At 41.1% G+C, this 144,179-nt stretch overlaps 1 protein-coding gene across 7 annotated transcripts; it reads right to left on the reverse strand.

Annotated features, from left to right (window-relative positions):
- Positions 1 to 3,930: 3,930 nt before the first annotated feature.
- On the reverse strand, positions 3,931 to 98,749 carry TSC22D1 (TSC22 domain family member 1). 7 transcript variants are annotated; one of them, XR_015261672.1, is made up of 5 exons: positions 98,392 to 98,748; positions 94,892 to 97,749; positions 67,222 to 67,326; positions 60,370 to 60,561; positions 57,384 to 59,391 (listed from the first exon to the last, which is right to left on the reverse strand). XR_015261672.1 is itself a non-coding variant. In XM_086771816.1 (4 exons), exons 2-4 carry the CDS (start codon positions 97,714 to 97,716, stop codon positions 5,122 to 5,124), a joined length of 3,135 nt encoding a protein of 1,044 aa, XP_086627942.1. In that variant the 5' UTR covers positions 97,717 to 97,749; positions 98,392 to 98,734; the 3' UTR covers positions 3,931 to 5,121. The 7 variants fall into 7 exon arrangements, 3 of the variants coding, with proteins under 3 accessions (XP_086627942.1, XP_086627941.1, XP_086627945.1); XM_086771816.1 differs by lacking the exons at positions 57,384 to 59,391; positions 60,370 to 60,561; positions 67,222 to 67,326 and adding exons at positions 3,931 to 5,379; positions 6,595 to 6,646 and having other exon boundaries at positions 98,392 to 98,734; XR_015261671.1 differs by lacking the exon at positions 67,222 to 67,326 and having other exon boundaries at positions 60,370 to 60,629; positions 98,392 to 98,749.
- Between the last annotated feature and the right edge of the window lie 45,430 nt (positions 98,750 to 144,179).

Here is a 144,179-nt window from a genome sequence, read left to right on the forward strand (position 1 = left end):
GAGGGGGAACTGAGTTCTCAGTTGACTCAAACTAGAAGATCATAAATTGGAGCGTTACGACCTTTTTTCTTTGCCTGTAACCGCTTTCTTGTGACGACTTGAGCCACATCCAAGATGTATTACCACATACACACCACTGAAAAACCACCCCCACCCAACACAGCTGAAGAATCAAAGTTAAGCTTCAAGATGACCTAAGAACCTGGCTTAGCTCAGGAACAAGGGTTTTGAGAACTGTTTTCCCTTAACTCAGCTGGCTTTTACACTGTACCTAACATTCCCATTGTGCTACATTTTGGGGGCCTCTTGGCCATGCCCTACCCCACCCCAACTCTCTTGCCTCTCGGCCCAGCACAACTCGCCCAGGGGCACCTCAATGAACAACCACCACCTGGGACTTAAGTTTCAAGGAAAGTTATCAGAGTTTTGCTCATTTTCGCTTTTCAGCTGTTGCCCTTTTCCGATTTACAATGTAAGGAAGTCAGTTTATTCATGGTTTGGCTTTTAACCTCGTTGAGCTTGGGTTTGCTCATCTTGGAAACCGGACCCCGATTCAGAAGGGCAGTTGCCAGTGTCTGCTGGAAACTCCCTGCCATGGGATTTTCAAGCACGCCAATTTTTTCAAGCACATCCTAAACACAGTCGGAAGAGTCTGCTTACTCATCGCAGGAAAAGGATCGGGCCAGCGGCAGGTGTTTTTCAGAGTATCCACAAACAAGCAGGTCAAACACCAAAGCTCTGTTCCAGACTTCCCAGGAGCATCCTCCAGCAACCATTCACCGTTTAGTTTCGTAGATCTGAAGTTACACTGACCAGCAATGGTTGGAACAGGGATCATTTCCAGCTTAGGCAAAGCTTTGGATTTATAACTTGTTTCAGTTTCACCCCAGCAGAAAACTCTCCAGAAAAAAATAAAATGTGTAATCCCAGAGAGAGAGAGGAGAAAGGCAAGAAAAAAATGCAATGTCTGTAAGATGTGAACTGTTCCTACAGTACTCAAGACACTTAGCAAGAGGTTTTGCAAATGGCATATATTAAGCTAAACAAGTACGCCTTCCGTCAGTCAGCGAGCTCGAGTACTGCTACTTCACCCTACAAAGAATAAATAATAATTAAAATTCTTTATATTGAGAGGAACACATTCACTGTAGCTACAGAGATCAAGGGCAGTAATTCCCAAATAGCTTCGCTGGGTTCTTCCCTCCAGTCAAAAGACGGGAAGCTGCTTCCCGGGCACTGATTTATTCCGTAAGAATCAGGGAGAGGCATCTCTGAGGCGCTGCATTTACTCCACTGCTGCTGGGAAGTTTTGTCTGGGTGCTCTCTAGACAGTTTTCAGGCACGTAATGGAAGGATGTTTCTCTTCCCCAAGTATTTACAGAGCCCTCAGAATATGGACAATCTGGATTTGCCTTGGCATTACTTGCCAAAAATTATTGGCTTTAAAAAAAAAAAAAAGCAGCAACGAGTGTTAAAAAATAGCAACTTTGTCTCTGTGGTGATTTGCTTAGATCAGTTTATCATATTGCTGTTAAAAATAAAGCAAGTGTGCAGCTAAATGTCAACAAGAAGTTAAATGACAAACAGCTTGAATATAGCCTGAAGAGTTACTGAATTGGAGATACGCAGAGAATAAAAAGCCTGACATATAAAAGACAGATTGCATTTAATTTGATTCTCACTGTGGATGAAAACCTGAGCATTTCAGAATTTGTACAAAGAAAAATTTGGGTGGAAAAAGATTGTACTCTTGACTATCGACAACATTTGATTTAAAGTGCTCTGAAAACTTATTTGTTCTAGAACAAACGCAAAAATCAAAACAATTCATTCCTGAAGTATTACAACACAACCAACTGAAACATCCACTCTTTGTTTGGGTCTCAAGTGCAAGTTGAGTAAATCTGAATCTGTTTCATGGAGAGAGGTTGCAGTTTTGACAGAGCTATTGCTAAAAGAATCTCAGCAACAAAACATTGCTCTAACTTCAGCAATCGATAAACAGCCCCAAAAACTGGCTCATGGTTTTAAACCATTCGCTACCCAAGACTAAATTATCAGATTTGCGGACACTGAAGCAGGGAGCACTGAAATTATCAATGTATTACTTAATCAAAAGCCTTCAGACTTCCAGATACTGTACTAAAGAACAGTTAAAAAAAAATAATCTTGGATTTAGAATATGCTCAGGCTGTTCTTTAAACAAAGTGAAAGAAATAAACCCAGAGGTCAATTTTCTATTTTAAAAAATAATCCTTTGCAAATTTTGGTCAGTGAAGCGGGTGAAAAAGCCGATCTGCATGTTAAGATTGACTTTTTTATATACTCAATGTTACAGCCTGGAAGCACTAAAGAGACATTCAGAATATAAAGGCAACTGGAAACAATTAAGCCATTTAAAAAGCACCAAAATTAGCATTCCTTTTGTCAGATCCAGATAATTCAAGTGCTGTTCAGCCACAAAGGCTATCATCAATTTCTAATTTTAGCTTAATCTATTAAAAAAGAAAAAAAAAAGGCATCTTGCATTTCTCTCTGGCATTTCCTCATTAAGAACACTGTTAAATTATATATTGAAATCTCAAGAACACAAACTACGAATTAAAAGTTCACACTCCCACAGACACACGCATGCAAACACTTTGATATACTAATCCCAATAAAGGTAATGCAACTGCTTGCGCTGTTTTACAGCTAAGCAGTGCCTGAACTGCTGCATGATGAGTACCAAAAGCAAGAATTTAGCTATACATCACACACAAAAAAAGGTGATCTGTCCTGGTTTTGAATCCTCAAGCCTTCTTGTTCCCTCTGCTACACCTGACTCTTCTCAATAACATGAAGTTCCACAAGAACAGTACTGCCCAATTTTCATTATATAGGGTAAGTGATCATACAAAACCATATAGAAAATAATTCAAATTAACTCTTAAGTCTGATTAATTCATTGTATTCAAATTTTAGAACACTGCATTCATAGGCAAAGTACTGTCCTACAACTGCTCAAAAGGACTGACCCATTAACTGTGAGTACTGCAAGCATCCAAGACTCACACACATCCTTAACACCAGTAAACAGAATCCACCGTAAAACTGCAAATTCCTTTGCTCCCACAGTTGCAGACTATCACACCATATCTACAGCCTTTCACCTAGAAATTTGTAGGTTTAGATTCAGTTATATTTTAATTACCAACATGAAAGAGGAAAAAAGTATTTTTCCAAACCAAAGGGAAATAGTTTTATCTTTTGCACAGGACTGGAAATTCTTCTCAACAGTTTCACAAGGCAGAATTAATACAAGTTCACATGATCTCAACTCAAAAAAAAAAAAAAAAAAAGGCAAAGAAAAAAAGAAACAATCAAGGTGAGAGCTGTGGAGGTAAAAGTGAGAAATTCTTGGACATTGAGATTTCAGCCTGGTCTCATCACTGAAAGTTTTTGAGAGAAGGCAGTGCTACAGCTGACCTCTCGGGAAAGCTGGAATGCCCACTGCCTTTGCCACCCTGAATTGAAAATGTCGGATCTGCTGCCGGTATTGGGAGACCAGTGCCCAGGCAAGGGCAGTTTGTGGCTAGGAAACAAAAGACCTACACGCTTATTGAAGAAGTGTGTGCTCCTGCATATCTACTACTCAATGTACAGAAGGCACTCAGCAGTCCTGGTTGTACAGCACTGACCAAAACAAGGAGCTTTGCTCTCAGTCAGGCCCCCTACTCCTCCCTCCATTTGACTACACACTCGCTGCATTTTTAACAAGCTGTAGAAAAGTAGGAGCGACATGTTCAGCTGAAACTTTGAGAAAGCTCTGAAGGCAGCAGGCAGGATCTTGCACAAAGACTGATGCTTCCTGACCTCACTGCTCACGTAAAACTGCATTGCAACATGCTGGAAGTGACTGCAGTTAACATCAGTACAATATACAAACAGTGATTTATCAACATTGTATGCTTTATTGAAAGTTGACAAGTGCAACAGTTAAATACATTGACGTGTTACAACTGTTTAGAGAACATGCACAAAAACATATGCATACTACTATACAGATCATATGCAAAAAATCCATACTGGGAAATTCAATTTTTTTTTTTTTTTTAAATTCTTTGCTAGCAGGGTTTGATAATTTTTGGAGTGGTTTTTCCTGTCTTGAACCAAACTACAATGAACAAAGATTTACTTCAAGATAATCAGCAGCCAGGGAACTTCAGAAGTTACACGAACAGCATAAATCTGCCAAATTCTGAACAGTTGCGTAGGTGCATTCTTATTTATGTAGCATTAAAAAAAAAAAAAAAAAAAAAAAGAAAAAACCAAACCCTTTCCAAACTTCTTTCAGATCAGCCAATGAAACAACTAAACTTCAATCTGTACAACCTAAATAGTTACAGTTTTCTATTTTACAAAGTAATTACACTAAATACACAAATATACAGTAGGCAAATAACCTTCATTGTAATTATCCTATGACCCAACTGGACATCACCTACCTGCTTTCTATATATAATACAGCTTTATGCACCTGTCCACTGCTTCAGAAAACGGTGCAAATATTTGCACTTAAGGTTTCAGGTGACAATTAAGTGTTAAACACTGAATTTACCTTTCTCCCTCTTCCTCTTAGATCCTATGCACCAGTCCTCACTTTGGAACCCCAGTGCACTACGGGGCATTGAGCCATCACTTTTTACTCCAGTCTATTTCTTCATACTTCCAAGCTCAAAAAGCACTTGTATCAGTCATATCACTGGATGAGCGGAAGATTTAAAAACAAACCAAAAAAAAATTCAGGCATGCAGCTTCGCTTCTCAGCCATTTGCAGAAGCTGCTCAAGTCCCCAGTGTACTTGTGCTAATTCTCTGGAAGAAGTTTATTTTATTCAATCAACCTAAGAACAAAGACTCCTTCAAGCCAAAGGGGGAAGGGAAGGAAGAGAGAGACACAGATGAGTGCGTAATACAGGAGGGGAGAAGCCTCTCCTGATGTGTGCAGGGCATGGAGTCCTCAGTCTGGGCTGCGATGTGCATTGAAATGGATGAAGGGTGGCTGTGGCGGATTCCCGCTAGTCCTTCTTGCTCTGGGCAGTCCAGAGGCCAGCGATCATGACGGCAATGACATCTTCAACTACGCCGAAGGCCCTGACCCCTGTGATGCCGGCTGAGCAGGCTGCTGCGTCGTCCCTTGCGACTGGGAAGAGGAAGGCGGGGAACCAGTCTGCAGCTGTGCTTGGAACTGGGCAAGCTGCTCCGGGCTGGCGAGTGTTTTTAGCAGAGTGTTCTCTTGCTCCAGCTGAGAGTTCTTCTCGATCAGCTCTTTGATTTGCTCTTTGAGGACCTCCACCTCCTCCCTTACCGCGTACATCAAGTGACTCTTTACCAGATCCTGAAACGCAGAAGACAGCATGCGCATTAGGAAAGCAGCCCAGCGCCAGGCCGGGGCTCCCACCTGGCTCAGCTGGAGATGCAGCAGATCCGCCTTTGCGGAGCGCCGCTACAAACTCTGCTCGGGTGCGGAAGAGCATCCCGGCGAGGGTCTGCCAGCCCCCTGCTCCAGCCCGTGGGGCCAATCCCACGGCCAGCAGCCCATCAGCAGAGGGAGTCAGGCCGGCCAACGGTCTCCACACGCTGGCCAAAATGTGCCAGGGGGGCCCGGGCACCCCAGCCAGGACGGTGACATGATGGGGGGGAGGGGGTGTCACAACCCGCTGCCTCCCGCTCCGCCGCACACGTGCGGCCCTGGGGCGGGCAGCAGGCCCCGCCCCGCCGGGCACTCGGCCCCGCCCCCGGCAGCAGGCCCCGCCCCCCGCGCACCGGCTGCAGCCAGTTCTCAGCGCAGGTTGCCGCATTTCCCTCCCTCCCGCCGGCGGTGCGCGGCCGCGGGTGACGTCAGAGCGCGGCTCGGCCAATGAGCGGCCGAGTTATTTATAGCCGGGAGTTAAAGGCTGGGAGTTTGCCTAGCAACAGTCGGCAGAGGCTCCCGTGAGAACGGCTCCCGGCACCGCTCCAGTAACAAAGGGCGGCCGGGCCCCAGGCGCAGCGCGGCGGGACCGCGCCGGGGGCAGGGCCGCTCCCCCTCCGCGGTACCGCGAAGCCCGAGGCCTCGAGTGCGGCACCGCGGCGGAGGGCGGGGGATGCGCCCGTTTGGCGGGGGTGGCCCGCAGCGGGAGTTAAACCACGTAAAATGTGAAGCGCCCCGAAACACCTCTCCTTCGGTGGGGCGGGGGGTGAAGCCCCACGGACAAACGCCGCGCCCCTCCCCCGCCGCCCGGAGCCGGGATCAATGGATAGGGGAGGCAGCAGCCAAAAGCGATGCCGTCATTCCCGCCCCGGCATCGACAGGGAAACGGTCGCATTCCTCCCCTCAGGAAGCCTTTGATCAATTAAAAAAAAAAAAAAAAAAAAAAAACAAAAACCAAACAACCACCAGCGAGAGGGGAAAGAGAAAAAAATAAAATAAAAAAAAGAGGTCCCTGAACCGAAAACCGCGCCTCCCCCTCCCCGTTACAAAACCGCGTCCGCGCAGGGGTTAAGCCCCGCATCCCGATGTTGTTTACCGCCCTCCGCACCGACACGGTTCGATGCCCCAATCGGTACCTACCATCGCTTGCTCGATTTTGTTGTCGATCGCTACCACGCTTGCACCAGAGGAGCTGCAAGACAGAAAGAAAGAGGAAAAAAAAAAAAAAAAAGAGAGAGAAAAAAAAAAACCATACATTAGCGGCGGCTGAATTATTTAAGAGAGAATGCTGAGACGCGGGCACCGGTAGCCGGTTGGCTGGGAACAGCCATCCTCACGCTGCCCTGCCGCCGCCTCGCCAGGATGCTCCGATGCCGCAAAGCAACCTGTGCAGCCGCTCCGAGCCCCCCGCTCCGGATCAAATATCCTCACATCTTCTCCCACTCCCCTCGGCCCCTCCCCAACCCCGGGCAGACCACAAAGATGGAGCGTTATCGGCAGGCTGCGGCAAGCGCTGCGGGGCCGGGGAGGGCAGCCCGGCCGGGAGGGGAGGGGGGAGCCCGGAGCCGCGGCTCCTCCGGACAAAGGATCCGGCCCGGCGCCCACCTGCCCCGCCGGCGGAGCCCCTCGGACACAACACTTATTTACCTACTGTCGAGCCTCAGGGACGAGTTGTCGGTGCCCAGCAAGGACGATAAGAAAGAAATTGAGAAGTGCCTTAGTTGATAAACTCCTAGATCCATTGCCACTGGTCTACAACATTGGGCATTCATGCGATCGCAGCCTGAAACGCTCCCCGCAGACACCGGCTCGCTCTCTCTCTCTCTCCGGACGTGCGCCCGTGTGCGGCGGTGGGGCCGGGCGGCGGGACCCTGCGGGGCGCGGGGCTGCGCTCGGCCAGCTCCCAGCTCGCCGCTCCGCCGCGCCGCACAAAACCTGCGCCTCCCGGCCCCCCCCATAATTTATGCGGCGCCGCCGCCGCCCATTGGCTGCGCCGCCGCCACGGCCCCGCCCCCGCTCATCTCATTAAGAGCGCTCCCCCCCACGCCACCGCGCCGCGCAGTCCCACGGGCAGGCAGCGCCCTGCCCGCCCCGCAGCGCCCACGCGAGACGGCTCCCCACGCGACGTTGGAGTGGTGGGGGGCAAACTGCAGACTCTGCCCCCATCACCCCCCGTGAAACACTGGCATGCCGGAGCGCGGCTCACCGTGCCGGTTCGCACCCGCAAGAATGGAGCGGGAATTAAAAATTAATAAATAATAATAATAATATTAATAACGAGAGGGGCTCGGGCGCAGCGGGGGAACCCTGCGCGGCCCGGCGGGCTGGCAGCCGCCGCCGGCGGGAGCGGGGGCCGCGCCGCCCGTGGCCGCGCCGACACCGCCACCTATCGGCGCACGGCGGCGCCGGCCAGTACCCCCCTCCCCGGGGCCCGCACCCCCCTCACCCCCCCATACACACACTGGTGCACACCACGCACACTGGTGTTTCAGATTCCTAGGGATCTGCTAAGAGCAGCAACGACCCCTCTCTATCCCTTACGCAGGCCTTAATAGCCCGTGAACACATTTATTTAAAAAAATATAAATCCGTTCAGCCGTCAGATCATCCACAAAAAGCGCACACAGCACAAACCCGCAGGTTTCTAGCGAGCCAGCTGATACACTTCTACAGGAACAGGGTAAGCGCCTATTCACTCATTTTTAGATTGTACCATACAGCACTTATGGTCTTAAAAACTTGTAGCGCATGCATCATCTATAACTGCAGAAAAATTATTCTCTCACCTAACTGTGGTGTATTTCTCAACAAATGTTACGCTCTCGTGCGTCGTGAAACACAGCCACTGCAGTCACAGCCAGCCCAAGTGACCCTCTCCACCAGTGACAGTTTCGGAGGCGACCCAAGGCTGAACAGGACTACCGCAAAACATTGCCATGAGAAACAGCTGACCTCCGAAAACACTATTTTCTAGACCCGCACTTTCATCAGGCATTACATGACTTAAATGCACAAAAATAACGTCAAAAAACCTCTCCAATTCTCTATAGAGGACTTCTCCAAGACCTAGAAGTCACATACACGTCACAGGTGTTGCTCCTAGAGAAGCAGGAAAGCCAGGAGGCGCAGAATAATCATCTTAAAGCTAAATTTAGCATTTGCGTATCATCCTTCTTAGTTTATTTGTGTTGTCCTAGTCTACTATTCTTCCATTCAGTAATGCCAGCAGAGTAGTACAAACTAATCCTATTCACGAGAGAGGTCACATTTAAGAACGAGAGCCCCTCGTAGCTGCTTTCCCAGTACCACGTACCGTGCACATCCTGCAAGGGCAAAGCCTTCACCTTGCCCTTCAGTGAGCTGGGGAAGTTGCACAGGATAGTGCCTAGCAGGCTGAAAATTAAAGGATTTTTTTTTTTAACAAAACAGAAAACCTAACCTTCGCCTGTATTGACTTGCAAATTAATTAGCAAGTAAATTAGAAGCAGCACATTAAAACATACGCATCAGGCTCCAGCTTCCCACCTCCTGACGGACAGACACCAGTAACCATACATTGTTCCTACGCTCCAACTCACCACTTTCTCTGCAGAGGTTACTTATTACACAACAACGGTACTCATCCTATTCAGTGATCAAGCAGCCATTTAAGGAACAGCTCCAAAAGCACATCATCTGTACCAGCATCTGTTATCACCTTCTGTCCCAGACTTGATCTAAATTAATGTTTTATGAAGGGTTGGGCTTGAAAATCAGTAATGTCTCAAATGACTCCTCACCAGGGCTGTTACTCAGGACATGAGAATTAACAAAACTGCAGCTAGACACAAGCTGGGGGCAATCTCGGTGCCCTGAAGCTCTTAATCAGAAAGGGGCAGAGTAGGTGTAAAAACTGAGAAGTCCTATCTCTGCTAATTAGATCCTTGTAAAGTAATTCCCTCAAAGAGAGCAAACTCACCTGCCTGGACAGACAGACCCCTCAAACACCTGCTTTGCTGCTGCAGGACAAACAGCAGACATTTGTATGCATTTTCATTTGTACACGTAAAAATAAAGTCAGGGATACATGCCAAGATGATCATTGGTGCTGCCATAATGACTGACGGTTTTTAAATGCCATCATTCCACTTGTGACAGAAAAATTATATTATTGTCAGACTAAATTAACAATAGCATTGCCTTCTTTAATCTACATTAATATATCTTCATGAAGAAGAGATACAGATATGATCCTAAATCCAATTCCCACTAAACTCATTAACCATCTTCCATTAACTTCAGTGGGCTTTCAGCAAATTCCTTAATTTATTTTTAGATGCCTACGAGCCGAGTTGTGATTCAACAGAAAGCTGTCAGCTGCCTAAGCAGGACTGCATATTGATATGCATGTTCTGCTTTGCCCATCCTAAAAAAAAAAAAAACCACCAAAGAAAAAAAAACCCCAAACCATAAGGGTCCCTTTATGGCTGAGAAAGCTCTGAGGTCTCTGATCATCTAGGAAATAAAAACATGACATTTACCACTTCCATCCCCAAAACTGGAGGTGGGTCGGCAGTGGAGGGCACTGCTGATCTCGGATGTTCTCACCTTAACACCTCGTCGTTGCCTGACAAGGACAAAGACTGAACTCTACATTTAAAACTTGGAAGATTGCTGCTGCTTTAAAAAAAAATATGTATCATTTATGAAATAAAACAATCTACAGAAGATTTAAGGAAAATAATCCTCCAAATTCCCTTTCCCCTTGCTTGCTTATTGCTTTGTCTCCCCTCCTCCCTCCTCCACCATGACATTCAACATGCACTTCATTCAGATTATGTTGTTTTGACTCACTCATCATCCCTTACAGCACTAGAAGGGAGTCTAAATGACATTGTCTTACTTAAAACCTTCTAACCATCTCTTTTGACACCTCATTCACAGATACTAAATGATATTAAACTCCTACGAAAGCTTACAATTTTACATTCCTGGGAGCAGAGGTGAGAAAGGCTGCAGAATTCCTGATTTCAGAGGTGAGAAAGGCTTCTGTAAAGCCACTCCATGTCTGCGCTGGACTGGATTAGTTCATGCCCCTGTTAGCCCTGAATACACGAGGGATATACACAAGGGATATTTGTTGAGTCCCCTCACACAGACAATCACACGCTTTGGAAGCCTGCATGTCTATGAAGCACCCCAGGTATTCACAAACTGCATAAAGTAATAGAAAAAGACTCGAGATGGGTTACTGAGAATCAAGCAGGGCAGAATACAACATACTGCTAAACAAGTAGCTTACCAGCATCTTTGATCTTCAAATAAATTAACTGCTGAAGTTGAAACATGTACTGTAGTCAAAGACTTTATAGCACACCTCACCTTTTGTAGTGTTTCAGTTCTTAAACACTATTTCTCCCACTAAATAATTTCCTCTTGTCTCAATTTAATCATGCTAAGCACTTGAAAAAAAAAAAGTGCTTTTCATCTTAAGCACATAATGAGGTAAGCTGCAGCACAGAATCATTCAGTCTCTATGCAACTCTGGTTTGGCATATTCCTGTGTGTATTAAAAAAAAATTCCTTGACTTAAAAAAATTTATCTTTCAAGTACCTTGTCAACGTATGCTCCCTTTAGATGCCAAGATTAAAAGCAGCAGACTCCTGAAGTTGAAATAAACCTCGCTTTTTTACTATCTTGCAAAGAGACCACACCAGAAACTGTATGAGAAAACAGCATTCTGTCCCAGCACACTCATCTTGCACTGTAGACAGACTCACATCTGGTGGACTTCAACTACAGTTTTCAACTAGAAAATGAAAGTATGAAGAGGTTAAAAAATTTGCTAATTACTCAAGAAAATACTACAGCAATTAGATTCTACATGACGTCTGACATTATTTTTCATCTGGCATCTAAAAATGGTCAATAAATGGCAAACTACTACTCTGCCTTAAAACTAATAAATTCAAAACTATTTGTGTATTGACAGCAACCACCCCAGTATCAAACTTACACAAAATTGCTCCAAGCTAATAATCTAAAGAGGAAACACTGGCTGCAGCTGACATCAATGACTAAAGGATTATTTATTTCAATAGGCCATGATTTTTTTCTTCATCTCAGTAAAGGTACAAGACAGGCTGGAGAAGCTGTCCAGAGAATTTTTTGCCCCACAGTAAGTCATAATTACTTAAGAGACTAAGGACCTAAAAAAAAAGTTTAAAGAAAAAAAAAAATTGCATTCAGTCTAAATAACGATCACAATCTCAGAAAACTTCCTTTTCAAGCCCCAGACTTAAAGCTGGGATCTTGATTTAAAGAAATCAAGCCATTGAGAACTTCTTGCTCAGCTCCAAAGGCTAGTATGTATTTTATTTCTAGTTTGAATTCTGCAGATTTCAATTTATGTACCTCTGCTAAATTGAAGAACCTCTTGCTACCAGATATTACTCTATCAGTTTTCCTAAATGTCTGCTGTTCCTTCCCCATAGTAAAGTTATTTGCATCTATAATCTGTTTTGCGAGGAATTGGTTTTCAGTTCCAGACAAACAGATAAAAGAGAAAGCTATGCAAGATGCTAGTGAAATGTAGTGCTATATTTGTAATTATTTTTTTTTTTGCCAGATGTGCAAGCATAACTAAATAAATGTTCAGCAGAAAGAATGCATACACCCTACTGGGGTTCTGGAAATAACCTGACGGTATCTCTAATCACAATACATACACAGAAGCATCATGCTGTGTGCTCTGCACAGGAGACAGAAGGCTGCATTTAAAAGCAAGAAGATAACCGTGTAAGATCAAAAGACAAACAAGGAGCGCTTCTCACTGGCTCCTCTGAGGATATCCTCTTTCTCTTTTACAGGCAACTAATTGCTATGTCAACCTAGGTTGTTTTTAATGAGAATTATAATGATTCTACCCATTTTAATGCTGACAAAATAAAACATAAGGTCTGTATCAAGTATGTGGATATAGACAAACACAGACATAATCCAGTCTTTACTGGCCAAAGCGCACTCTGCAAGGAAATACGAGCCATCTTAAAGCAATTTTGATACTTGGAGAGGGACCTACGGCATCCTTTTTCCTGAGATCATCCACAGATGCCCATCTAGCAGTGCACTTGGAATGAAGGACCCTGTTCTGGGGACATCCACTGAGTTGCAAAGCCTTGTCTCAGAGTCAAGCGAGGTCTATTATAACTCAAAATCTGAAATTGCATCCAGATGCTACACCACCTAAATTTTAGGAGTTATACATCTGCAGTAACATCTAGTTAGGGAATCACAGGCTTCCCTAATTCCATATCCAAGCTTAAAATGACTAAGTGTAAAATATTTAACTTCATTAAAAGTGAAAGCCCTCCTCAGTATCTCATAATCTGCCCTTGACCAAGGACTGCAAGTGGGAAAAGATCCACCAACTATGTTAGCATCCTGAAAGTTTTAAGTGAGACATCTGAGCCAGGATTTTTTTTTTTTTTTTCCCCTCTAGAAAGCTGCACACAACATCACTCTGCATGCTGTCGCTGTCCTCAGGCTGGAAGGGGAGAAAAACTGTTTAGTGCCATACAGCAGCATACGTATAAAAGTGATTAAATGTTACAATATTTAAGTTCCACTACCTGAAGCATGGGGCTGAAATGCCATTTTCCCTCCTGTGAAATTTGGTTTAAATAATTTTAGATTTAACTCATAAAATAAGCATTCAATTCCCTGGTCTTATGTGTAACTTTCATGTGTGATGCTTCTCTCAAAGCCAAGGAGAACACCTCAGAGTAAAAACCACTTACACTAGCATTTAATCCCACTTGTTCTAACCATACGACAACAATGTACTCCAAAATTAAATGAAGAGGGGCAGAAGTAGCCACTGGAGCATTTCAAGTTACACCGAATACAACAAAAGAAACACAGCAAGTATAGGAAGTGGTTTGGCAGGGTGACATGACAAGCATTTGGAAAGCTGAAGTTCTCTATATTAAACAGCATCTCTGACCCAGGGGGCCAACAGCCCCTGAAGGGCTTGGGGACACCCATTCACCCCACCCTATCTTGATAGCACACAGTGGGATTTAGTCATCAAACCAAAAACCAGCCAGTTTAACCTGTAACTGAGAAGGGTCATCTTCTATTTTTTTTTTTTTTTTTTAACTCTTAATACCTTCTGTTTCCTTAAGGCTATGGAAAAGTCACACCAAGTCACAGGAAGGAGGAATACTACGTCTTACTGACTGGTTATAACTGTGGAAGGGGGGGATGGAGGACCTTAAGTCCTTCAATTTCCCCAGCCCCCTATAAAGCCTATGCCCATTATACTTTTTTTTTTTTTAATAAAAACCCCTTAATCCCTTCCTTCCTCTTTTCCCACCTTATGCTCTTTTTCTAATTGCTCCCCTTGAAACTGTACAGAACATCTTGGATCAGATCTTCACTTTTATGAAGAAATTACTTATATGGCATAACTGCTGCCTACACTTCGCACTGAATATCGTTTTCCCTTTGACGGCCACTTTTAAATCCAACATTTGAAACTAAGCCTGTATTTCCCATAGAAGTATATCACACCAGAAGCCAACTCAAGGTTGCTAGGAACAAAGCCAAAATCCCGGCGATTAACCAGCACTGTCCTATGGTCTTCATAAGGTTTGGAATGAAGTTCCCTACCCCAGCTTCTAGAGAAATTATTAAAAACAGTCAATGATGATCAGAGGAGAAAAGTATGAAAACAAAACATAAGGTAAGACGGCAGTATGGGAATTGAGCGCTTGGGAGGTGGAACCCAATCTGCTGTGAACGAGGATGAGAGTCTGCAAAGCTCGGCTTTTGACATGGCAGATCAATCATTACCACCCTGTTGTGCAGAACTATTTATACGGCCATTCTGTCAAATAATAAATCCCCAACACCACAACTCGGTGATACAGGTACTAGAATAAAGACAATAAGGGGAGAGTTCAATGCCACTTTTCTTCCTGCAAATACATTAAGATAACAGAACTCCACCCAGTTGCCCATTTACACTTCTTAATTTTAGTCGCTTTGCAATCACTGGCAAATGGCTTCAAGTGTATTAGCAATATCAACGAACAAATAGGTGAAGAGCTTTTAGAATAACTCACCTGGCTCTAATGTGTGTGTATTACACAAATTTGTAATACATATTTCCTAATTTCTGAGTGGTCAAAACACTCTGCTTCAGGTGTGCCTGAACCCACAGTTTATCATCTTTTAGTGACTACCTAAAAAATGTAGAGAAAATTCAAGACCTGCTGAAGTGCACTTTAAAAGGCTGAATTCACCGAAATGTATTTAAAGGTATTTTTATGCCTGAATGGAAACTTTCATTTATAGAAATCAAATCCCCATGTATCTCCACCCATTCAGGAAGCATGGAGGGGAATTTCCAGAAACATGTAAGAATGTGGCCGAGTTACCAGATTTATTGCACAGTGCAGTGTAGCCCAAAGTCTTCCTCCCCTTTATCAACCACCAAGTCGGGCATTTATTGGACAATCTCCTGCCTAGTCTGTGCCTCCCCCTCCTTACCCTTCCTGTGGAAACAAGGATATGAGAGGAATCTGATGTATGCCTGTGCTGCAACTCAGTACAATGCTGAGAAACAGGTACAGCTAGAGCCTGGAGCGGGAAAGTATTCCTAGGCTTCTTAATCCGGGCATAGCTTCAGCGACTTAGAGACACAAATCCTGCTGACTCACGACTGCAGAAATCCCAACAGAGTACCTCCACGTAAAAAAAACATTTAAGCTTTCCTCGCTGAAGGAAGAAATTGTAAAGCAATACTGGTTTGAAATAGAATGTAAGATACCTGGGAAAGTACTTAAGACTATGAAATGAGGTATGCTTAAAAATTACTTTAAAATTTACCTAAAGATGGACAAATAGATATTCATCTGACCTGACTGTGCCTTATGGCATTAGCAAAGTATTATCCACTCCAGCAAAACACTTCTTTCCTGTAATCTCGGCACACTGCAAACCAAAAAGAACAGTCAGAAAACAGGCGTGCTGCCTCAGCATATTTTGAACGTGTTCCTGGAGCACCTTCTATGCCAGAAACTGCAAATGGCTGGCACAGGTCCACATCATCCACAGAAGGCCCGTACATCCTGAAGTTCTGGTTCTCCTTCAAGGGGGAATTCAGCCTTCCTCAGTACTCCACTGCTCCTTGAAGGAACCACGGACAGCAGAAAGCCCTGGTTTTCCACAGGACTGCATCTTACAGCTTATAAACAGCAAGGACATTGAGATTGTCGGATCAGTGGGGGCCACACTGGGCAGACACCACTGACATTTAGCCACCCTTGAGCCAGACATTGTGCAAACAGCAGAAGATATACTCTTAATCTTTTAATACACAACTTGCGAAGGAAAGATTACAGCACATTATTTCATATCTATTCAGTACCTGGGTAATCGTCTTTATGTGGAGTTGGCATCCTGTCAATGAAGCAGTCCTGTCCACTCCCTAATACTGCTAATGCCCATTTTCTGGTGGATAACCACGTAAAACATGTTTCATTAGCTGTTTTAAGAGTCTTGTACAAAATAAGGTCTGAGCTCACCTATATACTGTGTCAAGCACCTAACACTTCTTGAAAACAATTACCTCTTCCTCCAGAAACCACTGTTGATGACACTGTGAACCTCTGCAGTTTACAAAAAAAAAAAAACCAAACACAAAAACAAAAAAAAACAAACCTCAAAAGAAAACAAAACACAACCAACTCCAGTATCAGAAGTCTGAGATGAGTAAACCACTTAGTAACGCCTGAGAGTCCAAAACAGCTCCCAGGTACATTTCCTCATTCTCACACAGGGTGTTAGCCCAGATGCCCAGTGGCCACTCTTCTACAGCATCAACAAGGTGAGCCGAGTTATAGAAAGGAGAGAAAACCCCTGCTGCAACGCAGGATTTAAAGCCTGTCTTCCAGCTGCAGCAGTAGAGCCAGAGAACCACTGCTGCAGTGCCCCACTAAGCACAGAGGACAAGTCACCTCTTACAAAAACAACCTGAGGCACCCTCCCATATGGGGAGGCACTGCCTGCTCCCACACAAAGTACTGAACTGGGGAATTCCTCTCTGACTCTTCCTGGCGACTACTAATTGCTAGAGGCCCTGGGCAGGTAGACCGTAACATCAATCAGCAGTTCAAGTACAAGCAATCACAATAACTATAAACAAAAATATTTGTAAGTGAATGTTTGAGTCCCAGGGCAGCACTGGTACAACTGAGATAGGCTCCTGCCTTGAATTAGGTTGCCCAAACCTGTTTTTCAGCCTCATTTCTGAAGAGCTCGTCATTTTAAAACAAGCTGTTGATAAACTGAAACAGGTAGGAAAGAACCATTCAGAGACTGGGGTTTGGGGAATTTACTTACACTGATAGAGTGAGCTGTCAATGTACTTCAAAAATTCCTTTAAATCCTTGGAAGGACTGAGATGGAATTTAACTTGAGCGAAAAATTACCTTTAAATAGAGAAAACACTTGGTAGGTCTCAGGGGCTGAGTTTTAATTTTTCATATTAGAGTACATCTAATATTTATCTAACAATGAATTAAAGCCTGCCTTTTAAAAACAGTAAGAAGGACTAGCTCATAACTACAGTGGGCTTTCCATCCCTTGGTATCATCAGACAGAGACTAGATGCCCTTCACTGAAGTATGCTTTAAACAAATGGAAGTTACTGAAGTTCAGATAGGTGTGACCTAAATATAATAGCGCAAGGCAGAAGTTTTTGTCCCTGCCTTCAGTATTGTTTAAGTATTTTAACCAACTACAGCCCATCTTAACCACCCCAGGAATTAGCAGGTGCACCTAGCACTCCCCTTCTTCCAGCTGATGCCATAAACAGAGGCTGAAGCATCTTCAGACCTGGTTGGTTTTTTTTCCCTCCTCCCCAGGCTTACATCATCTTCATTTCCAACAAAGTTTCAGTAAGAAATATGGAAGGTGCCACACCACCATTCGTTCATACTGAATACGGAGAGATGCTGACGTACACCAGATCTCAAGCGGGCACAGCCACCTCTCTGCCGTCTGGACTACAAGAGCAGTAAGAGCTGCTGCGCATTGACGTAATCGCTGGCCATTTCCAGCTGCCGAAAACTAGACAGCTCCCAGGTAGCACAAAGACATTAGGGATCACTTTACCAAAGCACCTTGGCAGAGCTCCAGTGTCTGAACTCTAGATCTTGGACTTCCAAGGTACAAAATATTTAATTTTATTAAGAGTAAAAGCCCTTCTCAGTATGCTGTAAACTGCCCTGACCAAGGACTGCCAGTGGGAAAAGATCCACCTCGTCAGTATCCTGAAAGTTTTAAATGAGAATCATTTAAAAAAAAGAATGGGAATCGCGTCTTTTTCCTCCAGAAAGCCACGCACAACCACATTCTCTCTCAAAAGAGATTCTGTGTCTAACCCAGAGAAAGCCAAACGCTTCTTTGGATTTGGCCCACGCGTTCAGCAGGGTCAGTTTTGGAAAGAAAACATAACCTTATGCAGCATTAGCCAAGAACAGCTGCAAGAGAGGTTGAAGTTTCTCCTTCATTTGCAATTTATGGCGACACGACAGCCAGCCAGCCTTAATTCACAGCAAAACAAGCATCTCTGCAAGAGAAACTAAAGCAAATGAGAAGTAAACAGGAAGTAGCTTGCTGAATAATACAGGAGAAATCATCCTAATTGTCTGTACACTGTTAACAGATCCAGATTTTGGTTCATCAGTAGAGGAGCTACATCATGCTGCTATGCGCATCAGTAAAATAAAGTTATAACAAAACCTCTTAATAATGCAGAAAGGTTAAAGAAAATAACGTCTACTCCATCTCACTTATTTCATTGTACCTTTTGTGGAACAGAGTGGTTTGTGCTAGGAAACAGCCTTCTCAGTTCCACCTTTCTTGTTCAGTATTACAGAATGGCACAGGTCACTGCTGTACACACACATGGTTGATGTATAACATACCTGTTGTCACTGTATTTCGGCTGCTATTATAAAAGACTTCCATTACCCTGGTTCTTTAGGCATTCAGATGAATTAATTTAGTATAATTTTTAACATTCATTTGCAAGTTCAAGTATGTTTTCAGGAACTGTTAATTGCTGAAGAAATTAAAAATGAGTTTTTAAAGTTTTCCAATGTATAAATTTGTATCATTTAAAGAGGGACCATTCACAGAAGACAGCTATTCTCCACAGGCAATACCATAAATATAACATGACATGAATACCAAGTGAAATGTATAACTGCTATTTGTCAAAACTGATATGGTAAGAGCAAGTTTTTTGGATTTTAAGGGTGTGGCATAACAGAAGCACCAGTTCAGAGATCAGAAGTTATGAAGAACACATTCTCTGTTCCCTCCCACAGAAGGACATTTGCCTTCTGTACACAGAACAACTATGCAACACAAACAGTCAGGGCATTTTTTTTCCCCGACATTGTCATACATTTTTAACTTGGTAAAACAAGTCTTCCCATTCACAGTCACTTAGTATGTCTCAAACACTAGAATGGCACTAGATCAAATAATGTATTTTATATTTCATTGTTTATATGGAAAAAGAGGTTAATAAAAGTATCTTGCAGAAGACTAAGCTGTATTTCAATGCCTCTCCAAACATTTAACATGACTGATTAACTAAACTTTTCTTTGAACATGTGACAAGACAGGAGATAGTATATATTATGTATCAAAAATATTTGGATGACTACAAACTTGTGTTACATAATGTTAAAATTCTCCTTTTTGGTTTAGCATTACATCACTTAAGATTTGGAATAACTGGAATAACTTTTTTCAAGAGAGGAAAGAAAAGTACTGTAATGGCAAACATTTTATAACTTGGATTATTTTAAATATTGCAGTAAAGATTTTTCAAGATATGTATGTTTTCAGTTAGTAAGCAAACCACTTTGTGTGACACAGTACTCAAGCAGTAAGATATGCCTAACTTGAAATAGTTGTAGCAAGTGCCAAGCACCTCAGTTTAGTAGAGGCATTTTTAAGTACTTGCTCAAACAAAATAGTTTAAGAAACCACTTAAAAAAAAAAAAAAAAAAAGGAAGACAAGTAAAGTAGGCATCTAAAAATTAAAAACTTTACAAATACCTCTTTAGATGTTGTTCCAGTTCCACGAATAACACTTTCATGGTTATTCGGTCAGAGCCTTGTTTCTGGATAAGTGTCACTTTCATTGATGAATCTATTTAGAACCTGCTGATTAGTTTCCCCAGATGGAGGGTCGGAAGAAATACCTCTCGGTCCTTGGCAGCCATAAGATTAGCATTAGCATTCCACTATTAACCACGGGTCCTGAACTCCGCAGCACTTTCAAGAATCACAAAGCCTCGCCCGTTAAAGATTATCCACTTGCTTCTATTCAAAGTTTGCCGAGTTTAATAGTGGTTGGACACAATCAACAAAAACAAGAAGGGCGAACGGTGATGACACTACAGATCCTGAGATCACATGGTGCTCTGTTACATAAAGCATCAAGAGAGATTAAAATCTTCACGATTAGGTTTTCAGATCTCAAACAAATGCATCTTCTTTCAGCAGTGCCAAATTTGCCAACTCTCAAGCTGATTCAGCCTGTTCTCTCTTTCTGTAAAGCACATGTTCATCACCACAGGTAGCTAATTCTGCTTAGAGAAAGGCAGCTGAGTTGCACTGCTTCTCAAATCAAAGTTCAGTGCTTAATGGCAACTGTCATTAGACGCAGAACCAACAGTACCCAGTTTGCCAAACAATATTTTACACAGGCAAATCTTATCCCTGACTGCTATTATAAAAAAAAAAAACCTGGTGACATGAGTTAGACAGTCCTCTGCAGACCAGATAAAGATAACAACTCATCATATATCAACCCAAAATTCAATGAAATATTGCATATCCTCACAGAAACATAGATCACCGTAAGGAATTTTTGGTGCATTGTAGTACATCTATACCATCTAACTACGAGCCTACTTGCATAGGTACCATTATCCAACACTGCTTCAATGTAAGAAATACTCTGTCCTCTATCACGGTGAACGCTTTTCAGTACGAACAGAAGTTGACTGTCCATACATTGCAGAGAAGTGAACAAGATTCACTGTCCTAACCTACACACAAGCTGAGAAACAGGAGATAACCCCTCATCATGGAAATAACCAGTTACTTGCAGCATGTGCACAAGAATCCCTGCCACACAGGGAAGCATGGGCATTTCCATCAGACCAAGACCACAAAAATGCAGAAACAAAACCAGAAATCAAACCTAGCCAATGTTACTTGGGCTTACCACTGACTGCTAAAGCAGTATCAGATGTGTTTCCTCAAGTAGATTTGCCTTATAAGAAAGAAACAAAAATGGAAGGGCCAAACAAGTTGGCTCAGAGCATCGCCATTTAAAATAGAGAGAGGCAGATTTAAATAGGATATTAGGAAAAAAATTTTTACAATGAGGGTTGTAGAACACCGGAACAGGTTGCCCAGAGAGGTGGTGGAAGCCCCATCCCTGGAAACGTTCAACACCAGGCTGGATGAGGCTCTGAGCAACCTGATCTAGTTGGGGTTGTCCCTGCTCCCCGCAGGGGGAGTTGGACTAGGTGACCTTTGAAGGTCCCTTCCAACTCTAACCATTCTATGGTTCTATGATTCTATTTAGCTGCATTTCTGTTGTACCTTGCCAAGGCACTGAAGAGGTGACTGATAGCAAGACAAGTAGCTATTACATGATAAAAAGTCTGGCTTAGGGGAGGGAGGGGTAAAACCAGTCCTACTTTTTAGAACCAACAAGTTCACCATCACACAAAGGGAATATTTTGTTGAGGAGGTACAAATGAAGCAAAAAGAAAAAATGCAATAATTCCTTTTTTTCCCCTCTGTAGGTGAGAGGTGCGGTGGGATTGGTTCCCCATTTCCAGAGCCTCTCTCATCTTAGTCCCTTTACAGAGGGAATTGAAATACTTCAAACCGGGCATCAGAGCTACTAACTGTGAAGTAATGCAGAATATTTCTAAATGGTCTTCCCAGAGCCTGGTATGCCTGGCTTGTGAGGACAGAGCATCGTGTTCCTTTTAAAGCATGCTGGGGAGACTTTACAGTAACTGCTTCTCTCATTACACCAAGTCCATCTCCCTCAGCGTAGCATGGAAATGGCTAAGAGTTACGGCTGATTTGAGCGTTCTCCTCTCTCTCCCACCAAAAAGCCACAGAGGTGGGACCGCTCAGATGGTGGAGCAGTTGTACACCAGGATCTTGGTCCTTAGAGAAAAGCAGCAGACAGGTATAACGGCCCTATGAGAGGAACACTTGCTCTCAAAGCAGAGCTGCTCTTTAAAGTTTCAAGTGGAGACTAACATGGTACAACTGCATATTAAAAAAAAAAAAAAAAAAAGAAAAAAAGGAGGGGGAAACGATTTGAAGAAGGAAGTGGACTTTCAACAGGCTTTCAAGGAATAGTCAGCTAAGAACAAAAGGAACAATTATAGCAATCAACCAGCATTAAGATGAGAATATTTGACCCAGTGTTATTGAATAAGTTCAATAGTCAAGATAAAATATTACTTACAGAAACGAGTCTTGCTTTTTTTTTTTAAGAGCCAAAGCATCAAGCTGACTAGAGAAATGCTCAAAACCAATTCCAGAAAGCTGAACCAAGACAGAAATGATGAGTGGCATCCTTACATATCCTTTCATAATGAGAAACTTAGTACAATAATGAATCCTGCTGGTTACATTATCATACATGTGTCCTACAACCTCCCTTGGCTGTTCTATAAACTACACAGCTGACCTGCAGCAGTCAGGCTCAGTCTGTATCCCACAGAACTGCACCAACAAAGCTGATGGCTTTGGATTTTAAGCTGTCCTTCTCCTAACGCTCTTCAACATCTCTGTAGCCTGTATTCCCCTCTGTAAAGCCACACAGTTGACATCAGCTAGAAAGACAGTCTTTCTCTATAACTGTTGTGCATACAGTATGTGCACTGATCACAGGCATCTTCCAGGATGCCTAAAACAACGAATATACATTGAACTACGCTGGGATGAGAAAGGGATGAAAGCAGTGACGGTAACTTTTCCCTCTTTCTCCTTTTGTATTCCAAGATGCTCTCTGAACAGGAGCACCATTGTGCCAGGGGCTGTATCAAAACAGCTAAAAATAAGGTCCAGTAAATTGTAAAAATCTGACCAATACATCGCTCAGCTCTAACACCGCTCTGACTCAAATCTGGGTTTCCTTTATAGCCAGAAGCATCATTAAATGTTAGATTACATGAGGAAAAAATAATTTTAAGAGACACGAATCTAAGCACTGAATATTATTTATGAAAGATAAATAACTAATTGCACTATCAACTCATGCCCACAGAGAAATAAAAAGATACTGTAAAAAGTTATCTTTCCAGCATCCTCTTCCTGAGCTTACGCTAAAATCCTCATAATTTGCTGCTCTTATTAAAAGAAGTTGTGTCAGAGTCAGTTGTCAGTTTGAAAATGAAAGGAGTGGGTGTCTCTCTGTGTGTGTGTATATATATATATATATATATAAAAAAATATAAAAGCATGTATGATGTAGGACTATTGGATATATTCAGCTGCTTCATTCTGCAGAGAAGCAAATACGCTGCTGGGCCCACAAAGAGCAGCCATAGGTAGCTCCATCTCTGGTAACACCAATGGCCTTTCCTCATGCTTCAGCCCCAGTTCTAGTGATGAATTTCCAGTAAGGCAACACTCACAGGCTTCTTTTGATGCTAATTGTACAGTTATGCCAAGTAAAATGGTTTCTCTACCACTGATTTAAAAGCACCCAATTCCAACTCACCACTTTTTTATTTGGGGGTTTTGTGCCCCAGAGGAGTCTTATCAGTTCCATTATTACCTTAATGAGAAATAGCAAAGTATTTGCTTTGTCAGTTACCAGACTGAAGCCAAATTAAATGTTAAAACATAACCGCTTCAGAGGCAGATATTCCAGTAACTACATTGCTTTTCTCGTAAGCATTCCCATAAATTGGACAATTCTGGTTACAGTGCTTTCAAGTAATTAAAAGTATTGCTCAGTTATGTGTAGGTCAACAACTTACAGGTAATAGAAACCACAAAGAAATTGTAAGTCAACTGGATTAACTAAGCAATGGAACATTTTTACTGCTTTGAAAAACAGCCTCTAGCTGCAACCGAAAAAATGCCTGAAGTACAGGGATCTTCTTTCTTCTCCTGTCACATTCAAGAATTCAGCACCAAGCTATGCTTTCCTTCCTTTGTCCTGAACCATTCTAGCTGTTATATAAAGTGACAGATTGCGCACAGATGAATTATCACCGTGGGTACACTAGGATGGTAGATACGGGTAAGTCTTAGCATTTAATGAAACAAAAAACCAACAAGATTTCGTGCATGACAACATGGCTCCCCCCCATCCCACCCATAGCTCTTATGCCCAAAGGGGAGGAGGGAGTGTATTTCAAGATACTGAACTTGCAGTACTCCTTGACAGTTTTGCTTTAAAAAAAAAAAAACCCTCAGCCCAAGTTTAGATTTAACCTGGTAAGTGAATGAATCTGGCATTCAGCCAACCGAATTTACTGTTTATGTCAGTCTGAATGAAGCGCAGCACTTGAGCGTGAATCCCCGAGCACGTCACACATCACTGAGTTAGCTGCCATACCTTCATGGGGTAAACATTCAAGCAGGTTCATTTTCCGCATACTATAGAGGACTATAGCTTGAATAATCCAGACTTTACCATCGGAAAAAGCAGAAAATAAAGCGCAAGCCAACCTTTAGAGACAGAGATAAAAAGCCCTATAGTAACGATGTCAATTTTGATGTGATGCAACAAAGTAAGAATAAATTTTAAATTCTGATGTGCGTACAAGTGCTTGACAAAGCAGAAAATATACTAGACAAACATTCAAGCTCTTTTGGAACCTTTAAAGTTACAAATATGCAATCCTTAAGATATTTAAGAATTAAAAAATTACTAAAATAGTGATCCAAGATTCATCTAAGACGCCAGGACTCAGTATCTCCAAAGTTTGTTCTGTGATTACAGCACAGTCTCCAAGACCACTACTTTAGGGGTTCAAAACCAGCAAACAAACATTTATATGAAGTTGCAGTGCCTATTGTTACAGAAGATGCCCCAAATACCATTTGCATCACAGCTTAGGGGTTTTTTAATGTTTTGTTCCCTCCCACCTTCCCAACGTAAATCAGTCTGTATGGAGTACTTTGGCACAAAGTGTTTTGTAGGGCTGCTAGTTAGCGACAGCATTGCACAAAAGCCAAATCTGACTTCAGAAAATATTCATTAGAACTCATCAGTGAAGCAAGGCATACTGGAATATCAAAGGAAATAAAATTGACAACGAGAAAAGGTATAAAGCACAAAAAGCTGTATAGAGACATATGCACCATAATGAAAACCAAAGCACTAAAGTGAAAGACAAGTATGTGGATGCCAAGTTGGGAAGTATCTCATTCCCAAATGCATCAAAAATCACTGCTGTATTGTGTTTTAAATCATCCTTGTATTTTAAACAGATGAAATGAAGTGCAGTTAGAGAAGACAGCTTTATTTCAGTCCATCATTAAGCAACTCAAACAGGAAGTATCTTTAGCTATTAACATCTTAATTGAACATCTGAGGAATATTCTTACACATCCTTCATAGTTACCACCAAGCCATACGTAAGGTAAGGCTTTCAGTTACACAAAGATAAGCATTACAATTGCACAGATTTCGCCTGTTGTTTTATACTAAATTTTTTGTTTTCATCTTGGTACCTCTACATATACTGCCTAAAAGCAAATCCTCCCTGGGTGAAAGATCAAGAAACGCATACAGGAAAGATCTTACTGAGTATGAAACACCCATCTAGCCCAGGAGCTACCTCTAGGCATGGCCAGAGGCAGAGGCCTGTGGGAGAACCCAAAAAGGCACGCAGATAAATGCAACTTTCCCACAGTAACCTCCCATCTGTCAGCAACCAGCAGCTTGAGGAGCTCCTGCACAAGAAGGAATAATTTAATGTTTAATAACCCAAGAGAATTTTCTTCCAACAACTGGTCCAGTTGTTTTCTTTTAAATAAATTACTCCTATCATTTAGTTCTGAGACTTTGTAAAACTCTAGTTGGTTAATTCTGAGTTAATTACCCAAGGAACAGTCAGTTTCCAAACTACCAAATATGAAGTATCAACCACTCTGGCTGCTAAAGAGATATGAATTTGATTCCCTAGAGCAGATCTGACTTAAGAATACATGTTAGGAACACCCGGAAGCCACCACAAGCACGAAGGAGCAGCTACAGGGAGTCAGCCTTCTCCAAGCACCACGATGAGCCACCTGCAAGTGAGTGCTTTACATTCCACTAACGGCAAGTCACTGAACTTCTAGCATTTAATCATACAGAATGTCCTCAAAGAGGACATTCAAGCTGTGGAACTATGTTAGTATCGAGACAAAGAAATGCATTTTAAAAATTTGAGTAAAATATCTTAGAGGGAAGCAGTGATTATGAGCACTGGTATTGAAAATGTATTGCCAATTACAGTATCTGCTGGTTACTGCTTTTTATATTGTGGAGATCAGTACAATCAGAGACAAGCCTAGTATTTCTACTTCTACAGCTAAGGCATCTCTTTACCCTGGCTATGCTACGTTATCCTAGTCTAAAGCAAGTGCTCCTTTCCCTTGCTGTAGCACCTATGAAATCCAAACCAGTAAAATCTTTTGATTAACAAGGAGCCTGATTAACAAAGACTGACACAGCACAATAACAGCAGCTCAGCATTTTTTGCTGCAAGGGACTGCCAATTCATTTTGCATGTTACATCAACCGAATGCAAAATTAATAATGAGGGATTTTTGGACATTCCGTTAAAGACTGGAGGGGAAGGAACCCTCCCCCCACATGTGATTTCGGCTGTGTTGGGGTTTTCTTAACCTACGCATGCAGGAGAAGACTTGAGAGTACTATGAGGCTGCCAGTCGTATAATCCATCAAATGGAGCCTCATAGCTATGGGTAAAATAAGAGAAGTGGGATTCACAAGTCTTCCTGTTGAAAAGGCCATCCAAAACCTTCACAAGACAATTCCAAAACAAATCTGCATCCTGCCCAAACTGAGACTCATCACTAGGTGTGGGCTAACAGGAATCAGTTACAGCTATTCCTGGATAGCAGAAATTCCTCAGTAATACAGGAACTTTGAGACTAAATTACAGCTAACGTTCCTTTGGCATTTGGCGACATCCACATTAAAGGAGTAAGTTAAAAGATTTACAACAATGTAGTTCTAACCATTACTAAGATAGGAAAAGTTTAACTCTACAGCTCTCTTCTTCCAGAATTTTTCCTTTCTTTCAGATTCCAGAGAGCACTAAAGCAACAGATCAGGCCCAAAAAGCTTTGGACTCTGGGAGGCTAGCATCTTATTTTTAAAAAGTCAACTTGTTTCAAAAAGGAGGTAAGTAGTAGAATGATGCAGCATCACTTCTGAGACACTACACAAGCACAAATTCATACAGAAGTAACCAACCTCTTCTGGTATCCCAAGCACAGCAGCCGCAATATGGCCTTCAATGCTCTAAAGCAAGCTGCGGAGACCAGATAGACTGGGATTCTCTGCCATGCCCAACATTTTCCCACGGAGGCAGCAACACTTGGCCATCCTGATTCTCTTCTTCACTTAGACCAGAGACTCTACGAGGAGAGATCTAACTAAAAAGCGATTCTCTGATGTTTAAACCAGAATAAAGCCCTCCAGGAACTCACTCTACCAATGGCAAGACCACTTCCACCAGGCCTGAGCATTTGGCTCCTGAACCACCAGGACCAGAGGTACCACAGCAGGACCTCTCACGAGCAGCGCAACGCAGGCACTGTGCACGCTGAAGGAAAAAGGGTGTGACTTGCTGCTGAAACTGAAACTTCAGGGTCTGACAAGTATTTTGTGCATAATCCATTCTCACATAAATAACTTTCACAGTGCTGTGAAACCTACTCAAATATGCTGATTTCTGTGAACATATACAAGTGCTTGAAGTAGTCTGACAGGAAAACAGAAGCAACAAAATAACACCACAGGGAGTAAACTAAATACCTTGCTACTGCCAGCCACAGATACTGTAAGGTTTGGGTTTTTTTTCCTGCAGTGAATCCCATCAGTGGTGCACCATGAATCATTAAGCCACATTAGTTCAAATGTCAACAATACACTAAGAGTTAGTTCCTTTAGCAGGCGTTAGAAGACAGCACTTATCCTATACTTTATTATTTTTACTGTGAACATTTAATTCTTGCACAGCTCTTACCTTATATCTATTTTGGTATTCTAAATTGAATGTGTTCAGCAATGTTTATTTCAGAAAAGACTGAAAGTCACAACTTTCAATTTTCTTATCTGGCTATGTAACAAAAGCAAGTAATTCTGAAGTTAGCTGCTTCTGACTAAGCATTTTCTTCAGTGACTTTCTGACTATTTTCATTTCTCCCTTTATCAGTAAGGAGCACAGAACTGACAACACTGCGGATGTGCCAAAATGTCTCTCCTTCAAACCAGAAATGGAGACTTCTGTTCCACAACCAGTAATTATCAGTCATTTTTTCTTGAAGTTAATTGCTCTAATCAGGTAAGTAAAAGTGAGGGACCCTATTTAGGAGACCAAAATAGAAGTCGGAAAGAGTATTACCGTATCTCTGAAGTAGAGAGATTATTTTTAAATACACTGTTATTAATGAGAATGAGAAATACATTTATAATGAAATAAAATATTATCTAACTACAGATTTGGAAACCAGAAAAACACGTCAGTGAACTAAAAGATGTAACAATGACAATAAAAGAATAGAAATAAAAAGGCAAGTAGAAGCAGGGAAAGATCAAGGAGAAAAAGCATTCAAAGAAATCAGCAAGGAGAACAAGGCATTAAAGAGAGATGGGTCAGGAATCGCATAAGGGAGTGAAGAGGATAAAGGAATTATGGGCTAAAAATATCCAAAAGAAAGGTAACAGCAGATGTTATTTTTTGGTATATTTAATACAACATCTGAAAAACAGAAAGACCATTTCTGGAAAATCCAGATTTTTCTGGGAAAAAGAAATATAGGAAGGGAAGGATTAAGAAACTAAATCTACAGCAAGCAGCTGGCAAAGCCCTGCAATTTCCCTTGGTAGATCAGCACTTCAGTTCATTACCCAATGCCACGACACCACTGTCTTATGATGACAGCTTTTGGAAAAGAGGAGAAAAAAAGTTTCAGACTCAATCTCTCTTCTCTGCATAAGTGAGCAAAACCATCCAGCTTATGACAACTGTCTCCTTAGTTCAACGTGCCAGAGAAATATTTTAACCTAAGGTACAAGAAGTAAAAGTTATGTTAGCCAAGACGTTTACGTGGCTCAGCTTACCCCATAGGAAAGGGCTTAAGGTGGCAATGCTAGGGTAGCTCATTTCAAAATGACTCATACAGCCTTGAACAGTGCTGCCCTGCATTTTGTAGCCTGCACAAAAGCCCCTCCACCAGGCAAATTCTCCTGCCAAGAGCACTGCAGTTCAGTATTGCACCAGCAGCCCTTGGTTTAACCAGTATGGACAGGAGTCTTCAGTGGAGATGGGTTGAACACTGCCGTGATTAAAAGCAAAAAGCCAGCCTACACCTGTCTTTCCACGATCACAACTGATCTGTCACCACAAGCATGAGGATTTTTAAGAGAGCAACACTCTGTGCGAGCTCCAAACAATACAGCGTTACTTTCACTCTCCAGAGCACAAGGAGCAAGAGAGAGCAAAAAAGGCATTTGAGCAACGAGGCAAGACGGATGCACACAAAGCTAGCTTATTGATCTGTCTGTATGTCAATTGTAGTTAATAATGGCTAACACTTCATATTGTTCACTGAAAAAAAAAAAATGCACCAGAAGCTGTAAGAACGATGGGTTCTAAGTGTACTCCAAAAAGTCCTTGTACTTCTGGCTTCTGAATATCAAGTTATAAGGACTAAGAGGGTTTTTTTTAGGCACCTTGGAAACAAGAAATCAAAGTTTATTACTTTCTCCTTCACTAAACAGCTCAATATCCCATTAAACATTTGCGGTGATCCCTATTGGTATATACATACCGATCTAGGCCCAAAGATGTAAGTAATCTGCTCAGGCATTCACAGCAACAGGCTTTCCATTGACCAAGGCTGAACTTTCCATGTTTTAATAGAAGGCACGAACACAGCTAACAAGACCACTTAAATAACATTCTTTTTCTCTCACTTCATTACACATATTCCACTATTGTATTTCACAATGAGCTCCAACTGCCTGCCATGAAAGGTTCTCCTACTTCATCCTGCCCACATGTTCTTGCCTTCTCCTTTGCATTAGATCTCATGAAAACCAAAAAATTATTACCTGCTACACCATGTGAACAATATAAAAGTGAGGGCAAAAACAAGTGACTGGCAAAGGGGGAAGACTGGGAATATATAAATATTTTCAATGCTAGGCTGCTTTCCCCTTCCTTACACACACACATGCACTCCACTATCAGAGCAGGAAACACCAGACGGGAAGTGCTACCACCAAAAATTAAACGTGAATTTTTTTTTGTTGTTATTGTCTATCCAGAGGTTTTGTTGTTGTTGTTTTTAAACTGGGGGAAGGAATAAGAAAAACAGATAAGGAACAAAATAATCAGGCCATATCTTTTCTAATGATACACATTACGGCAGTGGGAATTCCCTTTCCCCGTCTACAGTTAAGTGTGTGGCATGTCTGACTAAAGATTTGTCGCACACTGCCAAGCAGAGGGCATGCTCAGTAAATACAGATATAAACAGACTGATATTTACCTGTGTCAGAAGTTTATCAGAACAGTTGAAGAATCACATTCCAAAGAAGATAAGCAGGCAGAAAGGACAGCAGAAAAGAGAAGAAAACCTAAATTACAATCAAAGTTATCATATTAAGAGATACAAAACAGCAAGTACAATTAAGCCTAAGCCTGTTATTTCAAGGTTACTTGAGAAATGACTGAATCATTTGTGCCTAGGAGCAAACAGATATAACATTATCCAATGATTTTATTAAAAAAAAAAATATATGGTTAAGCCATGGATTTGTTATCTGTGACACTGTCTGGTCCATTCAAAGGAACCCTTCAAGATAAGCACACGATTAAAAAGTCTGCTTGCAATCTTACTGAAAACAATCCACATACTGGCTATCAAAAGGTGTTTCTCAAAGCTCACTTTAGCATAGGCAAGGTTAGATGTCTAGAGGCTAGTACCCAGCCTAAGGTCTACTATCCATGCCATTCTCTCTACTAAACACAGAAGCAGTAGGTCAACACAATGTATCTCCTGCAGTAAAGTTAGCCTTGATAAATATCCTTTCCTCTTATAAAGCAGTTTTTCCAGCAGCCGGCATAAGCCAAACTCTAGAAAGGAAGCTCCTAAAACAAACAAAAAAAAACCCACCAAAAAAAAACCCACCACCAATTCAGTGGACTAAAGAGAATTCTGATAGCTAAAAGCCAGTCAGTGCATCACCTAATGACGCAGACTTCAGAAGGTTACTCAAGCTGAGGCACTTACTGTGAAGGACCTTAGAAGGACCTTTTCTGTTCCTATGTTTCATTCTCTTGCCTTCTAAGCCCATCCACTTCTCCACCTCCCCTCTATTCTATTCTCTGTCCTTGCTAGTACTTTTCTCTTTGGTTTAGTAGACTGGCACACAGTAAACCTTCCAGGTGTTTCCACCTCCTGCCCCCTAGAAGACACAGTCGGCAATCAAGTTCCAAGCATGAAGGTAAAGGGCGAGGGCAACAGATACCAGGCACACAACTCATCTGAGCTACAGCCGTCTCTGTAAAGAATGGAGAAAAATTGTTTCTTCTAGCACACCGTGCTGTAAGCAAAGCTGAGATACATGGCACAGGGGAAAAAAAAAATAAAAAAAAATCTGTCTGACGCCTTAAACAAAGCAAAAGATAACAGGAAAAAAAAAACAAACACAAGAAAAAAAATCATTATATATTATCTTAAACTGCACAGATTAACCCTAAAACCATTTTAGGTTCAGAAAATTTTACATTTAGTTCGACAGTTCAAAAAGTAATCAAAATCTAGCAACTTCCATTGCTCTCAAGAATAACTGGACTACAATTTTTAAAGACCTGAACCTTTGTTTAACTGCACAGCAAAAGGTATCTGAAGAAACTGAAACATTATCATCTCAATTCTGTTTTATCATTTGTCTCAATTACTTTCTTGCCAACCTGAACTATGAGAAAATTAGATAGTTTTCTGTCTCAAATTGCTGCTCATGCATAAAAGAAAGATTCTACTAGAATTAAAAGGCATTCCACACAACACATTTTGTTTTTTAAAGCAAGTGGTTATTCATGTTGACCTTGAGATTCTCTTCATTCACCATTTAGGTGGCTGCTTTTTTCTTCTTCAAGGCCGCTATTATATTTCATATAATAACAGAAGAGCTCAGCTGCATATAAAACACTCATACACCTCCATTAAACAAATATGAAAGACAAATTATCTGGTTTTGCCACAAACATTCCTCTAAATGCAAAAAAAAAAAAAAGCAACCTTCTAGTTTTCTTTACTTCTGCACCAACTTAATTTTATAGCAAGATGAAACTGCCATTGATATCAGCACTAGAAATAGGTGCCTAAAATAGCAATTTTATTTTTTTTTTAATAAAAAAAACCAACCCTCTGCCTTGACCATGTACAAAGTGTCTGAGGAAAACCAAAAGAGGTCATGCATATTTTTAAACTTCCCATACAGCAGACTGCACACAAAAATAGGAATCAGAAGTGCACAATGCTTATGTAACCAGAAAGTCCCCAGTTTGACTGCAGAAAGGTTCTCCACACCAACCCTGCCCCCGGAGGGCTCCTTATAGGTAGAATTAACTTCTGCAGTTATGCCAACAGAAAAGTCTCCCTGTTTACAACTGGAAACTTGAACAAGAAAGATATAAAGTGTAAGTACATGTATAAACCACTCACTATTTTTCTCCCAAGCATCATACAGCTTGGGGGTTACTCAACCACATGAATAATTAAGCATGCTTTGAGAGTACCATACCCAACTGAACTGTTCCAACACACTACATTTCAGCTGAGGCTGCAGTGTCAGTACATAACCCAGACCTGGTAGTTTTGAAGCTCCTTCTGCCTTTACTTCCTTTGATGATTCCCTTCTGTTAGGGTCTGCAGGCTTGGAGAGGCAGCCACAACTCTAATTCAAGGGATACGTCTGGCTTGCAGAGGTCAGGCAAGCCCTTAATTATGACTTTTCCCAGAAAGCTAGCTCTAAACATCTTCTAAGTTAAAAGCTGAATAGAAATGAAAATTAAGCAGGAAGCCCTAAACCAGGATTCTGAAGAATCAATCTATAAGAATGTGAAATAATCACCATCATACACAAACGTGCAATAGCCAGATTTGCTGTCAGAAAAAGGAACCTTAAGGCTATTAGCTACTTCCATCAACCCCCTAGAAGCCCATAAATAAGGTCAGAGTAAAGCTCCCCCTAACTTACTGTGTCAGGAACATTTCACAAATGTCATATGCCAGCACAGTCTACATCCTTGTAAATGACAGCGGAGCATCGCTGTTCCTTCCCCCAGCCCACTCCTCACTAAACTGCTGTTGGTTTGGTCAGATGCAGGTTCAGCTGTGTTTGACTACCAGTATGTGCAGACTTGAGTTATTCTTGACCAAGGCTGTTCTGGTTTTTACCAGCTAGCGAATGGTGTTCAGACTGAATCTTGCTTCTAGTGAATGTTTTGAATTATTGATTTCTGAATTGCTTCTACTTAACGTTCTGAATTATTGATTTGGGTTTTATTCTTAGCGTCTCATGGGAAAATGAAGAACCCCAAATCACGCAAATTCCTCATATTCTGCCCATTTTGTTCACTCCACACTGTCAACACTGAACTCCATCGTCTTTTTTGAAGGAAACGAGGACTCCACCTTCTTCCCCTCTGCAAGGCCTTTCCTCCGATACTGCATTCGGTGCAGCTGCACTCCCGAGATTAAGCTTCCACTGAGAAAAACCTCACATTACGGACAGCTTTTCACAATTCCCGAGGACACTGCTTCCACACAAGCGCCGCTTCTGTTAAACAGGGTTATTTATCCCGCTCACGTTAACTGGACCAAATTTTGAGAAGCGAGGCCTAAGGGCTGAACGTGCCGGCCCTGTTAAGACCGTTTGTTATTTTAAAGACACCGACTGCGACCGGCGTAGGAGCAGGGAGGCGGCAGCAACTCAACCCCGCCATCTCCTGGCCGCTTCCCGCCGCTGCTCCGACCCTCGGACACCCGCGCCGCCTCACCGTGCGGAGGTGCTCTCCCCCCACCCACTCCCCGCACAGATACGGATTTTTTTTTTTTTTTTTGGGGGGGGGGGGGGGGGCGGGTAGGAGGGGGAGTGTAATAACTCTCCCAGGTGTGCCGGCTGCCTGGAGCGCCGGCCCGGTCGCGGAGAAGGCGGCCCCGGCGCGGCCGCCAGGGGGCGCTGTGGGCCCGGCCGCCGCGGCGGGACCACGCAGCGCCGCTCGCCCCCGCCTTCCCCCGCCCCGGGGCTCCGGTGGCCCCGCAGCTCGCCCCGGGGGCCGGGCAGCCCACACCGCCTGCCGAGGGGCCAGCGGTGGGGACCTGCGGGCTCCGAACAGACCTCACTGCCACTGAAAGCCTGCCGGAAAAAAAAAAAAATTATCACGAGATACCCAAAGACAATGGGATGAAGCAGTTCAAGCTCTCCTTGGTTCCTCAAAAAAAACCGGTTTTATCTCCATGAAAACAGTCTGAAAACTTAAGACACAACAGGCCAATTTCGCCGGCATTTACACTGATAACAGCTAAAAGGGAAGGGCACAGAAGTATCTCTCTTTACACAGCGGCTGAGTGTATAAGAGTATCCAACCCCACTGACAGCACTCGGAGGTGCTGCAGACAAAACCCGACTTAGAGCAAAAAGCGGGTTCTCGATCACGGCGGAGCACACCCCAAAGATGGCAAACTGGGACCTACCGGCCACATCTGTCCGCAGCTGCTCTGCACTCCCTGCCGGCCTGGGCCACACACCTCCTACCTGGGTTTACGTCCTCCACTAGTAGTTTTCCATACTACAGAGAATGTGCCAAAGGGAAGCTTGCAGAGGCAGAGTCCTAGAGAAAACCTGAGCAAGAACATCTTAACCCTGGGCCAATTTCCCATCAGCATCTCCTCTCGCTGACTGCCCCGAGCAAGGGGGTGCCTCCAGGATGCGGTAGGAACCCCACCAACCAGCCCCTTCCCCAGGGCATCCGTCTGAGTCACTTGCTATCCTCTCAGGTCTAAAAAGACCTCAGGGCCAAAACCTGTGTTGGTTTTCCCTCTGAGTAAATATTTAAGGCCATGTGCTTGCAGGAGAAGCCCAGATAAATCTCTCCCGTGCTCCACGTACAAGAAGCCAGGACAGCTTTGATTGCTGGAGCCTGCTTGTGAATGGGGGCAGAAAGAGACAGTGATCTGAACCAGACATGGAGCACACCATGTTTTTCTTGGGAGGGTTAACCTCCAAAACACCACGGCAGATAGGCTGGAGTACACCACGCTTGCCAAGTCAAGTCAAGCTAAAACAACACCCTCCCTTCCCTCAATCCTCATCAGCAAAGCCCCAAACAAGGCTAGCAAGTTACTGGTGTCACACCAGAACATCCACACTTGATGAGAAAAGAAAGAGCATTTCAATTTCCAGAGGCATAATGTAATTTTTTTTTTTTCCCTTCAAAACACTGAATTGACAACATATTTAAAAATCCTTCTCCCTTCCTCACTGCAAAGCCAATGTCACTTCTCAGATTAAAGCAATCCTTATATTAATTGGATTACTAGATTCCCTCTGGTATCTTCCCGAAAACTCCCCTGAATTTACTGCTTTCCATTGCTAGGAGGTCATTAGCTTACCCACAACAAACACATGCCCATGGCATTGCAGCTTTATTGAGAAATGACCCTTATCCTTTGTGCCAGCCTCACAGCATATGACAGGAAAACAAAACAAAACAAAAAAAAAAAATCCAAAAAGTTATTTTAACTGAAGATGCCAAAGGGTCATTGCACTCTCCCCCACCAACCCAACCTGACTTTGCTCATTGGCAGCTACCTTTACGCAAATACTAAAGCAGCAAGACACTGCGCACTCAAATTCTGCCGCTATTCCCAGGGAAACTACAAAGAAAAACCAAGTCATTGCTGAACCTAGCTTAAGAAAATACACACAAGTGCTTGTGTGTGACACGTGAGGCTGATGTGTCAGAACATGCAGATTTTACAGCCTTAATTTCCAAGACTTTTTACTGCTAGAATATACTACTTGAAATCAGATTTTATTATTTTTAAATGTTTACTTACAAAAAAATGTGAAGCTTGGAAAAAAATATAGTGTACTGCACCATGCAATTATTTTCTGTGCTGGTGAATATGCAATTCAGTGTTTTTCCTTTTTATGAACAAACACTTGAAGGTATTGTTTTTTGGTTTTCTCCTTCCTTGTTTTTTTTTTTTTTTCCTGTTTGTTTGTTTTAACAGAGCACCAGCCAACATGGCAAAGACTTGTTCTTCAACTGCCAAAAGCATCACTAGTATAAAAGTGATGTCAGCACTGTTTTGTTAGTAAAGTTGGCCTTCCCTCTGAAAAGGCAGAACATACACATTGCCAGGTCAAGCATTAATGGAAACTATTGTTTGTTTACTTAGTCCAGCAGCATGAAAGCTCATAACACAAGACATCAGCACCAAAAAAAAGATGGGGGATCACCTCAAACTTAATCATTCCAACTCACTTCTGAAGACCCATAGGCTCAGAAGTCCAAACAACTGAAGAGATGGCAGAGATAATCACAAAAAAAAAGGGATTAAGCCTTGACTTTTTTTGCATTCCTCCACCTCACCTTCCCTCCCGCTGACCTTCCCTCCCCACGACCACACATGCACTGGACCACAGTATTTTGCAGAAAAAAAAAATATGTGCCTGTAAGATTGTGAACTGAATGAAAACCAGGCATTTTATGCAGTCTACTCCTCCAAATTTAGTAATGAATCAACTGTCACAACAGGATTTGACACAAGAGTTTGAATCTTTTGTTACTGTGCCAAGCTAGAGTTTTGTCTACTACTGCAGTTTCAGTACTGCACGTAGACTCCACAAGTTATCTGATCAAAACTGTATTTATACTTTTAATTATCAAAGCGATATTTTACCCAATTATTTTAGCAAAGTGGCTTAGTTTTCCTGGTTACTTTCTCAAGTAGCCAAGTTCTTTCTACTGGCTACTTCATATGAAATTACAAGAAAACTCTCTGAAAATGCACCTTGACCAGGATATACAGAAAAAGGAACACTGAAGGGCAAGTATTCTTAATTGACCAAGTGTCTTTTGCTATGGGTTCTAGAAGTTAGAGAACTGAAGCTTATACCTTCGGTGTATGGGAGCAAGAAATGACATGGCAGGTCTGATAAAAAGAAAAAAGCAATCAAGAAAAGTAGCTAAAATAGAAGCCTTGGAAACCACTTTGTGGGTGCTACCAACCACTGAATAATGGAAAAAAAAATAGATTGGAAGGGTTCGAGTTGATCTAGACCAACCTCCTGCTTAAATGAGGGCTAACTTCAAAATTACATCAGGTTGCCTCCTGAAGCAATTGAACAAGAACAGAGCTCAAAGTTTACGAGCACTACTACCTTGACAGATCACTAGAAGTTAGAAGTCGCCATCTGAAAGACTCAGCCTTAGGGATGTTGAAGAGCAGTAAACAAAAATGGTGCAGACTTCATATGGACCTTGCAATTCAGATCAGCGAAGGCCACGCGTTTGTGATCCCCCACCCCTAACTAAAACAGCACAAAGGAATGGAGTATCAGAAGAACTAGCAATCAGTTCCCAAAATATTACAGGTCTAGGATATGAGAACCAGGAGAAAATGTTTTGTCTAAACTAGTTACATAAGTACAGCAGGCAACTCCTCAGAACATACCTTGTATTAAGCTATACCAAAAAAAAAAAAATACTTCAGCTCCAATAGCAGTAGCCTTTAGTATGTCATACACACTTTCTTGCAACAGTTGAAGCTAAGACATTATACTAGCTTGAAAAATAAAAAGTATAAATAATAGTTCTGCCTCCTGGATGTTTTTTATGGAGAAAAGTCACATTCCCTCAGTATTCTACTGGCAAGGGTAAACAAGGCAGCAGCTGAAGAGAACAAGAAACTCAGTACATGGAACCTTTTCAGAAGTACCCAAATTAAATTTGAACTGCGGGGTAGGGAACGGGGGCAAAATATCAAGGTGAAAAGTTACAGTGAAAAGAGGACTAAATGCATCTGTCACACTGAAGGCAACTAGTTCTATCATACTGTCCCGGGTGAAACCCTGCTTGCTTGCCTTGCAAACATAAATACGACTAGGTTCTAGCTCCAAACCTCCCAGAAACCTCAAGAACTCAAGACAGTGTAACTGTACCACCGGATCACACTAATAAGATCCATTTACAGATTTAAAAACAACGGTCACAAACAATTATGCTGTAATTAGGTATGATGTCATGATCCAGGGTGTAGACAGCATTGAAAGAAGGCTATATCCAAACTGGCAAGAAAGATCCTGTCTAAAAAAACAACCCTAAGACACTGATCCGTAACGTTAATACACTGAAGACTGCAGACTTAAAATTAAGTAGAATCCATTTTAAAAATGCCAAGTCTGTTTAGCAAGCAGCTACAGGTAATATTTAAAAAGGCAGGCAAAATTTAGAATACTTTGTCTTGTCTTTGTGCTAAAACCTTATGAATTTTGGTGCTGTTCTGTAACCTGGGACTATTTCCTTCATAAGGTATCACTCCGTGAAACCTTTCAGACCAAATGTTTATAGACGAAGGCTGCCTGAATTCAACCACCAATAGTAGTTAAAGTACACAGGTAATATTTGATTAATAACTCAGTGGGTACCAGTCTCTACAGTCACTTGTGGAACTCAAAAGCAAAATAAAGCAGAAAAGGAGAATAGAAACATGGAAACTAAGAGATGTAGGAAGGAATTTAAGAGATGCAGAAATTAATGTTGCAAATGTCTATAGTTCAGAGAAAAAAAAAAACCAGAAGAAAGCAAAGTACATGAAGTGTTAAGACTATGTAAATGAACTGGAGACATATCTTAAACTAGCATCATCCCATTTAGTATTGTTCTCAAAATGTCTGTTATGCAACTATAATTTTAAGTATTTTTGAAGTCTATTAAGAGTCAGTTACTTTTTGAATCCCAAGCACTTTTGCCTGCACTGACTGCCAGTAGTAACCACACACTTAACCAAATGTCCTTCTATAGCTTCTATGAGCTAAAGACTGACTTTTCTACTGCTTTGGTAACTTGACGGTCAAAGTTATGATGAATTTTTTCTTTTTTTTTATGCTAGAAGTTGTACTACAGACTGAGCTCTATCAGCAAGGTTAGAGACACGCTAGAAATGTTTGCAATACATGTTTGCTGAGGTTAAGAATAGCCCAAAGATAAGCAGTTGCCTAAACTTGGCAGTTACGAACTGGGACTCTACACAGGCACAAAACATTCTTCTGATGCTCAGACTCATTTGTTCTCAAACACTGACTGTCCCAAAAGTTTAATGAGGTGACAATCCCCTGCTGTCACAAAGTTTTGAGAGATTCAGGTCACAGCAAAAAAAACCCCATGAGTAATTTGACACAACAGGAACCCACTGAAGAGAATTAGATAATAGGTGCTGGAAGTTGAGTTTTTCCCATCATCAAGCTAAAAATCCTGGGGTTTTTCCCCCAACACTAAAAGAGAAGGCTCACACTTGGTATCAGAAAATGTGTGTGTACTTGATCCTTCAATCTTGGGAAAGATTTAAAGGAAACCTCTGATAAACCCATTCTTTTCAGAGGAGTCACCATTCACAATCATTTATTTCCCAAAGCTTTCAGAAGCCTGAAATATCTCAAGGTACTCTTACCTTTATACATATCCATATTAAAACTAAACTTGGAGGGGTAGCTTGCCAGGAAAAGGAGAGGTGTATGAACGCATATAATGTCATGCATGGCAATTGAGTAAGTCTGCTTTTAATCAGCAAGAGTGGCATATTCAAGCTGTCTTCATTAACAGCATAGAATTTCCCATAGCATTTGTGGGAAATATCAATTCTGCAAATTTAACATTATTCGATCTCACATGCCACCTATACCATTTCTCCTGAAGCCACTGTAATCCTACGGTTACTGGAAAAATAACTTAAAGTCATGGCAGCAGTAAAAGAATTTGCCCTCAGCCCAAACAACACATCCATTTTGATTACAGTGAAACAGGTAATTTTTAATTTTACATTTCATTTTCAAAAATAAAATATACTTAAGGCCTGGTTTGTACAGTAGAATACACAAGACTCATTATTTAAAGCTTGATGTTAGAATGTTCATAAACACCCTCAATACAGACACATTAACAAGTAATTGTACCTGCCTGCTCTGCATTGATTTTCTGTATCACCAGTTAGCATAAAATGTAAGGCTCCATTAAGTTCAAATGCTTCCATATTAGAAAGCTGTAGTGGATCACTTTTCAACTGACTGTCATTAAACAGGACCCTTCCCTAGAATTGGTGATCAGTTTCTGGAAGCAGATCATGCACAGCGGGACACATTCTTCACCTAACGTAGTCAATCAAATTATTTCATCATCTTCCCTTTTTTCATAGATTCTTACTAGGAAGTACCCGGGTTTCCATTCATTTTAAAAGCAAAACCAGAAACAATGGCATTTTGGTCTCTGAAAATACAAGACTCTTCTATTTTCAGTAAAATAGCACTGCCTCACATCAGTACACAAGACTATTACACAGTCATTACATTTCACAGTCATTACGAAAACAGAACTTCCAGATTAACAAAAGGCAGACACAGCAATCTGGATATCTCCTCATCACATGTAATGGACAAAAATTAAATGATCACAATTTTAGACTCAAGTTTTACCTCAATAACTGTCTCCCTGTCTGCACATAGAAAAAATTGAAGACTTTGTATTCTTCTCTAAAGCAGCTGCATCTCAGAGCTAGCTTTCAATGGCAAGTTACTCTAGCTAGTAACTAAAAATAGTTAGTGGAAATAAAGTGTGGAATAAATTGTTAAGCTAAATGGAAGACTCAATTTCTTCCTCAGATTGACTCTCAAACACACTAGCCATAATCAACAGCATGATCCTCAAATATGAGCTAATAGAAACACAAACAAAAAACATGAGACTTCGGAAAAAAGTTAGTAGAGCTATATATATATATAGCATATACCAAAACACAGGAAAGCATCATTAACACAAAATAATCAAAATTCTATACATGGCATTAAAAAAATCTCAAATATTTTTATTCCTTTCTAAAGAGCACAGAAAAGAGCGAGAATCTCATTCACCTTCTCTCCCCCCATATCATGGGATACAAGTTTCATATTTTCGTCCAGATAATTACTGCTTTTGTCTTTTGTGAATTACAGTGTCACTCATTTCCAACTAAAACCAATGCATTTATTAACTTAAGCAAGAAGGATTTGGGCTTCAAGTAATTAACTATTTCAGAAATATAGCTTAGCTTATCTATAATTAGCATTCATGATGATTACTAAATTCATCATCTTTAAATAAGCACTTCTGACTCAGCATCAGCAGAATAGAGACATTTTCATCAGCTAATTTACCTTAAGACTTTTTGGCAAGCAAGAACAGGAAAGAACCGATGGCTTTTATAAGATCAGTGAAGGCAGGAATAAGCATGCAAGCATGTTAACAAGTAAAATGGAAAACATTATCATGAAACTGAATCCAGAATCATTGCAGACAATTGTTCCCATACTCTGATGTTTTGCATTTTAAAGTGACTAATCAGTAAGCAGACACTACACAGACAAAAAAAAGTCCTTATCTTAAGTATTCAGGTAAGGAACCTACCCTTTAAAAATTATTATTATTAAATACTAAAACACTTTAGAAGTCAAGTTGTATCTTGTAGAGGCTAACAGAATATAAAATGGAAAACATTTATTTCAGTATTTAGTGGTCAAAGAGGATGAAGCTAATGACTTCTGAATCAAAGATTTAATCCTATAATGGAGCCACAGTGTTCAGTTGCCAACAATGAGCAGGAACCATGTTAGCAAGTCACCTGCTAAGCAAGCCAGGAAAGAATACAAAAATAAAAAGCACTGTGTATCCATAGGGGAAGAATGTACAAAGACTGAAAGGACAGGTGCCAACTAAGATCCTCAGCAAACACACAAAAAACAGGTACTAGAATTATTTAATCAGTTTGTTATTGTCCAGAATTGAGACCCTCCCACAGCTCTCAAAGAGCTGACCCATATTCAAAGGCCAAATCCAGAACTTTACAGGTCATCTGAACTACAAAATCTTGTTTCCAGTACATTGGTGTCACACAAGGCTGACTGTCAATCTTTCTAAAGACTCACAAAAATATTTTTACAAGATTCCTATAATCCTTTACACTAGTTTATTGGTAATACATACACACCCCAATAATTGCACTAGAACACGAGTTATTTTGCATATCAAGTCTGAGAGTCTGTTTTGTCTACAGACTCCTTGGAAACTTGGTTTGCATAACACATTCTTTCCAAGACTCCTCTGCTGAAATTAATATCTCGGGTTTTTTTTTCTTTTATTAAAGATAAGGCAGTTATCTTCTAGTTTCAAAAATTCAATCTATTTTTTTTTTTAATCTTAAATTCAGCAAAGGATCCTTCCTTCCGTCTTCATGAGGGAGGCAAACATACCTTTCCACCCTACAGAGTTTAACTGAAATCAATTATTTCCAGATTCAGTAGCCCCCCTCGGCTTTGTCACATTGCATTGACTTATTTATTGCACATGAAGATATCAGACACTTTAACTCTCTTTTATAGCGTTATATTAGTCTTCAGCTACTAGGCTGCATTCCGTTCCTCAAATAGCACAAGCCATTCAGGTTTTTTAGTAATACGTACACATGAAGTAAACCGTTCCCCATTTTTCCTGTACATCAGTTGCTTTAAAATAGAGACCTAAGAATGATGCTGAGTGTCTAATGTGAGCCTCTCCAAAGGTCTGACCAAATTTAAAAAAATAAAGAGTGACAAGTGTATCTGTACTGGGTACAAGAATACAATTGAATACAATAGTAATTATTTACACAGTGCCTGTGACATTTTGAAACAGCCTTGCAGCAAAATTTCTGAGGCTCCATAGAGAACAACAGCATCAAACATTTATTCACATGCTTAGTGCAAGTGGCCTTCCACTTTTCCTGGGTTTTGTTCTGGGGGGTTGGTTTTTTGTTTGGTTTGTTTTTTGTTTTGTTTTGTTTTCCTGGTAGTTATTTCCTCCAGCCAAATAAGGGGTTGAGGGAATTCACTAAAGCAAAGTATTTTTAAAAAGCTGTCAATTTACGTAAGATTAGATAATAATTCTAAAGAATAGCTTAAGTATCTAGAAGGTTTTATAAATGATAGCTTTTGTTCAGATTAAGTTTTTTATGCCATTAAGTAGAAACTTACTACAGGTTTAATATGGTTTGCAGCCTCCACTATATCAAAATAGAGGACTATCCCAGGAACTGGACACACTTAATTATATGCTGCTTGTCTGCATTTTGCTTTAAGGGATGCATTTGAGAAGGCTTCAAGGTCAGATTTAGCACCCTGAATTTTGCCTAAGCAGTCTAAAACCAAAGTATAATAATAATAAATGACAATATGCTACCAAAAACATTTCATTAACAGTCTGAAAATCCACTTTAGTAGAGGTCTAGCTGGGGAACAATGCTGTCACAACTTTAAGTGGGTATACTGTGTTTATTTTAAACCAAATTTTATCTTCCAAATGATATATATTCAGTGATAGTTATTAACGTGTAATCTGACTTCTGACTTTCTGTAAGCCACAGCATCTGTAGATCTTTACATTAAAATCATTTTCCATTATTCCATTATACTACTAATTTCTTATGCTTTTCATCAGCATAGTACATTTGAAAAGTGTCTCCTGAAGTAAATTATCTCAGATGTTCATTTTGAGCTTTAATAAGGAAAGATTTATTCAAAGAGCCTCAGCATCTGTTCTCAGACCCACATCCCTTTATTAGCAGCTGCCAAATTTAGCAGCCCAGAAGCGACAGGGCCCCGATTCCCTGCCCAAGGGTCCAATCCAGCAGCGAGGCTGAGCACACATTCCCCACAGGCACACACACAGTGCACATACACACATGGCTGGCCACACGGGTCAATGCAAACTCAGCACTTAGGTGAACACAAGCAGCACCAGCCTGCTCCTCTCCGATCAAGACGAAAGTCCATTAGGAGAGTATGTACATATGCACACACACACACAGAATAAGGAAGACATTTTTTACTATGAGGGTGGTGGAACACTGGAACAGGTTGTCCAGAGAGGTGGTTGATGCCTCATCCCTGGAAACATTCAGGGTCAGGTTGGATGGGGCTCTGAGCAACCTGATCTGGTTGGAGATGTCCCTGCTCCTTTCAGGGGGGTTGGACTAGATGGCCTTGAAAGGGGCCTTCCAATTCAAACTATTCTGTGATTCCATGAATATGGATACTCCTGTAACTGGGCGTGGGCTGGCCCTCGGGCTCCCCATCAGCTGTCCCCAGACCTTCAGTCTCTCCAGCTGCCAGCATGTGGCACACAAGCCCATGGCCCCACCACTCCAGTTGCTTGTACTCAGACCCTCTCACAGACCCCTCTCTGATCTGGCCTTGGACTCTTGGTCTAGCCAGCAGCTGGCCCCCAGAGCCTTTTGCCTCTGGTTACTTCATGCACAGATACACATACAAACAGGGGTCTCATCAGACCCCAGACCTCACAGTCTCTCCAGCAGCTGGCCTGCACCCCAGTTTCTCACACGCATGTTTTGCCCAGACTCCATGGCCACTCCCAAGTCTCTCCTCCTGTTCCCTGGCTAGTCCTGCTTCATAATCCCTAGTGATCCCACACAGACACATGCACCCTCACTCGACCCAGCCACACGGGCCTGTCACCCACTGTCTGGCTCTAGCTGCTGGCACTGAGTCCCCCACAGGCAGGCACAATTGTTGGGTAAGGGGCTGCCTACTAAGAGTTTCATGAGGAGACAGGACAGTCTGCACTGATCAGGGCAGGGCACAGCCAAACAAACATACCGTCCAGCTACATGCTTACACACAACCATCCCACTTTATCCCTTTGCCCCTCTACTTTCCCTACAGTCGTTCCTTCTCCCAAAATCACCCTGATCTCTCCCTTCCCCAAACTTAGTCCCTCCCCTAAGCATCCCATGCAGTCGTGTAAAACCCCCGCGTCCCACAGTAAATCCCATGGTGACCCTATCCCTCCCTTCCAGTCCACAAGCTGACTCCACAGAGCCTCTCCATTTACTCGTCAAGTGTCTGTCACCCATGTCCCCGGGGCTGATGATCCCCAGTGACAGCCCTGCCAGGAGCCAGGTCAGTGGGCTCATTTCTCCGGTGAGGTTACCGGGGTTCCCCCGCCTACCACTGTGCCTCAGGGCTTCTCTGTGCGCACAGGGACAAACCTTTTAATCACATAACCTATCACCCTTCGTATTTCCAGACGGAACATCCAAAGCCATTCCAAGAGTATTTATCAAAGCCACGAAAATAACATTTCAAAGTTCAAAGCTAATGTGTTTGGAAAATCATCATGTTCACCACTTGTTTTAAGTTGTGGGGTTTTAGATTAAAAAACACAAGCACATCATTTATCAGATATACTTACTCAAGCTGTTGCTCTTAAGTGTCAGGTGCTTGCTCACATGCAATCCTAATAAACGTTTTCCAACAGTTATCAGAACATTTAAGTAATACAAAAAGCATCACATACCTTGTTGACCATATCATATTATATTTGCTTTATAAACACTCATGACTGTTAATGTTATTGCTAAGCAACTGGACTATCTACCATACAGTATTTGCATAGCACTGTCTATCAGCAAACAAATGATTTTGAACTCTCTTAGTTCACAACTCAGAACTACACATGTAAACAACACTGGATAGATTTTTTTTAATAACTTTTGATAAATTATCCAAATCAGATGACAAAAAAAACGCATTCACTGCTAGCATTTAAAAGATTGGAACTGTAAAGAGATTTAAAAGTAGGGGAGGTTTGGTTGTTCAGGAGATGACAGGAAAGTTGAAATGTTAATTATACAGCAGGTCTGCAAAGTAGAGGAAGCAAAACTAAAGACATTATCTGGAATTTGCCAAGTACCATTTTACGCCTAGAAGATGAGGGAACTCTGTTCTCCTTACTAGCTGTTACAGCAGCTGCAAAGATGCAAATCTATTCATACACAGAAGAAAAAATTATTCAGAAAATGGAAGAGGAACAGACAAAGAGGAACCAGGGCTGTGTTTCTGTGTTACAACCAAAAAGCTACTCTCTTCCATCGCCTCCCACATACTACCTTTGCCAGTAACCCTAATTCTGTCCTCCTCTACCAACACATGGTGTGATAGCTCTTTCAGATCCCTCTTTATTTCCATTTTCTCTGAAAAGCAGAGGTTTATTTTTATTTTAATTAAAACCTCAGCATTTCTAAATTATTAGATCATAGTTTACATAATTTACAATCTGGCAAAATAGCTGCAATGACTGAATTATACTCTTAACATCCCTCCCCAAGTTTCACTGATGTTAAATGGTGCATTCCCTTCTGCACGAAATCACACAATTCACATTCAGAGAGGAATGAGCTTGGCCAGACAAGATGAGTGAGAGCACATGGCGGGGCAACCCCACTAAAGGCAAGTAAACCAGGTTTTTCCAGGGTTTACACAGGGAGAAACGTTTTAATGGCTGAATTGCAGTGAGGGGCTCTAACATCTGACCTCACAAACAAGTCATGCTCTCATCACTGCAATGATGAACTGAAACCCTGTCAGTCACATCCATGGAAAGGTCAAATATATAGTTAAGAGTCAGCATAATGTTTTAAATGCCTCATTCTTCCATGTGGAAGCATGATCTCTTGAATGGTGTAAGCAGCCATACACCAGCTGAACAGCAGCAGGAAGAGCTCAAATATTCCTGTAACTGTCAGGTCAAAACAGTGGGTAATTTTAGAACTACTCCATGAGAGAGACATTTAAAATAGACAGATGAATGATATGAATTTGGAGTGGTGGGTGAGACTACAAAAATTCTGATTACCAAGCGTCTGGAATTGAATGCTCTACTAGCAAGAGATTAACCCAAATATTAGTTAGGCAGGTTTCCTAAGCATGGAGCTTTAGAAAGTCTACGGCCACCCACACAACCATATGTTTAGGTTATACCACACATTCTCAACATAAATCGCCTTATTTTTTGTTTGATCCTTCCCTCATCATTATTCCTTTCTCACCTGTACTATTACCGGGGAAGCTGTGGCATCACTATTTGCAGCCTACAGCTCAACATGAATGTAAGTGCAAAGAATCACACACAAGAAGATACAGAAAGATCACAAAAGAGGATATACAACAGATTCAAGCAGCTTTTGCGCACACACTGACCCATTAGCACTGTCTGTGAAGTTTCTAGGACAGAGAATATCTTTTCTGTATTGAACATGAGAGAGGAAGCTTCCGTTTGCTTGTGAAATCCACATTACAACAGCTGGGAGAGAGGGAGGAAGAAGTGGCAAGAAGAATGTCATACGCACCAAGGAGAAGTGGGTAACCAAAACAGAAAAGTATTGCTACCCTTTTAAAATATTAAAAAAAAAACAAAACAAAACAACAACAACAAAAAAAAAAACAAAAAAAAAAACCAAAAACCACCAACTTCCAAGGAGAGACACTTAAAATTTTGAAGCATATGGCTAACAGCAAGAATTAGAGTAAGGCTGAGGGAAAAGGACAACTCCCTGCCTCTGCAGCCCTACAGTGTCTACTTAACATGCACTGCATTAGTAAAAACATGTTGCTAGTGGAAGAACCAATTTAAATAATCGCTACCTCAGGTTAAATAGTTTTACGAAACAATACACATTTAATATTTATACAGTGACAGTACCTGGCATCATACAGGTCTGAAGTCTCTGTAGATAATGGACTACGTATCAACTCCATTTTCATGTCAAAATGTAATGTATTCTGGAGACTACACCTCTGAATTTTTCCAGAGAGAATTAGGGAACATAGAAGGAAGTGGTACAAGACAGATCCTTTTAAATACATTACGCTTACTCAGATCAACAGTCATAGGTTTTTCCATCATATCATAAAACCACATTATTTTTCAATATAACAATAGAAGAAAGAAGAGAAAGCACACATCACTGTCAATCAAGAACTACTCACATACTGATATACTGGGATAACTGTAGTATTAGAATACAACAGTGTCAAATTTGTACTGGTTTAATTCCATTACCAAAATAAGAGGTTGGACCAAATTTAACACTAAGTCCTGGCACATTGGATTATGCTAGAACTTGGATACCACAGTGATGGCATGAGGGCATCAAGAGGCCTTTCAAGAAGGTATCTTTAGGTACATGTAACAGTTACACGTGGCCTAAAATTCTCGGAATGAAATACTACAGAAAGAATTAAGAGAATTTCATCAATTTCAACGCTGCCGATCAGAGAAACACAGATTTAAAAATCCTTAGTCAAACTGTTATGGTTTCACCACTCAAATTACAGAAGAAATTACTTACTTAACATCACCAAGTATTTGTTTCACTTATATCAGCATTATTTTAACTATTCTTTGTGCAGATTCTCCATCCATTTAATATCACAAGTGCAGTACTCAGTTCAAAATATAAGTATGATGGAAGGAAAACAAAGTCTTTATGGCTCAGCAAAGACTATTTCCTATCTCTCACTTACACTTTCAGTCCTATTTTAAAAGGCAGTCAACAGGACTTAAGTAAATTATTTCAGTAAATTTTGGTTCCTTTATTGTAACAACTAATTTGCTAAGAAGAACTTTTATTTGGTCTATGTAGCATCCAAGTAAGCTTTAGAAAAGGACTGGTAGAAAACAACAACTCCAGCCTCACATTTGAATTAGCAAAATTAGAAAGTTAAGACCAAGCTGTGGAAGATGTTAAGTCATCAGTACAAGCAGAAAGCAAATATCTGCATGTGAAGCACCATCTGCAAGCAATAAGCTTCTCAATCTTATTCTGGCCTGCAGGAACATGAATAATGGCTTTTCACAACAAAAGATACACAACTGGAGGGGGTGCCAAGATAAACCTGGAGTACTTGTGTTTACTGTACCAAGTCCTACACAATCATTAAGAGTTCTCAGGAATAGCCTCTCCTGGAAGCCCATGCCTTGCTTCTCTCTACACATGCCTCAAACTACACTACCTGTTCTGACACACTGTAACAAATAGGCTTAGTATAACCCAAAAGCTGTTAATATGCCCCAGGAAAAGAGGAGGAGAGCCCTCAAATCTCCAGTTGAGATGTTAGAACAGACCCTCTTAACAGCACTACCAGGAATGCTTAACACAGCATCTGGGGAAGAAGCACTGCCTTATGCACTGTCATCCTTCCAAGCAACAGTGATGTCAAATAAGCATGTGTATAGAGTCAGAAGGTACCCCACAACTTGCAAGACAAATCCAACAGGCAACTCTATCTACCAGAAATACCAACACGCTCTTCAAGAGCAGATCAGCTCCCAGACCATAAAGTGAGACAAAGATTCCTAAAAAGTAAGATACCACAGATTGGTAACAGTGTTAGACAGTACCTGTCTACCCATAAGGGCCACAATGTCTATGAAAATTCCGTATCCAACTCTCAGGGAGGCTGCACTGCAGTAATAAGTCCTTTGTTAACACCATATAGAGCTCTTACACCCTCCTCACAAATGGGAAATTAAAGTGGTATTAATGAATCCTCTTGAGTTCTTAGATGAAAGAAAGATCTTTTTATGAAAAATCTTTTTTTATAGATGGCCTCAGGACTCAAACACATCTAAAAATAGCAATGTTGAGTTGATACTCTTGTAAATAGAACACAAAAGTAGGAGAGTCACTTCAGTGTTCAAATCCACTTCTAAAACAAAAAATCCGCCACCCCCCCGCCTCCAGTGGGACATTTGGTCTTGGTCTTACATACTGCTATGGTTGTGACTGAGCAATAACTGAAGTCCACTGTAACTGAATTTTAGAAAGCACTGAAAAATTAAGTTGCAGGTCAAGTTATTTCATTACCATTTCTAGAGGACAATTCCACCTTCCTCAAGCCCTAGCCCACTTTATTCCACGTTTCACTGAGCTAGCACTTGGGTACTAAGCCAATGGAATTGCAAAGCCACCTCTTGATAAGTAAATCTAGTGTTGTTTTGTAACACAAGGAAATCTCTTCTGACAAAACACACACATTTACAAATACTTGTTCTGAAGCAGGCTTGCACACTCTTCATATTCATTCACAACCTTCATCTTTAAACAAATTTATAGCATATTTGTTCATCACTGCAATAGCTCCCATGAGCAAGGAGATTCAGCAACTTAATTTTAAATTTCACAATTTAAGATGAAGAACTAAAACCATCAAACACTACAAATGGTTTAAAAATCCATATTGCTTACTTAAAATGCAAATCAATGACCACTAAAACTATCCTAATACTTTATTTAAAAATGAAAGAATTAACGTGCTAATGACTTGTTAATCAGTCTGTGCTAGTGCATTTGAACCTCACTGTCCTTACAGGGCAAGAGCATTCAGGTCAAGTCAAAAAAGCAGCACACAGGAGTAACAGATGGCAAAAAAAAGCTTCCTACAGCCTTATCTGGTGACTGAGGAGCACCACCACTGCAGTGACCCATCCCTGCTCCTTGTAAGAACAAAACCGTTCAATTACACATTAGGGCAGAATGACCAAGAACTAGATAAATGTAGTATAATAATATTGTTTTGAAAGGCTGGGGAAAAGTTATTTTAAAGCCCTTATCTACTTAAGATACTGGATTTGATGGGCCTTAAAAGTCAAAAGGAAAAAAAAAAATAAAAGTTCTGCATCCTCAAAGCTGCTTACAAAAGTTACAGTCCGCACTAACACACTGTGTGTGTATGTGTGTGTGTGTATGTATATCTCTCTCTCTCTCTCTCTCTCTCTCTCTCCAGAAATATGTGTAAGTAGATCATAGAATCACAGAATAGTTTGGGTTGGAAGGGACCTTTAAAGGTCATCTAGTCCAACCCCCCTGTAACAAGCAGGGTCATCTCCAACCAGATCAGGTTGCTCAGAGCATCATCCAACCCGGCTTGAATCTTTCCAGGGATGAGGCTTCTACCACCTCTATGGGCAACCTGTTCCAGTGTTCCACCACCCTCATTGCAAAAAAATGTCTTCCTTAGGTCCAGTCTGAATCTACCTCCCTCTGTTTTAAAACCATCACCCCTCGTCCTATCACAACAGGCCCTGCTGAAGAGTTTCTCCTCGTCTTTCCTGTAGGCCCCCTTTAGGTACTGGAAGATCACTATAAGGTCCCCCTGGAGCCTTCTCTTCTCCAGGCTGAACAGCCCCAACTCTCAGCCTGTCCTCATAAGAGAGGTGCTCCAGCCCTCTCATGATCTTCATGGCCTCCTCTGGACTCCCTCCAACATGTCCATGTCCTTCTTATGTTCGGTGCTCCAGAGCTGGACACAGTACTCCAGATGGGGTCTCAGCAGGGCAGAGTAGAGGGGAAGAATCACCTCCCTCGACCCGCTGGCCATGCTCCTTTTGATGCGGCCCAGGGTGTGGCTGATACACGATAGATACATAAATGTTTATATCTAAACAGACATATAATCTCCGTTGCACAGAAAAATATACCTGATACTCCAACATGCTGTTACAGGCTGCAGGAGTTTGAAGTTGATATAAATTCATGCTTTCAGCTTACCGAGCACTTAAAAAAATACCGAGAGTAATGTTTTTGAAGCTGTAGAAAACCATATCTTCTCTCACTCAATGTCCTCACTTTAAAAAAGAGTCATCAGCATCCTTAACCAACCTTCTTATAACCAGAGGAATAAGTTCCTCTGGAATCCTCACAGAATTCTTTATCTTAGTCTGCTTTCTGCAGGCAGTCACATTAGTTGCTTTAGTTTGAGCTTATTTTGGTTTTAGCTTTCATTTCAAAGGTCAGTATGAAACTAGTGCTATGAAGCATTCTTTGAATAAGTTTAGGATATCAGAATTTAATTTACCATTTTTCTTTCATCCTTCAATATAAATGTCACAGAACATACAATATCATCTCCAAAACTCTTCAGTGTAAAAAAAAAACCCACAATATAGTGTTATTCAACTATAGATCCCTTTTTAACCTTATATATGCACATCCCTACACAGATAATACTCATAGGTTGCAAGATACTACTTTGATTTCTTCTATATACAAGAAAATAAAATTTGATATCAAACATTAAAAAGATATATTTAGTTCCCTTACCTGTAAGAATGCTTTCATTTAGCAAAAGCCTAACACAAACTCACAGCTAATGCTGTCACAGCAGAGATAGAAAACAAGCTTCTGAATGTTTAACTAAAAAAATATGAGGGAATAATTTTCAACTTTTGAGTGCAAATGAGGACATTAAAGTTTATTTGGGGTGTAGATAAAACCCCTTGGCTTATAGAATCATAGAATGGTTACAGCTGGAAGGGACCTTTAAAGGTCACCTAGTCCAACAGCAGAGACATCTCAAACTACATCAATTTATAAATTAATTTAATTAATGTCTGTACTGAAACACCATCCATGGGTCTCATATAACAAGCAAAGTCTCCTTCTTGGCATCAAGAAGAAAGGGGAAAAAAAATAACATCCTGAATTATTTTATACAGACTAAACTGAAGTTTAGATTTGAGGGGGGAGGTAGAGACAGCATTCATAATGCCTTACATTTTAACTCAGAAATTATAGTGACTTCACAGAATTATATATTCCTGTATTTTGCTAGAGGTCAAGGTTGATTTTTGGTTTTGGTGGGTTGTTTTTTTTTTTTTTGGGTTTTTGGGGTTTTTTTTGTTTTGTTTTTTTTTTTGTTGTTTTTTTTTAAGTATCAAGATTAGTGTATTTCATAAATTAGATGATGGATCCTATTGAAAGCCATCTATTTTCCAGGTTTATCTAACCTGTAAGGATTCTCTGATTGGGGGGGGGGGGGGGGGGGGGGGGGTTTGCTAAGTAAATAAAAATCTCTTAATTGTGCCAGAAATTAAAAGAGGAAACACAGTAGCAAAGAAGGGGGAAAGAAATATGGGATTCTTGCAGTTTTATTGTATTTGCTCTTAGCTAGAGCCAAAAAAAAAAAGAAAATCCTTTAGGCAACAAGAACACCCGCTTCGCAGAAAGCCAGTCACTAAATTATTTACTCCAGTACAGTCCGCATAAAAAATTTTACAAGGAGTGTCCTGACAATAACTGAATATCACATGCCAGTCAGAGTGGTGAGACTATTCACTAAACCAAGGCCTTAGACAACATCGTTCTCCAATATCTTCAATCTAAAATTCTGCACTTTGTGCAAAGAAACAAATATGAACAGCTAGTCAAGTCACAATATCTTGCATACACTTCAGTATTTACATAAAGGCAGCAAGGAGTTTCTTTATAAAGTACACTGAATCACAGAGCAAGCCACATTCTGAAACAGTAGGCGCTCCAAGAGGGACACAAAACAGATGGTAGTTCAGGGTGACAAGACGTGACAATATAAATCATTCACTGCCTAAATGTATGGGGAAGTGAAGAGTCCAGATTTATCTCATCCATTCATATATGGTGTTAAAGCCCACAGAAAAATGTTTAACTTAAAGTTTTAAGGAATGGGTGAGAAATGTAGCTCTTTATGATTATTATACTGCCACCAAAATTATAATTTTTAAAAGTTTTTGAAGGAGGCAGAAAATTAATCTGAAAAAAATTAACTTAAGTTCAACTACAAGCAGGAATTTGGGCGTTAAGATTACCTGGAGAGACAAGCAAAACACCCTGCAGCTGAAGTACTGCCACACTGGAAGCACTGGTTTGACTGCTAGTAGTGGAGATACGTATTACTTGGAAGACTCAAATGTATTTGTGGAGAATAATGCGAGGACTGATACAGGGACAAAAGTTTCCTTGATTCTTCTTCAGCATTTAGTCTCTGAACAAACGTAGCATTACTGTTCATCTTTTTCATTTGCAAAACTGCTTTATTTAAAAAAAAAACCAAACAGTTATGAACTAGTTAAAAATGAAGTATTTCAGAGACCTGACTAGCATACTCTTTCAACAGGGACAGATGGGAAAAGCTTCCAAAGTGGATGCAAATATAGAGAAGAATAGCTAAAAAAAAAAAAATTGTCAATGAAATTTATCATTAACACAAGGGAACAGATACTTAAAAGATTACCTGTACAAACATAGTGGGAACAAAAATGCCACAACAGAAATAACTTACTGGAACACTCCTCAACATAACACAATAAAGCATTATTGTTCCCTAAAATCCTCAAAGAAAATAATTTCATCAGGAGCTTTGTAAATACTGTTTAAAAAAGGTCAGACAAATTCAACAATGTATGAAAAATATTAGTTGTATTCTAGGATACTACAGAGGTAAAACTGAGAAGAGATTAACACATGAAAAGCTAAAAAGTTTGTTATAGCACATTCTAATTTTTACAACTACCCTTGATGAATTAGGAAATGGACTAATAAGTTATTTCTGTAAATGTCTTTATCAATTTTTAACCTATTTCTAATTTCAACTAGATCCAGAGGGTTACTGCTTTCAACGATATACAAGCTCTTAAAAAGCTACATAAAAATAAACTGGTAAGTCCAGAAGTCCTTCTAACTTGTCCCTACTTTCCCCTTAAAAAAAAGTTGCAGCATTAACTCAACTGTTTTAAGACACCAGTAAGTGATAAACGTAACTAGTGTCCAAGGCATAATAAAGCTTCAAATCAGCACTTACACTTTATTAGATACCAGAGAACGTAACCACATGAGCTACAAAACTATAGGAGTCCAACTTTACTAGTTTCAGTGCAGGGGGAGAGAGCTTAGCTGCTGCAAGTGATTTTCTGTCAAGTCTACTGCCTGTTAAGGGAGAGTTTCTACATTAGCTGGCTGCTTGTTATTCCAATTCCTGCACTGTTCCAGGATCCAGCTCAGCCTCGATTTCTCTGCAGTCCTGAAGTCACCCAGGAACATTCCGTCTATACACAGCAGCTGTGCTGAAGTCAGCTATTCGTTTACTCTTACATCCTTCAGTCTGACTTCGTCTCTCCATCATTTATACATGTACTCAAAGATTTTGCAAATTAATTTTTCATTATTTTCTCATCTAATGCAAAGTACTACCAGAGATCAGGAAAACATTTTTTAAAGTATTTCAGATTTTACTGTTCTGAAAAGTTCTAAATGCATGCCAGCAGCAAGTGTGTGAAATTCCTCTGAAACGCTTGAACAGATAAGGATGCTTTCCCAAGTCACAGCTTATGTGTGTTCAAGGTAATTCCCAACATTTCTCATTCACACACTACTTCACTTATACTCCACATTAAACATTATTTCCTAGCCTTCCATAATACCCTCCCTCCTGGTAAGCATCAGGATATACAATTGTGCGACAATAAAACATAAGAACAGAATTAAACTTCTACCTTAAGGAGCTTTCTTGATTTTATGCTTTAAGCCTTCCTTTAGCTATAAGGAATGAAGCTTTGGAAAAACAGGTAAGAATCTGCTAACTGTCAGTAATTTCTGCGAAACATGTCCAAACAATCTTTCCATTCTCCTGTAGCCCCACACAGAACACTGTATTTACCTTGTGTTTTTAACAAAGGTTTCCTACCAACAAGAAGCAAAAAGTTTGCAAGCTGCCTAGGCAGTTAAAACAATTTTAATCAAGGTAACATCTTAAAAAAGTGCATAAGCTGCAGAAAATCCCATCATGTTTTTACTAGTATTAAAACTACAAAAATATGCTGACCTACCATTTCATCGACAGCTTCTCTATCACTTTGTTTGACAAGTCTTTTCATTTTTCACCAAAAAAAAAAAAAAAAAACTAAGACCAGAGAGACACAGTTAATTTCCCTATATGGTCATGACAATACAGATTACTTAAGGTCATATTAATTTCTAATGACTAATGAGTGCCTGCCCTCATGTATATACCCCCTAGTACACATTTGCTGACAATCTTTTACTGTTCTGTAAGAAAAGCCTAAAACTCACATTTTCCTGACATCCACTTGATCGGTACATAGAAAAAGCAAGAAATACTCGTTTCTACCAGGCAGAGAGAAAAGGAAACGAGAGCAGATCGAAGATATTAAACAATATAGGACAATAATTTTATATTCCTCAAAGCAAATTAACAAATGATTAGGGAAGCATCACTGTCACCAGTAAGAAACACAAATTCAACATGGTTTTCAAAATCATTTTTTAAATAGTTAATTCACAATGCCTTCCATGCCATTTAAACAACCCAGCTTCTTAAATAGAAAAACCCAACAATTCCTGAAACAACCCACCAACTCACCTCATGTTGCTGACACCAACTTATGGACCTGGCTTAGGAGCTGTGCAGCCGCCAATTCTTCACAAAATCCATGCAAGAAACAAAACTGGAAGGGTTCAACTGTCTGTTACCATTGCTTCCAGAGAATGCCTTTTTCCAGTTTTCAATTAAAAAATATTTTTCTAAACTAGCCTCTAAATTACATTAATTCTTCCAGGAATCAATAACAGTGGTCTGGCAAACCAAAGTACCCATTTACTCTCCTCAATAACAAAAGAGCTGAAAAAGGATTTTTGTCACTGCTACCCACTCAAATCCCAAAATCATGCAAACAGGACTGGAGAAATTAAATCCAACCAGTCTGGCTTTCAGAAGTTCATAGTAAACTACGGCTCTTTTGTTATCCATCTCCCTCACTGCAAAGCAAGAGAACAGAAACACCCAAGAACCTAATCTCTTTATTCTCATTTTCTTTTTTATAAAATCAACACCATTAACATATTTTTTGATACATCTCCCTTCCTTAAATTACTCTGTACAGAGAAAGCATCTCACACAAATAACAGGTTTAGCTCTGGGTGAAGGAGCAAGATTTTCCCCCAAATTTAGTGATCTTTACAGAAGGCTTCCTCACTCACAAAGCATCCCATAACAGAGAAAGAGTTGCAACATAAGCCACAGAGGGTAGACAGAAGGTGGAAAGAAGAAAGCAAATCTTTCAGGTTAAACAAGATAGCTCTTCAGAGACAGGAAAAAAAAAAAAAAAAAAAAGAGGTGTCAGCCAGCAGGATTTTACTGATTGGCTATGAAACAATTAGGAGGACCTGGCATTTGGTCAAGAAGATGTAAAGGATTACATAAAGTGAGTTAGGTAGCTCAAATGTTCAAGGAATCTTAAAAGGAACAGAAAGAGGAAAAATAAGAACACTACAAGTCTACCTTGTGAAATTCTATTAGTGCTGAGGATTAAAAACCTGTAAAATCATATGCTGGTTTTCCATGTTTCCTGGCATTCTGGAGTCAGTCAGAAGAGAGCCACTTGATACTCATACAATTAAGTATAATATAAACAAGAAGAAAATGGTTTTAGACATCTTTATTATTTAGTAACACAAAAGCAGGAGTTATTGCTCAAAAGATGTATCAAGAACCCAGGATTCCAGTTGCAGAACTCAGAGCATGATAGTAATATGCTAACACAATGCTGACAGACAAGAAGTATCAAAATATTGACTGCAGAAAAGCAATAGGGTTTTTTTTGTTTGTTGGGTGGTGTGGTTTTTTGTTTGTTTGTTTAGTTTTTTGGATTTTTTTTCCTCTTCTTCTAATTGTGATTATGAAGAGGAGGGGTGGAGTAGTCATTTTAGCAACTGAGACAATAACATTAGAAATAGTTCTCAGTGCCCCTATTATTTTATTACAAGTATTTAGTGTTCGTAAGTATTTGATGACTTAATTTACCTTATACTACAGAACAAAGTGATCAAAAACTGTGGCTGACGCAAGTATTCCTATTAAGGAAGGCACAAAATATATCAAACCATAAATGGACCAGAAGTTCTTAAAACAGGTATTATCAACTAAAAGCACTGCTGGCACAAATCTCTACCCACAGATGTTAGTATTTATTTCTGAACCCCACAGATCTTCAGTTTATACCTTCTAGATTACTCCTGTTCAGCACACAATTCATGTCTGTACCTATAACAACTACTCAATTTTAAGGTAATCACATACATATTTCCACATATTTTAAAAAGTATCGAATTTGATACATTAAACTATGAAACCACAGTTACACTTGAGAATTCTGAAGTTTAAAGAGAGCTCAGTTTAACACATGCATATGACCATCAGTTTTCTAAAAATATCCAGTTATAAATTTAGCATTTTACTCGATAACCACAGAAGCAGCAAGACAAAGTAGTCTGATATTCACAGAAAAAAAAAAAAGGGTATTAAAAAGCCATCCAGAGAGCCAAATTTCAGAAAGTCTAGTAAAAATGGCTCACTACATAAGTATGTACTCAAACAGCACCATCTGAACAATTATTTTTAGAATGTGCTAAGACCGCAATGCATTCCAGCATAGTAAGAAGTCAAAACTCCAGTGAAGCAGTAGCCTCAGGGCTACGTTAAGACTGTTCAACTATTTAAATGCACTAGTGAACTTAATGACAGATCTAGGCATTAGTTAAAAAACAATGTTTTATGGTAACTGATTTAAGAAATTAATTGGATTCAAGCACAGGCATCTGACTAGTTTACTCCAGCTGCCAGAAGTAGAAAAACAGAAGTGCTCTTTATCAACTGCCAGAGGGTCCTGTTCACCCTCCTGCCACCCCTTCCCACACTCAGCTTCAGAACAAAGCTTTCCCCTTTCCTAACCTGAATATTAAAATTAAGTCCTATTCTTCAAAACTGATTTCCTATAGTGAGAAGAACAAGTACATAGGCATGCGCATGTGTTGTTCACTACTGCCAAATATGAGGTTTTTGAGATCTCACAAGGCATTTAATTAAGTTTGACTACAGAATCCCTTAGGGGGAAAACAATTTAAGCTTTCTGCTTTCTAACAACTTTTCACTCAAAGGAAAAAAGAAAAAAAAAAATCATCTAAGTTTTTCCACTTCCACAGCTCTCAACACTTCCAAGGTACCTTTTCTCGACACAAAACCACAGGAAACCTCAAAAGATGGAGTACTTCCCATACTGCCATTGTGACATTTTTAGCTCAAATCTGTATTTACATAAACTTGAGAGGTAGAAGCCTAATCAAATACCACTTTCACAAGAACCTTTATTAATATTATTGCTAATAATTTAAATTATTTGTAAGTAGAAAAGGCTTTACAAATGTAACAGTCTGAACCACAGCAGGACCCTGTTTCACAGATTCACATGGCATCTCCTACGCAGGGGACAGCAATATCTGATCACATTATTAGGCCTGTAAACTTGGGATTTATTGACTTGATCTTCATATACGAAGATGCCAGATTTAGGTTTTAGAAAAGACATCTTTATGACATTGTAACAAAAGGATCATGGGAGGTCAAACAAATTTCCTAAAGAATGATGCATTAGAAGCAATTTTCTGCCTAGACCTCCATTTCTAGGGTGGCTCTGTGTGATGGAAAAAGGAGTCATTTCTTTCCCAATCCCATTTTTGTCAGGAGATCCTTCTTAAGGAAGGCCAAGATCCAAACCCAGTCATCTTCCAGCAACATAAATGGTTCTCAAGATCTTCTGCTGAAGGCTTGTGATGCAGTATAAAGGTTAGAAGGTGTCCTGAAGCAATTTGGAGGGAATGAAGAGGGAGAGAAGAGTCACAAGATGCACCAAAGTAATAATGCACGTAACATAGTTCCAAATGACTTCAACTCAGTATGAAAGAGGAACTGGTAAAATCTCCTTAGAATCTCATTGCCAGTTTGAGTGATTCCTTTTGCTAAAAAATCAAAAGGAAATTTAGAATAAACTTCCTGTGCCAGCAATGACATAGCTGGAGAAAGAAAGCTCTGACTGTGGGCTACCAGTGTTTGCAAGGAAGAGGTTGTTGCTCTGCACAGCATGAGGCAAGGAAGGCAGAATTTACCTGAGCTGATTCTACCGATTCCCCTTCTCTGGGCCTGGGGGATTGCTGATCATGTGGGTTAGTAATACATCCCCTTAACCAGGGCATCCCAGCCTATTTCCTCCACATGGACAAAGAAAGGACTTAAACCCAGCAGCCACCTGGCTCCTCTGAAGGACGAACATATTTACACATTTAGAACTGGGGAGATTTTTCAGTGCTGGGAATGAAGTCGGATTTCAAACCCATCTGGTGGCCTCCACCTTACTGCACATTCAAACCTAGCAATGATGTAAAGAGACAGGGAGGAGATGAAAATTATGTGGCTACGGGCCACCTACAATCACTGGCCTTACCTTGGCCCCAGCCACCAGTTTCTGCTCTTGACTTAGTTTCCTGTCTAGAAAAGGGCCAGACAAAGAATGTCATTAGTGCTTAAAAAAACTGAAGTACAAATATGACCCCATGGACAGGAAGCTTACACAGAGGCATAAAAACATTCTTTCCAAGTGCCCAAGATATTTTTTTCTCCTCTCTCTCCCCCACATTTTTTCTTTAAACTGCTCACACTCTTTCCTTCTCTCAGCCTAGAGAAGTGGAAGACAACATCAACAAAAAAATAGCATAGAGAAACAGCATAAAGTCCATCCTTCACACCTGAGTGGATGGCTGTTCAAAGGGGCCCTACCTACCTGCAACCCTGTTGTTTGCTTCAAGAACTCTGTTTGCCCAAGGAAAAAGAGACGAGCAAATCCTGGAAGCAGATCCTTCCCCAAAGGAAGTTTCTTTCTGAGTCTGCAACCTGGAGCTTTTGCTTGAGACTCAGTCCTCTGAGCGGATTCTTTCTTCAAACTCTCACACTGGTTCTTTACTTTTGTGGGCAGCTGGAAAAAGAATGAAGCGGTAGGCTGAGGCAGGGACTCCATACTTCCAGGATAGGGAGGCAGAAAGACTGGAGGGGAAGGAAAAGTGCTAGTTGGTAACTTCTTGAATAATGATCTGCATTCCCTCATTTTCTGTGACACAGAGACATACACATAGTCACTGCAACAGGGGAGGATGAAAAGAGATGAGTACTAGACATGCAGTTTTTTCATGCTCTGATGCCAAAAAAAAACCAACCCCGAAGTGTTGAGCTGGGAACTTTCAAGACTTTTAAGACATCTACCAATAGATGAGATTATAGTATGTTTTGTCTAGAAAGTTCTCTCAGTTTGTTATAAGTAGATGTAGGTGGGGGGGGGAATCCCAAAAACATTTAAGTGCTCATTTATTGGAAAAAAAAAATTCCAAATCTCTCCTCTGTTCACTTTCTCTCAAGTGATTTAAAAATGGCATCTATTGCAATGCAGTGAACATCTCCCCATATCTCTATAAGAAGAAACCATCATACTTACCTGAATGTTTCCCTCACTAACGACTTCCTAACCCCACCCTCAACTCCTCTGTAACGGCCTTAATCAAATCTCAAATATTCTACTCTATTCACAAAATCAGATCAAACACTGACAGCAGTTTAACGCTCTTGTGACCACCTCTGACTTAACGTAGGCACATTATGATTGCTGTGGAAGCTAAGAACGTGCTCAAGTTCCTGGATCAGGTTTCTGGATTTCTAAAATATTCCCTCTTTCTTCTTGAAAACCTGGATGTCCTAGAAGTTAATTGTTATTACTTGAACAACAAAAATAGAATGATTAGGAGAGCTGAAATTGTCTTCATAGATCCTAAAAGCAGATAAGACTGTGAAATTTTATCAGCAGCATGGACATGCAACAAAACAGAACTAGAAGTTGCTGGACTTAAAACAAAATTAATTATATGCATAGCTGCTTGTGTATGTGTTTACTGGTTATTATCCATTGCAACACCTTCTGCATAACAGCAAGGGTGTCTGCTATTTGCATGTAGGGTAGCTATTGATCTGCATGCCTCAGATGAGGCACTATCATTTTACCTACAGTGTGTTCCTCACTGCTCTCAAGACACAAGGTAGAATATGATCCAATAATTAACCAAGAAGGTATGCCTCATTACGTTTGACACAACTTCACTTAAGTGATTTTGGGGCAATTTTGTCTAGATGTGTTTCTTGGCAGTGTTTCCTCACCCTCTCCTGTAGAGCACACACCTGAACAAAACAGCTTTACATGGTTAGGCATCTCATGTGTCCTTCAATTATAAGCTTCCCCCTCCTCAAATAAACTCTCCTTCATTATGCTCCAAATAATACAAGAAGTTGGAAAAAAAAGCTAGGTTTCATCATTGAAACCACAACAATAATATTTTTTTTTCAAAAGGCATCTTTAGTTTCTGCAGTTAGAGTAGCAGACAGTAAAAATTCCTGTTTTTTTTTTAAACAGGTGACAGATAAAGCCATCGAGGACAGAACCTGATTTCCTACAGTAATTAAAACAGAAAATTCAGCAAGTTTCTTCCGAAGAAACTGCCTGGGCAGGCAGAAAGATGCTCTGCTTCTTGGTTCTTCTGATGACACTGAATATGGCGATGGTAAGACGTTTTGCTCTAAATAGCAAGACTATTTCACAGAAAAAAATTGAGATTGTCTTTTAATGGGAATTTCATGACTTTTCAACAACACAAGACCAAGATGTGTTCCTATATCTTCTGATTTGACAAAGCATTGCCTTTTTTATTATTTCAGATCACCTTTCAAAGGTTAGAGTCAGGTTCAGTCTTTTCATCCCACACGCATGTTTTTGTGAAAGAAGGTCTCTGTTTGGAAAGAATAACTGACCAACACACACATACATGTACTTGGCCAACAGATGTGTCCAGGATGATGTTTATACGCTCCTCCTCCAATGAGGCAGAGGATACAAGATAAAACTAAAAGAAGAGAAAATATAATAAAAAGAACACATTCAATGCAGATGATTACCGCTCTGGACTTCCTGGCTAAGACTCTATCACAAAAAGACTGCGTAATTAAAATCACATTTCTTCTTTCTTCTTCCCTTGTGAATAGAAGGTTCTTTTTTATCATATAACTTGCAATCCCTTGAATCTCAGGAACTTTTCAAGTTGCTAGTACTTGTTACTTACAATTCGTAACTACAATGCCATACACAGCAGTACAGGCTTAATTTCAGGTGATGTGTTGAAGCCTACGAACACTACTAACACTTCCAAAGTCAATATTATTTTCTAGCTCAAAGCAATAGAAAGTATCAGAGCAAATCAACTCAGATGAAGCAGCATGACTCAGCTTATTGCAGGTTCCTTTCAAACAGGAATCTGTCTAGGGCCTCTAATATCAAGAGAGGGCTGCCTTTGAGATATCCTCTTTCACCAGGGAAAGATTCTATTCACTGGAAAAAAAGACTCCAGATCACCTTCAGTATACCGCACAGTGTGAAATCATCTATTGACATTTCAGGGGTGTAGAAGAGAGGATTACTTCTATTTGTGTAGCAGTTTAGTAGGAGAGAGAGATCCAATGTAAAATTCAAGGAAAAAAAAAGCATTTATGAGGATTTTGTCCATTGGTTTTCCTCATGGAAATAGCTGAACAACAAAACAGTTTCTGGAAGATCAATCCGAAACATGCTGTTAGGAATAACTTGTTTTTAAATTCCTTTCATTACATCAAGGTCATACTATCTTCTCCTTTTCCAAGAAAGGAAGAACTCTTTACTTCTCATTTTTATCCTTTCATTCATCTTTCCTCCCTTGAACAGACTTGTCCTGAACTCTAAAGAATAAATGAGGTTGGTAATAATGAGATTTTGTGTTCCTGCTGTCAAAAATACTAGCCTGATTGCTTCCTATATACAGGTATGTATTTCAGGCTGAAAGAATTACATCTTTCTGCATTTTGAGATGAGAAATGCTAATAAATACTCCTTTGCCCTTCTAAAGATTTAAAAGGGATCTAGAATAAACCATCCAAAGTACCTGAATCCCTCTTTTGGGAATTTCGGGAGAGGTTTTTTGTTGCCTCACATCAATCATCAGAAGTGATTCACACTACTGAGACAGAATGCTAAGGCAGTTAAGGAGATGAACTCCTCTCAGTCACTGTACCGTAGAGTTTGCTGATTTACCTCAAGTGCATGCTGTGATGAGATTCTTCTAGTTGGAGCAGGAAGAAGTTATGGCTGCGATGACAGAAGAACAGCATATTTGATGATGTTCAGATATTGATGAAGTTACGAAAGGCACTAGTAGTTCTGTTTTTGAGCATACAGAGGACAGTAAGCAACCCACATCAATGGAACACATCAATGTTCTCATCTCCTTTGGGCAAAGAAAGGAACCTCTGCAATGTCTTTCCATAGTAACTTGACTGTTGATAGATACTCTGAGGAAAACTCCTTCTAGTGCTTCTCTGCATGGCAGGTTTCACTGCCACTCACTAATTCAAGAGACAGTGAAGAGTGATCCTCATTTTTCTGCATCAGCGTGGTTCTGCTCAATAGCCAGTAAAGAAAAGTTTCAAAAATTTTGAGTAAATTCTACAGAATACCATCTGCAAAATAAGCAAAAACCTGAATTTATGTATTTGGTAAGTGGTATAAGCAACAATGCTTTTTTTTTTTTTATAATACTGCAGCTTCAACAACTGCATGATCTGAGTGAAATAATATGGAAACAAAACACAAACTGCCACATCTGATTCAAGTTACTTACAGCTCAATCAGCTATTTCTCAACCCTCAAATTGAAATTGTAAAGCATTGTGTAATTATTCTAGATTTAAAGTGCAAGGAGCCATATGGAGTGTTTGCAGCTCCTAAAATGAAACTTGTTCTAGTTGTTGCCCTGCTACCATTAGTCATACCTCTAGAAATATGTGCAGGTTGCAAACTCACTGCAGGATCTATGCACCAGCATCCAGTTGAACTGTTATTCAAAATAAACATTACAAGAACAACAAATTTTAGTAAACCATCTTTCTCCTGGAAACTAGCACCAACATGACATGCATATTCAAGTATCAACAGGAGTGATGTAAGACTTGATTGTTTAAATCCCAAGCTACTGACACTATGAAAAAATAGTTTCCCAAAACTTCCTGGTTTTGTTTTTTGGGGGAGAGAAGGGAAGAAGTTATTGAGCATTACAACAACTATATCAGATAATGTTATCAAGTCCCAAGATGGAGAAAAGGCAGCAAAATAACTGATTGTTGATTTTAAACAACTGAGTGCTGATTTAAGTGTCATGCAACCCATCAATTAAAAGCTAAACTTGTAGACAAATAGAACGGTAGGAGTCTTGACTTTCTGAATTTCAGAATTTGTTTTAAAGCATTTTGTCTCTCTCCAGAAATGTTTTGTGCTCAACTTCTTTTAAGGCCTATCAAACACCAGAGAGGGCCACAGCATTGTCTCGATTGTCAGACAAGGCGCAGGACAATATCTACTCGAGACTGGCGTAGGTATGAATCCCTGAAAGACCATTCCCTCTGGTCAGTTTACGAGTGGCAAAAAACTACAGTTCTTCTGAACTCGGCATGACAGAGAATTCCAAAATTGTATATAGCTGTCACAGCAACACACATTTCAGAAACACAGCCAGTACTTCTTGGCACACATGTAACAGCAGGAAAACATTAGGGGTATAAAATTGAATGATTGGTTGATTATAGAAAATACTACCTTGTAAAAATAATTCCCATTAATAGATGCATCCATTTTATAAAGTGAAAGAAACGTGTATTTGTCAAACAATGTTGTTTTTTTTTTTCATTTTTAAAACTATTTACATTGCAAGAATATTTTAAAGTGTTTTTATTAACATGCTTTTTGTTTCCTGTCAACTTTGTGTGCCAAGTACAGTAGGGAGCAAATCTTTTTTAGGCCTAACTAAACCACATTTTAAATCATATTAACAGACTTTACTGGCACCAATATACATTTCTGTCAAAGACAGACCTTCATTCAGCCTTAGGGAAATTTTGTGCTTCTAGGCAGAGTGCATGAGCTACTATTAAGAAAAATTATTTCAGTGTTTTTAAGACATCATATGATGCCAGGTTGTTCACTTTTTTCCTCCCTGAGAAAGCCAACTACAGCAAAAACGTTACAGTATTTATGTGTATCTTGAACTTATTTGAAGAAATTAAAGGAAATCTGTAGTTTCTTAATATTAATGGTGTCTTTGTACTTCCCTTTTTAGATCTTAATACATGGCTTGCTTGATTTAATTTGATTTCATTTACATGCAATTAACTCACATAAATTTCTTACACTTTTTTTTTTATTTAAAGAATATTTTTCTTACTGAGTTCTCAATCTTCACATAATACCTACACTTCTCTGGTCAGGGTCTTTCAGCCAGTCTATTTGCAGAACCTGGAAGCTGAAATACTGTACATAAGCAATGTTACGAGGAGTGATTCCAGTACTCTTCAATAGCCACACCAGACTCGATACCTGCGATTTGAGGGGGGAGATTTGGGAGGCAGAGTGAGGTCTATACTGAATTTTTAGGTGAGAATAGCTCAAGGCTTTTCTCTTTAGGTTTTGACCCTTGATCATCTCCTTCCTGACTTTCCTCTAGTGTCTTGGGTCTCTGGAGAACTAAGATACAGCGAAAACGTCCCTTTGATGCGGTATTTACTCAAATATATAAATTTAATAGATTAATGTTAGTAAAGGGCAACGTGGATGCACTGAAAAACAGAAGCTAAACAAATTAGTTGCTTTTTAAAATTCATCAGTTTTAAGAAGTTCTACTTTGGAAAGTATTCAAAATATGCATTTCAGAATTGAACACTTTCCATATCAAATACTAATTTCTACATCTTTTATGCTAAAAGAACTTCCTGACTCTAGAGCTTACAAATTTGGGATGCAATTTGACCAAAAGGCTTGATCCTTTCTTCATTTTCAGTAGGAATAAGTAGTCTACAACCAAAACGGAACTGAGTTTTCTAGTAACTGTTATTGCTGAGACACAAACTGATGTCAAATGCTATTGTAAGCTGTGTTAGTTCTCCAGCATTAAGAAGTGTGTGATGTAACTAAAGCTTACTTTTGTTTAACATTAGCTGGTGACAGTTGAGACAGAATCCAATTTAAAATCATGACTTGCAAATGATGCATAAGCACACCATGATACCTCTGCAATATACAGTCTGACACTCTGGTTCAAGATTTGAATTTAAAAAGTCTCATGTGCAGTCCAGTTATGTTCTAGATTAGAGTTACAATTTTTATTTTTACCTAGTAAATGTTAACAGTACATGAAATATGCATTCTAGATTATCTTGTACCGCTACCATTGCATAAAACATACTGTATTTAATTAGTTAATTAAATGTGTTCTGAAGATTTGCTGACTTAACTTTCCTTATTGGACTAGTGCCTCACATTCACCTATATTCTAGTGTCAAAATAAAATTGTGTCATTCTCTTAAATACGACTTGGAATAAGACCACCACAAGTTTCATAACAAAAATGTTCACAAGTCAGGTAAAGGTCATTTGAAATGTATCATTTGGCTCTGCTTAAGTAAAACTGTTTGCATTGAGTTGTCCTTTTATCTTCTCTCCATGCAAGCACCTTCACACCTACCTGCTTTGATCAGCCAGAACTCCCAGCTTTTGCACTAGACAATTAACTGTGGCAGTGCCTCTTCACAGGCATACCAGTGTGCAATGTTTGACTGTCATTCTGTATCTGTTGAAATATTAGCACTTGGTTTAGGTAGCGTGCAAGAAGAAAAAAAAAAAACAGTATCAAGTCATACATAAAAAAAATACATATGAAAATACATAAAGATCTGTTTCTAGTCTAGGCTTACTGCTTCCACAAAATTATTCAGAACGGAAAAAAAAAGAAAGAAGACAGACATCAAACATCCATATCAAAATAGAAACTTACCCCACTGACTGATCTGGGTTGGAGAGTGTTTAACCATACACCGAATCTCACAGGACCCTCTTTCTCCATGTGAGTCAAGACTTCATTGACAAAAATAAACACAATCCAGGGCAGATAAAAAAAGAGCTCCTCACGCACACAGACAAACACGCAAGACACTATGAGCCCTCATGATAAAAACACTATTTGAATCATTACCGAACAGTTCTGTATATGATAAATACATACAACGTGCACAGTTTATTTTGAAGCAAGTTTGATAACAACATACATACTCTTGACATGATTTTTTCAGCATGGAATTAGTTGCCTGATCTCAGATTTCTGTGACAAAATGTAAAGGACAGCGTTTCCCCAAAACAGCTGTTAGATTGAATAAAATGCTTCTGCCTGTAAGTTCCTAAGATCAGCTCTCCTATAAAAGACCAGCAAGGCTCCTTTCCTTCCATCACATTTTCTTTTTAAGGCAAGATTCTAAAATTAGTGTGCACCAGGACTGAGAGAGAGATCTGCAAAATTCCCAGGTTTTAGCAAACTACTATAATTTTCTACTTAATGGCTTCCTAGCTACCAAAAAGAACCAAAATTCTCACAAGCACTGCATGCTGCCATTACTTCTACACGCAGAAGAGCTCTTACTAGAAAACTATCTTACACATTCTTGAATTATGAAGTCAAACTCCATCTTCTAGTTTACTAAAACATACAAAAAGGAAAGTGTAGTGCATGTGACAAAGTCTGACACAGCCAATGTCAAGAAAACTCCAGCACAGATGCCTAATAAAGCAGAAGTCCTTCCTTGTTCATATGTATTCCAAACCCGTTCTCTACAGGCTGTACAGTTAAGCATTTTGTTATATAGAAACCAACTGAGAATGAGTTTGTATTTAAGTGTAGTTTCTGTTCCAAATAGCTGTTTCCTCAAGTTTTAAATTATTCTTAATTCATAGTTTGATATCTGAATAACTGAAATCCCTATAACCATTTTGCAAACAAGACCAGAGCCTAACGCTGCGTAACTGCTTTTTTTTTCTTCTCCTTTTTTTTGCTGGACAGGCATTATATTGAATATTAATGCATGCAAGTAATTTTACAGACGAACATCAAGTAAAATTCTATTCTTGTATTTCCTATTTTTATTGCAGACTTCAGTCCAATAGAAAAATTCTTCCAACAGAAGTGCCAGCTTCATACTTCAAGATGTGACTTACCGTTAACAGTCTGCTTTTCCCAGCCCTGGCAATCTTTTAATACCCTTTTTTTCAAGTCATTTGACTTGAGGGCAAGGGAAAGGACATGGAGAAGGAGATACTCCACAGCTCCAGTGGAATCACTTGAACACCTGTTAGCAGCATGAACATTGGCAGATTGTTCTTCAAGAGCCAATAATTTAACCATGATAACCTTGGCCTTTAAGGAAATGAATCATTAACTGGACTGTACAAATTTTTGAGCTACACAGTATCTAGAGCTCTTTATCTGTAGTAAAATAATACTGAGTATAGACTAAAAAAGTATGCAAACATATGATGAATTAACTGCAACTTAATAAACAGTGATAAATGACATTATTGAGAAAGTGTAAATATTTTAAAAGGAAAGCAAAGAGACAAAATGTAAATCTTAACATTCTTCTCACTACATACAACTACTTTGAGCCTTCTTTCCCCACCATTCATTAACACAACACATACTCCTTCCCTCTGCTTTATCACTTAAATCAGAGCAAAAGCTTCTGAGCAGTGTCCTAAATACTGAAGTAAAACAAAATTATGTCTGTTTAGCAGCTAGCAATCAGAGAAGTCAGTATCATCTGACTACCCCGCTTTCCATCTATCATAAGGCAAATTTAAACTACTTTGTATTCATTTGAACATGACTATATAGTGTAAACCAAGTTAATCTGAGGTAAAAAAAAATGACACTGTGGACAAGGATGTCAGTCTAGAGTAATCCATCTCCACACGGCCTAGTCATAAAGTACACAATTCAATGGGAGGAACTCAAATTCACGTAAGCTTAATCCATTTCAGAATCACAGCTAATGTTATATATAAGTTATAGGAAAACAGAGCTCAGCTATCATAACAATAAACTCATCTCCATATTTTATTAGAACTATTAGTTTTGTTTAATATGTGACTAAAATTTACTAGAAACTGATTTAGTTGACATACACAGTTTAAAACTCAAACTTGCAAATTACTAGTTACTACACTTAAATTGTTTGAAATTATAAACTACACAGGACTCCACAAGATTAGTTCCCATTACACATACAACTATCAACAATTTTGATTGAGTCTTCAAAAGGAAATAAAAAAAATCTCACAAACCAAGCATACAAAACAACTTCTGAAGCCACTGTTCAATTTAAATCTCATCCAACATCTCAAAGAATAAGAGTGTCATGAAAGCAATTTAGTAGAGGAGCACGGCCCTGTGTCTGCCTCCATGAGCACAAGGCAAGGGATGGCAAGAAGCACCCCAATATTACTCATTCTGATGGACAACCACCAGCTCTCCAGGTAGCACATCCCAAGCTGGGAGCACAGCAGCCCAGTCTATTTTTTTCAGGCAGTCAGCGAGCCAAAAGACACAAAGCAAAAGAGGAACTACAGTGGAGAAGGCAGAGGAAAGGGATACAAGAACAACTTAAATTATTGGGGGCAAAGGGAAGAGCAGCATGGCAACAGGAAAAGGAGAACTGCAGTGCCAGAGTTCAGGAGACTTCTGATCAAAATGTCTAGGAGCCCTGCACACAGACCCCTCCCATATGTTGTTTTTGGTATTTTTTTTTTTTAACCAAAAAAACAAACTCCAGTACTCATGCAACTTTTTGTTTGTTTCTCAAACAATAAACAAAAATATTCAGAGAGGGAAAGAGACATGAAAGTAAAATATTTTAAGGTTGGTTACTACATCCTGCACTCCCCCTGTAGCAGAACCACTGACTGAAGTGAACTCCACTGACTCAAACGCTCTTGCAGCATTAACTTTCTTCATTTATGAAGCCATGGGCAGGACAGGAGCCACTGTTACGGGCATAACACTTAGGCTTCAACATCAGCTTAACTATTGCATCAGCCATGCTATTTTTAAGCACAATTCAGCTTTTCTTTAATGACCTGACGCAAGCCTATGTGCTTTTTGCTCTGTTTTTAAACACAAATCAAATGGCAGGTTTTTTTCAACACTGCCTTATTTGCCAAATATTTAAGAGCCATCCTAACATACAACAATGTCTACCGGTGAGAACATTTATTAAAAGCAATGATTGCTATGCTTGACAAGAGAGCTGCTAATATTAAATTTATCCTTCTAAATAATATACAGAGTTGGCCAAAAACTTTTTATTGTTACTTCCATTTTACTACTTTAGGCTGTACGAAAGACAGTATCAAAGATTTTGGCATCACTGCGTAAAAAAGTGAAAAGGCATCATGGGTACTAAACCCTGAAACCAAAGCTTCTCTAACAGAGACAAACAAAAAGCATGACAATTTACAGTGGAAACTCTGAAAAATCAGATTATCAATGTTTAAATAATCAAGGTAGGGGTGCTCTCAGAAAGACAACTTTCAGTCTTCAAAACTCAGAACCAATAAGAATGTGTATTTGTGCTGTACTTCAAAGAGCTTGATCAGTTCAATTTACAACTCAAAATTTTAATGTAATTTTAAATTTGTACATGCATTTTTTTATGATCAATGCATACATTAGCACTTACCAGAGCTGGCAATCAAGCATTTAAAAACAATTAGGCCCTGTCAAGAATATTTTGCAATAGATATAATTGTTCTTCCCCATACTTCTTTTAGTTGTCTGTATGGAGGGAGAAGAACATTAAGTTCCTACTTCCTAAGTACCCAACGTTTCAGGAATCCCTTCCCCTTTAACCAACCAAAGCACGGACAAATGTTTTCAAAGTGTTCTCCAGCTGCAAAAGGTTTTGAGTGCCCAGTTTGAAGGATCCTTGGCCCAGTTTCAGGAGCATTCTTCCTTTGAGACCAGCAATACAAGCGCGTTTTAGAAAAATATGAAATGAGACCAGTCTGTGCTAGAATAAATACCATCCAAGAGACAGCACAAAATAAAGAATCAAGTAAAACCAAAGAGGTTTTATTAGAACATGAAGCTGCAATAAAATGGAATGCAACAGATGAGTCCAAAAGTACAAACAAGAGAACTACAGTCAAAAAAAAAAATGTTTCCTCCCAAACCTTTGGGGTTGGGGAGGAACAAGTGCCCTTCACTACATATCACCTTATTTTTATGTACCTAACAAACCAAAGTTCAAAATATTTCCATAGAAACAAAACCACATTTATGAAACATTTATGAGCTAGCGCATACTCTCATAGAAAGAATTCAACATAAAAATTGCTTAGCTAAAGGGCTAGTTGAAAAGGAGAATCTGTGAGTTCTCAACCTAAGAGTGCAGCAGAAATGTAACAATTCTTTATGCAGTTCTGCTGAGCTTTCACCAGTTCCTAAGCTGTGTATCTAAAAAAGCACCTTCCTGCAGTTTTCAGATAGTTTACAATCTCAGAGAAAAAAAAAAAAAAAAAAAAAATTAGAGTCTGCTTTGTTGGGTAATTTACCTCAATTAGGAGACTACAATCATTGGTTTGTTTCTCATGCTGACTTCATCCTTAGACTTGCTTTCATTTTCATTGAGGTACATTCAGGATGCCATTTGGAATATTGGCAATTTCTCAGCTTTAACACTAATAAATCTTTAAAAATGCATCATGGGAAATCAGGCTTGTCATTTGTGAAATTCTTGTTGTCATGGTGATATAATCAGACCCTAAAATACAGGACTAGGGCAAAGGGAAGACAGACTTAGCAATATCTGCTCTCTCCTGTTTCTTTTAATACTTAACATCCTAACTTTTCCAAAAAGTTTCACCAAATTTCCTGAAAAGGTAACTATCAGGCTCAAGCCAGGGTGTTTGAAGAGGGACATGCAGTTGCCAATTCCTCCACCTTTATTTTGCCTCAAGTTGATCTACCAAAGCCATCTAGCAATTTTCCTGTTTGGTGCATATATCTGAACAGGGATTCAAAAGCATATTCCATTTTCTTGGCTCCACTACACCCACGCTGGTCTGCTCAGCAGCCAAAGTAAAACCACAGAAAAAACCTAACAAGTTCTGAATTACTAGTATAACAGAAGTCTGAGCATGTTATTTTCACTCCATCATGCAGTTATGCCACATCCGCTACTAGTTCAGAAGACACAAAATGAGAAAAGTGATGAACAGGAACTTTCCAAGGCTAGAATATCTGGAAACAACACGTCTGCGGTGCCCCATGTCAGGCCTAGTGATGCCTTCAGACTTACCAAGATGCATACAGCAAGTCCAAGGGATATGACTCTCCACTTGTATGACAATCTACACCTACCTACCTGCTGCTTCCTCTGGAAGGAGTTTCAGAGTCTGTGCAGGTTTACAGCTACCCAGAAGCTTGTAGGCTGCTGCCCAAAGCAATGGGGTAACAGTATACCACGAAAACGGGAAGTCAGCAAATAGAAAACAGCAGGTCAGCAGGTTCTCCCACAATACTCTGTCAAACTTTATAGTTCTTTACTTCAAGCTTCTGTTCTCTACAATTCTCTACAAGCACCGGTGAAATGGAATTCAGAACACAAGAACTAAACCAAGATTTTTTTCTTTCCCTAGAGGTCTCCTCAAAACTATGCATAACAAAATTAAAAATCCCCGAGCCTCAAAGGGTTGAATGCAAGGCAGCTTTGCTGATTGCATTGTGGATCCTAAGACTGAAGGAGCCAGGAAAGGGGACATGATAATGGCTGTAAGGCAACAAGGGGTGAAATGGGCAAGCATTAGTTATAGATGGCAGAAGAAACAAGTTTCCTGATGGTCCTTCTAGAAATTTTACTTTACAGAAATCTAAATGTTCTCTCAAACTACAGTGTAGTAAATTAAATTCATTAAAAAGAAGTAATTTGCCATACTAACACCAGATACAAAACTATACAAATTCTATAGCTTGCTAAAACTTGCTACTTTTAAGTCAAAGTGATGATCAAATCGTGTACTAGCATAAACTACATATGGACAATAACCAGTGCCAGAACTGTGGGCTTAACACAGATAAAATACTATAGTGAATTTACCACATCTCCTTTCTTTTCCCATTCCCAAAACACCCCATCCGAAGCCTTCAAATAAAGCAAACTAACAGGTCAGGGAGGAAGGCAAAGATACAGACAACAAACAGAGAAAGGTAAGGGACCTTAGGAAGCTAGCAGCTTGTTTTAAAAGTCAACCATTGGAGAGTTCACAGCAGTACCTACATCAAATTTCTTGAAAATATTTCTAGGGAGAAAAAAAAAAAAATAAAATGCAAGTGTATGTCAGGAATAGGTTAAAGGTGTTCTAGAGAACCAGCATTAACTGCAAGCTTAAGAGGACTAAAACAAGTCAGGCTCGCAGTCTACACATCAACCTAAGGTATTTAAGGTTTTAGGTTTCAGTTCTGTGATGGAGGAAAAATGCTCTCTTTCAGTGAAGCACTGCCTTCAGTTCCTGTTCGACCACCATAGGTCCCAATTTCTATGCTAATTTATTTTAAAAAACCAGACACCAAACAAATAATCATGCTTCCTTGCTGCATAATATATTTTTTTTTAATATACATTTTTTTAATTTTATAAGAGTGCATTGAATTTCTCACAGGCTGACTGACTAGTTGAGGGTTGGAAGGGATCTCTGGAGATCACCTAGTCCAACTCCACTGCTCAAAGCAGGGTCAGCTAGCAGAAAGGAATAACAAACTACAAAAGGAATTAGTAAGCTGTGAGATGTTCCAGTGTACCAACTTCTGAGACTCCAAATCAAGCATGGCTAGCAATTAATAGACCACCTTTCTCTCTTCCTGCTCATTTTTTTGAAAGGTAGGTAGCTATAGTGTTCGTACTTCATTATGGGAAACAGAAGCTGTATTTAAGCTGTATGCTAATTTTTGGAAAAACAGGCTTTTTCTTTACAGGAGCTATCGCGCATTCAGTGAAGCACAATGTGCCACATGGCCATTAAGTAACTATATTTACCATATCATTCTGACACCTCATTATCAAATCGGTAAACTTTCTTGTTTACACATGTGTCACAATTTGGTATTTCTCCATTTAGAAGAAGCCTTTATTTGTTGAGAACCTCTTCCAGGCAACATACCATACCTTCACTGACAGGAAGGGCCTATTATTGATTTGTAACTAAAAATCTACATACAGCAAAACTAGGGCATCACATAAAAAGCTTGCTTCTTAAAATTCTAGTTTAAAGAGTGTAAAATGCTTAGTGAAAATGGCAAATTCTTCTCCAACTGATACAGTCCTGAACCTATGCAATAAGTGTATATTTTTAAACTACTTGTTTTGAAACTGAAGAGCCAAGAAACAGCTACAGAAAATGTGTGATTTTTCTTGTATTTATCTGTATTATTTAACCCAGGAAACACCAAAAGACATGGTAAAGAAAGTGTGAACAGAAACAGAAGCTTCAAAGAGCCAGTTCCAAAAAGAGCAAAGATAGCAAGTAATATTCAGGGACACTATTTTTTACCAACTTCAAGGGATTTTCATCAGGATGCTCTGGGACACATGCTTTGCGTTTGAAGAGACTACATGCCAAGACTACTAAATAAACCAAAAGAGCAAGAAAGTAAATAATGTAACCTCCCCTTGAACCATGAATATTCATATGATTTTTTTTTTTAATGTTGAGTTGTATTAACTCCATAAGCAGAATTAAGGAGACTTAATTTGCTCCTCCCTAGTTGTTAAGTAAACACACAGTCACTTGGGACCCATTAAAGACAGTGATTTATTTAAACCAGGCCAAAGACTTTGAAATTAGCATGGGCATTTCAGATCACATTTTTCTATTAAGTATTATAAAATAAGGTTTCAAACAGCTAAGATCTTTAGATTTTTTAAAGCTATGATGTCTGTTCTAGTTTTTATTAACTAATAGCCATATTAATGAAAGAAAACACTGCACTGCAAACACAGTAGAATAGATGTAGCACGACTAATGAATGATCCCACCGCTTCAATAAAAACTCCTTAAGTACATGTATGTTTTCAGCTAAAGTTACATTATTAAAAAAATCCTAAGGATATAAAAAGTTTCAGAAACTGCTCAAAAGCCAAAGTTGTGAAAAATCAAAATCCTCAAAGGGGAAGGTATCCAAATTCCTGCTTTTGGGGTTCACTAGTGCAAGAGATAGATGGAAAGTTCAAAGAACTAATATGATCAACTCTGTGCTAAACCATGACAGTTCACATTTCCCCACTCCTCCAATTCACGTTGCCTTAGAGAGCCATTCAGATTTAAAAAAAAAAAAAAAAAAAGAAACATAAATAAGCAGTTGCAGTATAAAATATCATTGAATTTTTAGATGCTTATGAGTAAATTACAATAAAAAATTCTTCCCTGTCTACACCACTCCTCATTTTCCTCCAGGGAAAAATGGATTCCAAATATCTAGAAATAATAATTTGTCAAAGGCTTTGGAATTAATCTTGCCTAGATACATCACAGAAATAACAATCGCATCAAGTGCTAACTATCTTAGCAATCCTTTCCTTAGATCTATGCAGGACTGCAAGAATGATCAGTTATCAATTAAAAAATTAAGCAAGATATTTGTTTGTCCATCTCACTTCCCGCCTGGAACTTCCATGCATTAAACCTCAGGTGTTGTGATTTTTTAATTGTTAAGTAGGCTTTCTATTACACAGCTAATTATTTGAACCGATTATATTAACCTTTAGAGGACAAAAGCTATTAGCACAAACAAAAGAATTTAACAGTTTGTTTTGATGCTGGAATGCAATGTAAGGTTCTTTTATGTGGCAAGAGAAAAAGCTTAAATAACATGAAAGATCAGACCACCCAAACCAAAACAGAAAAACAGCATTACAAAAATATCTGAATCAGGTTCCATAGCCCTTAGAACAGTTCGTATTTTCCATATGAATTTCAAACAATGCAAAAATATTTGCATTTCAGTCTCATTCCAATGAATAATAGATTTATTAGTAAATACAATCACTGAAATTCTACTTCTACTCTTTTCCATCTGGTATCTCCTAAATTTTCTGGATTTTAGCAGTTTTATATTTTAAAATAAGTCACATACTAACAAGAGCAACAAGCTTTTCAGTAGTGATCTACGTAACATGCAAGTGTTCCTATTTACTTTTGCATTTTTAAGGGCACCGACATCAGGAATCACTGATTTCAAAGCAATTTACACAGTACAAACTACACACTGAGCTGTTCTAGCTTCCTTATTTTTTCCCCTCTGAGTTTTGTCTTCATCCTCACTCTTACTTACATGATTTTTTTTTTTCTAAACTTAAAAGAACTTCGGTACCATTTTGGTACTGTTTTAAAAAGTATTTAAGCCATATCAATTAACCAAAATATTTAAATACTCTGCAATACTCGAAACTCAGCAATCCCTTTCATAACTTCCTGCCATTAGTCTCAAACCCCTAATTACAAAAGCACAATCGTTTCCAAAACGCAAACAGCAGTGACAATTCTTTTCAAAGGCAAAACAGAGTCACTTACACTTCTTAGTTAATTAAAAAGAAGAGTAAAGAGTATCAGGAGCACTTTACCTTAAGTCCTCATGCAACAGAAGTGAAGTTCCACCCATCCCCACAGCCTGTTAACCAACACTGCATACTTCAAACGCTTCTGCTGAAATCATAACCGATGCATAATAGAAGTTTTTGTAAAAGGCAGCTACTAAAATTACTGTGACTAAGTTATTACTCTAATCAGATTTATAAACTTATCCAACCCAGTCCTACAGAATTACTTGGCTAGTTCAAAGCAGTTTTGCCCCTTATACTGTTGAACCGTTCATCACATGGATATCCTGTTTTATGCAGAAAGCAGTACATACCATTCTTACTTGCACATCTTAAAAAAAATGTTTTCACAGTACCATAAATATGGAAGCTAAAAAGACAAGATCAATGCTTGCAAGATCACCAAAAAAATCTCTAGTCAATGACAGTGTGGAAAATACTTCTGAAAAAGGAACTAGCCAGCCTAATTTGATATACCTAAACTCACCAAGTAAGTACAGCAGCTTAAAATAAAAGGTTAAAACACCACATAACTGTTAGAGTAACATTTGGAGGAGGAGGAGAAGGATATATTTACAGTCAAGGGACTCAGCTTTATCTTTCTACCTGCCCCTCCGCACTCATCAGTGTTTACAAACATTCCCCACCAGAAGACTTCTTTCATAAGAACATATTCCTTTTAGTCTTGATTATCAGCACCCCTTCTTTGTCCTGTGTTTTGGCTACTTCTCCATTGTCATGAGCACAGTTTTCCCCTGCACTCAAGCTTCTACCTCTGATCTTCAAAGCGCCTACTGTCCTGCATTGCTCAGACACATATGAATTGTTTTTTCATTATAGAGATCAAATTCAAAAACCACAGATCAATAAAGTCATCAACTTCTTCAGACCCCTTTATCCTATGTTGACATCTCTGTAAGCAAAGTTATATTAGAGAGGGTCAGGTACATTTTCTTAAGAGTAAAGCTACACGTAAGTTCATATGTGTGGTTGCATCTCCCTCCCCAATCTCTAGCACATAGTTTTATCTTCCAAGAATGTAAGACACTCATGTTTGTCTCTCTTCTAGTAGACGTGAGCAAGATGTGGCACATGATAAGCACTAAGATAATAAGAATTATGGTTGATATTTCTTTATGGATGTCTTATTCCACTTCCAACAACTCTGTGCCCATTTCCTGAGAAGTTTAAGATACTCAAAACTAAGTGAATAATCAATTCATCACCTTAGTGTTCTCATAAACACCACATTTTACAATCTCACCTAGATAATACTATAATGCAAATTTCAAACACAGACTGTCCAGCATGAGAAAGAAAAATTTCCTTAACAGTAGTAAAAAAAAGTAAATAGAACATTTGGCTAATCCTATTTTAATTAGTGTTGTACAACACTTTCCCATCTCATATTCAAGATGCTTCATTAAGGCAGTGGAAAGATAGTCTAGATGAACTTATTACATAAAACAGGTTATAGACAAAAAATTGATTAAGCATAGAAACTCAGGCCAAGACACTAACTAATGTGCAAAATCACATTTGCTAACCGGTCTTATATATCAGTTATAAGCCACGGAATGACTAGGAGTATATGACTGTTTTTCAAATTTTGTATTTTAAACTAAACAAAGTAATTCTCTCCAGTAGCACCTGATATTGCAGCCAACAGAGAACATTTGAAATAGCTTGTATCTGATATCTAGAAAACATTAAGGTGATTTATTTGCTTTAGTTACTCTGATTATTTTTTAAAAAGTAAGTTTTTACAAGCTTTTTATACTCAAAACTAAGATAAGAGGCTTCCTGCATTTCTAAATTTATTACTCATTTTACTGCTAACTTGCAAGATAACTGCATTATTTGTTTATAATCCACATCGCAGCCCACTTTAAAGTCTAATCTAACATCCCCTCCAAACACTAAGTACAACCCCTTGAAAAACCTGCAGACTCCTCCAGCTTCTGAAGTACTATTCCTGGAACAGGTGCTGCAGATCAAATACAAAACTAATATTTAGCTGATAGCCACATCATAAAGAGAGAAACAGGCAGATACAGTAACCAAGGCTTGTCTTAACCCAGGTTTTCATTTAAGTCCTTCCCACAATGGTACTCTTTTAGTGACTCTATTCAAGTCTTGTCCAAGCACAAACTCATTAAGCAAAACATTCAATTCCACAGCCTGGACAAGATGTACACATTTTACTCTGTGTAAGTATTTTGCTGTTGGATGGATTAAAACAGAAATGAGAAGAATGAATGAAAACACACAATGAAGAGAAAGCTATTTTCAATATATTACAAATTAGAAGTTCTAAATAAAGTCAGGAAAAAACCTAAGTAGATTACTTGTCTCCTTTAGGGTTCAGTAAGCTCTGACGTGCTTGCTGATCTCCAGAGCATCTGATATGTCAGCAACTCTAGAAATCTGGAAGCCCTGAAAAACATGCTCCAGAATTCATTAGTAGCATAAAGTCAAATTCCTCCTCAATGTTATGCAGTTAAAGCACCTGAAAAAGCAGCACTGTGATGAGGAGTGTTTTGAAAAAGTTATTCCAGATCTCGAAGTCCTAGTAACACACTTTAAAATTACTATTAGTGCCCTGGTTACAAATGCAACCACACAGGCATAGAATCAAACTGAACTGTTCTCTTTCTTTACTGGGAAGACAGCTCAGAGCAACTTCAGTAACAGCATTTACCTGACAGAGCTGGAAGGAAAAGCACAGAAAGCATTTCAGATGTTCCATTCAGTCCTGTGCAGGCAGCAGTTAAAATGGAAAACCTGGTAATTTTAAATACTTGCTACTTGCCTATTTATTCATTAGCAACAGCTAATGGAGTTATCCACAGACACTCTAAGAGGGGTTATCACAACAGAAGGCATCTTTTGTCCCCTGAGGCAAGATGTAACTAGCAAGGATGACTCTGGGAGGAGCATGGAAGGAGGCTGCTAAAGGCTATCCCTCCTCCTGGTACCTGCAGCACCCTGCAAAAGGACAAATAACACTTTTCAATTCCATCACATAACCACTAAACACATTTCTATATTTATGAAGAAGTAGCCTAGAAAGGCCTATAGTGTATTCTGACACACAACCACACATTTGAAAAATATAGAAGCAGGGAGAACAAAAATCCAACTGCTGAGGTTTATTTCTTTTTACCTCACTGACGCAGCTACCACTTTACTTCGTACAACTTCGCAGCTAGCTACTTTATGTGCACTCCTATAATGGATTTAATTATTTTGTGTTGACAGTAAGAACTGATTCTAACAGTGTGTCTTTACAAGATTTTAAGCCCACTCTCAAATATTTTGTTAAACAGGAATATAATTTTAAAATTTTAGGAAATTTAAACCTTAGAGGTTGCCTTTTCAAGCTTTAACATTTAAAGCACTTTTCTTCTTTTACAGACCTCCTGGATGTTTGCCAACGGGGCTCTAATGCCAGTGCTATAGCATCCAAAATGCTATTTTAAGCCATTGTTGTGCTGACCATTACATTTTTCAAGCACAAGAACAACTTCCTGAAAAATAACAAATGTGAATAAGTGGATTTGTCATTAATGAAACTGCAAATATCTTGCTTCTGCTTACATGACATCTTAACTTCTGACCTATGCTTTGAAGGAGTATGGCAGTTGTTACACCTTTCCCTATGTTAAAGGTGCAACAACCTCTAAACTTATTGCTGTTCTATAAAGTCAGTAACACATCACTCACTGCACGTCAGCTAGCTTTTAGCAGCCATGAAATCAGTGTTGTTCATTCACTTTTCTATAAACAACAGTCATGGGTATGTATGGCCTTCTTCTCTAACCTCTGTTTTTCCATTTGATTTGATTAGTTTCCTCTCGTGTCCCCATACTTCAATATTACTTCCAATAAAGAATAAATAAAAAGAATTTTAAGTTTCAGTTTATTTCTAGTTTGGAACAAGAAGGTGTGGAGTAGTATCCTGTCTTGAGTAGTTGCCAGCACTAAATACTGCAGAAGTCACTGAAAAAACATAAAAGTAGCAGCTACAGCAGATCTATCTCAAAGATGTACTTGCTTCCCCTGAATTACAGCTAGCAATCCTAAAAGCTGAAGCCAAAAGTAATTTAATTTTCCATGTACTATTATAATTCTGTATAACGTCCTACAAAAACATACATACATACATGCAGATGTACACTTTTTTCCCCCCTTTAAGCGCTACTAATTTCTAGGCCTCAACGGGATCTTGTGACAATGAGCTCCACAGACAAAATCTTTTTTAAAATTATTCAAGGCAATTTTACTCATGTCCTCTTGTTCCCACATTATTTGAGGGCACATAAAGTCCAGATCTTGTTCTAAACTAGTTCTCATGTATAATTTAAAGCACACTGATACGTTATCATAGCTTTAGGCTCCTTATGAGTCATTGTCTCAATCACAAGTCTGAGGTAGGTTTACCATTCAGCTTTAGAGATTTGCTTCTTGGTTTAGGCATTACTTTGTCATTTCATTTTGAATTCCTTCTAATCCCTGTAGATCACCTTTAGTCATTAAAAAAAATACACCATCACAACTAAATTCTGAAATGTTGTAGCACAGGCTCCAGTGACCTCAACTCATCAGCTTTTTGTTTTCAAAGGCTCAAGTTAAAGTACTCAATTTACAAAATGGACATTCTGGGCTTTGTATCTGTCCACACCAAAACCAGATGAACATTTTGACACACTTGGGAACAGATTTGGAACTCGAATATATTAACTCACCACAGTAACACTGAAAACCCTTAGGAAAGCAAAAGTGACCAGATAAGACACTCTACTGTACTTGAATAATGTGTATGTGAAGAGAAATGGGAAGTCACTGGCCCTAACACCAGCTCCACTTCCTGCTAGCACCAAACATGAGGAGCAAGCAAGCCTACAAGAGGAACACAAAGGGCTTCTAGTTAAGCAAGAGAGACTCTCTAGGAAAACAAAGGGAAAGTAATACAAAAGGAGGTCTTCTCACAGTCTGACAAGAGGAAGTAGCAGCAAACTTATTTAGTTAATCAATGGTACCATCCTTTTTTTTACCTCCTTTCACTGCTTCTGCTGTAGAGGCGCACCAACAGACAGTTTTGTTTTCCTGAGCCATGGTATCTACCATTCATCAAGAGCTCTCAAAGCAAAGAACAGATGCTAAACCAAACTGGACCAATGGAAAAAACACTCAACACAGTGCTGGAGCAGAAAAACTGTAACTCTTATTTCCAAAGCAAAACATAGAGCTTTCCAGCAACTTCATGATTTCTAAAAGAGTTTTCTTTCTAAATCTTGCCTCTTCATTAGAAGCAGATAACATCAATCAGCGGCTGAAAACATGCAACTAGTAAGCAAAAATTATAACATCCAATGCTTAAGCCACCGTGCTTGAAGTAGACAGGGACAAATAATTTTAATAACTTCTAATAAGTTTATACTCTTACAGTAAGAGTATATACAATGCTACAAAAGACATTCTTTTCGTATTATATGATTTTTCATATTATAGTTACATTTTTAATAATAGTGTCCAAGAAAGCTGAAGTTTTTAGTAGAAAAAGCATTGTTTAAAAATCTCTAGCATATCATTTACATAAGGTCTACATATACATATCACAACTTACTACAGAAAACTAAAATTCACACTTGAACATTTCTGAACACAGACCTCACAGTGCCAAGTTCCCTATGCCAAGCTGTGCACAGCTACATGGCAATACTATTCAATTAATGCAATCTGTGTGACTGCTGTAGTGATCACAGTAACAAAAGCATACAAAGATTTGTCTGCATACAAAGGTTATAGAATTAATCCAGAAGCTATGAACTTTCCCCGTAAGTCACAGACAGCACATCTAGGGCCTAGCAAAGTACTTCTGCTCCAGAGCTATCTGACAGCAACTTTGAGAAAGTAATTCTAAAGAGTAACTACAAATTCAGTGAATGATAGGATTTTTACAAGCCAAAGTAGAAGAAAGAAAGAAATGGTGTTTCGGATTTTCGATAACTGAATGGATCTTACATTGATCTGACTTGATCTTCCACCTAATACAGCATGCAAACTCTGTTTACAGAAAGGTACTCCAGTGTTTCAGGGATTTTTTTTGTTGTTTAAAAAAAAAAAATTAAAACATTTTAAATATTTATAAAATGTTCATGTTCCTGAAACATTAACAATGGTTTAGCCTATCATGTTCGGACCTTGGAGTAGAAAGCAACTCCTTTTAAAAATAAAACTCAAAAAACCCAACCTTCCTTAAACATCTCTCCCAATTAAAACGTTAAGAAGGAGGGTTGCATGGCTCTCAAACACTTTTTCAGTCAGTAAATATCAAGACAAACTTCCATTTGAAAATACATATGAACACCTAACACAACTTTCACGTGCTTTACAGAATTCTTGGAAGGATTGTTTGCAACGCTTTGAGAGAAAACACTTTCATCCAGTAACTTCACAAGCTCTAAAAAGTATGTTCTAGTTATTTTCTGTATTTGGGCAGTAAATATACATGTTAAAGATTCCCAGACATTGGATTCTGATGGTCAGGCAAATAAAAAAAAGTGAAGATAACTACTGCTAGCCACAACTGCCTGCTATAACATGTTAATATTTATTTTTCCCCCTCCACCGATCAGACTACTCTCTAGAAGTTGAAAATACCTTCATGTAAATTATCATCTACCATTTACATGCTAAATTCCAATGAAATAAAAAAGGTTGCTCAACTGCTTCACTATGCTCCAGCATAAGCAAGCAGCACTAAGACTCTACACATTCCAAGAGCAGAGTCAATGAAACCTTTCAGAAGAGGCTAACCCGTGCTTTCATGACAAAAGGGTGACTCAATTTTCAACGCAGTACTACTCCAGAGATGGTGTACTACTTCAACAGGGTATGTCTCTACAGGAATATACAGATTACTATCCTTTGCTGCCCTGTTTTTTTCATAAAACACTAGAAGCATGTAAGATTTTGCCTGCTTTAAAGCATCGCTGTCTTAAAAAAATCAATACAGAAATTATACAGACATCAGAGAGCAAGTCCTTTAGGATCACCTTTTCCGCTCTTGGTTATACAGCGGCCAGCAAAGCAGAATCCCAGCTCATAACTAGGCCTTTTAGCTACTATCCCATAAATAAGACGACGTTGTAGTGCCAACAACTGCATATACTTGGCTCTAACACATGCATGCCTGATACCATTTCAAAAATTAAAATCTTTTTCCCCACTAGAATAAAAAAAAAAAAAAAAAACAAAACCAAAACCACTATCATAAACATTTCACACCTCCTTTCCTCCCTCCTCTCTCTCCAATCAAATACGTGCTCGGGAACTCCTCTCTTTCAACAAGCAATTATGGAATTGGAAAGAGTCTCACAAACTTGGAAAGAAAGAAAAGAACACAGAGGCACACGCACAGTCTGCACCATTCCCTGAACATTTATGAGTAACTTGCCATTTCACCCAATTTAGGATATTAGACCTGCTACAGAAACACTTGGCAGTGCAATATGCTGATCCATTCTTAAGGTAATAACCTCATTCAATAGATTAAAGAGGTATATTTATATCTTGAATTCATCTGAGTGCTACAGTAAATTATTTAACAAGTATTTAAAATAAGTAGTCATTAACTAACTCATGGTTCCTTTTATTTTATTTTCACTTGGTCTTATTTTGTAAGAATTCAAGAAATGAAACCATAAGAGCAGCAATTGCTCCTTCTCTCAACAGCAAGTTTGTTTAGGTTTTTGGGGTTTTTTTTTTGGTTGGTTTTTTTTTTATTTGTTTGTTTGGTTTTTACATTAAGCTTTACGTGTTCTCATATACATGTACACAGACACACAGCACTCAGAATTCTAGATAAAATAATTTAAAAAAAAAAACATTAATCAAAATGTTTAGTAGACATTTCAAGTTAAGGCCAGGTCAAGATTTTCACTAAATAGCTTTTTAACATAAACAAACCATAATGTTGACTATAAGCTAATTACTACAAAACCCTTGTCAGATATCAGAGATGCTCAGAGTCTGAGAATACTGTACTGCAAATGACATTAAGGGACAATGACAATTAATGACTTGCAGAAGTTTCCACACACAACAGGTATAAAACATTCTGAGTTGTTCTGCTTCCCCTTACATGCCTTTCTACAGGGCAGGCATTGCTACACGAACCCTCATGAAATCCTAAAGGAAACGAAAGCATTCCACTTCCGTCAGGCTCAACCTGGAGGTAAGAATTAAGATGTTGTTTACAGTCCACAGAGAGACCTCCTCAGAGAAATGCCGAATCTTTTCACACAGTACAAAAACACATTATGATACTTTGACACGTGTACATACATCCAGTAAAATCACCAAGCTGAAAATAATCTTCCAGGAAATCCACAGAAGTTTGTTCGGGTTTTTTGTGTGTTTTTTGTTGTTGTTTTGGGTTTTTTTTTTACTATGTTTATCCCAACTCAGAGGCAATACATGCCATGCAAAACACACACAATTCAGATTCTGCCTGAGAAATTTTTTCTTATTGTTCTTTAAAAAGAGAAATATTTCAAAACTGCAGTCACAATAGAAGTCAAAGCAATCATACATGAGTTATTAGGTTTATTTTTAAACATAATCTTCCTTATTAGCTATAACAGCACTAAATACTTAAACCCACAAATTTAGAATAGTTACATTTTGAATCCTTTGATTTCTTCAGTTTCTTAGATGTAAATTATGACTGTCAGTCATCCTCTCTCTCTTTCATCTATAACAACTGTGACAGAGTTGGGTGAAGTGAAGGTCAGAGGAAGCTTAGAAGGCATTTAAGTTTTCTCTCATCTTGACAGGGATTTCATCCCTCTACATTGCACAGGGAGTTCAAAGTTACTGGAAAAACATTAAAAGGTATTTCTATATCATACATTTGTTTACAATGATTTAAAGGAAAATACCATTTCTAAACCAAGCATAAGCAACTCACAACAGATGCTAAGTTCAGAAACTTAACATTTTATGCAATTAAAAGGACTGCTGACTAGATATGTAAGCACCAAAGAAGATTATCACTTGGTTACCAATAACTAGGACTGTTACTGACCCATGAGACAATGGATTACAAATAAAAGATCAATAACATCTAAACACTAAAAAATGGTGTAACTTGCACTTGATTTGCACCTTCTGATCTTACAGGAATGAATCAAGTGCAACACTGATGACACAGAAATAATAAGCATATGCTAATAGCACTGTGTGCTGAAACTACCTTATCTGCATAACTCATCTTTTAAGAACTACACTGTAGTATAGTAGTAAAAAAAAGCTATTATTAAATGCATTAAGACACTAAGACTAGGTTGAAAATGTATCCACATTCTCAGCAGTTTTCTGTACTGCCCCCAATATTTAGCACAGTACTTTGATACTGTTGCTTAAGCAACTGCAGGAAAAGTTCAAATCTTCATTACACAAAGAAATTAGAGCCCTGAAAAGTTCATGCTGGATATCCATGCTAGTGAAAACAACGACAAAAAAAAAATAAAATAAAAAAAAAAAAGAGACACACAGAAGCTCAAACAATTTGCAGTTATAAAACACTCTACAAACAACTTCCAGTTGCCATCAAATCTATACCTTACTAGAAATACAGTCTATATTTTTTAACAGACTGTGGGTCCATTCGTATCTTTCTCTTAAGCCTAAACTTATCGAAGATCTTCCGGTACCTGTTTTAGCAATTTATAAAACCACACTCATCCACTACGCTCAAAAGAATGGGTTATGCAAAAGTATAGAAACAGATCATCAAGATATTCCTCAAGTTTTATTAAAGTAAATATGAAGCAGACTCTTCTGAAAGTTTTCTTGAGAAAAAACAAACGTCAGTGGTACGTACATTTGTTCCTCTACAAGGATTACAGACAGCTTCAAAAAACTGTTAAACTTCTAATCCTTAATGATAAAAAAACCCTTAGACTGCTGTACTTCCTACTCTATTATTCTAACGTACTTTCAGAATTCTGTACCCACTTCAGTTTGTACACTACCCATAACTCTCAGCAAGGAAGGCTAGTAACAAAGGCTAGTTTGTTCAGGTAGGAGTTGTCTGCTGACAAAGAAAATTTACTTTGACTCTCCTGGACCATCCTAGCCCTGCACTGCAAGAAGAAATAAAAACTGAGACAAGAACTCCAAGCTTGAATATCTACAGTACTTAAATATATGGCCTGATTGTCAAAGGTACTCAGTATATGAAGCTTCACCAACACTACACTCCTCATGAAAGCAGTGTAATAAACACTAAAGTACATACAAAAAAAAAAAAAAAAAAAACACCCATGACAACACACACTGGCCTAAGTGGCCAAATATAGATACACCTCATGTGAACTTTTCAGCACAGTGGTGAGAAGTCTGACTTCATATATACATATGGAGCAACACTTAGACTCAAGTAAATTCCTATGTTTATACAACTCCATATAAATGCATTGTAATAATTCATGTAGCATTATGTTTAAATTACAGTAGCAATATTTGGGCTCAATGTACACTTTCTCTAATCTTAAATATTGTGATAAATACTAGTGAAATTATGGAAAATTACTGACTGATAAAAAAAAAGCTTAAATTACCAATAGCATTAAAACAACTTAGATGACGTAAAGAGCAGTAAGTGCATGTTAAGACTGTGAAGTGGAACAAAAATTCAGGAGTAATTTCTGAAGTACAAAAAATAACATCAAAATAATTTTAAAAAGGTGTAATAACAAATGAATTGCTTGCTCAAAGAAAAACGGTGAACAAGTTTACTGTGAGTTTTCTACTCTACCAAAACAAGTGTTAAAGATTTTACTTTGCAAGTGCAAAAAAAATTCAAAAAATTGAAGTTCAATTATTAAAGTGTAACAATGCATTTGAACTATGATGAGTATTATTAATTTCTGCACAGCACTGAAGTCAGAAGTCCTCATTTAGTCATTTGCCAGTCACTAGCAAGTCATTTAATCCATAAGGTAACCAACAATGATAAAATATCCAAACTATAACAGGCAATACTCTCTACCATTTGCATGTATGGGTTCATCACAATCCCTGCCTGCTAAGCACACATAACCTCTAAATCTCTCTCTCAGGAAAGTCTATCCAGCTTCAACGGAAGATAGAGACTTTTGCATAGAACTGCAACCACAAACCAAATCCTGCTTCAAACACCGATAATTCATAATAGGTGTTTGGAGGCTCGCACAAAATGAGCTGATAAGGGTTTCCACACCACAACTGGCTGTAGCACAATTACTATCTTTGTTAGCAAATTCCAAAGATAGACACAGAGTTAAAGTGTTGCAAGACATTAAAGTCAGAAGGATGACCAGGTGCTCCAGTTTGATACTATAATTATGCTGCACTTCCATCACAGAATTCGTAACTCTGTGAATGCTTTAGAAGAGGCTAAAATAAAGTGGTATCTCCAGTCACTCGAGATGTCTTTCCATCTTAGCTTTAGGCTATGATTTCTTGTACCATCACATTCAGAATAAACTAGTTCCTTATTTACAGTGATCATTACCATGAAATAATTTACTGAATAATCTTACCCTTTGTCTCTGCTTAGTATGCTGTTAAAGCCTTCTTTTGCTTAATAGCATTGCCTCTGGTGGTCTAAGTGCAGTAAGTGAAAGGTATAGGCCCACTTTTAAAAACAGTTTTCAGTCATTTGTTAAAGTATAATACATATTATACACAGCACGTTTTAGTCTCATAAATTAATCAAGAATAGAAAAGAACCAGTGCATTAAATCAATGAGAACAAAGACACACTATTCTTTTCTATTCTTGTTTATGTTTCACCTACACCAAACTGCAAACTCAGATCAGAAATTATTCCCAAAAAAGGTCATACCAAGAATACACTTATTATTACACTGATATTCAGGTGTGCATAGTTTCTTCTTCTAAAAGACTATACTAGCAATACTACCATTTACAATTTGACCTACTCCTTAAGTTGTTAGAGACAGGGCTGAAAAGGCTTATTGACTTTACTACCTTCTGTACAGTGAGCTGCATTATTTCAGAGTTTTTTTCTGTAGCATAGGTGTGCTATCCATAGGTCTTTTTACTTACGCTTAACCAAAGTAAATTAGTTTGTGGGAGAGGTGGATTTTGTTGTTGTTGTTTTCTGCAGGATTGTTGTTTGATTTTTTTTATTATTTTCCCCTCTTGTCCTCATAACTTTGCTACCTTACCACTGATTTTTAACAGTCATTACTCTGCTGTGGCATTATCTAGATCACAGTAACTTGTAAAGCCTGAAACACTTCACTACAGACTGACAAACGGATAACTCTAATTTCCAGATTAGCCTGTAACGTAAAGAATGCAAATCCCCACACAATAACAAAGATTGCTTTTCAACATCAAATATTCTAAAACCTTTTGTTTGGTTGGTTTTACATAAACATATATAGATGATTTAGTCTGCTTACACACTGACAAATTCAAAAGAGCAGCCAAAGCCACAGTGCTAAGGAATATTTTCCAGAAATTATGTTACCAGTTGGAGAGGTACATTTCTCAGCATCTCCAACAACCTGCCTTATCTTAAGTGCTAAATTACTGCTTTTACAACCCCCTGAAGTCTGTTGCTTCTTCCTGTCTTTTAAAGACAACACAATACCAAGCACTGTAGCAATCCTTAGTTCAAAGCGTAGCATGGCATGCAGAAAATGCATCTATAAAAGACACCAGAAAAAGGTCCATCCAAACAGGTATTGCCACCTACAGCTGGCCAGCAGGCACACAAACAGCAGACCCTAAATTCCTCTTTGTTCTTTCCTTAGAGCAGAGAGCTAACAAAGTCACTTCCACCAAAAGTAGCTATTTTATTTCATCACATGAAATGAGAAGCTGGACTCATCAGCAAGACACAACAGCAGCCACATTTTCTTCGCCAAAGTGCTCTCTTTTTACTCATGTGACTTGCCATTACTGAGGGTAAACATTTTTTCAAGTTCTATAAATAGCCAAATTGAAGAGACTTTTTTAAAGGTCAATCTCCTAGCCTGCAAGTTAGGCAATTTTTAAATTGGTGGCAAGACTCTGAAGCAAGTTTAAAAATCTGAAAAACGGAAAACATTGCCCCTAGGATGTGACTAAAAAAAAAATACCACCATAAATCCTTTGTTGTGAACTATCTTCTAAAAGTATCTTCTCCCCTTTTCAAATACACAGAAGCAAAACTTGCAGCAAATAAAAAAGCCCATATAAACTCTAAACCAGCTTACAAAACAAGTATGTAAAACAGTTACTGCATCAAAAATAATGTTTAATTGAAACTTACCGTTCTACTTTAATATGTTCATTCACTACTCCTTACTAACATCTTCAACAAGTATCAAATTACTTCTGTAAAAATCTCATTTGTACCTGATCAGCCTTCCTACTACACACTTGCACACACAATAAGTGAAAATGCATCCAATCTCCTGACTGTAATCTTGCTTTACAAGCTAGTACTAGTTACTACTACTACTACTACTAGAGATTTTCAAAGTCTGTTCTACATGCCTCCCAATTCTCACATTCAGATTTAATCTTCCAGCCTCTCCACAAATTTAATAACAAGCCAAAACATACATCCTATACAGAAAACATTTCCTCCACATTTTTCCCCTGTCCAGCTGTAAACGGATATTTAATAAAGATTTCTCTTCAAAAATAAAATTTCTGAGAGATTGTCAGAAAATAAAGAATAATTCAAATCTCTATATCAGTTTTATGTGTTTATCACCACCTTTTTCTCCTTTTTCTTTTGTTTCACTGCTGGATGAAATGCACAAACAGGTGAAAATAACTTGGATCAGACTAAAGAACGAAAGCAACTCTACAGGAAACACTGTCAAGGACAGGGAGATAGTTCTCTTATCCTTCATTCACAAAATCTGCTTTTGAGTAATGGTAAACAATGTTTCTGATTAAGTTATTTTTATATTCACTTACAGCAGTCTTTATAAATGCTGTAAAATACTTTTTTTTTTAAAGTCTGACTTTACAAGTAATTTAAGAATTATACAAGTTTGTACCAAACCTTATTGCAAGCATCTATAGCATAATAGAGCATTTTCTAGGAAGATGTAGAACTGATTTTGCAACACTGAGTATAATACAAAACAATTCACTGCAATATAAATACATATTTTTCCATACTTCAGTTTCAAAAGTATAAAAATAAAATAAATCCTTTTCTACAGTTCTAGAGCTGAAATACTAAGCTCAAAGACCACGTCTAAAATTGACAGGATTTAATAACTGAACTGAATAAATCAAGGTAACTGCTGCAAATCCGAGAAACTGTATGACAATCATGCACTAAAATGAGTCCACACCATGATTCATGCTAAGAAAAAAAGATATTTAACATCCAAAAAACTGGTCTGCATTTTTGTAAACTGAGATATTAGAAGAGATGATGAATCTACCAACATACAAACACCTATGGCATACCCAATAGGCCGAAGAAAGACTAGTCTGAAGAACTAGAGGGGAGGGAGGCTTTTTGTTTGTTTAGGGGTTTTTTTTTTTTGTATGTTTTTTTTTTTTTTAATACAGAAACTGCAACACTATTATCTGTATCCTCTCCTTATTAAAGTTCACAAATTAATTTTCCATATGCTATTCTGCCAAACAGTTAATTTTTAATATCTGTTATTTCAAGTCACAGTGAAGATTAAAAGAAAAAAAAATTCATACTGGGGAAATAAAGGTTACAGTTTTCAAAGCAGATACACTCCACACTGTCTATATTTAAAAGGCCATGTCCTGATAACAGGCATAGAAAGAGCTGCAAACGGTGTTCTAAAAACTGAACAGGGCTGAAGACTTAAAGATACTGGCACGTCTTTAAACGCAGTTATATACAGGTTTAACGAAAGCTGGGAGTTAATCTAAACAAGGTATTACGTGGGTCAGATGTTTTTTCAAAGGCACACCAAATGGAATTTTACAGCTTCTTCACTGGCCCAATTATGTCATCACTTACTTCTTTCTCCTACCTTTTCCCTTGCCAGGTTCAGAATCACTTGGGATGTACTGATATTAACCTTCAACAATACATTTGTGTGCACACAAGACAGAGAGAGAAATAAGGATTTTCTACATGTATATTTACAGTATACCTGCTTCTTAAATGTTTGTGTACTTCTACAATACACCACCCTGTATCTCCTGAAAAAGAGGGCATAATCTAACAAATAGGCAAAAAACTCTCAAGAGAACTCTAGTTAGAAACATCTGATAGCCAGAGAAGTGAGGAGACAAGCAGACAAACAGCGGTATCTTGCACTGCCTCTAGTAAGTGATGAGGTCTAAGCTCCAGACCAAAAGAAATTTCAGTCAAGATGACAATACAAACAAGACCTTGCCCTGAGATCCCCTGGAAGCAGAAACAGAAGTAATCTCACAAAGTTTTTAATGCTACAGGCAGATACACAGTGAGAAGTACTGCTGTGAATTATCTAATTGTACACAAAAGTGACCTGACCACTACTGCCATTAAAAAAAAAAAAAAAAAAACCCACACAATTATTTTTGGTCTCCATTTAATAGAGTCATATCCTGCTCTGTGTAAAGCACCTAAATGCTTTTCCAACTGCAGCTAAACAAAAGTATAGTCTACCTGGAGATGACGAACTGAACAAAGACACAACGTGCATGGGAGAAGAAAGGATATGATCTTTGGCCAGCCAAATAACAGAGGAAGAAGGTATTTCTGGTTATTGTTACCCTGAGGGATTTAAACATTCTGGGAAAAAACTACCAATCTTAACAAACAGCTAACATATGCTCTTAAAATCACGGTATAGTCATGTGCTAGATGTCATTTTCCAAAACATTTGAGTATCAATGAGTTTATGATTCTCTTATTCAGCCAGGATCCCCTGAAAGCTTAGGGAGTTTTTTTTTTGTTGATTAAAAAAAGAAAAAAAAACACACACACAAACATACACTCCACTAAACACAAACAAGATCCATGAAGAGACAGATCAGCATTCTGGTTTAGAAAGACTGAAGGAAGGAAAACAAAAAAAAAAAGTTTCTTAGAAAATTGACTGCTAGTAGCATAATGGTGACACTGTGGGCTTTAACATGTCAATCTGTCTTCTACCACATTCATGTACTTATTGACTAAAAAACATAACCAGAATGAAACAGTGTTGGAACTTGTCTTCTAGCACTCCTGGAAGACAAGCTGCTACTCATTATAGCTCTCTGACATCTTAGAAAGACATGATGAAAGCCACTAAGGCAGTCAACACCTCATGATCAACATAATCAGAGACTGCTGATAGAGTTAGTATTTTTAATACTAAGAAAAGAATCCAGCCTCTCCCAGCAACTCGGAGCTGGGGTTTTTTTTGTTTTGGTTGGGGTTTTTTTGTTTGTTTTTTTTTTGTTTGTTTGGTTTTTTTTTAATAAAGTTTGGCAGTTTGGCCACTGATATTACTCCTGAATTAAGTTACAGCACCAAGAAGAGATTTAAGAACTACTTCACCTCCCACTGCTATGGCATTTTCCTCACCTTCTAAGTGTTTCTTCACCTTCTAGTGCTTTATTTTGTCTCCTCACCTGAGTCTCAGTTTTTCCTTTCTAGTGTTCTTTTCTGTTCTCTCCCGCATTCTCAAGGCAGGTTATTTAGCTTAAAGTTACTTCCCCCATTAACGTAGTTTCTTCTTAGACCAAAAGTTCTTTGGGAGAGCCACCATGGTCTTCCTGTCCATTTGTAAGTGTGCATCACAAGAGATCCTCAATACACCAAAGAATTGCCAAACGTAATTAATATCAAACAACTGCACTTTAAAATTGCCACTCAGCTCGCTTCAGCCTGCACACGCAAGGACCCTTCACAACTGACACAGCTTCTCTGCACACACCATCAAAGAAATGAGAATATTCATATGCACAAACTATTAAGACTGGCCAGTCGGTCATTTATTTGAAAAGGTGAAGATGGGAGAACACGTGCAGTTTCTTACTCTTGGTGCACCAGACTGAAAGGCTCACAAGCCCCCCGCAGGCCTGAGCGGCTCTCACAACGGATTAATGCTTTGAAGCAAAACCACCAAGACCAAAAGTGCCCCAAGTTCAATTTAAAGAGCCACAGCGGTGTTGCTGAACCTCCCTTTTCCCACCATACTCATTTGCCTAAAGCGTCTCTTGGCTGTCAAAGAGAAGGCTTCTACATATACCACAGACTTGCAACTGGTTCGACCTGAGTGAAGTCAATACTTGAAAAAGAGAAGCTGAGGCAGGATGAAGTCCAGGCTTGTGAAGAAAAAAAAAAATCTACCTAAGAATAAATATTAATTATTTCGGTATAATAAATAATCTAAACTACCATCACCACTAGCTTACCCACATTCCACAGTATTCTTTTGTCTTCCTCTATACAATGAGAATATACACACTGTCACAGATTGTCAAACACAATTTACCCACGCAGTAGTTTCAGAGCATAATCAATACAACCCACCCCCTCAAGAGAAAAACAAGTACTTTAATACAATACCTACACGCGCTGAGACTTGAGAAACACTATTTCTTAACTAAACAAAAACACCACACTGCTTCATTTTACAGAATGGCTGTAACGAGACCTGCAAGTTAAGTGCAAATCAAACCATCAGACAGTGCACCTTTTAACAAAGTTACAGGCAGTCTTACCTCTCATCCTCACCATCTACAAGGGGCGTTGTCAACGGCAGCACCTTCAATGGGAAGAGGGAAGCAGAGGATGGTATGTTGCTGCTACCGCCATCTGAAACGGCTGATGCTCCAACACCGCTCTCGCCACTGGCAGCTTGAGGTAAACCCACTAAGGAAGGTTCTGTAGGGCGTCTGCCATCTTCAATTTGGCTTATGACTGACTGAGCTAGTGATTGTGCGGGAAACTGGGTAGAGCTTAGCGGCATTTGCTGTGGCACACTCTGTGCCACCGGCATACCTATACTTGTTGATATCAAGGGAGGCTGACTAACGCTTTGAGCCAAATTCCCGTTCTGCACAGCCGCAGCTTGTGCTATACTCTGTGGCTGTCCCAAACCTATAGAAGCAGAAGGTATGCCAGGAGGCACAGCTGAACCAGCTTGACTTGGTGCAGGAACAGTACTAGCAGAAGGTATAGGGCTAACTGCAGGCAGCTGCTGGCCAGTCATCCCTTGGACTACAGATTCCACTCCTTGCGCCTGCGGCTGTACAGGTAACAAGGTGTTTTGCTGAGCAATGACCATTTGCTGAGGAAGGCCTGAAGCACTAGCCTGTAATCCCTGCTGCATTATTCCTGTCTGCACAGGCTGCACTACTTGTGAAGATGGAGGAGCAGCCGTTGACGGCATGACCGGAGGTGGAATTTGGTTTGCAGCAGATGGTGGTTGCACCACAGCGGCTACGCTTCCTTGCTGCCCAACATTCAGCATTTGACCACCTGTACCTACACCTGGTATCGCAGCTGGAGCATGTGCGACAGGCTGAGCTGGGGCAGCGGCTGGAAGTGCTTGTACTGAAGGCTGCATGCTCTGGGCCTGGGCAACAGGAACCGATTGCCCTGCTCCTACTCCTGTAGAACTGGGCTGCATGGCAGAGGCTGGAGTCTGAAGGATCTGCTGATGTTGAATGTAGTCTGGCATAGCCCCCGTCACCGAGTTTTGGTTCACCGGCTTAACGTGACCCGCAGCCATCTGTGTAGGAACTGTCTGTTGCTGCTGCTGTTGTCCATACTGCAACTGCTGCTGCTGTACAACTGGCAAAGTCTGCACAGGCTGCGCTGGCTGAGAATACGGTAGCTGCTGTTGAGCCATACTCTGAATGGCAGGTTGCTGGTGGCCCAGAGATGGGGATACACCTAGGATATTAACTGGGGCTGGCTGAACCCCAGGAACAGTGGTTAGACTGGCCTGTGCAGGAGGTTGGACCCCTGGCTTCTGCTGCGGATAGTTTATTTCTTGAGAATGCAGCTGGACTTGTGCAAGCTGCGATTGAGAAACACTCTGTGGTATACTAGATGCTGGAATTGCTGGAGGAGCAGCGCTGCTAAAATCCATCTGCTGTGGACCCACACCTTGAAACGCTTGCTGCTGTACCACAGTAGGTGCTCCTATTTCTCCACTTCCCACACTTTCTGTATAGTGACTCAGTGTGCTTACATTGCTGCTAACAGAACTCCCACTGGTGCTCTCCCTTTCAGAAGTCACTTCAAGCGGGTTTTGTTTTATCGTTTCTACTGCTTTGTTTACTGCCACTCCTTCTGAAACTGCAACAGTGTTTTCTTTATCATAGAATTCAGTGCATGTCCATCTACCTTTTTTGAAAGGTTCAGAACTAGAATCTAATTTTACAACCCTAAACCTTGACGTGCCAGATGCAGGCTGCTGCTGGCTTGATCCCACTGCAGTTCCTGCAGCTGGATTAGTGACATTGTTAATAACACTAGAGGAAGCACTCGTACCATTGCCAGCAGCACTCGAGATATTCACATTAACACTGCTGCTAGTTCCAGACAAAGCATTTACATTACCAGTACTCGTGATGTTGCTTAAATTTATAGTACCAAGCACGCTGCTCGCCACACTAGAACTACCACCACCTATATTATTTAAGGTACTAGTTCCAGTAGCAGGACTTACACCTAAATTGCCAGGAGTACTTGTAGTGCGGATATTAGACACAACAGATGCCGGCGAACCAGTGGATGATGCAGCAGAAACTGGTGCAGTTGATATAACATTGTCAGAGCTTCCAGTTGTTGATAGTTTTCTAAATGATGGACTGGGTGGTGGTCCTCCAGAAACTGGGGCACTGCCCACCCCAGGATGCGATGGATGATGGTGTCCATGATGGTGGTGGTGAAGATGGTGGTGGTGATGAACGTGATGGGGGTGAACACTTCCATTGATCACAACACTCTGCTGTGGGTGATGAGGCAGAGGAGCATGCTGCTGAGGAAGATGAGGCTGGTTTGGAGAAACAGCCCCAGGAGTCTCTGCCTCTTGGAAGTTATTTAGAGTCTCTTCAGAGGAGCTCCTCTCAGGTTCTCCCAAGTCAGTGGCCCTGGATAAAGAAACATCCAAGATTTCTGAAGACGACAGGTCTTCAGTGTGGGACTCATCCAGGTCATCGTAGCTTTCTGTATCCTCAGCTATGCTGTTATTAGAGCTCATACTAGCTGATATTTGAGCAGGGGTCACACTGGTAATCTGGAAGCCACTTTTCTTTTTCATTTGTGCTCCGGTCTGCGCAAGAGGCTGGGGCTGGAGCTGAGACTGCGAGAGAAGGTTCAGGCTTTGTGGAGGAGGGGGCGTCGGCTGTGGACCCGCTGATGAAGATGCTGCAGGAGACGGAGGCGGCGGCTGGACCAGCAAAGGCGGCTGATAATCCTCGGCGGAGAGGGCAGCGCTCCCGACGCCAGTACCTGGTGCAGTGGGAGCAGTAACGCAGCTGCTGCCGCTGCTACTGCTGCTGCCCCTTCTAGGAAACATTGCCGGGTGCGCCATCTTCCTAGCACTAACGTCTGCGGCTGAGTCAGGCTGGTGCATTGTATCGGGTGTATTTTAAGAATGCAATCCCCCGGTATGGAGAGAGACAGACACACACGCACACAGTTAGCTTTGCGCTCACGGCAGGGCACCGAGACACCGCGCACAACGCCCCCCCCCCGCGCCCCCCTCCCCCGGCTCCCGCAGAGCACAGGCTGAGGCGCCTCGGAACCGCCGCTATCCACCCCCCTCCCCTCCTCCTCCCCTTCCAGACAGGGAGGGGGCGAGCACCGGTCCTCCGCCGCCTCCAGATTAGCGCCTCTGAATGTGACACTTTCAATCCTCCGCCATTCACTTTCTTTCGCCCCCCCCCTCCGTTTGGTTTTCACCACCACTCCCCTCCTCGGCCGCCCCCCCCCCACCCCACCCCCCCACCGCGCTTCTCCCGGGGCGGAGGGGTGGGCAACGGACGGAGGAAATGCCCGCGGTAGCCGGCCGACCCCGGGGGGCGACCCCCTTCCTCCCCGCCGCCGCGGCTCGCCGGCAGCACCGCCCTCCCCGCGACGGGGGCCGCCGCCGCCACCTCGGCGGGGCGAGGGCAGCCGGCGGGGCCTCAGGGCAGCCCGGCGAGGCGGACGGCGCCCCTCGCCATCACCGCCGTAGTAGCAGGAGGAGAAGAGCGCGGATACGTACAGGACTGGCGCACAGCAGGGCGGCAGCGGCAGGCTGAGCCGGGCAGGGACATCCCCGTCAGTGGCAGCCATGGAGCTGAATCATTTTGGGTAGTAAAGAGACGAAATAAGGAGGGATGAAAAGCAGCAGCAGCCCGACAAGAGAGTCCATGAAAAGGAAGGAGGGAGGAAGGGGGAGCCAGCCAGGCAGCCTCTCTCTCTCCTCCCTCTGTGTCTGGCTGTCTCTGGAGAAGGCTTCACTCCGCACGCTCTTCCTTCCCCCTCCGCCTCCTCCCCCTTTATAACAGGCGGCACCCACTCTTCCTCCGCAGAACCGCGCCTGGGACCCGTCCTCCTCCTCCCGCCTGCGCGCCTGCCCCGTCCTTTCTTCCCTCCGGGTCTCTCCCGGCGTCCCCGCCGCCGCGGGTCTCTCCCCGGCCCGGCCCCGTCTCCTCCCGGAGCGCTGGAGGAGGGCGCTGCGCCGGGCTGCAGGGGGGAGGGGAAAGCTCGCCAAAGGGGAGGGCAGGCGAGAGACAACGTAAGATGGCGGCCGCCGCGCATGCGCGCCCGGCTGGCAGACATAAAGCCCGTCTGGCCCAGGCCGACGGAAATAGGCTCGGCCTGCCTGGCGGAAATTGCCGAGCGGTGCCGAGCCCGACGAGGGGGAAGGGCGGGGGGTGTCCCCGCCTGGCGGTGCTCCGGCGGGGGAGGGGGCGCCGGGCTGTAGCTGTGGCGATGGCGGCCGTGCGGCCAGCCCACCCCCCCCCCCCCCACCAGGTGCCCCTCTCTGCCTCTTCCCCGGGCCCGCAGCATGACTGTGCCTCACATGACCCGCCTCCCTCCCCCTCTCCTCAGCTCCGCTGCAGATTTATTCAAGTTATTCATCACCTTCTCCTTCCTCCCCTCCCTCGGTCCAGAATATTCCTGCCCATTCCGTCCCCCCCCCTCCGCGCACGGGTAAAGCGGAGGGGCCTCGCTCGGGGGCCGCCTTCCCCTTTGTGCCCCCGGCGGCTCGCACAGCCCCCTCCCCACCTGGGCGGGGGTCGCTGCGGGTGATTCCCCTCACGCCCCGAAATGGCCGCCGCACAGTCGCTCTCTACCTCCGCTCAGCTGGGCGGGTGGCGAGGCCCCCGGGGCGGGAGGACGGTGTCACCGGGCGGTGACTGCAGGCCCCGGGTGCTGCCACCGCGGCACCCGCCGTTGGCAGGGCGGGAGGGGCGAGCCTGGTGCCGGGGCGGGCACTGAGGCGGCGAGATGGTGTCGGTGGGGATGAGGACGGGGGGGCTGTGACCGAGTTGGGGGCAGCACCGGTGCCCTGCGTGAAATCGTTCGTCTGCATCCACAAGCGACACGTGTGTGTGTGTGTGTGTGGAGGAGCTTCTGATGAGAGCTCGGGAGGAAATGCACAGAAGCACTGCTCCAAAAATGATGCTCTTCAAGGCTGATTTTTAAGTTACTAAATGGAATTGAGGTGAAACCCACCACTCTACCTTTGCTGTTTCAGCTCTGCCATCCCGCTGGGGAAGAAAGACCGCATGGTCCTCTCGGAGCTGGGTGGCGAAGCTCAGTGGGCCCATCATGGCGAGGCTCCAGCTCTCCCCCATCCCAAACTGAGCTGGAGCCACAACCATCAGATCTCAAGATGCATGTCTGCCAGGAGATTTTCCTTCACATCCTTGCAGCACAGAGTGCACAGCTCTGCCCGGCAGGTAGGCAGGTACCTCACGGCCACACGAGCCTGACAGATTTGCGCCATCAGCATTGCTCCAGCTCTCCCATCAGCAGACCCCTCTCCAGGAGCATGATAAATTGAGTGTCCTGCTTCCCTATGGAGAGGGGGACAGGTTCGCACCCCCTCCCCGTTTCTCCAGTCCAGTTTCTTTCGTCCAGTAGTGCCCGGAGAGCTGCTCGTGTTTCCCATGTCCTGGCAGCAGTCCTCGTTGTCTCCAAACACGGGCATCCATGAGCTGCTGGAGGTTATCTCAGATCGCTGCTTTGAAATTGCTCCAGTTTGCATGGAATAATAAAACGTTCACAGGACTTGACTGGCGCAGGCTAATTCTGTAGCCTGATTGTGAAGCCCACTATGAAGGACAGTCAACAGGGCACGGGGAAAAAACAGGGTTTGGTGTTTGCTGCAGTGAGTATTTAAGCACATCGTGAAGAGTCATAGAACTTTAACAAGAGAGAAATTGTGAGAGTCCAAGGTGTTATATCGTATAGCTGAGTCATTAGAGAGTTCTTGTGGGAGATGTAAATGTTAGTTCCTTTGGGCAGAGAGGAGATTTGAGTCTCCCATGTTCGGTAGATGGTGTTTAATCACTGAGGTACTGAAAAAGCTGGTTTTCTAGCTCCATTTTGTGAAAAGGGTGAGAATTCAAGGTCACACACACAGTGGGAGCTTCTGCAGCCTGTCCCTGAATTTCACCCTTCCATTTTGCCTCTCCCTGTCAGCCTTGCTTTTCTAGCTCTCACTCCATGTGAGGACAGGGATGGCTTTGAGAAAATCCTACCTTTTGCAGCCTAATTCCTTTTATGTCTGGAATGCAGACATTCAGCTCAGATCTCCAGGTACCTGAAAGGTAGACTTCCAACCTTTGCTCCTTCCGTGGCTCTAGGACACTGCCTGTATACAGACAGTGCCAAACACTATGAAAAAATTGACATGTAATTAAGTAAGATTCTGCCTCTTCTGAAAGCAAGACAGTATTTTTTTTTTTTAAACTGATAATGAGATAGAACACTTTGAAGCCCATACTACCTGAAGGTGAGCTCCCTATGGGAAAGAGCCTTTGTGTAACCCTCACAGATTTCAGGAAAACATCACAAAGGTGCCCACAATTGGTCTGCATCTTGATGGAATGCTGAAGCCTTATATGTGTCTTTAGTGAGATACTTGCATGTGTAAATGTTTTTGAGATGAGAGGCTGAGGTTGCAAGCCAACTTCCATTATAAATTCCTGCTCTGTCTTATAACTTTCCCAGAACAATTTCCTTGAGGAATTAAGTCTTCTATGATTAGTCCCAGCTCGAAGATAATTTTTTGAATGTTTGAACAAAGTCCAGCTACATTTAAAGCTATGAATACAGATGAATCTGTTTCTAACCTTAAAAATTTGTGCAAAAGTACCTCAAAAAGGATTCAGCTGTAAGGTTTGTGTGCATCTAATAGATATCAACTAGCCTGAAAAAGAATTAAAATAGTAATATTGTTATTGGTTAAATGTTTGCTTTTGCCCACACTGGTTAACGTATTTTCATTTTGAATAGTTGGTAGTCTTTTAGGAGATAAATTTCTTAGTACAGCATGTGAAACAGTTTTTTAAGTTAGGTCCATATAGTCCTTACACAAGAGAAACTGAAGAAAAAAAAGAGATTTAGGTAACAGTGTTAACTTATCTGCATCATCTACTGATCAGTTAACAATCCAAATGATGGTCTAGACTAGACAAAGCACATCTGAAGTGGCATGTTTGAAATGATTTTTTTTAATGCTGTTCATAAATACGAACATTTTCATATTACACTTTTTTTTTCTTTGCTTATCCATCTTCATCAAGGATATGCTTGCACTTCTCTTTCTTTCATTTTTTATAAGCCTTAGTCTAAGCATGAAAATGGGAATTCTCAAAGATTTTAATTCCTCTCTATATCCTTTAAGGTTTATGAAATTAAACATTGAAACTGATATTTTAATTGCAATTAATCGTGTTATTTTAGTTGTTGTTCAAAGTGGGAAAAGAAATTTCATCATATACCTCATTTACAAAACAGCAAGTATTTCAAAATTGAGCCACAACACAATTGACCACCTTCACACATGGACAGTAAGTGAAATTACCCAATAGTAATTCCAAACAAGTCCACTTGCTGTTTTTTAATGAACTGTGTCAATCAACTAGCTGGAACCAGAGGTGCTTGTGTCATCACTGGATGGATCCAGCACTTTGTTCACCATGGTCACTGCTCGTGACTACAGGGCAGACGGTCATGCAATCCCTTCAACTGGAGATTGAAGACTGCCAGAGGGTTGCCAGTGTAGAGGAATCCCTTTGGATTGTATCTCCTGCATATGTGCTTCCCGAATGAGCAAGCACAGATGGGCTTGACACAGCCCTCGCTGCCAGGTAGGGAGAGTGAGTGTCTGGAAGAACTCTTATTTCAACTTTAAAATCTTACCATTAAGGTTAGTGCAAGAGAACGCGATCTTCACAGCGTAAATATTTAGAGATCTGTCTCCCATATATGTAGTATTTCTTCAGACAGGAAACAACAAGCCTTGTTGCCACCACAGAGTCTCCAAGGATACCAGAAGAAGCAGAATTTTAATATTTTCTTTCTTTGGCTCCTTTACTACTTGACACAGTCGTATGCATTCATCATAGTGTATGCAGTAGTTTGTCTTTGTACAGAATAATTATAAAGCCAACAAACAAGAATACTATGAGTTTTTTACTCAAGACAGTCAGAATCATGACAGATCAGCCTAGTGTGTGTTTTAAATCCCGTGTGACTGCTTCATAAATAATTTTTTAAAACTTAAAAGATTTTTTTTTTATTATATGAAGCTGCCATTGTTAGTTTAGACAGAAGGCTTTTCTGTGTTCATTAATATTGTTGACTCTAGTCTGTAAGTTGATTTGCAAAGATGTATGCACTTTTTTTCTTAGAGAGGTAGTCGTAAGAAAATTCTCACCTTTCAGCTCTGAAAAAAGTTGTAGTTCTGCTTCTGCATTTTCTTAGAAAGTTCAAGTCAAGTCTTGATCTTCCTTTCTTGTTTTGTTTTCAGTTGGCTGGTTAGTTGGTTGATTGGTTTTACTGACTGATTCCAAAACGCCTACTGAGACATTTTTCAGTCCTTATTGTAATTCTTATGAAATAATGTTGAACTTTTTAGAAAGGGAAGTTTTCTCACGAGCTTTTATTAAATAAATGCTTGCAGAAATCGACAATTCTAGCAATCTTTAAAAAAATCAGCTTGCTTTAGACTAGTCAGATCTACTCCAGTGCCAATATACTCAAAATTGTATCTTTCTAGATCATTTGGAAAAGTTCTTTTAAAATATTCATTATACCTGCATGTGGGGAATGTGGCAAAGTAGGTAGTCTTTTTTTTTTTCATGAGGATTGCCTTCAAATTCAGATCTTACTAAAGACTTCTGGAAGCTTTATCATCACTTTAAACTGTATAGAGTATAGGTGTATAGACTACATGCGCTGTGTTGCAGGAGTGAGGGCTAAAAATAAATCCTTCACCAGCCCGTGACTGATGCATTACAAGCCGAAACACCACCATGGTTTTATCACTGTTACCATCCTGCTCTCCTTTACTTCTTCTTTTTCACTTAGGTTTGTAGTCAACTGATGAAATTGCATCTTATAGAAGCGCCAAGTTCTGGGAAGTGTTTCTTGGATACCTCAACCTACAACTGTAATGGATGCAGTTCCATTGTAGTCTGAGATAATTTATTTAATTAAATGTTTGTAAAATACAGGTCTTAGATTGTTAACTGTTTGATCTTTGGTTAGTCAGCCAAGTGGTATATATAATTAAGCTGAAGATCAAATGAAATAGATGATCAAATCATTGAAAAACGGTCCAGTTGTTAAATAGATCCTCCCTTTTTTACCTCTGGAAAATCTATGAGCAAAGTAGCAAGTCAACCAGTTTTTCAGATTAGTTTTAGGTTTTATGAATTAATTATAAACATTTGGACAGGACTATTTCATTGTGTTGTAAGTGTGAGCTCTTAAGTTTGTAGTGCTCAGTCGCAAAGCTTGTGTGGAATTGTTTTCTTTTGACTGATCCTAACCCCGATAGAGGAAAACACTTAGGAAAATGCTGTGTTTAAGGACACACTTGGGGTCCACTACTACACTGGGACTTCTGTGAAGTCTAAAAGTTCTGCCATTTATGTGTGATTTTCTTGAATGATCAGAGGTGAAGGTGTCTGTTGTGATGAGGCACAAATCTTTAAAAGGAATAAGTAGAGAGAGTTTGGGATTTTTTTTTTCTTCCCCCTGAACTTGTTTCATGCAGAGTTATTTGGAAAAGCAGATGTGTAGTGAGTTAGTATTTAGCACAGTGACATATATTTTTATTATGTTATCACATAGTAACTGGAGGCAGATGGGCTGTCCTACTTGTGAAGGGTACAGAGAAATCCTTCTTGAACTCATTTAATTGTCTGAATCTTGTGTATCTCATTTTCGTCTCCCTTTCAACTATGTCAACAGTATTTCTTCCCATCTAAAACGTATTATTTGGAAGCAAATATTTGTTTGTGCAAATCCAGAATATTCTGTTGGATGGTACTTGAGCAAACTTAAACTTCAGTTTTTAAATGCATTTCTCGTACTGTAACTGAACTGCTTACTGAAAGCAAGCACAGACTGGTCACAAGCACAGCAGAAGTAAATGTTTTTTCCCTAACTCCAGTAATAAAAATGACCTATACTATATTATTTCTCTGCTAAAGGACATACAAATTTATTCACAGTACTAGTAAAGCAGTGTATTTAATTCCTCCACTTCTGCGAGGTCTTTGGTTTGTTTCTCTGTAATTTTTCAAGCATCTTCTTTGTGATTATCTCTGCATTTTAAATTACTGTATGTGACACTTCAGCTTCTGCACACATACACTGACAGGCCTTGAAAAGCGAAATTAAAAGTCCTTGTGACAAAATTCATCAGGAAACAGGTTTAGGATTTCCAACTCGAGCACCAGAAAAAATTGCCTTTATCAATTTCAGTAGAACAAAAGGCATGCAAAGTCCTGACAGTTCAAACACACAGTCAGAGGCTGAACCTCAGTCATGTGAATAGTCCCTTTGACTATTAAGGTTTGGTCACTAAACCTCTAAAAACTTAACATTAAATATGTAAATATTTGAAGGCTTAGAAGACAAAAAGATGAGGTATGTGCTAAGGTGTGGTCTTACGAAGTCTTAGGATTATATTGATCTTTAGTTGTTGACAGAGTTGAGTCCTTTTCAAGGAGAAAGTTACTCCGTATGGTGCCAGACCAGAGATTCCCCAATATTTTTTGAGCGATGCTAACTTTTTGTCTGATAGGAGCTCTGTGTCTTAGCTTAAAAGTCAGCCACACAATATTTAATTGCTTTAGGATCATGCCACATTACTTCATTTCCAGTTTTTCCACTCATTAAGGTGTTTCAACTGTTATTAGTAAGAGACTAGAAAATTGCCTATTTTAAATAAGGCATCAAACAAAAAAAAAAGTGTTTCTGTTGATTAGAAAGTGCTTTATTTCTGCTCAGTGTTAATACCTTTATTAGTACTTCAGCTTGGAAGCACTGATGAGAGTTTAAAACCCATCGGGGTTACCTGCCACGTTTGCTACCAAGTGAATTTTTAGATAATAAATGAGGAAAGGTAGAAATAGTGTCAAAACACGCCTCAGACTGTGCTGATCAAGTAGCCTGTCCTACATGAATAAGGGGCAGTATGTCAGTGTGCCTGTCCCGTGAGACAAAATACAGCAGCGTCGTAAGTGAGGGAATTGCTTCCTGCAGGTAACACCCCCTGCCCAGTGTCTCCTCAGTGACTCAGTTATCTCTTTTAAACCATCTGTAGGAAGCAAGAGAGAAATCATGGTCAACACACGTGCTAAATCAAGCTCCGAAACATCCAGAGCACTTGCTCTCAAAGTGACAGGTTTCTTCGCAGCAGCTAGCGAGGGTGGTCAAAGAGGAATCCTTGGTGAGAGGACTTCTAACAACTGTTGGCGTGGGCTGCAGGAGATGGTACTTTTTTACTTTGTGCATGGAGGAAGAAGTTAATAAGATACAAATGAAATTCACAGACATGAAGATGAGAGGTGGTGTGGAAACCAGACAGGTCCAGGAAATAACATGAGGACTTAATTTTTCCAAAAAAGTATATTTGCTTGGTTCACACACTTAGTAAACATGAAATTAGATGGGATTTGGGAATATAAAATGGATGCAAAGTAACATTTTTAATAACCGAGGACATTTGTAAAGATGCTGTTGCTGGTATACCCTAGGAATTGTAATAATTTAAGGGTCCTATGGTACTAGGAGTATATTGGAGAACTGGAAATAGTCCAGAGAAATGCAATGAAAGTAATGTTGGAAAAAGCTGGAGTTTCAGTCATAATGTCTGCTTTGCAAGTGTCTGCAAGTTGAGGCATTAAATCGCAAGATAATCATCTCTGACTATTAAAAGGAGGGGGCTGATATTTCAGACCCAGATGCAGCTCACCCTCAGTGAGGTACCTGAATTAGAAGTGTTGCTGTACAATTTCTCATGGAGAACAGGAACCTTCCCCTACAACCTCTGCATCCTCTGGAGCTGCTCATTTCTCTCCATTGACTGCTAGGAGAGCCCAGGGTAATTAGTTGTCTAGCGTGTGTCTCTCAGTAGGGAGCTAGAGTAATCTGCGAGCCAATGGCATGAGAAAAAGAATATTTAGACTGAACATCAGAACAAAGAGTTTTTAAGATACACAGGATACTAACAGTGAAATACAGCACATGAGAAAGTGACAGAAAATCAATTACAAGGACACTCAAATTTAGCCAGGATAAAATACTAAAGAACTGCCTGTAGCGGGTAAGCCTATGCTGATCAAGAGAGGGCTCATATAATGTGTAAGATTATTCCTACCATTAATATATACAATGCTCTTATCTGGCAAAAGACAGTTATCTATAATTTACAGCTCTTACCCGATACCAAGCTTAAAATGACAGGTGATGATCCACTGCAGGAAAGAATGTGATTTTATTCATCAGTATTATGCTGGGGAATAAAATCACACTTTTTATATAGATAAACATATTTATGTATATAAACATATGCATACATACATATGTAAGTATTTATATATGTGGTTTTATATGTGAAAATATATATATTGCATTACATATATATAAATCTTTTTTTTTTTTTCCCCTAACTGAAGGTTAGTGGTGCTGTCAGTGTCTGCTAATTGGCACTTCTGCATCCCCCTGCTGTCAGATACCATTAGCTGAGAGTGCCCTGAGCCGAGTTCAGCCTGGCCTGGGCAGCCCAGAGCTCCTTCCCGTGTTTCTTGCCTTTGTTCTCACAAAACTGCACGGCTCACTACTGTCCACGTAAACGTGACCTCCCAAACCAAATGCTGGCAGGTAGGTGGAGAGGGACTTGTGTGTTCAGCCCCAGCTTCATGTTGCAGACATTGAGTGCTCTTCTTTGCTCTGGCATCTGCTGCATTTGGAGATGGTGATGCTTTGTGTTGATTTAAAAACTGTTTAAGACGACCAAATCTGCATTCTACAAATTTCTTCATTGTTCAGCTTCTCTTGACTGTCCTAAGATACCTTTAACCTATCATTTAAATTATATACCATGTTCCTCTGCACACTGAAATGCATTCGTTGCTGTGCTGATTCTGGGTTTTTTTCTTTATTTGTCCTCTATCCTACTTTTCACTTCTCCTTTTCTTTAACTCTTTCTCCTTTCTGATGCTTAGATTATTTCTCCATAAGGCCTACCCTTAGCTTAGATCAGCTCTAGCACGTCTATGCATAGCTGCACCACTTTCAAAATCCTGCTTTCAGATTTCCAGTTAGACCAGCTTCTTCTCGGGTAGGGTCACAGGGAGGTTATGCTGCTTCTCAGCTAATCCTCTGAGGCCTAGAAACAGGTTTTTCAAGCAGAATAAATAACTCTGCTGAGCCATTATGCTCGTTACAAAGTGTTAAATAGCTGATTTCAGTGTTTTTGTAGACAATGATGAGTGAATACTGCATTTTGTTTCTTTTTTTAGCCTACTTTCATAAGGAAACAAAGCTTACACAACTGTTCTGCCTGGCTCTCCGTCTGCTTGTCTGTCAGCCTCTCTTTAATAACTTTGAACTTGTTGGTGGATTTCAGGCTGGGATGGAGATTGCAAAGCTATGCTGGCCCTGAAGTTCATGCATTTCTACAGCTTGGGAGAGGACAAAGTCCTAACGCACCACTCTCATGGGACAACAGGCATCCCCATGGCTGTTCGGGACAGCAGCAGCCAGAGCATCGCGGTCCAGCCTGTGGGCTCTGGCCAGCCACCCTGCGTCCCTCCCCAAAGACAAAGAGCTTGAAGAGGGGGTGTGTTCTGGTGAGGTGAAAAGCATTGATGAAGTGGGAAGGAAGGAGGTCTGCTCTGCATGGGGGACAAAAGTCTGTAGGCAACCAAGTTTCATTATTGCTGTTGTTCATGGAACAAGTGTATTATGACAAAGGAGAAAGTGTGCAAAAAGAGTTTCCTTCACAGGAGTCTTTCTCTTCTTGGAAAGAGTGTGTGCACATCAGAGACTCAGAGCATGTGTGTATTCATTTTTCAGTTGGGTGGCTCAGTCTTGGATTTAGGTCACTAGGTGCCACTGAAATACAAAAAGGAGATGTTAATAATATTGCAGCAGGAATGACAGACTTTGGTTCCCCAGAGACGGAGCCTACAGCATGCCACTTTCAGAGTCCTCCTGGGCATCCAAATTTCCACCTTCTCAGTCTTAATCTTCTTCTCAGCATTGCTACAATTATTCATGCAGGAGGCTGGTCTCCACATATCCCATATACAGATACTCAATATTTGTCCTCTATCTCTGTGTACTTTGGAAGGTGAACTTTGCAGCTGCTGGTTAACAGAGTTCATCCTCTAAGATTTTAATGTCTTCGTGCTTTAGCTCTGGAGGTCATGGTCTGAATTCTCAGTCATGACCACTAATAGCAAATAAGGTAAATAATCTAATTCACATGTTAAGTGATAAATGATTACAGTGGTTCAAAAAACCAGTCACAGTGGCAGTTAATACAAACAAACTAGAGAACAAAATATGAACAGTTAAATGAATGCTAAAAAAAAAAACAACTCATGCATCTGGCATCCAGGGCTGAGAGTTGCTATATCATATCTGAAATGGGTTGCTAGTGGGAGTGAATTCTAAATAAGGTGTCATCAGTTAAACGAGTCGTTCTGTCAGCAACAGATTTAATGAGGCCTATTTCTTAAGGGTTTGCACGCCATACTTGGATTCCCCGTTGTCTAATATGGTAGCGACGTTGATCCAAGCTTTTCTTGTGGATGGGGCACTCCTAATCCCTTTGCTGTGGAGTTTCTCTGCCAGTAGATGTACTAAATCCAACAGTCCCAGGGAACATTTCTGGCCACTTGAATTCGATTCTCTGTACTGTCAAATTGTCTGAATGGTGTTGGCGCGGTGCTGGCCTGTGCCCATAGCAGTCTCCCAAATGGCTCCTGAACACAGCTTTGGCCAAGGCTGTTTCCAGCAGGTAGTCTGCATTTGGCCACCCTGTTTTGGTGGGCAAGAACATTTAGTAGTACATGGCATGGGCTGTTCTTTGCCTGCTGCCCTTACTGGCAGAAAATGGTCTTGGAAAATTTAATGTAGGAGTGTAGACGTGGTCTCTGGTATCTAGTAGCAGTTACACCTTTTTCTCAGGACTACTGATACACTAATAGAGCTTTTATCCATTAACTAACTGCCTATTTATACAGACCCATAGAACATAAGCGTGTTAGAAATCTTTGCTCTGCTGTCAGATTTGCCTGTCTGCGAGCTTCAAAGTTGTTAGTAGGTGATGGACAGTGATGGGCAGGGGAATTCATAGACATGCAAATATACACACACACACGTTTGTACATGTACCTGTGCTTGCATAAAGGCTGCAATCACAAACCTTTCCTAAGGAAATGAGGCTAGAAATGTTGTGGACAAATGCAAAGTGGTCAAATCTGGCAGAGCGTGCTCTGTAACTGATATATCTCGGCTATTTTAATGGGGTTTAAGTAAGGTGAGTTGTAATTTCCCAGGGAAACTGGCCCTTTGGAGCTCTACTTTTGCTCAGGCCCCTTGAATTCCTTCAACTGAACTGAATTTTAGGCAAAAAAAAAGGCCACTGAGAACTCACACATGCTTTTTGAACACATTTGGCTACATTGTGTAGCCAGCAATCTACGTGGGTGTGCGCAGATGTACCTGAGCTGCCATTAAACCAGCCTGGGGACTCTCAGCGGTGTAGCAACGTGAATCTCGACACAGATGGTAGAAGCCACTTGTGTGATGGGGTAAAGTCTTGGTTGGTGAGCTTGTCCTGAGCTAATGCGTATGTTAGCATATGCAAGGTGGCTTATACAAGGTTAGGCCGAGGGTATCGCAATATGTCAGAATTGTCTGCACCCAAACAGTGCCAGCACTCTCAAGAGTCTAAAGCTTGTGCTGCTCTTGCTGTCCATGTCCCACCTGAGGCACCCTCCTGCCCTTTGAAGTTGCAGAGAAAACCTTGAAAATATGATCTGCTGTAAACTTGGGCAGCAAGTCTTATTGAGTCTGCAGGCAACTGAACCAAAGGTTGCAAGCAGCAAGAAAATAGCTTATACTTTCTGTAGCATGAAATCTTCAAGAGGAGGGTTTAAGAGGTCAACAATGTTAGCTGATTCACATCTGGTCTCTTCTGTAGATATAGTTTACGCTCACAGCCTGAACCTGCTTCTTATGGTTCCCTTGATATACTATCCCTCCCTTCATCTTGCTTTCCCAGTGCCTGAATGTGGAATTGTTGATACACTACCAGCTGGAGGTGGTTTATTTATCCTGCACTAGAGGAAGAAAGAACATGTGAATGTTGGTTTTTCACCTGCATTCTGAGCAATTTACAAACAATCTGCGCTGAAAAGGAAAAGTTTCCTCACTAATTTACATGAGGTCTCGTGAAAACCCAGGTTCTTCATTATTTGGATGGTGATTATGAATTTTTTCTCTCTATCAGGAAACAACAGAAGATCAAAGTGGCAGCCTTAAAGACAGCTAACAAGGGCATCAGACATTACAGGCTGTCGAGATGGTATTTTTCAGGGCTGTCAAAATGAAAGACAATTTACACATTGTAAGGGCAGGCTTAAATCAAGGCCTTGCAACTACAGAAGAACCTAAACATTATAGTAGTCTAGCTGCTAGAAATATCTCATTGACTGAGTGTTAATGCATCTGTGGGATTTTCAGGAGTGAGCATTGAGGGCAGCAGAAAATGGAATGGAGTTTAATCGGGAAGGAGACAAGAAAATGATGTCTTTCTCTGTTAGAATCAAAGCCAAGGAGAATTTGGACGCTTTCCATTACTTAGGACTGACTCAGCCTCTTTTTTGAATTTAGTGTAGTGTCTATTGCAGAGATGCCAACAAAGCTATCCATCAAAATGCTGGGAGGAAAAAGCACAGGTGCTCTCCTGCCCCAGCTATTTATAGGGGAGGCTTGCAATCGCATGTGATACAAATGCCCTGGTTGAGTTTTTACATTCCAGAGCCCTAAATCCAGCTCTTTGGCTGAAAACACAACTCAAAAATTATAATTGGCTATCAGTTGTAGCTGTTTAGCAAAGCTGAGAAAAACAGGAATTAAGTTTAGCTACAGGAGACTGGTAAAGGAGAAGTACATTTGGGAATCTTTGAAGAAAAAATACTTGAGAGAAAGATGTTAGGGCACCAAAGAATTTGTACAATATGCTAGGATAATAATATTTCACCAAAACCTGTACATCCAGTCATATGCGTATTTAGGATGCAGAAAATGCTATGGCTCCTGGATACAGATCAGGATTTGGATTGGCACATCTAAACTTCCTAGAAATTTTCTATTTGTTCTCTTGCTGTTTGGGGAAATCTCAGGTAAACTAATTTTTTCTAAGATGATGAATATTGCTGTGGGCTTCTGAAAATTCTCATAATTTGTTAATTCTTAAGGCTAAAATTCTAATAAGTATGAGAAATGTCTGGGATTAAATCAGAAACATTTGCAACCTATTGAAGGAATCATTTAGAGCTTTTGCATAATGATATGAACATGTTGCTTCTCTTCTCAACATGACTGCTATTGTCTCAGTTGGCATAATAATTGTTTCGGTATATTTTTAACCGCTTCTTAAGTAAGTCCAAGCAGACTGCAATGCCAGCAACAAATAAAGAAATTTCAGATTTTTACCTCTCAGAAATCTTCCAGCAGTTCTGCTAAAACTGATGTGCAAATGCATTGACCTACTTTGGCAGAGAGAGCTCCACAAGTCTTGCAGGTCTTACAGTCTTTCTGCTCTGTTGTTATTTCTTTCTGTATTCTCTAAGCCAGTGATTTGTTAGAAAGCCACATAATCAGTTGTTAAATTGCTGATGGACAAAAAAAAAGAGCATATTTAGCAAAAAAAACCCCAAACCAGTCCCTATTCTTTGCTGTGGGAGGGATTCTGTTTGTTCAAAGGCAGCAGACTCTATGCAGACTACCTGCTCATCTGAGAAGTTAGTAGAAAAGACAGCATAAAAAAGAGTGTGGGCAACAAATCCTAGGATATTCAGTTTTGCCAGAATACCAGACATCTTAGAGCCTCTGCCTCAGCTGATCTACAGAAATCATGTCCCAGCAGTGCTCCGTTCAGTCTTGTGCAAAACCCCATCTTTCAGAAAGGCACTTGGATACTTCAGGGAGTTAATAAGGTGGCTATAACTATATCCAAATTTTGGTGGCAACATATCACAGACAGCATTTAATCCTATGCTTCTTGGTTCCAGCATGCCCAGTAGCTAGAAACGTTACTGCAGGAAAGTGATGAAGATTGGCCTCCCACTGCTGCAATGCTTTTTCTACAGAGCAGAAGTGGCCCTGCCAGCGAGGTGCCCAGCAGCACTGTCCTAGCACTGTGTCTATAAATAAAGTGCTGTGACCATTTTACTCCTTTTGTTCAGCAGCATGGTAGAAAGTGAAAGCCCTACATCTAATATATTACTTTTTTAACCTAGTTTCTGTAAGATTTGAAACTTCTGCGAGTGCATAATTTTCCCTTTTTTTTTCCTCCAAACCCCAATGATTATATACATTTCTGAACAATTTTAGCGTATTTCACAAAAAGACAGAGGTTCCAAACATCTTTAGTTAGTACAAGCTTTGTGCAGGTAGAGGAGGAAGGCTATAGTGCAACTTTCACTCCTGATATGACACAAGGATGGAGAGAAGAGTGTAAGAGAAAGAGAGAGAAACTAAGGATATTGCATAAAAACCTTAGAGTCTGCTCTGCTGCAGACCAGCTTGCAACCAGCGCCGCAGCAGCTGTGGAGGGTGGTTGTACAGCCATTACTAATGCAATAGCCGTGATGACTTTACAATACTGACGTAAGGTAGGTGGGGAGGTGACACGCCAAGCCCCACACCTACCGTCACCTCGTAACGTCTGTACGGAAAGCCAGCGCTAGTCTCCCGCAAATCCAGAGGCGGTCTCTGTGCTCTCTGTGTAATCCCCTGTGTGATAAGCAATGTGTACATTGCTGTGATGCTATCAGGAGTTCTCCATGCCAGTCATGCCGTCTGGGAAGGGCAGTCTTGTCCTGAAGCAGGAAGGTAAGCCTGGCACTGGCTGTACATCCCATGTTCAGACCACTTTTAAAGCGTACTTAAAGGCTTGCAAAAATACTGCAGGGTTCCTTAGTAGCTTAGAAAGAAGAAAGGATCCTGTGAACTCCAAGGTTCATTGGCACACAGTGAAGCCCTGGTACTGTTGGGTGCAACAGCAAACTGGGAAAATTGGGGTACTAAACAGAACAGCACCTCAGATACCAGCTGCTCACCAGTTCTGGCTTAGACTCCTGTGGTTAACGTCATGCTGCAAAGAAAGTTTAAGTGACAGCTTGGGCATAGGCAGCTACCAAACACAGTTCCTGGGTGTTTTGGGTTTTTTTTTGTTTTTTAATGCTTTGCTTCCATAGCGATGTTTCCAGCTCGTAATCAAAGGTGCAAACCTTTGCTTAGCGATAGCAAAACTGGCTGCTTTCATTTGGAGAGTGTCCAAAGTGTCCGAAATGGATTTGAATGAATCTGGTGGGGTGTGGCACAATTTCTTCTTTTTTTTTCCTCTGATGGAACCAAGCCAAACAAAGAGTCATTTGCAGGCACAGCCTGCAAAAGGTTGGTACCTTCAAGCCTTGAGCAGTTTGGCAATCCCAAAGCACATCTCCTATCAGAAGGGTCAGTTTAAGAGCTGGTCTTGCTTTGTGCCGGGAGAGGTGCACAGAGGTCTTTTGCCTGGTTTATCTAGTGTGTCCCTGGTGAGGGGCCATCAGCAAAATGACATCCCAGAGCTCTGAGAAATCTGTATAATCAGACCACATGTTCACAGTGTTTGTGATGAGTTATTTGAAATACACAGACCAAGAAATGGATGGTTTGGAAAAAAAAATACTAATATTGTTTTTTGAAGTGCTGAAATAGCAGAATATAAACTTATCGAATGAAAGCCTAGCTCTACTGAAATCAGTAGGAGTTTTGTTTGGGATTTAAAAAAAAAAAACAAAAAAGGTAATTTCACCATGAACTAATTTATAGCTTTCACTAGGTAGGGACTACAAAGTGAAACTATATCCTTGTACAGTAAACAGGTATTTGTCAGCTGGGTTTGGGTTGGGATTAGAAGGAAATAAAATTTGCTCCCTTCTTTCCTTTCAGCCCTTTAATTAATTTCTGCTTAGTTCCGCACCGCCTTCTTCTGCTGCAAAGAGCAGACATTGAATTGGGATTGTATGTGTTGACAGTCCCGACTTCAGCCTTCCCGCGGGTTGGCTGGGATTTAACAATACATTTTTTCCCATGGTATTTTCTGTCACATATTTTTTTAAACAAACACTATTCTGTCAGCTGTAGAGGGCAAGAAGAAAAGATGCGCTGTAAAACAGCAAACAAAAGGCAATTTCAGGTTTAGCGTCTGCAAGGTTATATAATTATATTGGCAACTCTCCTTTTCTATAATCTCTTTATGAAATATATTTTCTATTTACTGTGCTGTTCAAAGGAATAAAGGCAATTAAGGAACATTTCATTAAAAAGAATGACTCAATTTACCTTTGGCCACAGAAGCATAAGTTCTACCGACGTTTTACAGAGTCGCTGCCAACAGACCTGGACTTTGGCTTCAATCTAGAGGAAGCGGACACCTGAAAATGAGCCCGGCTGTGCATCTACTGGCTGCCACGCTAGCTGTGAAAACTCTGAGGAAACATACGGAGCTGCATGATGTCACATGGCAAATATTTGGTGCCATCACACATACCATGGTACTTCATGGTCAGAAGTAACCTGATAAGGTAGCCAATTTTTCCAAGAGAATAGATTTATGGTGCGGTTGCTGTTGACACCGTTGGTCTGAGCTTGTTCCCTTTGAAATCAATGATAAAATTCTGTTGTCTTGAACAGGAGCAGTATGGAGCCAGGAAGCCATTGAGCTAAAACACCATGTGCTGCTTTGAAAGTTGAGGAAGCATTAAGGTCAGAATAATAACTTTCATTAAGTATGACAAAAATCAATGCCATTTGCACTGCCCAGCTATTCAGCTTGTTGCACATGCAGATTATCTGCATCTGGTTATCACACTTTGTAATCCCAGCCTGGCACTGGCTGAAAAAGTGCTTTACAAAACATACAGCCCAGGGCAGGAGACTCCATAAAGTCAATGTTTTTGTTGCTTTTCTTATTGATGTAACAACCCTCTTGTCATGTAACTTTTCTTTTCTTTCTTTTTTTTTTTTTTTTAAAGAAAGGGAAAAAATATATGGTACAAGGTGATAACTTAATGCCGTGAATGCTGGTTGCCCCTGGAGAAGCATGAACTTGACCCAGGATTTGGAATACGGCCAGGAAAACTGCTGAGAAGACGGATCCTTGGTATCACGTGCTGCAGGTCATCGTGGGACCCACTGCAGAGCCTGTCTGTGGGCTCTGGCTCTGCAGGCACCAGTGTCTCCCTGTATAGGCACCGCTGTGTTTGTTGGACACCAGGAATCGGAACCAACAGCTCTTCAGGTGGGAGGAAGATGCTTGCAGTTAAAAACTGCGGGCATGATGGGGCTTATGAAATAAAAAAGAGATAGGGGAGAGCATGGAGGAACCATCCTAAAAGTAGCCTTTATATACCTGCCACCCCAAAGACTTACCTGAAATGAAAAAATGGAGAATAGAGATGGAGCTGAATCAAGTCCTGATCCAAAAGGTCTCTGTTGAGGTGGTGGGAGTGCTGGTCCGTTAGCTCACACGCTGCTCTGATCAGCAGTGACACCAACGTTTAGCTCGGCATGGTGTGCATGCAGGGAGGAGGGAGGGGTGATTTTGCTTGCTGCAACTTCCAGGAACTGTCTGGGTCCCAGTATTCCTCTATTGCAATCCCAGTAAGGACCATTACTTCAAGAAGAAACATTGTCTGGGCTTATTCACAGGCAATTGCCCATGGCCTTACAGGTTGAAGATGGCTTGAAGATTGAAAAGAGCTTGCAGATCCCTTCCTCCTGGCCTGTCACTGGCCCTGCCAGCAGCAGCAGTTGTCCCTGCAGCTCCCACTTCTTCTTGCCTGGCAGCCACCACAATCTTGCCTCATTTTTCTCCTTCCCTCCTGGAGCATCCCAGACCTGACCCCTGGGGCTGACAAGGAGGAAGTGAGGGCTTGCTGGGGGTAGGAGGGGGAGAAGGGCGGGCAGCTCCGGGTGCGGATCAGGGAGGAAGGGGGTGCATTACAGAGCAGGGATGAGCAACCCCAAATCCCAGATCAAGCTGTACTGGCTTCTGGGGTTGGATTCCTTCCTGGACAGGAAGGTTGGCGCTCTACAGTGCTGTTCAAACTACGTCAACAGAAAACCTAGTTAAACACAAGTGATGAGTAAAGTCTGGTGGAACAGGATCAGAAGCAGAAACAAACTTCTAAAACATGTTGGGCAAAGCCAGACTGGCAGCTTCCCTGCTTGGCGTGCTGCAAGGGAAAATGCGCAGTACGTGCCTCTGAACTCTCCTTCCAGAGGTCACGTACTGAAATTGTCTTTTGAAAGGATTTACACTAGCTGAATAGCCATATTTTATTTCTAGTATTTGCAACCAAGTGCCATAAAACCTGTAGTATAAAATACTGTGGCATGCTACTCAGGATTCATCATAGCAATGAGTCCAAGCTGGTTGTGTTTTTACGTGCTAGGAGCCTGCTCGCTGTAGGAGGTATTAAGTTACAGTGAACATAATGAAATGCTATAACGTGTGAGCCTGGATGGATGGGGCATTTCCAAGCAGAAATCCCATCAACAGCAGGATTCAGGCTGCTAACAGGCATCGTGACACTGGGCCTTTTTGCTGTCCTAAGCTCTTAGATAAATTAGCTTGTTATTGCTTCTTCCCCAGGCACAGCAGAAAGTTCTTACTACGTATGTCTCTTAGCTGAATTAGGTTGGTACTTGGCCAACCTTGGTCACAGAATTTTATTGAAGAAATCTCAGCTGATGGCTGCAATAAGGGCTTCATAAGTGGGTGATCATTGCTGAAATACATTAGATAATGGAGGAGTTATCGTTGAAACACTGTACTCAATAAAGATAACTGAACAAGTATGGCTATAACATTGGCATAAATATAAACATGTATCTGTTGCAAGTTTCTAATTTTCTGTCTGGTGTCATAAAATGTGAGATGGAGTGTGACATTTATTTTATATACAGAAGAAAAATAGCTTAAATAGTATTTATTATTAAAAAAAAAAACCCTGTTCTTCATTCTTTATTAAAAAACCCCAAGATACCAGTTATTAATGGTCCCACCAGCATTATTTACTACCTGACTATGCAACACAGCTTGTTTCTGACAGCTTGGTTGTAAGAGAACTTTCTTAGGAGGTGGAAAATGTCTTTGCATCTCAATCTAGAGGAGTACAAAGCCATGGTATCCACATCCCAGAAGACAACCATAGCTCTATAGGTGGTGCAGTCTCTGTTCTTGCTGAATATAAACCACTCTGCAACACAAGTTCATGGAAGTAAGGTGGTAGGACAGGCTGAGGACGCCTGTGAAGACTCAAGGTTTAAGAACAGAGGATCTTAGGACTTGTTTTGTGTTTTACCCAACATTTAATGCAGATGCTGCCCTGGGATCAAGGACCTGGACCTCAGGCTCTCCTTTCCTGTGCAAGTTCTTTGCTCAGCGGTGTTACTAAGAAGATACTTCCATGGGTTATGCCATTTCATATATGATCACAGAAACAGACTACCTTCTCAAGGTTATTAATTACAGTAGAGCCCAAATATTCCATGGTTTTTGGGGGCTATGTTCCATTTAAGCTAGAAGTAGTATTTATTGAATTACACCCCTCCTAATTCTGGCTGCTAGGAATTGCACATTCAGTTCTCAATTTGAGAAAGTCAACAGCTTCGTATTCTAACGACAGGCCAGAGGTTTATCCATTTGTGTTGGTATAAACCCAGAACTACTAATTTAAGATGCAGTGATTTATAGTAGAGGCTGATTTACAGTTTTAACCAATATCTGTCTCCATCCCAGTATTTCACAGTTCTGAACAAATGTTATAGAAATACTGTTCTGCAGGAGGCTGAATATCCTCCCTTCCCGCTCAATGTCCAGCCCGCTGTTCGCTGCAGTCTCTGGGAAGTTTTCCATGGCTTCAGGACGCACTGGAGCTGGCTCACAGTCTGTTCCTTTAAAGCAGCAAACTGGTTTAGCTAGCACAACCAGGGCTTTGCAGACAACTCAGCAATTACGGGATCGTATAACTACAGTAAGAGGCTGAGCTGCAAATTACTGTAATTATGAATCTTTCTGTTGCAAGGCAAATTTACAGCCAGATATGTCATGTCAAAATTATTTTATTTTGTGGGTAATTCTAATTTTGCAATACATTTCTAGAACTTCATTTTCCTGTTAAACAGCATTTTAATTTGAAGAGTCTATTACAGCGGTTATGGTGGATTATTGTTAGAATTCAGAGGCAGATGATGAAGTGCAAACACGCTCCATCACAGTCTAAATCCTGATCCCAAACAGAATAGCACAGTTGGGAATGGTGATTAATATTGTTGTGAGGATATTGGACAGTGTCTCAGGAGAGGCTTGGTTGCCTCCAGTTCCTGCCACGTACCCAGGTAAGGCTCCCTCTGCAATAAAAGAGGAGAGACAAGCACCTCCATAGAGCCCAGCCTTTAGGGGTGTTCATCTCAGAAAACAGAAGGAATAGGGGGTGAGACTGCTCCCAACATGGGTACCTGGCTTGAATGGCAAAAGCAAGGCAGTGGGTCTTCCGTATGACTTTCACTAAGTCACTTTATCTCTCAGTGTCGTATTTTTTTGTCTTCGCCTGTACAGGGAACAATACAGACATGTTTTGGAATAGTATATCCACTGATGGCATTTAGGTTCGTAGAAACTTTGGTAAAATGATCTTGCTCATTAATAAGGTGGCACTTTCCCAATAATGTTTATCTCATTCAGGTAATCTGCATCACTGCTAAGACCACCTCTGACCTTAGCTCCGGAATTTTGGGGGCAATACAGACTGCAGAGTGGTGATTTCCACAGTTTAAAGTCTTGCAGAGCAAACCCAGGTCCCAGCTACAGTACCATTTTTTAAGTAGACCTCCCTATTTCCAAAACATCTGTCTCCTAAAACTCTTCCCCAAGCTTCAGGTGCTACCCGAGTGTTACTAAGGACAATGTGCAGCGTGACCTGTTTTCGAGGGACGATGTGAACAAGCGCCTGGCCTTTCTCTGCCCCATGCCTCGTTGACAGCAGGCGAGCACGACGGCTTCAGCCGACTCTCCGGTCGGCACGGGCTGTGACCCAGCAGCAGTGGAAAGAGCTGTGACCTGGGGCTGTCGAAAGCAGGAATGACCTTGTCACCTTCATCTCCGTATCTAGTTACATTATGCTCCCGCTCAGGAGGAAGCCAAAAAACAACCCCCTTCCTTGCCAGCTTGTTCGTTAGCAGTTAATGGGACAGGCCTGACCCTGGTTTCCCTTGCAGCCGCCTGCCCCGTTGACTGCAGGGGGCTCGAGGCACGCGTGCCATGCAGGGCCAGGCTGTGGGGCATGCTTCTGGCCAGTCCCAGGTGGAGCCGGTGACCTGGGGTGGTATTTTCAGGAATAGCTGCGGTCTGGGGCCGTAGCTGGGAGCTGGCTGCAGCAGCGCGCTGCGGTCGCAGCGCTTGCACCGCTGAGATGTGAGCAAGAGGTGCTGGGAGCTTTCAGCCCCCTGACCTGGTGATGGGGAGTGTTTTTGCCTGGTACCCCTGGGAGCTTTGGTCTCAGCAGTCGTCACTGTATTACTTAGAAGCTCCCAGGCCTGTCCCTGAGAAATTCAAAATTTGTTTTGTCTCCTTTTTCTGATGCAGAGGTAGCTGATAAAGATAAGAAGCTGTGGATTTAGTTTTACTGGATTCTGTTTTCCTGCTGGCTCAACCGTCCAGCAAAATCTCTCATCTAAATTTTAGGTGCTCACAGATAGATTCAGGGCATGGTAGTGAAGACTCAGTCCCAGAGACGCAGGCATTTCATGGACAAGCCTCACTGACTGCCGTACTGGTTCATAGCTGTTCTCTGCAGTTTGTGTTGTACTCACGGGTTATTTTCACATGCCTCATCTAGGCCCTAAGTCACTGACTGACCAGTTAGCGATGGGATTTTCTCTTGGGGAAGCGTTTGTCCCCAGGCTAACACGAGTGAAGAGTCTGTGATATAAGCTTTCCTGCACAACAGCTGCGCAGCCAGTCCTCCCCTCCAAAGCCATGACCTTACCCACAAACCAGTCTCTGCCACTGAACACATCCTGTTTCTGAGGTGCCATTTGCAGAATCCTACCCCTTAAAAGCCTGAGCTTTTAAAAATTTAAACAATTTTTAAAAATAATTTAAATCTTTTCACTCCCAAACACTGTCACATCCAAGAAGCTTCCCAGTGGAGCTGGAAGTGGCCTTTGCTGGTCCCTCTTGCCTGCACAAACAATTTCTGGGGAGCTGCTTTGTTCCAGCAGGAAAATCGGGAGACCCTCTCGGAGAGCGAGCCTTTGTAATCAGGCTGCCGGGGACAGGGGGTTCTAACAAGTACAGCGATGGCTGGGAAGAAATTATTTTTTTCAGATGCTGAACGTGTTTAAGGAAGAGCAGAGAATAAAATGGTATAACAAAATGCTGACATGTCATTAACTTCTGCATTGTGTCATAGCCAAATCACTTAGCATCAGAACTGCATATGGTCTGGCCTTGCAAACATCCCCTCCAGTTAGGTTAATTCCCATCAGCTTGAGGGCTGAGACCTGATAGTCCCCTTCACCAGGTATCAATTATTTATTCTGTGCACTCCAAAAGTCAGTGGGTCCTTTTAATATGCGTGATGGCTGTTAAATCAGCTGCTGAAGGACTACTGCTGCTTTTCAAACTCTAGACTCAGCAAAAGACATTCTCACCTCCTCACTCCTTATCTCACTCATTTCCTCATGCAGCAAAGCTGATTTAAGTGATTCCTGCCCTGGCTGCTCCTTCCCACCTCCACACCGCAATTCGCTGTCCTGCACTTGTGCAGGTGCAATCATTTTGTGGGGTGAAGCAGTAAATCAGGTCACTGAAAAGTTAGTGGTCCTCCATGGGATGCTGTCCATTATTTCATCCAGGAGCTCGCCAAGAAGCTGGTCATCCCAGCATTTTCTTTTGAGGTTACTCTGCACAGGCAACTTCATAGAATAGAATCATAGGATAGTTTGGGTTGGAAGGGACCTTTACAGGTCACCTAGTCCAACCCCCCTGCAAGGAGCAGGGACATCTCCAACCAGATCAGGTTGCTCAGAGCCCCATCCAACCTGGCCTTGAATGTTTCCAGGGATGGGGCATCCACCACCTCTCTCAGCAACTTGTTCCAGTGTTCCATCACCCTCACTGTAAAACATTTTCATTGTAAAAGAGGTCTCAGAGGTGTCCTGCTGCTGCCCAGGAGGTCCATGCAAACCACCAGGCAGGGCACTACACCTGCATAACTGTTGTCCTTCTTTCCCATATATGGCAAATTAGATTAAATTCCACATTAAATTCACTAGCAATTAAACTCATAATTAATGTAAATAGTGAATTTAAAGTACATCCAGGAGGAGATATTTAAATACACCCTTACTGGTCATTTATATTCTATTACATTACATTAGGCTGGAGGATCCATCTGTTATTAAGCTTGTCCAAGACTTCTCATCAAATAGAATTGTAACAATTGTTATAATGCAGAATTTGCTCATGCTGGTTATCTGCCTCAAGTGAAATAGCCAAATATTTTAGCTACCTATAAGAGTAAAGAAAGAAAAAACATACATGATCTCTTGTGAAATAAAAGTTCCCTCAATTTCCTTTGAAATGAGGTGAAAGCCTATGCATTTTTCAAATTTAAGAAGTGTAAATGACATCAATCTTCTTGGTTTTGATGACCTCACATTTGCACTGGAATACTCAGACTGAGTGATAGGTATCATGGTAGCTATTTTAGGGGTGTAAAAATTATTAATCTAAGGATGTATCCACAACACAGTTTTAGTTTGCACTGGGAGAGCGCTCCTGAAATGCATCCCCCAGGCATCCTCACTTTCTGTGCTGCAATTTGCATCACGGAGTGGTCTTGGAGGCATCGGCTGGATCCCTTGCTGATGAAACTAAACCTAAAGATGTCCCCTGGGGACACATCTGATGTGCTAATGGGATGACACTAGACCAGTGTGTATAGCCTAAACGCCAAGTTTTCAGCATTGCTTCTCCCTCTCTCGGTCTGCTCCTATTGCACTTGCTTCAGTGTATATGGCTTAAGTCTATGCTAATAATCAAAGCTCACCTGCCATCATGGAAATGTCTGGATACACCCTAGCTAACTGACTTAGAAAACTCACTTCTTTGCAGTTTAGGTTAGAGAGGATGACTCCACCCCAGACATGCATCTATCTGTCTTTCTACCTGCCTACCTACCATTTAGGACCATGCCGATGGAGGCAGCTCAACCTGCTTTCAGACACCAAAAAGCACTTTTGCACACCATTTAGCTGCAAGTAAAAAGTGGAGTTGCAGCTCTCAAGTCCTGTCCCTCTTGCATCCCAGGAATGCCCAGAAACCTTCTCCCTGGCAGGGCACAGTGTCTTGTGTAGACACATAAAGTAGCTAGGACTCAGACCTCAAGCAGAAACACTTCCTAATGATGCTATGTGCACTGGATAGTAATTTCTGGAACCCAAACTATGTAAATAAAGTCTTTTACTGACCTCTTTCTCCCCTCTCTATTCCCAACCTTATAAATAACTCTTACTTCCACCTTCAGAATTTTTCCAGAGCCCTGCTGAGGCTTTTGGTCTGCCTATTTTTAGCTTTGCATTTATTGACAGTGGTTTCCTCCTTCTCTGCCTATTCAGGCTGCAACCTAGAAAAAGCAAAGGTTATTTGATTCTCAAATTGGCTTTCCACGAACAGATCTGTAAAGTTTCTGAAGACAAAAAGAGAGAGGTCATCATTTCTTTCCATCACGGCTGGCAGATACATCCTCTGAGAGTCACCGGGGAGCCACGCACTGTCTGCCTTCGAAAACTTCCAGAGACCTGGGAACATGCTCTCTGATACCCAAATACAATCAATTGTCTCTTGGGAAGCCAGCAGTGAAAGCTGTCATGCATATAACGAGGAGCAGGAGGGCAAGATGCATTTTAGATAACTCCAGTCAAAAAATATTATCACTAAATGCATGGGGAAACTGCTAGATTTTAATAATACAGATAATTTCTCCCATTTCTCAGCAAACAGCTGAGAAAATCACTAGCCTTGTACTGTGCACATGAACTAGATATAAAACGGTTAGTTGGCAAATTTCTTGCCATGTGGTTGGATGTAGTGCATGCTAGGCTGTGCAGGATCGTGCCAATTTAGCGTGTTTGAGAAGGGCAAACAAACTTGTGAAGCTGTATGGTATGCCCACACAGTTTATGGAGCATAAAGGAAGACATAAAATGTGGCTTTTTCTGGTGTCTAGTTGTATTCCCATTGACCAAAAGGAGGTAAAAAAACCCCAAGCCACGGGCAGTTTTAGCAGCAGATTTTTTTTTTTTTTTTTTTTTTTTACAGTGGGTGTCCTTTCTTGTGGGGTAATAATGCAGAAAAATGGAAAACTATTATAGTGTCACTTTAAGCCATAAAAAGACAACTGTTTGACAAACATTATCATTTATATGAAATTTTATGTTTGCTTGATGTTCTGCTTCAGGCATAGAATTTGAGACAAATCCAACAAGAGAGCTAAAATGACAGAAAAAGCCACAAATTCCTATAAAAATTGATTTTTCAGAGGTACGTGACGTAAGGCCTGAGTTTCAGAGACATGCTTAAAGTGGGACACATGATTAAAGAACTTGCTGAATCAGAGATTTTGTGTACAAAAGACCAGTTATGCAGCTAACGGGCTGTGCAAATAGACTGTGTGATTTCCTCATGAGGTTTTAACTGCATACAGAAGAGCTACGCCTTCATTGCTGGTACAACTTACATGAACGCTATCTGGGAACATATGACACTTAGTATGGCAGTTGCTCCAAAGATTTTCCACTGTGAATTGAGTTTTAGCTTCTACCTTGTCTCCACAGGTAAGATCTGCCCTGAAAAGCCAGTAGGTTAGTTGTGGTCTGTGGTAGACTGAGCATCCAAGACTTGAAGTGACTCAGGCACTTGATCTGAGGGAGTAATCATTAGCAGCAACAGGTTGCCATCCAATCCTTGGACCAGCAAGAAGATAAGGATGATAGCACAGTTTGTGGGTGAGTTTCATGGCTGTTTCTTGCCAATAAAGAAGTGCCAGGATGGGTTTTGTCCAAGATCATGGTGGAGAACATGCTCCAGCCTCTCCCAGTCTCTGTTTCTTTTCTCATGCCTAGTTTCTTGTGCTGATCTCCTAACCTTTCAAGCCTTTCCTGTTTTCCAATCTGTGAGCCATTTATCGTTCATCCGGCCTCACCTCCCAGTCCTTGGTGCAGTCTCTGCAGCACCCCAGCCCGTAGAGCCAGTGGCCTTACCTCAATCTTTGTTCCCCTCTCCCTTCCTCTCCTTTTGAGGCTCTTGGTCCTCAGATACTTTCCCCATGATCCCACATCTTTGTGCCAATACTTATTTCCTCTGCCTTTGAGGTGGGAACCTCCTTCTCCATGCAACCTGGCCATCAGGCAGGGCAATGTTGAACAGCCAGGAGAGACAGACGCCATGTTCTCCATTCGTGCACTGAGAGTCACCCTGGCCACCAGCAGCAAGATGTGGTGACAGTGACGAAAGACCTGTGGCTCTGAGCTGGATCCAGCCCACAGGGATGATGGCTCTGCAGTGTGTTTGATATCTGAGGGCTTGTGAAAAGGTAAAGTATGCTAAAGCAGGTGACACCCAAGGAGAATTTAGCAGCCAAGTTCAGGCAAGATGAAGATAAAACCACCGTCTCCCCCACAAATGAGGCTATGAGAATAAATTGATCAGTAAACTCACAGTAGCGATGAGTGGCAGAGAATGGACCATGAGGAAAGGAGCAAAGCTGCTTCTGAGAAAGGCTTCTATAACGTGTGGTCAATGGAGCATTGGGCTATGCATTGAATAGTGAAAAACAAAACACTGGACAGCTGCTCACTTGGTGTGCACCATCCTTTCTGTGGAAGGAAAGAGGCAAGGGCTTGTGACTGGTGAGGGGACAGTGTATTCACAGCAACTGGAAGATATGACAGCAATCTGGCTTGAGGGCAATTCAGAGGAAGAAGTTAGACATCTACTTGGTGGTGAGAGGTTGTCCCCATGAAGCCTAAGACGGGACATGTTAATGCTCCTTTATCATGCAGTTAAGAAGTCCAGAGGCTTCTTGCAAAGCCTCTAAACTAGAAATTTCACAGTCCACTTTCCTACCGGTGTTTTCCCAGGTGTACCCCACTTTGCAGCCTAATGTTCTTCTAGCATAGTTTTGTGTGTGCATGCACAGCATTGTATAGATTCAAAGCAACATCTCCTACCACATCCATGAGTGAATCGCTTGGACAGACAATAAGGCAGATGTGTAAGACATTTTCGGTATGAAATGCTACTGAATAAGCAAGCAGCTGTATACTGAGCTAGCTTCTTTTTCCAGATGGTCACAGCAAGCAGCATCCTGCAGGAAGCATTGTCATGGTCAAGTCCTGAGCTGACGAAGCCTGAGTAAGTGTAATAATATCTGCGACTTGAAAGAAAGGATTGTACAATTCCTGCCAAGAACAGATGGCAAGATAGTGTCCTTAGCCACAGCTGATACCGACCGACTAGCAGGAACCACAGATCTTTATTGCAAGTATATCTTAATGACAATTGATGCAATCCCTTAATCAAAGAGCCTTGACTGTTCCTCTAGATAATTCCCCCATCCAGTCGGCATTACCAGGCAGTATCTGGTATAAGGCTTAGCCACATAAGCGGCTCCTGGATTCCTGTCTCATGAAGATGCTGGCTCGTATCGTGCATTGCATCAGCTGGGACGGATTAGATAGAAAAAGGGGCTTTATTCAGACTGCCTATCAGCAGTGCCTCACGTAGGTGCTGTGACTCTTAAAGGATCAAAAGACTGATGAGTGATCTGGATCCCAGACCTCATGGCATCAAGAGACACGCTTGTGGTACAGAAATTAGGCAGATCCTCTGCTGAAAGTGCCTACTAGGGGCAGAGCAACTGCTTGTCTTATACATCTCGATGTAAACTGTGGCTGGGATTTTCTGTGAGGGTCATCTTTGAGAAATCACATGGATTCAATATCTTGATGAGCTGCGAGTAGGCACTCAACCAGTACTGCAGATCAGCTGATGAGGGGCAACTTGGTCAGCTAGCACAACTGCTTGCAGTCATGGACCTGTGCCCTCAATCTAGACAAGGAAGAGTATTTTAGCACAGATTATCCAGCTAGAGCCAAGTTAGCTTCTCATTAGCCTTCACTTCGGTCTGAGCCATACCTTTAAATATATGATAATATATTAAAATTAAAAATATTATTTAATATGAATGTTAAGAGGTAGCAGTTAGAACGCGCTAGCTAAGGCATTTTACAATAATACCTTTTGTCCTAAATTAAACAAGTACTCACCAGCCATAAGGAAATCACCCCCAGTGTTTTATTTTTCATTCATCCTAGCTTTCCTTTTTGCTCAACGCGCACTCTCCTTCCTTTTCTCACGAGACCTTCCGTATTTATACTTGCTTCAGAAAGCTGTTGCTCTCCAACCTACCGTGCATAATACCAGGCCTGTGAAATCGGGTTTGCCCTTGACGGTTCACCTTGAAGCCAGCAAAGAAAGTGATGGGAAAGGTGAGGAGAGAAGGGAAGGAGGAGTATTTTTTAAAGAGATACACCAGTCCTCTTTTATAAATCACCCTTTACCTACTGTGTATAACGGCTAAGGGATAGCCAGGACATGCAGATGCACATTGGAATGGGGTTGGGGAAGCTAGTCCTCTCCAAGGGGAAAAGAGGATTCCCATGTGGAGGGAATGCCAGACCTAGGCTGTCTCAGTGGGCAACACCTTGAAGTGTGGACAGACAAGGTAACAGTGGGGCAGTCTTAACCTGCTCAAATAAATATGCACCAGCTGACTTCCAAGCATCCCCCCAAATCCCAGCACATGCTGGAAAAGTCCTGGTGGCCTCAGGGAGAGCCCAGGGCTCATGTCTGATTTAAAGGTCAGCCCTGCGTGCCCGGAGCGATGCCAGGCTGAGCATCTTCCTCCTTCAGGCAGCGCTTGTTCCTCGCTCAGCTCCTCTGCACACCACCAAACTTGCCCACTCAGCACAAGTCATCTTCTGTAACGTCGACTGACATGCATTTGTTTCCCAAACCCACAAATTAAAAGCGAAAGCAGCCTCTGAAATGCCAATTGCACTTTTAAAAGGGATGTTTTTTTCCTCTTCCATCTGTATTGCTTTTCATCTTTACTGTTGTACATTTATACCAACAATTGGGGTTGGGGGTTTACCATCACTGCTGTTTTCTTTTCAAAGAGATGAAAACTTTATCCTTGCAGGTCAGGTACAAGCTCAAATGCTCTCTGTGCCACCAGAGTCTCAACTCACCTCTGGGGCTGTGAGCAGGGTATTCGCCTTCCCCTTTCCTTAGCTCAGGGGTTCCTAAAAACCCAAGTGCTTGTCTTTGATAGTCTGCACTCTGGTTTATCAAGATTCATAGACAATACTGTTGCAAACACCAGTGGGGATAGAAAGAGTCTGCACATACTAGGCTGAAAAATGACAAAGTGACATTCACTCAGAAAATGAAACATAATGCATCTAGGGAAAAACCAACTGAAAGGCAGATGTTCAAGGGGATGGAGGAGAGCCAGGGGCAACGGAAAGCGAAGGATGCACTTTGCAGGGCAATGTGAAGGGAAATTCTCAGGGTGATTTTGACCTGATGTTATGTGGCCCCATGGGCAGACAGAGCGATGGCAGTGGTACGTGCTGGAGCCCTCTGCCCGCTCGCTCACGCCGTAAAGCTGAAGGCACAGCAGGGTGAGGCATCCTCATGCTGGAGCCAGGCTGCAGTTTGCTTTCCCCTGAAGCTTTTCAGCGTTATACACCTACACTCCAGCAGTCCAAGCAGTCCTGTCTTCACCCAGGGTTCTTCCCACCTGCCCATCGCTGCTGTGCCACCGTGGTGAACAAGTTCTCTCCTGACACCGACAGCAGCAGAAGTGGTTTGACCAGACCAGTCCTTGAACCGGCCAGGTCTGCAGAAGCTCCTTTGTGCCTTGTGGTGTTGCAACAAGAGAAATTCACTGAAGCAATAAATAAGGAGGTGTAATTTATAAGTGTTGATGTGCTGCAACACGGTTGTCAGCATCAAAAGGAGTTTACCCGTCTATACAGCTGCTGATCGGAAGGCTATAGATCAAAGTTTACAATTTATAGCTTCTAGTGCCATTACCTTAGGTTAACCTTTCAGTATCTCCCTTGTGCTTCCTGGAAATGTAGGAAAGTACACTTCAAAGGGGCATTGATTTCAGTGGGGCTGAAAGCAAAGCATGTGCTCAGAAGGTGGGCTGAGGTAGGACCTATAACGTCTTCTTTGAACAGTAGGTCTGGGATGTTGTATTTCAAGTGTATTTTGGATGCAAATGCACTTGCCATTCTTTAGGATCTGTTCTGCACTAGGACACATTCCCTTCGTCCTTCTCAAAGGGTGCAAAGAGAACCCCCTGTTCAAAAGTGGTCGCGGAAGCATCAGCCCCATGCAAGCAGATGCCTTCCACTGTTGCCTCCTTCTCTCTCCTACCCAACAAAGAAACCCAAAATGCCTGCATGAAGTCTGCAGAAAAGCTCTCACACACTCCCTGTGGATAATGTAACACACCTGAATCTTCTAGTGAAATCAGGCCACTGGTGAACCTCTGTGACAGCTGTAGAAGTTAGAAAACTCCAGTGAATCCCAACCTCAGGGAGCTACTGGCAGGTTCCCTTTGCTTCCTTCCATGCATCTGAGCTCCACGGAGAGGGTAAGGACCCTAATTTCCCAGGCTTACCTTAGCTCATTAAATGAGAGCATTCTTGTGACGTGATATAAAAAAAAAAAAAAGAAAGAAAAGCCATACTGAAAGATAAGTCAAATCCATACTCTGTCTCTCTTTTGCACCCAAAATATAATATAAAAGGAATAAGAGATTTTACACTGAGATTCTTTTCATTTCTCTTTGCCAGAAGATCAGCATAACTCTCCTTCTCCTTGGTCTGCCCTTGCTGTTTCCCTCTATCCATGGCTGAGGTTCTCATGTGACACAAGCAACTCCCTGTGTCCAGATGTCTGGATGTCTGGATGCCTGGACATCTTTCCCAACATCTTTAACTTGCAAGGGCTTTACAACAGCTTCCCTTACAGCCCTTCATCTCCATCTGAACCTCTTTCTGTGCATTTCCTCATCCTAGTATTGGTATTCCTAAAGCTGCATTCTCATCCAGAGGGCTCTTACTTATTTCAAAGAAGTTTTTGAATAATTTCCAATCCTAATCTACTTTAAAAAGCAGAACGCTTGGAAAATGTTATGTATAAACATAGTTTAAGACAGTTGGTGTAGAATCATAGAATGGTTAGAGTTGGAAGGGACCTTCAAAGGCCATCTAGTCCAACCCCGCTGCAAGAATCAGGGACATCCCCAACCAGATCAGGTTGCTCAGAGCCTCATCCAGCCTGGCCTTGAACGTTTCCAGGGATGGGGCTTCCACCACCTTTCTGGGCAACCTGTTCCAGTGTTCTACAACTCACATTGTAAAAAATTTATTCCTAATATCCAATCTAAATCTACCTCCCTCTATTTTAAAACCATTACCCCTCGTCCTATCACAACAGGCCCTACTGAACAGCCTATCCCCATCTTTCTTGTAGGCCCCCTTGAGGTACTGGAAGACCACTATAAGGTCTCCCCAGAGCCTCCTCTTCTCCAGGCTGAACAGCCCCAACTCTCTCAGCCTGTCCTCATAGGAGAGGTGCTCCAGCCCTCTTGTCATCTTTGTGGCCCTCCTCTGGAACTTCTGCTTCTAGCTACCTTCTGTAGCTACCTTTGATCTCAACTTTTTTCATACTTTCCTAGAGGAGTCTGTATAATGATGTCTTTCTGCTGGATGTTTTCTGAGATTTTTAATTTTATTGTTACATGATTTTATTTTCTGGATAAAGACGGGATCTACGATTTTTCCAAATTATTTTGATTTGCAGACGTCTATCCTGTAATGCTGAAATAAAGAGTTCAAGTCTACCAAAGGCTTATTAGGCTTCACTGATTTTTATGAACTCCTTCAAAGCAGTCCACCGACGTCCAGGAAAGCCCTGGGCTTGACCATGTTTTAAAAAAGTCTGAAGATGGCTCCGTGTTGATAAACATTCAGGCCCAAGCCATTTGAAGAAACAATGTCCTCTTTCTTATTCCCACTGTGGTGAGAGTATGTCTGGCTGTGCGGGGGTCTGAGCATCCCATGGCCCACATTCCTTTCCTGACTTGCAATTGTTTTGCTGCGTGACCTATCTTCGTCATAGCTCCCCATAGCCCTGATTGCTGCCGCCTTCCAGTCCTGGGAAAGGCACTTAACCTCTCTGAGGTTCAGCCGTGACCTCTGCAAAAGAAATTGCTTCAGAGCCTGACATGAGAAACACTCTGGAAACTGGAAACGAGCTGCTTTTGCTCGTTAACAGGAGCTCAAAGGAGTTAAAATGGAGGAAGAAGTAGCGTATGGTCTCGATAATCCTTCCTGTTGTCTGAATCGTGCCAGCCTGCCAAGAAGTGGTGCCCTGCTACCTGGCACGCCTGTTTTCTGGCCGCACATCTCCCCACCGGTCAGCAGCTGGCAGGGTCCCCAACAATGGGCAGCTGCTCACGAGGCATTTTGGCTTCTTGCCCTGTTCTCTCTGACACTCAAATGTTGGTGGGGAAAATATCAAATATTTTCATATGTTTTCATTTGTCCCGAGGCTTTGCTGGACAAGCCAAGTTCTCCCCAACCCTCCTGGTGAAAAATAGGGCTCTACTGAAGAGCCCACCTTCTGTTGTGCTGCTTCATCGCTTGAATTAAACTCCAGTTGCCTGCTCCTCAAATTTCAGAATTCCTGCATGAGATCATTCCCTGCCATGAAGGAAATTGTCTCTTTTGTTTAAGCACTGCAGCGCATTGCTGCAGGTTTCATGTTAAAATGTCTCTTTCCTCCTGGTAACCCTTCATGTTCTTGGAGACTCATCTCTCAAGCCGTGTGAAGAAGGCAGATTTATGTGTCACGGTTTTGAACATTTGGTTGATAACAACTCCTTCATCTCCAAGGAGCAAACTAAATGCAAACAGCAATTACCCTAAAATAATTTTCTATCAATCAATAGTCTGGATTTCTGCATTTTATTGTGTCATGTACAGATGTGCTTCTGCTTCCCCATTGAAGATTGAGAGGAATCAGCACATGTTTAATTTTAGCTCTTTAGTAAATTTTGAAACTAAATGGAAATGGTTTTATTGTGATTCCTTGTGTTCGGGCTATTATTATTTATTTATTGTGTAGGAAGTCTTCCGTAATGTAAATATATGGCAATACTTGACATAGACAGAGTATTTCTTGAAAAGCAATCCATTACAATTCGTGAACACAATCATACTCCTTTAACATCCTCATTTTTAAGAATTTATAAATTATGCCATCAAGAAACTCTCAATTACTTTGTAATGACTACTTATAGTAACAGGCTGATGATTTATATTTTTCTGGATGCTAAAATAAATATAGAAAATAATTTAGCTGTACTCCCATCCCTTCTGTGTGTGCTACTCGGGTCACTGCACCATATCCTAAAAAACATTTTCTGATAATTCCACTTCTGGATCAGTAAGTGAATGAGGACAGTGAATCTGTGTGAGGCGTCAGCACATTTTTGCTATACAAGCAAAAGGAAAAAATAACAATAATTCTTTTAAGTGTCCACTGAGCACAAGACATTATAATGAGAACGAAATCTCAAACAGAGAAACAGTTTTTTTGAGAACATAATGATGCTACTGATAGACAAGTAACCGTCACATACATGCAAGACTTTTCTATTTCTATTGTCTTTCTCTTACTCTTTCCTACTTTGTAATCCAGCTTCAAGTGAAAATCAAGGAAGCAGTCAGCCCCATCATGAAGGCTAATATTGTATTAGATGAAAGGTACACAGAAAGATGCAACATCCATGGAAAAAACAAAATGAAAAATAAAATCCTGCAACAAATAGATTTTCTTCCCACTTGAAATACAATGAAAGTGTTGCATCAGCAAATAATCCAGTGGCTTGTGAAGATGTGCCTCTTAGCATTAAGAGGTAGAAGAAAAATACAGTATAAACCAACTTGAGGTCAATAAAGTATTACATTGCGGCTTGTGGATTAAATTAAATCTCAGGCTCACAGTTTTTAAATTATGATGCTTCTAATAAAGGTTACTGTTGGGTTTTTTTTTAACTTATAGTGCCTATTATATGTCAAAGAAGGAAAGATTCAGCCTTTAGAGCATCTCATTTCAGCTTGCAATATGCGTATTCTGTGCTTTTCCATTTTCCTCCTGATTTTTGATAGCGCCTTTGAAAAGATAATTAAAAGATAATGAATTAGCTGAGGATGTGCATTATGACCAGCAAGCTTGCCAAGAGGAAGGTCTTTAAACCCGCAAGATGGATGAGAAGCTGTACATATGCATGATAGCATTATTATTCTTTCTATTAGGCCATTTACTGCTCTTGATCTGTGAAAGAGCTCCCACTGATGTCAAATGTAGTCGTACGCATTGATCCAGAGGGAAGAAAAGTCTCTTGCAGGATGAATATTTTTTTTTCCTCACTCCCTGTGTGACAGAGAATTGATCAAAGCATAAGTAATTGGGCTGGGGAGTTCGGCACAGCAAACTCAAGGCCTGATCCAAAGAGGGACTTGAGCACCTCCAGGACAGGAGATGTGATACTCAATGCTTGGGTGGCCACCTTCCAGCTATCTCAGATGACCTGAGTTAGGCAGCTACGTGACCTACACAGCGTGTTTAGGGGTAGATTCGGTGCCTACAGTTAGGCTGGCAAGCCCAGGGCACAGGCTTGGGATTGTCCACAGGTAGGGTGGATGAAGTCACCCTGTTCTGGGGAGAGGTGAAAGAGTTCAGGCAGAAGGACAGAAGCTGTGTACCATCAGTTCTCAGCGGTCTCTTTTTCCTGCCAGTAGAGATGGCACCTGCTGGTGTATAGACCACGGTCCTGCAGCCGGTGGGGCTATGAGAGCTCTCCAGAAGGCTCCTGCCCTTTTAGTGGCAGCACTGTCTATAGTGAGACCCAACAGCCAAGGGACAGCTTGCTTTCTGGGGTGAGGCCATTTAAGCCACAGCTCCTCAGGAAAGGTCATCACTATAGTCCTCCTCCGCAAAATAGGCCACTAATGCAAGGTGAAATGCAAGATTTGGAGGGCCAAAAGGGAAGAAAGCTAAAATTTATAGGCACTCAGGAGGTCCCTGTTCCCAGGAGTGTCTCTACATTTAACCTCCACGAGCCTTTACTTGTCTCCATGAGAAGAAACATGGGTATCATGGTAGTGGCTGGCTGAAGCCACCGCTGAGGTGGGGACAGGAGTGCTTAGGGTCTGGTTCTGACCTTCAGGAGGCTTCAAGGCTGGGAGCTGTGGTGCCCGCTGAGGAGGTGTTGCGGCAGCCAGCGGCCACTGGGTAGGAAAGGCTCGCCATGACGGGCTTTGGGACGCAGCGGTAAGGATCGTCATTGCCTGTTGCACAGACCATACGACCCAAACCGTATCAGATATCCCGAGCCCTTTAAAGACCAGACCTTAAAACTCGCATGAACTGGTAACCTGGCAATATGCAGGCTTGGACATGGACAAACCAGTGAGGTGGGGACACAGCATCCTCTGCCCCTGATAGCCCTTGCGCTCTGGAGATTTTTCAAGCCCAGCAAACTCCGTTTAGCCCTTTTGAGTCATGTCTGATTTATACTCATCTCCCACATGTATAACATTTGTTTATTTCTGTAATATATTAAAATACAGTAACATTCCATACTTGGAGGGGAGCTTAGAGGGAGGGTAATGACTTACACATGTACTGTGCTACGTTGGATCTTGTCCAGTATCGTAAATAAGAGGGAAAGCAAGATTTTACAGCTCAGCCATTAATGAGAACAGTCCACTATCACATATGGAAAAATACTTCAGTCGGTAAAAGCTGACACAACACTGATGGCATTTAGCTGTCCGATATGAATCATCTTCATAGAATAAATTCCAAGAGAAAATATTGTATCATTAGTTGATTTGTAACCTCGTTGCAGGCAGCTGCAAATAAATGTTTGCACTAGGCTAGCACAGCCCTAGAAATGAGTTAATTAAATTGTAGGTACTGGACAAGCACTCTATCAAGGGTTAAGCCTTCTAGGTATTCCTTTGCATTACCTGCAGAGAACTCCCTGTTGTGCTTTTTCTCTTCCTCTCCGTGCTAGCTGGTTTGCAGAAAGGAAAACTGAATGAGCAGTGCACAGGAGTCAGTGCTCTTTTAAGAAATGGGCATAACTTGAAACTTCTTCATAGCCTAAAAAAACTCAGCATCCTCAGGAAGACACTCAAAAACCAGAGTGGAAATAGTCTGAAAGGCAGAAATGAAGGTTCAATTGCTATCTGGCTCTCCAGGCTTGTTTATGGACCATGCTTTGCAGGACAGTGGTTTTCTTCATTTGCTGTCTTGCAAAGCACCAAACCTGCTCCTGCCACCCTTGGGCACCTCTGACAGCACAGCTGGGAGCCTTTTTGAAGTAGGCTCCCTCCACAGAGATGTGTGGCTCTGAGGGGTAGCTCAGGTCTGAATCACCCCCAAAAATGCCTGTTTTTTTTCTCACCGACTTGGGTGACCAAGCCCCAAGTGTACACACATCTCAAACACGCCTTGTGTTAGTGGGAGAGAGCCTGGCTCCCGGTACCTAGGTGGGATGGAAGACCCTGCACACCTCTGTGGATCCCAGCCCTTTGGCCTTCCCAAATAAGATGGTTAATCTTTATGCCTGCCTACGCATGCAACGCGGTTAGTAACATAAGAGCTCACAGTCATCGATGCTTTCTGTAGCTAATCATTAACATTGCTTGCACACATTTGCCCATGCCTTGGGAGAATCAAAGGACACATTTTGCATAAACATATTAGCAGAACCATCGTCACTAAAATGCTGATTTTCTTAGCCTTCAGTGCATGCTTTTAAACATCCTCCAAGCTGTGCCACTCCAAGCCAGCCACTCCTTTGAGCACCACCATTAAGTGTATGCAAAGTCTGAGTCTGAGATCAAATTACACCTGGGGCTCAGTCTTTTCTCACTAATTTATCCTTATAAGGATATTCCCTTTCTTTAAACTATTAAAGATAAAAAGAAAATATTATGTTTTAGGAAGTTGCACACAGTGAAATGCTTGTACTAGTAAATAAATCATTTTTAAATGCTGAAAAATCTGAGTTCTTGCCCAGATTTCAACAAGGATCTGATTTCACACATGGTGAGCACTGATCTTCAACCTGCAGCAAGGAGCAAAGCAGGGAACATGCTTGTCACCCCTGTTACGTGCATTTCGGTGATACCTTAGGACTCTGGGCCTGAATCTTTCATTCCCTTGAGCTTGAAGAACGAGTGAACTGTCCTTGATCCAGGGTAACCAGGGGCTTGGGTTCACCACACAAGGGAAAAATGCAGAAAATAGGGGTAGAGCAGGCAAGTCTGCTGGGAGGTTTGAGCTTTAGGTAGCACAAAAGCAATTCTCAGATATGAGGTGACCTTGAAAACCATTCAGCTCATTTCAGCATGAGCTAATTAGCCCCACTGGCTCCTGCACGCAGGAAGGAGCTCGTGCCTGTGTATGTCTAACCTGCACCTTGGATAAAGCAACAGGAAATATTAACTCTGTGCTCAAGACCTAGATGTATGGGGAACAGCAATGAGATGGTGGAAGAAGAAAAAGTGAAGGGACATAGCAGTATAAACGCTGATATTTCTGCGTCGTGAGCACCCATCCCACCTTTTGTGCTGACTCCAGCAGATCAGGATAAAGACTCTCCTGCTGTGGGCTTTCAAACGGCTGTTGTTGTGAGTAGTCTCCATCCATGCAGCAGAAGCACTGGAAAAAGCCAAGCTGAGCATCGCTAAGTAACCATGCAAACATGGAAGAGGTGCTGTCTCTGAAGAGCTATATAGACGACAAAAAGCAGGAGCAGAAAGGTTGGACATCTAGACAAAGTAGATAGGTCAATCTCTCGGGCCAGGCCATCTAATTCAGTACAAACTTGTTCGAACCCAAGCCAAGAGACTGCTGCCTAATGAAGCTGATATATCAGTGGGGACTGGCATGATCTCGACCACAACCCACGAAAGAGTAAAAAAAAATATTTCCCAATTAGCCGCTGATGTTAAACAAGAGAGCCGCAATGACTTCCTAGCCCTGTCACGCTAGCACTGGGAATTTCATCTGCACAGGGACTGTGGAATATTTTGGGCATCTGAAGCTTCTTGATTCCTTTTCAGTTCACAGCTTTGCTCTGCAATAGTCTTATTAAGAAGCATTCAGCAATACATTTGCTTGGATATATAATTATATTCTGACAAGATTTCCATATAAGGGTATATTATTGATTAAATTAGAAAAATAATTTTCCACAGAATCATCTCTATATGTTATGCCAGACCTCGGATTTATTTTGGATAATTCCTTGCCAGCAGGAAACTTTATTAATGAAATAGAAAAGGGAATTGTATAAATTCGTACATTACACTATAGAAAAGATTCCTGAGATTTGCATCCAAATCAGATTGGATTTTTGAGAGATTCGAGCACTTAACCTCTCTTTGTTCTTTGCCTTTACATATAGTAAAAAGGAACAAATGAGCTTCCCAGAAATTGCCTGATGGTTCTAACACCATCGATGCCAGGAGGAAATGTCAAGTAAATCAGTCCCCATATTCCAGAGGAATTACTGCCTGTGAACCAGGGTTATTAGACATTCAGCCTTCCTACACTCAGCTTTGTGAGGATGTAGGGGCTAGGGATTCACAGGAATACACTCGTTTTTCACTCAAGACATTTTCCTCACAAATGTTGCCTTGTTAACTCCTCCCTTCCTTCTGCAAATTGTTAGGTGCCAGAACGTTTTCCTTCTTTGACCAAGAGTGCAAACTTTGGGAGACAGAACCAATATTCCCTTTGCCTTTGTGCAGCACCACACAATAGAATGGGATCTGATCAGTAATTGGAATAATGACTGCAACGGCGTAGCAAACAGAACAAACTCTTGACTGCGATCACAAAGGATTGCTAGCCTTAGCTGTTAGGACGGTGCTGCAGAATCAAGGTCGTTGTCTCTGCAGGTGATCAGCAATTTAACAATAGTGTGTTACACATGGTTTCCATCTCTGCGATAGCAAAGCGTGCTGTATATTCTTTATGAATCTCACTGGAACAACTACAAATCTCTCTTTCAGATCATTCAGTAGTGTCAGTGACAGAAATGTCTCAGAGACAGAAATGTCTCGGTGTACCAGGAATATTGTCTTTCCTCCGGCCAAGTAATAAGCGAGGTGATACCAAGGATCGGTTCAGGGCCTTTGATCTGTAATCCATTAAATATAATTTATGCCTCCTCACTAGTGAGAATTATTGTAACAGAGCCAAACGAACAGTTTCTGTGACGTCTCTGATGACATTTGCTCTTTCTCTTGGGATCAGCAGTTTGAATCATTTTGTGTGTCTAGAAATAGTGGGGGAGAAGAAGGATGATTCTCTTTCAGACAAGGATAACTGCATTCAGAAGGAAAGGCAGATGTATTTTGAATTTCTGACCATGGTGGCTTCATCTGTAACGTTAATACTTGATAAAGCCTGCTCTGATTATCATGATTTGGATACAAGGTGGATGGAAAACTGTCTAGATTCCCAGAGTCAAAGAGTGGTGGGCAGCGGTTCAGAGTCCAGCTAGAGGAGTTTGTCAGGTTTGGATTCAGGAGCATGACCTGACAACGGGACAGATTACCTCATCAGTGAGGTCATCAGTGGTACTAAGTCAGAGGGAGCGGTCAGTAAGCTCTGGAGCAGCGCCATCATGCACAGGGACCTAGGGAGGCTGCAGAGATGGTCCAACAGGAACATCATGAAGTTGAGCATGGGAGATGCAAAGCCCTGCTCCCGGGGAGGAATAACCCCGTGCACCAGGGGAGGCAGGGGGCAGCCAGCTGGAAAGCAGCTCTGCAGAGAAGGACCTGGGGGTCCTGGTGGCCACCAAGGTGACCATGACCCAGCAGGACCTCATGGCAGCAGAGGAGATCAGCATCACCCTGATGCTGATCTTCCCTTCGCTCCTTGTGCTCCGTGTTGGATTACCAGCCCCGCCGTCCGTGAGCTGAGCTGCCACACTCAAGCGTATTATGTACGGACACTATCCGTTGGATGCTACTCTGCACATGGCCATTCCCTTTCAGTTTCGTCAGGTGCAGTCTCTGCTCAGGCTGGGATACTTCTTAACTCATCCCGGTAGGTAGCGAGGAGAGCGCGAGCTGTGCAGCAGACTGTGTTCGCTGAGCCTGCAGATTCCTTTTGCACGAGCTAAGTTTGGGCACAGAGCTCTTAAATAAGCTCTTGAACTTTCCATTCCCTTTTTGGGCTAGATTATCCCAGAGGCTGAGACAAATAACTACCTGGCTCCTCTCATCAGCGGGGGGATGTTCAGCATCTTGCAGGCTCAGGTCCTTCAGCTCTCGTGTGGAGAGCAGGCCTGTTTTCAGCTAAGATGGGAAAATTTGTGCCTATTGCTCATGTGTGAGACAGGAAAAAAACCCTCTATTCATATCTACCACCAATGGGATGTCACAAAAAATATCAGACTAATGAGGCACTTTGTAACAAAACTCAGCCAAGACTTTTGTTGTAGTCAAATCAGTCTCCATTTTAACAATTCCCTGTGGCTTGTACATGCTCCTGATTATCGTGGGCATGAGTGCGGTCACCGACTCTAAACACTGCTGTCCGTTTGCCTACGCCAGCTTCGAGGCATCCGGTCATAAACCCCGGATCTGCTGAGAATCTGCAAATGGGAGTTAGCAACTTCTCACGTGCAAATGCAGGGAAGTGGAAAGCATTCAAACCCACTTGGGTATGCTTGCATAAACCTTTTATGGCACACGCTAACAGTTTGCAATTAAGTGAAAGGAGGAAGAACTAAGCTGACCCCATGATTCAATAGGAATGGCATTTCATGGAGTATAGAAGGACTTCAAAACTGACCTCGAGACGTGAGCGAGGAAGCCATTCACTTTTTTATGCACACTGGAGCGGTAAGATCCAGTCTAGCCGATTTAAGCACTTAGCTCGCACCTAGGTGTGAAGTGCATGATTTGCTCAAGTGTGCACTGTGGATGCCTACATCTCACTAGTTGTCTGGGTTCATAAAGTGGAGAAACGAGCTTGTTTCAAAGTGCAGCTGCCTTTTTACTAAGAAAGATATGTGAAACAGGTCAGGTGAATGGCTTCCTAAAAGTGCCCATCCCTGCCCATTGACTATGAAGGGTGACTAGCTCCGGCACAGATGACCCACCTAGTAATAGATTTTATTAGGATACAGTTAAGAGAGATGAATCATACCCTAGTCCCTCAAGAGTCCTGTAGTGTCAGCTCCAGCTGGAAGGCCTGTGTCCCAGCACAGCGGTCTGCACTTAGGTGAGATGTCTCTGTGACTTGCCCTTGCTGGGAGTTTTCTCTCTCTGTTGGCTTTGGAGGAGAACTTCGGTGGTTGCTTGCAATATCAGCACAAGCTAAGGGCCTGAAGGAGAAGCAGACAGGAGGGCTTCATCAGCCGTTCAAAATCTTACCTTGTATAAGGAATGTAACCAAGCAAGAGAAGTTAAGAACCAGAAAAGGTCAGAATTATAGCAGGAGTTATTGGACAAGCAGCTAATGATGCATTCCTCTAGAGTGTTTTCTGCATATGTAGCCTTTATTCATGGGGTTAAGTGGTTTCTTCAACTATATGCACAGGACAGGGTTTGCTGGATTGGATCCCTTTTCATAGAAAGATTTGCTATGGTCAGCAGTTTGTTGTGGTATCCTCTTGAGTACAAATCATACAGGAAAAGTTGCAAAAGTGGTTTCTACAATAAAGCCTTGCTTTCACGGCATGCCAAAAATGTTGCCTTTTCATATGGGACATTCCAAGGTTGATGGCAATACAAAGGTCACTGCTGAAAAGTCAGAGCAAAAGTCTTTCAGTTGGCTGTGACCTGTGATTGTCCCTGTATGTGCAGGGGATTCACTTGTCTGCAACTGCCACTACCGTATGTACCGCGGACCGGTGTGGTAAAGCCACAGTATGGGATAACATGAACCACCAGGACGAGCTGGTGGCTCGATCATTGTGTTCTCAAAAGCCTGTCAGGTTCATAAGCATCACCGTGAACCCAGAACCAAAGCTGAAACAGAAGGGAAATTAAAGTCTAGACATTTTTCAAATCTTTCCTGATAAGGCTGCGTACAAGACATTGCTTGTCCGACAGTGTGAACTTTAAGGGGAAGTTGCATATAAAGTGCCTTTCAACATTGCGTCCTTCCCATGGAAATCAGCAGTCATTCTAAAAAGACTTAAAAATGGCTTAAATGCTTTAAGCACCTAGAAGACTTAATAAGGATTTAAGTTGTCTTTAATGCTTACATTGTGCTACCTTAAAGATTTAAGGCAGCTTAAATGCTTATGTGCCTTAACAAGTTAGAGTAACAATCACTTTGTCTGCACAAAGCCCAAATAATCAGGATTTATTTGGTGAAACACTTCAGGGAGGTCTTCAAATCACCTCTTTTCCAAGGCTACTAGAAGTGTCTTCATCAAGGGTGACCTGGCAGCATCAGCTTGTAGTTTTGCCTGTCTGCAAAAGAGTTTTGCCCACTCTGCCTAAATATCCACCACTTTTGCCTGGTACACAGCACTTCAGTATTTAAGGTTTATCCTATCCAAACACGTACACTGCTGCCAACCCGAGAAAAGCTCTTACCTCCCTCTCGTTCCTGTGGGGAACTGAGACACCATCAGGCTGAGGGATTTGCCCAAGACAGCATAGGAAGCCTGATGCAATGCAGAAACATGAACCTGGGTCTCCCACCCACCAGCTCCCTGGATGCTACGTCTTCCTCCATCCATGGCAGCTGGACTAGCTTCCCTGTACTGCTTTCTTTCCTTTTACAGCACAACCATTAACTCATCTCTATGGGCACGGATGAAACTGCACCAACGAGACTTTGGACTATTGTTGTTCTACCTTGGGGCAGCCCCATTTCTATGGGACCCATCTATTTCCTTGTTTCCAAAACCCATTTCCACTTTAACCCCAATCTCTCGCCCCTTTCTACTTTGTTACACAGAAGCCATGAAAGCATTTTTTTTTTTGCCATCTGGCAGAGCATCTTCTGAGAAGTCTTCTCCTCTTCCCTCTGAGAAGTCATCTCTCCCCAGGAACTATTCATAGTGCTGGAGTCTGAGACTGCAATCTGGACATGCACCCGGGCAGCCAACCTTGTCTGAGCAGGGGGCTTGGACCAGATGACCTCCAGAGGGTCTCTTCCCACCTCAGCTATCCTGTGATACGCCCCACATGCCTCAACATCTGCTTCTCTGAGGATTTTGAAGTCGTTACAGAGGAAGCTCATTTCTAGTGCCTAGTTTTACTAGTTGGCAGTGAAATTCCACAGTATCTGTTGTATAATGGTTGCAGTCGGCCTGGAGAGAAGAGCTAACAGCACGGGACGGGAATGCGGTGGGTCTGGGAGGCACAGCTCTGGGAGTAATCACTGGCAATCATCCCTGTTTGCATGCACTTATTTGGAGTTACAAAGCCACTTCTTCCCCTCTTCTGACACGTTCTCTTGCTTGCTGTTCTTGGAAATATCTTTTATGTAAAACAATAAGTGCAGCCCCACAGAGCAGGACCAGCTCTAGACATGGGTGAAATGGGCAGATACCCATGGGGGAGAGCTGTCCTGAAGTAGGGAGGAGGGAAGGGACTGGCTCAAGGTCTGTGAGTCTGCTCTCCGCTTTGCCTGTGCCAGAGCCCTGGGAAACCAGAGAGACCACTGCTGATGCTGCTGAAGGAGAGGCTGAGGTGTAGCCATGAGCAGGGGCACAGCCTCCCCTGGCAGCAGGAGTTGTTCTGCTCAGCTCTTGTGTCCTATGGGCAGATGTAGCAACCTCAGCTCGCCATCCAGACTCCTCCTTATTGTTTTTTTTTTCCCCTTGCCATGGCACAAGCCACTGCTTTAGCCTTGGCCTGGCCTTTCTCCCTGATCCTTGGGGTAGCAACATTGATTTTTCCATGTAGCGCTGTGTGGCTTAACCTAAATTACAGGGCCAAATTCAGCTTTGATGAATGAGCGCTTTGCTCCCTACATCGTTCCTCTGCAGCATTTCTCCCTGAGGCCAGAGGAGCTACACCAGTCCAGCCAGGGGCACGTTCAATGCACTGAAGTTCATTCATTAGAAGTTTGTTCTTCATCCTTGCCGGTTCAAAGGCAGGGGGACAGGGGAGCGCTTGGGTCCGCACAACCGATTTGCTGTTGCCTGGCTGACAGCGGAAACAGCACAGAGCAGAAAGCTTCCCATGGGATCAGCCGTGCATTCAGCTCTCCTGGCTTTTAGGACGGCAAAAGCATCATTACAGGCAGCGGGACTTTCACAAAGCACAGAGAGGGTGCCCCAGCGAGGACGTGACTTTTTCTCCATGGGCACCCCAAGCAAGGGTTTGTCAATATTGCTGGGGGCAGAGCGAACCAATCCATTGCATTTGCACTGGATTTGTTTTGCAAATGTGGTTTTGAACATGCTACCAAGAAATGGCCCTTTTCTGGCTTTTCTCCAGCGCCTGGGACACATCCCGTTCCCCAAGCAGGCCACGAATGGAGAGTTACATGGAAAACCATGGCACCATGGCACCATGGCACCATGAATAGCCACAGCACAAATTCCTCGTGTCAGGTCTTCTGTAACTTATGTCCCCTTCGTGCCAAATGGCACCAGGAGCTGCTTTTCTTCTGAGGGGAGATTTCAAATGCAAGACATGCACTTTGGTGTGCAAATGTGGTATTTACAAACTTTCCATATCTAATGTTTTAGTTAATATTTAATAATGGTCATTAACTATAATAATTGTTGTGAAGATGTTTTAATCTTTTCTATTAGTGCTTCACTTTAAAGGTACCTACCCACTCCGATATGACTAACTTTTCATGTCTGATTTTTTTAGTAAGCAGCTTTGGAGGAGCGAGAAAGCGGTGAGCACAGATGTTTATACTAGTGGCCTTATTTTGTATGTTTTAACATACGAGATAGATAGACATCCACTGTGTGGGCTGGGTAACAGGTGATATACATTCAAGTAAATATATAC

Source organism: Chlamydotis macqueenii, chromosome 1 (genome assembly GCF_036417535.1).
Source record: "Chlamydotis macqueenii isolate bChlMac1 chromosome 1, bChlMac1.mat, whole genome shotgun sequence".
NCBI classification, from domain to species: domain Eukaryota; kingdom Metazoa; phylum Chordata; class Aves; order Otidiformes; family Otididae; genus Chlamydotis; species Chlamydotis macqueenii.

What these genes read in the sequence shown, in the direction of transcription:
- TSC22D1 (XM_086771815.1), bottom strand. Translation starts at nt 97,758, where the DNA reads ATGCACCAGCCTGACTCAGCCGCAGACGTTAGTGCTAGGAAGATGGCG. An exon ending in GTAGATGGTGAGGATGAGAG is followed by an intron (nt 6,647 to 94,891) that starts GTAAGACTGCCT and finishes TCTGTCTTGCAG; the next exon opens with CTCCTCTGGTGCAAGCGTGG. An exon ending in ACAAAATCGAGCAAGCGATG is followed by an intron (nt 5,380 to 6,594) that starts GTAGGTACCGAT and finishes TCTGCGTTTCAG; the next exon opens with GATCTGGTAAAGAGTCACTT.